The 127,089-nt window shown below is 54.6% G+C and overlaps 3 protein-coding genes across 18 annotated transcripts; all 3 read right to left on the bottom strand.

Annotated features, from left to right (window-relative positions):
- Positions 1 to 901: 901 nt before the first annotated feature.
- ABCC3 (ATP binding cassette subfamily C member 3) lies at positions 902 to 40,415 on the bottom strand. Its single transcript, XM_087826211.1, has 31 exons — positions 40,326 to 40,415; positions 30,900 to 31,076; positions 30,418 to 30,543; positions 30,060 to 30,197; positions 29,138 to 29,263; positions 28,851 to 28,912; positions 28,082 to 28,213; positions 26,860 to 27,051; positions 23,425 to 23,602; positions 23,167 to 23,328; positions 22,542 to 22,634; positions 21,178 to 21,381; positions 20,934 to 21,080; positions 20,445 to 20,532; positions 20,008 to 20,074; positions 19,653 to 19,779; positions 19,402 to 19,578; positions 14,876 to 15,043; positions 14,397 to 14,586; positions 13,236 to 13,353; positions 12,887 to 13,034; positions 12,579 to 12,786; positions 12,055 to 12,365; positions 10,120 to 10,319; positions 9,832 to 9,958; positions 8,950 to 9,051; positions 7,990 to 8,136; positions 7,656 to 7,814; positions 6,889 to 7,055; positions 4,380 to 4,574; positions 902 to 2,332 (listed from the first exon to the last, which is right to left on the bottom strand). Exons 1-31 carry the CDS (start codon positions 40,368 to 40,370, stop codon positions 2,224 to 2,226), a joined length of 4,590 nt encoding a protein of 1,529 aa, XP_087682337.1. The 5' UTR covers positions 40,371 to 40,415; the 3' UTR covers positions 902 to 2,223.
- Positions 40,416 to 50,469: 10,054 nt separating this feature from the next.
- CACNA1G (calcium voltage-gated channel subunit alpha1 G) lies at positions 50,470 to 112,609 on the bottom strand. 15 transcript variants are annotated; one of them, XM_087826204.1, is made up of 38 exons: positions 112,188 to 112,609; positions 104,947 to 105,058; positions 104,660 to 104,793; positions 104,223 to 104,320; positions 101,928 to 102,087; positions 100,876 to 101,176; positions 100,639 to 100,731; positions 97,667 to 98,450; positions 95,349 to 95,725; positions 83,454 to 83,605; positions 82,470 to 82,655; positions 82,273 to 82,387; positions 82,036 to 82,191; positions 79,184 to 79,252; positions 77,637 to 77,721; positions 77,360 to 77,553; positions 76,127 to 76,558; positions 75,128 to 75,228; positions 74,782 to 74,905; positions 72,942 to 73,010; positions 72,632 to 72,816; positions 71,609 to 71,735; positions 69,920 to 70,045; positions 69,313 to 69,402; positions 68,552 to 68,744; positions 66,612 to 66,665; positions 61,387 to 61,538; positions 60,249 to 60,358; positions 59,433 to 59,566; positions 59,113 to 59,183; positions 58,902 to 58,980; positions 58,689 to 58,810; positions 58,005 to 58,349; positions 57,179 to 57,322; positions 54,942 to 55,076; positions 53,123 to 53,300; positions 52,640 to 52,809; positions 50,470 to 51,504 (listed from the first exon to the last, which is right to left on the bottom strand). In XM_087826204.1, exons 1-38 carry the CDS (start codon positions 112,439 to 112,441, stop codon positions 50,794 to 50,796), a joined length of 7,122 nt encoding a protein of 2,373 aa, XP_087682330.1. In that variant the 5' UTR covers positions 112,442 to 112,609; the 3' UTR covers positions 50,470 to 50,793. The 15 variants fall into 15 exon arrangements, with proteins under 15 accessions (XP_087682330.1, XP_087682334.1, XP_087682332.1 ...); XM_087826208.1 differs by lacking the exons at positions 54,942 to 55,076; positions 57,179 to 57,322 and having other exon boundaries at positions 68,531 to 68,744; positions 112,188 to 112,608; XM_087826206.1 differs by lacking the exons at positions 54,942 to 55,076; positions 66,612 to 66,665 and having other exon boundaries at positions 112,188 to 112,608.
- A 5,509-nt stretch (positions 112,610 to 118,118) lies between these two features.
- SPATA20 (spermatogenesis associated 20) lies at positions 118,119 to 125,536 on the bottom strand. Of its 2 annotated transcripts, none has more exons than XM_016203359.2 (16): positions 125,460 to 125,536; positions 124,326 to 124,505; positions 124,164 to 124,228; positions 123,824 to 123,978; positions 123,606 to 123,749; positions 123,305 to 123,506; positions 122,877 to 123,007; positions 122,673 to 122,777; positions 122,385 to 122,459; positions 122,079 to 122,288; positions 121,806 to 121,998; positions 121,316 to 121,484; positions 120,832 to 121,043; positions 119,144 to 119,343; positions 118,515 to 118,595; positions 118,119 to 118,366 (listed from the first exon to the last, which is right to left on the bottom strand). In XM_016203359.2, exons 1-16 carry the CDS (start codon positions 125,534 to 125,536, stop codon positions 118,196 to 118,198), a joined length of 2,370 nt encoding a protein of 789 aa, XP_016058845.2. In that variant the 3' UTR covers positions 118,119 to 118,195. The 2 variants fall into 2 exon arrangements, with proteins under 2 accessions (XP_016058845.2, XP_016058846.2); XM_016203360.2 differs by lacking the exon at positions 125,460 to 125,536 and adding an exon at positions 124,623 to 124,699.
- Between the last annotated feature and the right edge of the window lie 1,553 nt (positions 125,537 to 127,089).

Here is a 127,089-nt window from a genome sequence, read left to right as displayed (position 1 = left end):
GACTGCACAGTTGCTGGTAGGTGAGTTTAAAGTCTTAATCTATGCATTCAGAGAAATATTTTTATATGCTTTGTGTAATTTATAACAAAGATTTTTTTTTTAGCTTTGTTAACTCTGAATTCACCCCCCCTCCACTGCATATTTAAAGCATGTGTTCATACTGTGGGCAGACATTCACTGAAGATAATTTTCTTTGTGCACTGCTGACTGTTCAAATATAACAAGTATTATTAAAATTAAATATTAACTGACTGAGCCCATATTCTTTAATTTTGACCTCCTAAACAGCCCTATACTTCTAATCATAAGGGGTTCAAATTGTTGGACAGTCCCAGGGACAAGATGCTCTGGAGGGAGAAGGGGAGGGACCGTTTCCCACCTGAGCCTCCTCCATCCTGCTGCTGTGGTGCCCATGCCTTCCCAGTGGCGCCCGGAGACATATATCGTGTGGGGTCTTTCCTCCCGGTTCACCGCAGTCAGCTTCGTTTCCCCAGAGTAGCTGATCCAGCTAGATGGAGGTCATCTATTAACCACATTCTTTGATTATCCTATTTACTTTACACAACTGAGCCTCTCCTTTGGGCCATCAGCACCTGTCAGGACCTCAATGAGCTCAGAAGCAAACTCCAAAGACAGGAGACAGCTTTACACCTTCATATCTTTAGCTGAGAACAGTGCTGAATGAATCTGCGTTTCTGTTGGTTTAGGGCAGCTAGAGCCTCACAAAGCAGACGTCATGCCAAATTGATCTAATAAATCAGGGAGCATAGCAGAGACTTTTTCTTAGCACCAAGCAGAGGAAGAATAATTTGGGCATTTGTGCTTTCATACTTGCTTTATCACAAGGATGGAAGTCTTCCATACACTCATAAACATCCGGGACCAAAAGAGCCTGCCAAAGAAAAAAGGTGGTTAACCTTTAACAAATGGTCCTGCAGCACAGATGGCCCCATGCATATAGCAAAACCAGATCAAAGGAGCCATCTCCATACCTACTGCAAACCATTAGGGTGGGGGAAGAAAATAAACCATCACCCACAACCAGTCACATCATACCAAGATTAAGATCAAGGAAATGAGAGAGGGAACCAGAAAAATTAGTAAGGTAACGAAGAGATCCATTCCAAGTATAAGGTATGTGCAGGTAGACTGACCCGCAGAAAATAAATCGTTGGCTTCCTCAAAAAAGCAAATTTAATTTACCCCTTGTCTCATTTACCAGCCTGGGACTGTCAGGGCAGGGGCAGCCACTGGGCTGCTCTGTGCTCCTCCCACATTCAGCTTCAGCCGGACTGAGGAAGACGAATGACTTGGAGGCCTCGCTGGTTATGGGGACCTGTCTGGAACAGACTTCTAAAGGAGTGAGGAAATAAAGTGCCATGCACTTTTCAGCTCTAGAGAAGCAGGCTTAGAGGTCTGAGGGATGACAAACGTGGAGGTGTTCACAGCAGCATTCCCAAGAGGTCTCAGGTCAGATTTCAGAGACTTTATTTCTCACCTTTTTATAGTATCTGCACAGCAGAGCAGGAACTACTGGCAATTACCCAGTGCATTTTGGCTGTGAAGACAATATTTCCAGCCCAAAGCTCTTGGGTCTGAAGTCTTCAGATAATTCCAGCCATGTAGATGTATAATAAAGTCCACCTCCGCCTCTCCCCGCTCCTGCCTCCTCCAGAGGTCCTAACCCCCACACCTGTGGGCAGGCAGAGAAAGCCTACATCGAGGTGCATATTATTGACCACATAGCTTCATTTCACCAGTGCTCCATTTTTAATGGATTCAGGCCAGCACTCTAGAGTACAGGACTCAGTACTTAGGGACGGCCTGACCTGGCAGTCTTCTGTTCCCGGAGGAAAAAGCTTTATTAAAAAAAAATACTTCAGAATAGAAAATAGGAAAAATCATCCAGGGATGGGGAGGTTGTTCCATGAAGTGAATGCAGACAATATAGTGGGAAAATAACATGAGATTGGGAATCAGGAAACCCGGGGACTAGTCTGTGCTCTGCCTCAAACCATCTGTGACCTTAGGCATGACCTCTTGGGCCTCACTTCCTCATCTAAAGCATTTAGCATGGTTATCCCATGAAGCGCTTCACAGGAGCAAAAATATAACAAATGCCCCCAGTATTTGCTGTCAGGTTTATTCTGCAGACATATTTGGTGTCCTTTCCCTTTCTGAAGGAAACCAGGAATTGCCAGGAGGAAGTCCCAGGAATATGTTTTAGGCAAGTCCAGCATCTCTGGCCATCCCGTAGAAGATGCCTCTGGCTGCAATGAGGTTGGTTGGAGAATCGAATTCTGCTACTGTCCCTTTGTCCAGGACCAGGACCCTAGCCAAAGAAAAGAAGAGTCAGGTCTCCGTCAGCCCAGACCTGGTCTCATAACCTAATCCTGCCCTTCTGGGTACTGTTCAGGCCCTACAGTGATATGCCAACCCTCCTACTTCAGTCAACCCACCCAACACAGCCGCTACACCACATGTGCACACTTGCAAGGCTGGTTATTTTAGCCGTTCCGTTTGCTCTCCTGGCAGATGAGGCAGTTTCTGGGATCAAACACAAGGTTCCTATTCATCTCTGTTGGTTGGGGCTCCGAAAACCTTCCCTAATGAGCCTTTCTCCTCGCCAGGGTCACAGGACTGTGCGTGGGGGAGCCACGGGCCTGTGCGCTGGGCCCTGTGTGCATCCATCTGCTTTGTGCCAACTCACAAAGGCACACGGTGGGAAGCCAGGCTGCAGTGAGCCCTGACACTGGAATCTGGGGCTTTGGCTGCAGATCTGGCTGCTGCTGATGGGTGGATCTCCCCCACCCACACACATACAGTCAGACCTAGGCCTGTGGTAATCACAGGGTGCAACCTGGTACAGGGCCAACAGGCTGGCTCCCAGGGCGAGGCAGGAGTGGAAAGGGCTCTCCCAAGCCTGGGAAATGCCCCTGGATGGGAGGGTGTAGACCGTACTCTGTTTCCCCACCTATGGGACGCCCAGAAACATGTCCTGGGAAGGAGTGCGTCTGTGGACAAAACTGCCTGGCCACATCCCATACTGGAGCCCAGGAGACTGTCCCCTCTCTTCAGGGGCTTCTCATTGCACTCAGGGTATGGGATGCTTTACCACAGTCCTAGAAGTGCAGCATAGTGGGGCCTGTCCCTCTCTCCCCTCATCTTGGTTCTACTGTCCTCTTTGCCCTTTGCACTCCAGTCACATGTGTCTTCCTACCTCAGTGCCTTTGCATGTGCATATCCTTGGCCTGACATTTTCAGCTTCCTCCTTACCCCATCTTCTCCCCCACTTCCCAACTCCTATTCATTCTTTAGGTCCTGGCTGGGGCTTCCCTTCCTTAGGAAAGTGTCCTGGCTGCCCCAGGTAAATTGGCTTCCTTGCGGCACCTCCCCCCCCCCCTCACCCCCACCTCCAAAGATCCCTGCTTCCTTCCTGCAGGTTCTAATTACATGTTCAGTCGCATGATTATTTGATTAATTTCTGTCAGCCCCACTAGAATGAATAACTCCCTCCTCCCAAGGTCGGTGTGAGCCTTCTCCCCTTAGGGCTGCTGGTGAAAACCATTTTCTGTGAGGCCTGAAAACAGATCCTCTCAGCCCAGCCCTGTCCCTTATCTGGACCCAGGGCCCAGCACTTCCTGCCCACCCTCCCTTCTCTCCTAGTGGGGTCCTGGATGGGAGTGGGGAGTGGGGGAAGGGAGGGATGGGACAGACCATAGCATAGGGCAGTCTCAGCTTGGTGCCCAAGCCCCTGGGGGCTGTGTGGGGACACTTCTGAGAGGCGGACAACAGCTGCCCATTGCCCTGTCCATGGCACCGTCTCGGCCTTCCCATGCCCCGTGGGTGTTTATTTTGTGAATGAAGGTCTCTCGATGTACTCGCACCATCCTCCTTCAGCCTAGGCCTGTGGTCACGTCCTGCTCCCTCTTCCTCACTCTGAGCCCCCATTTCTCCACGGGGCCAGCTGCTGGGCTAGCACCAGCCACTTTCATGAGGCTTCTGAGTCCCCCGACCCCTCCCCTTCTTCAGCACCACACTTGGACATTGGCACAGTGAGGGAATAGGTCACAGTCTTTCGGCTGAGTGAGCTGCCTCTCTGAACAAGCAGTAAGATTCCGAGGGCAAGGCCTCTTTCCTAACCCTCTGAAGAAACGGCGCTCGGGAGGATCGTAGTAAGGAGCTGGGGAGGAAACTAACATTTCCCAGGATCTCCTGCACTTGGAGCTCTTTATTTCATTGACTCTTACTATAGCCCAGAGGTTTAGAAAGGGCATGGAATTGCCCAAGGTCACACATCTCTCCCATGTCCCCACAACCTTCCCAGTGGCCCAGGTGACCCCACCATGCCCCTCCCTGCTTGGGTCCTGGCGCCCCACCTGGTGTAGTCCATGATGGTGTTGAGCCGGTGTGCGATGGTGAGCACCGTGCAGGTCTCAAACTGGGTGCGGATGGTAGCCTGGATGAGGTCATCCGTCTCCAGGTCAATGGCGGCCGTGGCCTCGTCTAAAACCAGGATTCGGCTCTTGCGAAGGAGGGCTCGGGCCAGGCACACAAGCTGCCGCTGACCCACGCTGGGAGTGGGGAAAGCAGACATTTCCAACTGGGCGCCCCCAGCCTGCCCCTAGGCCTCACTTTCCAAACTGTTTCTGTCTCCGCTCCTCCCCAGCGGCCCAGTACTGGCTTTCTGTCTAACCCCTCTCGTTTCTACCTCAGCCCTATCCTCCTGACCAGGAGTCAGAGTCGAGGTCTGGACACCACAGGATTAATGAAGGGCCTTGAAGATAGCGCCAGTGCTCAACAACACTAAAATCTCATCTTTCTCTGGCACCTGGCCTCTTCTTTCTCTGCTTGCTTCCCCCTCCTTGCTCCTTCATCTAGTGCCATGATGTTTCTCTGCTTCACTCTATCAGTCATTTACACCTTAGTAAGAACACATTTTAATGGCTCTTCCTGGATATTTGCACACATACGCCATCTTGCTGAGCCTAATATTACAAAACTCAGATAGCCATCTCCCTCCCCCCCATGGCAAATATAGGCCAGGGCTGTGGGAACATGGAAGGAGAAGGGCAAGGGAGGACCTTCGGGACTCCCCGTGTCTGGTCACTGGGGAGATGGAGGAGGGGCAGGATGCATACCTTCAACCGCTTACCTTGGAAGCCAGAGCTAGTGAACAAAGCGAGGCTGTGTTCCCAACCACAGAGGCTGCAGCACCCCCACACCCAAGGACAAATACCTCAGCCCTTCCCAAAGGGGTGAGTCACCACAGCCCAAGTGAAGGCCAGGCTCTCTCCCTGGCCCATTCCCGCAACTAATGAAGGTTTTGGCAGCAGAATGAGCCGCCAGATAGAATTCAGGACTGATTTATGGTGGGACTGGCACAGGATACAGGTTAGACTTAAAGTGGCTGCAAGCTCAGTGAGGGAGGAGGGGAGCCCGTTTCTGTCTTAGATCCTGATGTACGCGGGGATAGAGGGGATGCTCTGGGGGAGGTGCTGATGGCAAGCGGGAACAGAAGAATGGGCCAAAAAACAACTCTGGGGAACAGGATCTGGAAGCTTAGGCTTGTCTACCAGCTACCCCCAACACAGTTGTATAAGCAAAATCTTGTTAAAATGCACATTCAGTCTTACAAGGCTGCCTGGGGGAGTCAGGGGCATCCCATGGGTGGCTATAATGCAACCAAAAATGGTTTGGGGCAAAAGCTCCCACTCTCCTGAGTTCCTGCCCCTCCCCTTGCTAGCTGAGCAGCTTTGGGCAAATAATTTTATACTCTGGAGCCTCATTTCTGGCCCACAGGATTGCAGTAAAGATTAAACGAGATAGTGGAGGCCAAAGTGTTTTGAGCACCATTAAGTGCTGAGTGAATGTAAAGGTTTCTGTTTTTGTTTTTGAGGTCTGGAGAGAGTCCACAGGTATGGACCTAGTAGAATAATAAGAATAAATAAGAATAGCTAGATTCTTCAGGAGTAAATATAGGCTAAGTGTCTTCTATTTAATCACACTGACCCTAAGACTGCTCTGTCCAAATGGTAGACACTGGCCACATGTGGCTACTGAGCACTTGCAATATGGCAAGTCTGAATTGGGATGTGCTGTAAATGTAAAACTACGCATGGGATTTCAAACTTAGTAAGAAAAAAATGTAAAATACCCTAATAACTTTTAGGCCAATTACATGTTGAAAAGATAATATTTTCACTGTATTGGGCTCAATAAAATACAGTATTAAAATTTATTTCACCTGTTTCTTTTTCCTTTTTTTAATGTGGCTACTAGAAAAAATTTTAATCACACACATGTGGGTCCCATTATATTTTTATTGGGAAGCACAGTGCAAAGAGGTATGGGACTGTTATTATTCCCATTTTAGCATGAAAGAAAAGGAGGCTCAGAGAGGTTAAGCAACTTGCCCAAAATCACACAGCTAACACAGGTATGGGACTCTCAAGCCTTTAGACTCAGTAAGAAGAGATTTCTGGCTCTCCTTGATGCACAGCCCAGAGGCTGGGGATATAAAATCGAGGGCTATAAGAAAGCAAAGAAGGGCCTAGAGAGCTCACTTCGCCCATTCCTAAACTACGGATAAGATTGCATCCATCTTGGAAAATATCTGTGATTTGCCTAAAGCACTGTAGGTTTCCTGCCTCAGTTTCCTCATCTTCTAAGTGGGACCATGGACGACCTCTGGGGCTTGTGGGAGGAATCAGTGAGATGGTGCACCATGCCTGGCACACAGAATATGTTCAAGGCAAACAATGCCCACTAAGTGCACCCAGGCTGAGACGGGAGTGAGGAGGGCTGGAGGGGCTTGGCCTGGACTCCGTGTCATTGATGCTAGCTCCCCAGGATGCTGTTTCTGACCCACCCACTCCCAGCTATTACCTGAGATTCTCTCCTCCCTCGGAGCACTGGAAGTCCAGGCCTGCTGGCTGGGAGCTCACAAATGCCTTCAGGTGGGACAGCTCCAAGGCTCGCCATATGTCTTCCTCTGAGTAATTGCCGAAGGGGTCTAGGTTCATACGCAGGGTCCCAGAGAACAGGATGGGGTCCTGGGAGCACAACAAGGCCTTAGAGGGAGGGAGTTCGGGCCCCATAAGGAGCCAGGGGCCCCAGAGCCAGGGGAAAATTAGGGATTTGAAGTGGCAGCATCCCCACTCTGTCCCCAGCCCTCCAGGAGGAAGGCAATGGCCAAGGAGATAGAAAATGCCTGTGGGGAAGTGATAATCCTCAGCTTTGCCAATTACCAAGTCCTCCGCTAACGCAGAGACCCGAGCACTAATCTAACTCCAAAGTGTCCAGTCAGCAGAAAAAAATACCGCAGAGGAGCCAGAAAAAGTAAAATCCAATTTAGAGCTGAGAAACAAGGAAGCTGGGACAGAATGTCTCAGGAATGGGATGCTTCAGGGGTCCTATAGTCCTGGCCCCATTCGCTGACCCAGGAGGTTGTAAGACAGGGTCTGATTGGGCCAGGGTACATCTGACCCTTCCAGATCCATAACAGGTGGCCACTCTATGACTCTGCTCCTGCTGTCTGGCTCTCTAGCCTTGCAGACAGAGGTCCCAGTCTTGGACCTCAAGCTATAGAACAGAGGTGAGGTCTGCCCCCCAGGGTCATTGGCCAGTGTGGCCAGTCCATGTCTGGTTCATACCTGGGGGATGATGGTCAGCTGGGAACGCAGGTCATGGAGCCCGATGTCTGCCACATTAAGGCCGTCGATGCGGATTTTACCCTCTGCAGCCTCCAGGATGCGGAACAGGCTGAGGGTCATGGATGATTTGCCAGCCCCAGTGCGGCCCACAATTCCCACCTGGAGGGAGTGGGGAGGGGCAGTCAGAGGGAGGCTGAAGGGTCAGTGGGGACATTTCCTGGACTCCCTAGAGAGGCCAAGCAGACAGCCAGGATGGAGCATCTGCTGTCTCAAAGACCCACACTCCCCATGAGGGATATAGCCACATCCCAGGCACAAACCCACTCAGACGTACCTTCTCGCCACCACGCACGTGCAGACTCAGGTCCTTCAGCACCAGGTCCAGGCCTGGCCGGTAGCGCACAGAGTAATTCCAGAACTCCACCTCGCCATGGGTGGGCCAGCCTGCAGGAGGGCGGCTGCCCTCCACGACCCAGGGGGCCTGGCATGAGGGGAAGACGACTAAGAGTGGGGACCTGTGTGACTGTGCAGGTCGCCCACCCACGCAGCCAGCCTAGCTTGGAGGCCGGGGAGGCCAGACTGTCAGCAGTCAAAAAGCAAAGCAGCCAGTACAGACCTCCCTCTCTCAAGGAGATGGCAAAAGAAAGCAGCAGCGTTGGCGGGGGGCGGCGCAGAATTTTTTAGGATATGGAGACAGGATCGTATGTACAGACAGGGGAAAATGGGAACGCTAGACATGAAGAGGGAGCATTTGAAGATCCCAGCAAGTGGGGGGTGAGGGGGTTGACGGGGGATGCCTGGGGAAGGGAGGGGTAGATGGTGCCACAGGGGCAGGAGAGGTCCGGCTAGGAGGGACAGGTGGGGTGGCGGGTCAGTGGAGATTGACAGGGCCCGAGCTCTGTCACAGAAGCTATGCCTTCCAAGAAGAAAGGAGGGGTCATTTCATCTGCATGCTGCTGAGAGGTTGAGTTAGACGAGAACAGAAAAGTGTCCTCTAGGTTCGAAAGCAGGGAGGTCATTGGTGAGCGGCTTCAGTGGAGTGATAGGGCCAGAAATTAGACTGCAGGAAGCAGATGAGCTAAACGGTGATGAGGAAAGCGTGTGCACACCATATTTTAAAACTGGGAACCCTCTACACCCCTTGGCAAAGACCCCTGGTTGATGCTCAATAAGGGTTGAATGAATGAATGAATGAATGAAGAGCCACCTGAGTAGCTGGCTTTGGGGTATAGGGATGGCACCCTTTCCCAGCTATTCCAGACTCCCCCAACCCTAGGCTCATCTCAGTACCCACCTCAGTCTCCGTCCTGGAGTACTCCTTGACTCTCTCCACAGCCACAATATTTGATTCCAAGTCTGATAACATTCGTATCATCCAGTTCAGAGAAAATGTCACCTGGCCAAAGGGACTAGGTCATAAATATGGTGATCTCTCCTCCCCCCACAATGGCTTTGGAAGGAATACAGATTCCTTAATTATGCTCCTATCCCATCAATGACTCAGGTGGGCCTGGGAAAGTCCATGGGTGGGGCTCTAATCACAACTGTACCTCAGACAGTGACAATGTAGACTTAACCAAGGGCGAGAGTTTCCCAAACATTAATATGTATCAGAAAGACTTCCCAGAGAACCTTGGTTCTGATTGAGCAGGTCTGTGGAGGAAGCTGAGATTCTGCATTTCTATCAAGCTCCCAGATGATGTTTATACAATTGGTCTTTGGACCAGACTTTGTGTAGCAAGGAGTCTTGATAGAGAGGCAGGATCCTGAGCCCCGTCCTGGTCACTGTATCAGAATCCACATTTTAACAATATCTCCAGGTGATTCCTATGCACATTCAAGTTTGAGAAGATTGATCTGTCTGGATTAGCCTTTGTTTACCAAAGCTTTCAAGACTTGAGCCACCTGAGGCATTGAAAATGTGATTTGCTTCACAAAATTCCATTCTTATAACATTTTGTTCACCCCTCCACCAAGACCTGCTCACCCAGCATTACAACCAAACCCCTGCTGTGGGGAGTCTCTCCATGCTAGACTGTGAGCTCACAATCCTGGAGAGCAGAACCTGTGGCTGGTCCCCACGCTGAGCAGAGCGAGGTGCTCAGGAGATGCTCGTGACACCTGTGAGCCTCTGCCCCAGTGGTAGCCCTGCCCTGGGGCCCAGACTCCTGCATACCTGTAAGGCATAGGACACAGAAAGGCCCACAACCCCTGGACTGAGGCTGCTTCTCCCAATCACAGCAAAGAGTGCAGCAAAGAATACAACACAGTTTCCCATGAACTCCACTCGGACCCCCAGCCACCTGCAGGGAACACACACGGAGGAAGTGGGGCAGGTGCAGGAAGGGGGCAGTTTTCTGCTTAAGGGAAAGGAGGGGCTAGGACACAGAACACCAGGGTCTCTCTCGAAGAGACCCTAATGGGAGCACCTAGAGGAGTAGGGGGTGGGGAGGAGGCTTCTGACCTGTTGGAGGAGATGTTGGGGTAGCAGCTCCTCAGGTTGGTGTCCACCTTAGCATCACTGATGGCCTCAAAGTCCTGGCTGCGGCCGTAGGCCCGGATGACGCTGGAGCCAGTCACCGTCTCGGAAAAGTGCGAGTAAATGGGTGAGCGGCTGACAGATTCCAGCCTCTTCAGTTGCCGTGATGTGGCCACATAGAAGCGCTGATGGAAAATGAAGAGAGTGTGAGGTCAGGACCATGGAACCCTAACTCAGTCCTGCATAACCTCTGAACTACCTGGGCTCCTCCCAGCCACCCCACTCCTCCATAAGACCTTGCTCCCTTCCCTTGCCCAAAAGAACCTAAGACTCAGGGTTCTGATATGGCTCCTTGATCTCATTCTATGCTTTATCTCTGCTCAGCTCTGCTCAGGCTTCCAGGCCACTTCCTCCACAAAGCCTTTCCTGATTCCCTCTCAACTCTTTTTTTTTTTTTTTAATTGACTTCAGAGAGAGGAGGAGAGAGGGAGAGAGAGAGAAACATCAATGATGAGAGAGAGTCATTGATCGGCTGCCTCCTGCACGCCCCCTACTGGGGATCGAGCCCACAACCCAGGCATGTGCCTTGACTGAGGATCGAACTGTGATTTCCTGGTTCATAGGTCGATGCTCAACCATTGAGCCACACCAGCTGGCTCCTTCTCATTCCCTGTGGGGTCCTGGATTACAGTACTGACCCTGCTTGCCTCCTAAATCAGAGAATACGCCTGTCTCCACTTAGGGGCTTTAGCAATGTGCTCACACACAGTCAAATGTTTTGGCAAAATAAGATAATTTTGTATTCTCTTTCTTTTTTAAAAAACTATACCTTTATTGATTTCAGAGAGAGGAAGGGAGAGAGAGAGAGAAACATCAGTGATGAGAGTCATTGATCGGCTGCCTCCTGCATGCCCCCCACTGGGGATCAAGCCCGCAACCCGGGCATGTGCCCTGATTGGGAATGGAACCGTGATCTCCTGGATCCTGGGTCGATGCTCAACCGCTGAACCATGCACAGCCAGGCTGTGTTCTCTTTCTTAAAGTGCCTCTTCCTCTCATGCCCCAATCCAGTTGTTTAAGCTTCAGCCCCACAAAAACACAGTTCTGCCTCCAGCTTCCATCCTCTACCCTGTGGGACCCAAGGTGGCCAGAGCTGTACGTGGTGATGTGTGTGAGAGTCCCCTGTCTCAGCAGAGTGCAGCCCACATCACAGTCTCCACACACAGGGGCTTCTAGCCACCTTGTGGGTTACCTTCATTTACTGATTAATTCATGGCAGGACAGGGGCTTGGCAACACAAATGCCTCTTACAGTTAGCTGTATCTGAAAGCTACAACTCATCTTTAAAACACACATACACGTATATGTTTAGGAATGTATAAAATGAAGCGAAGGATAATGTGTCTCAAACTGTTAACAATATTTTATTTAAAAAATAGCCCGGCCGGTGTGGCTCAGTGGTTGAGTATTGACCCATGAACCAAGAGATCGCCGGGTTGATTCCTGGTCGGAACACATGCCCAGATTGTGGGCTTGATCCCTAGCACAGGGCGGGAAGGAGGCAGCCGATCGATGTTTCTATCTGTCCCTCTCCCTTCCTCTCTGTCTAAAAATCAATAAAAACATATTTAAAAAAAAATAGCCAGCAGAAATGAGGTCTGGAGCCAGTCACAATTTACAAGGATTTCATTTTATCCTAGCAACAACCCTATGAGGCAGGTTCTACGATTCTCTCTATTTTACAGGTGAGGGAAACAAGTGTCAAAGAGGGAAAGTAACAGACTCCATCGCTATCCAAAACCAGCTGTGACCCTGAGTTCTGCCCTCCCTGCACCCCACCCTTGGTCACCAGCCCACGCAAAGTCCAGCCCACCCAAGCGCTCCCCCTCCCGACAGCCAGGCCACCCACTCCCCGAGCACCTGCACAAAGATGTAGAAGACAGCGAGAGGCAGGATGACCACCGCAAAGAGCGGCGTGCTGGCCACGACCACCACGAGCGTAGAGATGGAGGTGAAGAAGGAACTCAGCAGCATGAGGATGGTGGGCGCCAGGACCTCGTCAATGACGTAGATGTCCTTGGAGAAGCGGTTGAGGATGCGGCCCGAAGGTGTCGTGTCGAAGAAGGACTGTGGCGAGCGCATCTTGTTGTGCAGCAGCGTCTGGTGAAGCAGGCGCGCAGCCCGAACACAGCCCACTGCCATCATGATGGACGACAGCACCACCAGGAGCCCTGTGGGAGGAGGCGAGGGCGCTCACTCACCTGGGCCGGGTGGCAGGCATGCGGGGGCAGGTCCCGAGATAGGGGCTAGCGGGTGGGCTGGGGAGGCGCTGGGGCGGGCAATGGCTGTGATGGTGGAGGGAAGGGCATGGTGTGGGGGACTCAGCAGCTCAGGGGTGAGAAAGGGGCTACTGGAACCCCTTCCAGGTGTCTCTGCACGCTCACCTTGGAGAATTCCCAAGGTGGCATAGACACCCAGCCTCTGGGTGGTGGTGTTCTGTTGGTGACCCACCACAGCCTCGTTGGTCCAGGCACTGAGCCACATGTTGGCCCCAATGGCAGCTGCACTTTGACCCGCATACAGCAGACAGATGACCAGTGTGGTACAGAGCCCCACAGCCTTGGCATAATCCCAGAACACGCTCAGCTTCACCTGCATGGCCGTGGGGGTCAGGGACAGAGGACTCCTGAGAGCCCCAGGACTGCTGGGGACCTGCCCACCCTCTCCAGCCCTCCTGGTGCACCCTACTCACCTTGCCCATCCCCACCTTCTCCTCTTCAATCAGCATCCCATTTGCCTTCGCTTCTGCTGCCTGCACTGCCTTTTCTGCCGGACCCAGGCGCCGCCGGGGTACAGGCCGACCTTGGCCCTCCCCCTCCGAGGACATGGTACTCAGCTGTCTGTGGAGGCAGCTGGTCAGGCCCCGAGAGGAGGCCTCTGACACGCCCACAACGCCGAGCCCCAGGAGGGGGTCTTAGGCAGCAGCGGAGGCCCAGGGCGTGAGTGTCGGGGAGAACGCCCATCTATCGCCACCCCACCTGGCAGGGCTTGGGGAGCCCTGACACAGCCTCCCAGGAGGCTGAGAGCTCTCAGTAGCTCACCTCATAAACTGCTTCTGGACCTCATATAGGACTGGTTCACTATCCATCAGGTCTGTGTGGCTGCTGAGCGTGTCTTCAATCAGCAGCACCTCTTCATCCTCTGCATCCTCCAAGGCTGCTGCAGGGAGGGAGGAAGGAGACAGAGGTCAGCTAGCTCCCCATAAGCCCCCATCCCTACTTCAATGAAGGAGCCTGAATGGACAAGCATGAGATAAGCAGGATGAGAGGGGTTGAAAGGGCAGCAAGGAAAATAACGACGGAAATAATTGACCGATTTTGTGTTGGAAAAAGAAAAGGGCAGCAAGAAAGACTTAGGTTAGATAAGAAGAAAAATTTCCCATCAGGGGCTATGGAGAAGGGGACTCAAATACAAGGGTTAGGAGCTTGGGTTCTAGAGTCAGGCCAGCTGAGCTTAAGTCCTACTCCCTCACTGCATGACTTTAGGCAGGCATGGGAAATGGGGGTAATAATAGAACCCACTTCATCATGTCATTGTGAGAATTAAAGGAGCAGATGCGTGTCAAGCGCTTAGCAAGGGGCAGGGCACTTAGTAAATGCGCACGACACGTTAGCTGTACATACAGCAGTCGGCAAGAAAACCCAGGAAAAGGTCAGTGAGCCAGCCCAGAGTTTGGGGTTGGGAAGCCGAGAGTGGACAACAAGGGGCAGGGGGAGGGGGGGAGGGCAGGGGTGTCTCATGAGCCCAGGGACTTGAATATGTTCAATGAGGACAGGGATTTTTCTGTTTGTTCACTGTTACCTCTCAGTGTTTAGAATAGTGCCTGGCCATAGTCATTGCTCAATAAATATTTGTTGATAAATAGATGGCATTGCTAAGTACTTACATATGTACCAAACAATGTATCTAGGAAACAGCCTTGCTGTATAAGCTTGGTCTGGGCCCTTATGCCCTTTTGACACACTGCGGCCCTGAGAAATGAGCTGCTGATCCACGTGGCACAGTTAAGGAAGAGAAGGAGGAGGGGCTTGATGACATCCGGTGCCCTTTCCCTCTTGGTGATGTCCAACCATCACACAGAGGGTCCAAGCTTCCCAGAACCTCCCTTGTACAGCACTGGGCCTGCCCCCAGATACTCAGAGGGACCCCCCAAGGCAGGGGAGATGCTGGTGGGGCCCAGGGCTATGGAGGGCCAGGGATACCGGTCCTGCTGTCCTCCAGGTGCTCCTCGCCCTCATCAGGTGCATAGTTGTGGAGGAAGTTGGCAAAGGAGCCATTGCGCTGCAGGAGGTCTGAGTAAGTGCCCACTTCAGACACCTGCCCATCAGCTAGCACTATGACGAAGTCTGTCTGTGGCAGGAAGCTGATGCCGTGCGTCACCAGCACCCGTGTCTGCGGAGAAGGCAGCAGGCTGTCACTCCCATCGCCCTGAGCACACAGCCCCACATGAGGCACAGGGCCATGGAGTGAGAGATACCGGTGTGCCAGGGATCACATCAGGGATTCACCCCGTGCTCACTGCAGCCGGCTCAGTGCATTTGGGTTTCCTTAGCTGCCCATCCCACTCCTGCTTCTCACATTCCCACACCTCCAAGTTTCGCCCAAACCCCTTGGCCTCCCACCAGTTCTCTCCTAGAGCCTTCGATTTCACCTTAGCCCCTTAGCCTCCTGGAGGCCTCACCTTGCTTGCCAGCACACCATCTGGCCCGATGACTTGGTCAAAGATATGCTTGGCCACGTGGGAGTCCACAGCTGAGAGTGGGTCATCCAACAAATAAATGTCGGCATCACTGTAAACAGCTCGGGCCAGACTGACCCGCTGCCGCTGGCCCCCAGACAAGTTAATGCCCTGGATGGAGGAGAGAGGTGGGAGGTGGATACTGGGTAGAAGAGAGTCAAACAGGCACCTGTCCACTGTCATTCAGCAAGGCAGGCCTCTAAATTCTCATTTTATATGCCTGGTCCTGACTCTGTAAAGCTGTAAGGCCATGAAAAAAAGGGTGGTGGCTCTCAGAGTTCTCCTGGGACATGTGAGGACATTCTTCTCCCTTTGCTATATCACCCTGCCCAACTGGTTCCCCTGCCAGCCACTGTCACATCTGGGAGGCTGGAAATCCCCAGGAAGTCCTTAGAATCTTAAGTCACCCATACAGTTTACAGATGACTTTCACAACAATTATCCCATTTGGCCCTCATATCAGTCCTTACAGGGAGGAACCATTAGCCCCACTTTCTAGATAGAGAAATTAAAGCCTAAGATGTTGATGACTTTGTTCAAGGTCCTGAGCAGTTAAGGTCAGAAACAACGATAGAAATCCAGCATCAACCCCAAAATTCATCAACCCTGAGATTGTTCATGTGCTAGAAGGAAGGTAAGATCTCTCCTTAAACCCATGGAAGGGAAACTGATGCCAATGGCAGCAGGGCTGGGCCCAGAGGGCAGACCCCAGAGGTATAGCTTGCTTTCCTACCACCAGTTTCCTCATTCCTTCTGGAACAGAGCCCAGGTCTTTGGGGTACCCTGAGAAACCGACCCCTGGGATGACCACATGTGAGCTAGGAGCTGGAGCTGTTGGGTAGAATCAGGTGTAGTGACTGAGGCATGTGAGAATGTCTACATTCAAACAACCAGTCTTTCTTGAGTGCCTACTATGTGCTGGGCACTGAATTAGGTTTGTGTGTGTGCGAGATCAGAGTAGGTCCAAGAGAGATGGGAAGGAGGAGTTGTGTCATAGATGAGGAGGTCTTCTCTGGGTTCCTATAACCTTGGACTCCTACTCCCCCATTCGCTCTGCTCAGGCTCAGGTCCTCATCATTGCCCCAAACCACCATGAGAGCCTCTTCACTGGGTCCTATGCTTTTGGGTCCCTCCATACTGTAATCAGAGCAGCTTTTCAGCTGTCCCTGCTTAAAATCCTTCACTGACAAATTGAACATCAAGATTAATAACAAGCCCTGGTCAGTGTCGCTCAGTTGGATGGGCATCACCCAATGCACCAGGAGGTTGCCAGTTCAATTCCTGGTCAGGGCACACGCCCAGGTTGCTGGCTCAACCCCTCATCAGGGGTGTGCAGGAGGCAGCCGATTGATGTTTCGCTCTCATATTGATGTTTCTCTCTCTCCCTCTCCCTTCCTCTCTCTCTAAAGGATCAATTTTTAAAAAGATAAATAACGATGATACTGGATTATAACCCATTGGATCAAATAAGAATCCATGAGCCCATGGCGATATAAAGAAATTAATGAGTAAGTAAAAAGGGGAAGGAGAAAGCTCTTGCTTAGAGTAAAATGCCAACTAATAACTATAGAATGAGTGGAGGTAGAAAATTACCATTTGGCAAACATAGTAAACACTGACTCAGATGAGAATCACCAGTGAACGTTATGAAATAAAATGATCAGTGAAAAGATACCACCTCAATCAAGTGATCAAAGTTAACATTGTTGATAAGGCACAAATTGACATCATATCCCTCCTAATAGGGTGCACCAAGAAGGACACAACATTACTTCTTTGATATTTCCCCCAAAAGCATATAATCTGAACCTAATTGTGCTGAAAATTGAGAGACATTCTACAAAATAACTGGCTGATACTTTTCAGAAGTGTCAAGGTCCTAAAAGACAAAGACTGAGGAATTACCCAGATTGATAGAGAATAAAGAGATATGACAAGTAAATGTAACTCGTGATCCTAGATTAGATCCCAGCCCAGGAAAGAAAATAGCTAAAAAAAGATATTACTGGGACAAATGATGACATTTGAGTACAGACTGTGAATTAGATAGTAATATTATATCAATATTAAATTTCTTGATTTTGATAATTCAACTATGGTTATGTAAGAGAATGCCATTGTTTTGAGGAAATATATGTTGAAATCTTTAGTATTAAAAATATAAAAGAGCTAAAACTCTTAGAAGAAAGCATAGGAGAAAAGTTTCATGAGATTGGCTTTAGTAATGATTTTTTGGCTATGACACCAAAAGCACAAGCAATAAAAGTAAAAATAGATAAATCATATCAAGATTAATAATTTCTGTGCATCAAAGAACACAACAGAATGAAAAGGCAACCTATAGAATAGGAGAAAATATTTGCAACTTATATATCTGATAAGGGGTTAAAATCCAGTAGAGTAAGTCCTTACTTACTGTAAGTCATTGTGACTTTAAGCTAAATGACGTATAATGAAACCCATTGATATAATCTATACAAACAAGAGTTAAGTTCCTACAGCTTGTCATCACGTTTTAACAAAATGACATTGAATGAAATGACATTATTTGAGGACCTGCTGTACACATAAAGAACTCCTACAACTCAACAACAAAAGACACCGAACAACTTGATCAAAAAATGGGCAGAGGACTCAAACAGACATTTCTCCAAAGAAGATATACAAATGGCCAACAAGCCCATGAAAAGATGCTCAACATCACTAATCATTAGAGAAATGCAAATCCAAACCTCAGTCAGATACCACCTCACACCCGTGAGCATGGCTACTATCAAAAAACAAACACAAACACACATGCACACACGCACACACGCACACACACACGTCACAAGTGTTGGCCAGGATATGTAGGAGTTGGGATTCTTGTGAACTGATGGTGGGAATGTAAAATGGTGCAGCCATTCCAGAAAACAGTGTGGCAGTTCCTCAAAAAAATAAAACAAAACATTGAATTACCATGTTATCTAGCAATTCCTCTTCTGGGTATATACTCAAAAGAATTGAAGATAGGGTCTTGGAGATATATTTGCACCCCCATCTTTGGAGCAGTATTACTCACAGTGGGTAAAAGGTGGAAGCAACTCGAGTGTCCACTGCCAAATGGATAAACAAAACATGGCATACACATAATGGAATATTATTTAGCCTTAAAAAGAAAAGAAATTTTGACAGGTGCTATAACATAAACGAACCTTATGCTACATGAAATAAGCCAGTCACACACACAAAAATATTATATGATTCCATTTATATGAAGTACCTGGAGGAGTCAAATGCAGAGAGACAGGAAGTAGCAAGGTGGTTGCCAAGAGCTGTTGTGTAACAGGCACGGAGTTTTAGGTTTGCAAGATGAAAAGAGTTCTGGAGACGGTGGTATCACAACGTGAGTGTACTTAACACTACTGGCCTGTACACTTAAAAATGGTGACGATGGTAAACTTTGTTATGTACATGTCGTAACAATTAAAAATAAATAAACTAAAAAACAAAAACTTTCACCGATATCCCATGTTTTTTAGGGTAAATGCCAAAACCTTAACCAAGGTCTTCAAGGCTCTGCCTTGCCCTGTACCCAACCCACCCCTTCCTAACTAGTCTACCCACATTCCTCGGCTCACACCTTCCAAGGCCTTCCATCCCTCTTGGTAAAAGCCACACTCCTTACAGCGGCCTGCAAGGCACTGTGTGAAATGGCTGCCTGGACACCTCACTGGCCTCATCTCCCCCTCCTTACCCCTGCTCACTCCACTCCAGCCTACTGGCCTCCTCGCTGGTCCTCAAGTGTCCCAATCACACTCCTGCCCCAGGGGCTTTGCCCTTAGCACTCCCTCTGCCTCTAGGCCTTTCCCCCAGACAGAGCTCCGAGTCTCCAGACGTGGCCCACTCCCTCCCTTTGTCCAGGTTTCCAGTTCTCACTGAGGCTTTCCCAAGGCACCTTGACAACACAGCCCCATACAAATTCCCATATCCCTTCTCTGTTTCATTCTCTCCCCCTTAGCATTTATCTAATATATTACATATTTTACTTTTTTATCTTGTTATTGTCTCTTTCCCCACTAGGATGTAAGCTATTTGAACTGCTGTATTCGCTGCTGTGTAACAGCGCCTGGGATATAGGTGTGTAATGAAACCTGAAGAATGAATGGATGCAGAGACAAATGAGCTCTCCCTCAGCTGTGAAAATTCAGCTCCAAAGCGGTACTTTTCCTATGCAGACTTCCCCCTCACTGCCCTCCCTGTCCCCTGCACAGGCCTTCAGCCTGGTGGGCAGGCATTCTACGGCCTCTACCTGTTCACACGGTGCCCTTTCCCGTAACAGATCTGTTTCCCCAGTGCCTAGTACAGAGCTGAGCATGATATTACATGGATGTGTGAATAAATGAATGAGTGCATACATGGACCTGGGTTGGGCTGAGGTGGGCAGGTATATGTGCCAACTACCCAGAGTATGAGAGGGGACCATGTACCTTCTCTCCAATCTCTGTCTTGTCCCCACCAGGCAGCACCTCCAGGTCAGCTACCAGGGCACAGGCCTCCAGGGTTTGTTGGTAGCGCTTGGGGTCCAGGGCTCGGCCAAAGAGCACATTATCCTGAAGAGTGCAGTTCTGGATCCAGGCCTGCTGGGGCACAAAGGCCACGGAGCCCTGGCCACAGGAGAACCCTACGGTTACCTTGGGGTTTGCCAAGCTTCCCTTCCCAGAGTCCCTACCCCACTCACCTTCACATACACCTTGCCTTCCAGCTTCTCCATCTCTCCCAGAAGGGCAGACACCAGGGAGGACTTTCCACAGCCCACGGGCCCTACCACGGCCACCAGTGCCCCTTTTGGCACCTGGATATCTAAGCTGAGAGACCAGGAGCCCAGTCAAAAGCAAAGATCAGGTTTTTGATTACCAACCATCCACCTGGAACCCTAAGCCCTTCTCTCTTCCAGATTCTACCCTGGCAACTGAGGCTCTTCCTGCTTTCCAGGCCAAAGACTTGGGGGTAAGCGTCAGGGCAGGTTTTGCTATTTATTGATCTGAACTTTGGCCCCCTGTAGGCAGCTAAGAAGGGATGGGAGAAGCTGGTACCTGTGCAGGGTTGGGGGCAGGTCCTGGGCCCAGGTGAAGGTGCCGCTTTCTATAGTGACTGCACAGCCTGAGAGGGTCAAGGTATACAGGGTCAGGGGGCAGGCAAGACAAGGGAGAGAGGATCCCTGGGGGAGGCTGGGAGGAAGAGGGAGGGGGAGACCTGGGGAAGGGGCCCGGGGAGAAGGCAGGGGAGCTTGGGGCACAGTGAAAGGGACAAGGAGTCCTGGGAGAGGGGCACAGGGAGCCCCAGGGAAGGAAGGAGAGTGGGGAAGGCTAGAGAGGGCTGGAGAGGAGAGCAGAGAAGAGGGCAAAGGCAGGAATAGAGCTAAAGATATGAAAGAAGAGAAGGGGTCACAAGAGAAAAGGTAAAAGCTTGGAACAGAGATTTTCTGGAGCAGGGGCTGCTGCAAGAACAGCCCAGATAGGGGTCCCTGGACCTGGGGCGATGGTCTTTCTTTCCACACACTGGGGGTCAAGTTCATCTTGGTTCAGGAAATGCTGGATCCGTTTCAGAGATACGCTGGTCTGCAGAAGGGCATGAGTCAGCCCTGGAAGCTGTGCTTTTTCTATCCCCTCCACTCCCTCTTACACTTGCCTGGCACCCAACTTCCTGGGCGAGGCCAGGCCTCCTGAAGGCCCAGACACTGGGGCCCCTCCTATAACTGAGTCTTCCCTGGCTCCCACTGCCAAAGACAGAGTCCAGGTTGGTAAGAAGAGGTTGTCTCCAGAACTCAGGTTTCCAGGGACCCCGCCTGACCCCAAATGACACCTGACTCTAATGATTTCATTCAACTTTGAACACTTCATCATAATGCCAGATGGCCCTCTCCTGATTCCAGTAACTCTCCTTGATTATCCCCTGACCCTAAGGGACCCCAGCAACCTGCCCTCGCTCCAGCAGAATCCCCAGCCCCACCTGGTCTTACCTGGGTCAGGCCACTGATTAACTGGGGCAGCATGCTGAGGGGGTTCTTTAAGATATTGAACAGGGACACGGACACAAAGGCCTTCTCGGCGTCCAGCACGTTGTTTGGGTCCACAGACACATACACTCCGAGGGAAATGAGGGTCACCTGGAGGGCAGTGAGGGTGGATGTCAGGGTAGAGTACACTGGGCCCAGAGGCCTGGGGTACCCAGGTGGGAGGCCAGCCCTGGCAGGAGAGCCTCACCAGGAAAGGGGTGCAGATCCAGGTGAAGATGGATATGGCGTGGAGGTAGGCACTCTGGCGCAGCACCCGGAGCTCATTCTGCCGGATGCTCTCTACTTGCTGCAAGAAGCTGGGCTCCCAGGCATACAGCTTCAGCACCTTGATGCCACCCAGGATCTCGCTCATCAGCTTGATGCGCGAGTCCTTGAACTTCATTTGTTCTACCTGAGGAAAGAGTGGCAGTGGCACGCTCCCCAACCCAGACCTCTGCCCGCAGGGGCTGGTACTTTCGATGCACTGGCCTAGGCTGCAGCCATTGGGCTGCTCACAGCTCCTCCTCCCTCCTCCCCTGTTGGGCCTGTGCTGCACCTCAGCCTGGAAGGCCCAGCCAAGCCTCCCCCTTCTCCCAACAAAATCCAGTTCCAGCTCAGTGCCAGTGTCAATGTCCCTCCCAGGCAGCCTCCTCTGCCTCCTTCCCTGGGTCTCTAAGGCACACAGTACTTTCCTTTTGTCCCCATAGTGATCCTAACCCTAATCCAGGGCACAGCTCGCCAAATAAATGTATTTACTCAACCCCTATTTATTGAGGGCCTACTATGTGCCAGGCCACATGCTAGATGTGGGGCAGATAAAGATTAACAACTCAATCAAGGCCCCGGCCTTCATGAAGCTGACAATCTGATGGGGAGGCAGGTAGGAAGCAAACAATTACCTAAATAAATGCTTAACAAATTAGTATGTGTACTCTGAAGGGAAACAACAGGATTCTGTGAGATTCTGGGAAATCGGAGTTTCTGTTGGGAGGTAGGAGAAGGGAAGGGGTTGGCAAGCAAAGAAGGGAAGAGCATTCCAGGAAACTGTAAGGTGGCCCAGAGGTACATAGAGCTTGGTGTTTTGGAAAAAAGTAAGATGACCAGGCTGGCTGAAATTTGGCCATACTTCAGGGGGTGAGGGCTTGCAAGGTGAGCAAGGACCTGGTAGGTAGTCCTAAGGACTTTGTCATTTATTCTATGTGCAGTGGGAAGCTACTGAAGACTTCAATAATGTTTGCAAATAAAGAACTGGATGACTGGCTATTCACACTCAACACAGTGTAAGGAGAAATTCTCATTAGACCAGAAGACGCAGGTTCCAGTCCCAGCTATGTCTGATGCTGGATTGCCATCATCTCTCTGGGCCTTGGCTCTTCAGTTGCAAAATAAGAATGTTTCTAAAACCCTCTCGGGGTTGTGAGGAAAGAGTGAGCTAAGGTTTGTGAAAGTGGCTTGTAGCCATCCATTGTCAGTAAACAAAATAATTGAGGGGCCTCGGGTTAGTGAACGCCCTTGCCTAGGCACCTGGCCAGGTGCTGCGGGCAGAAGCTGAGCACCTGCAATAGCACCCACCTGTAAAGAACGCATCTTCATGGCCACAGCTCCATTGACTGGGATCAGCAAGACCATGAGAGCGACTCCAGCCAGAACGGAGGGCCCTAGGTTCTGAGGAGACACAGTTGGAGAGATAAGACAGATAACCAAAGTGCATACGTAGAAGGAACCCAACAGACATAGGCTTATTGGCCTGAAACACAGAGATGGGCAGGAAGCAACAGATGATGACCAGCCAGATAGACAGTGAAAAGTGGACACACAGAGAAAGCCAAAAGACGAAAACATCTGCAGGAGCAGCCAGCCATCAGATAATGAAACAGACAGGCACAGACAGGCAGACATGGGGGGGTGTCCAGACACACAGGAGGGCAAATACAGACAGTGACAGTCAGTCACACACACCCTGCCTCCTGGTTCCTCTTTTCTCCCCTGGGATCTTCGAGAAGGATAATTACCCAGGCTGGAAAGATTTGGTTGCAGACACGGGCATCCTCCCAGTCCCAATCCCACCCCAAATATCTAAGAAAGCTCTTGTGTTCATTATGTAGCCCCTCCGCTGACCCAGAATAACCCTCTCATGCCCTTTCTCAGCAAAGTCAAGGTCAGAGGAAGGGGACAGAAGTCAGGGTTTGAGAGTCACCTCCCAGAGGAAGTAGATGGCCAGGAAGATCTGCAGAGGTCCCGACCACAGCAGGTTGAGGAAGGGGGCAACGTCCATGACACGCTGGGCATCCACTGACATAAGGTTGACCATTTCTCCCACAGTAGACTCACGCTTGACTGAATTGGTGATGACCAGAGCCTGCAGGTGGACAGCAGGTGATGAACAGGGCCCGTGAGGTTCTCCAAAGCTCCCCAGGGCCAAGCTCCCCAGCCCCCCTGCCCTGCTCCAGCTGACCTTCTTGTAGATGATCCCTATAATCGCCGTTCGCAGCCTCAACCCCATCACGAAGATGCAGTGGTAATACTGGTGCAAGATCAGAGTCTGCATCATGGCGCACGTGAACATCAGCCCGGCCACCAGGAAGCCCCACCAGGTGGGAGCCATGGGGTTTGAAATGAATCGGATCAGGATGCTGCAAGGGCAGGAGAGAAGCATGAGGGTGGGGAGGGCTCCCCAGGCTTCTCCCTCAGCCTCCACTAGGCCTCCTCCTCTGAAACCTCGCAGGTAGGGGCTGCTGGCCCACCCCCCAGACCAGGGGGACTCAGCCCAGTGGCGCCTCAAGACCGTGACCCTCCATCCTTGCTCCCTTCTGCCTTCAACTCCTTTTCTATCTCCTGTGGCTCCCACCGCCCCTTTCTATCACTCTCATCACCAGCCTCACCTGCCTGCCTTTCTTGCCTGCTGGACCACATGGCAGGAAGTAATGTCACGTGTTCCTTGATTTGGCTTTTCTGTGCCTCTCCTGGGCTGCAGAGAGCTAGGAGCCTACTGCATGACCACACAGACTCTTACCCCTCAAATCCAACCTCTCACATCAGCCAGCCCCAGTGCTACCTGGTGACTTTCTTCAGGGCCCTACCCACCTCTTCCTCTTTACTTCTCTAACCTTCTGACCCATCTACTCTCTGCCCCTCTCAGCAACTACTCACTTAAGTCTTCCCACTTAACTCATCCATTGAAAACTCCCCACCATCCACAAACTTTCCTCCCAACACTTGCCCTCTTCCCATTCTCCTGCCTCAGGATAGCGTCCCTCTAGTTTTCCGAGCTTTATCCTGTCCCCCTAAGCTCTGGATCCCATCTACCTCCTCAGGAATATGCTCCATCATTGGCCCTCCCTCTCCTGATCTTCAATAGCTTCATCTCTGCTGGCAGCTCTGTATCTTCTCCTTTTGACATGACCAATTCTCTTCCATGTTGGGACAAACCTCCCCTTGACCACATGGAGCTACCTCCATAGTCACAGCCAGGCCTCTCCTTCTGGGGGTTGAATGTGTCTCCCAAAAAGATACATTTGAGTCCTAACCCTTGGTGCCTGTGAATGTGACCTTTTTTGGAAATAAGGTCTTTGCAGATGTAATCAACCAAGTTAAGATGAGATCACTAGGGTGGGCCCTAATCCAATGACTAGTGTCCTTATAAGAGACAGGAGAGGGATATTTGCACATACACACAGGAAGAGGCCATTCGAAGATGGAGGCAGAGATAGGAGTGATGTGTCCACAAACTTAGGAATGCCAAGCAGTGCCAGCAACCACCAGAGGCTAGGAAGCATGGAACAGATTCTCATTCAGAACCTCTAGGAGGAACTAACCCTACCAACACCTTGATTTCAGATTTCTGGCCTCCAGAACTGTGAGAGAATAAATTTCTGTTGTTTTAAGCCACCCAGTTTGTGGTAATTTGTTACAGCAGCCACAGAAAACAAATGTATTTTTCTTTACAGGAAGTTTCTAGACTCCACGACCCCTGCCTCCACTGCAGACCCCTGCTCTCAGGGCCTTCCCTCTGTCCTAGTTCTCTGTTCTTGGCAAAGTCACTGACAAACTCCACGTTGCCTTCCTTAGGCTCTATTTTTTTCTTTTATTAAATTCTCACCCGAGGATATTTTTTCAATTGCTTTTCAGTGAGAGTGGAAGGGAGAGGGGGAGAGAGAAAGAAAAAGAAAGAGAGACGCATCGATTGGATGCCTCCCGCATGCTCCCCGACCGGGACCAGGGATTGAGCCTGCAACTGAGGTGCATGCCCTTGACCGGAATCAAACCCAAGACCCTTCAGTCCACGGGCCAACGCTCTAACCACTGAGCCAAACCGGTTAGGGCCTTAGGCTCTATTTTACTGGCCATGTTGCTTCACTGGAGACCATGCTTTTTCTTGGAAGCACTCTGCTCCTCCATCCCTGACCCCTCCAAGCCAGGCTTCTGCTTACCTCTTTCCTATAAGAATTCCCTAGGCTCTCTCTGGGACCTGTACATGGCAAAGCTTAGCCACACATGTAAGACCCTGGGCTTCCACAGATGGCTCTGAAAATGTGATCTCCAGCTAGCTGGCAGTCTCACCTCGGGAGACACAGTAGCACCTTAGGCCCATGTGGCCAAGACTCAACTCACCACCTGGCCCAGTGCCCAGTGCCCTTCTCCCACTAAGTTCATCATCTCAGCAAAAGATCTAACCTCCTCCAGCCACCCTTGACCCCTCCCTCTCCCTGGCACAGCCCCCATAGTAGCTTCTGAATCCTATCTCGTTCCTGGCCTGGGCTTTCATCTACCCTGGCTGGCCCACTTCCATCTGGCCACCTGCCCCATTTCCCCCACACTACTGGCAGGGAATCCTTCCAAAATGCAAACCAGATGCCCCTCCCTGGCGGCAAATCTTTTAAGGATCTCCTTAGCTCCCCCCACTTCCCCTTGTATTTCTGCCCCTCCCTCTGGTCACGCTATCCTCCAGCATTCCAGCATTCAGAAATACTTGGAGTTCCTGAGTCACGCTGTCTCAGGTCTTTGTGACTTGGCCTAGACTGCACCTTCCCTTCCTTCCTCACCTGGTTAACTAACCCCTGCTTGTCCTTCCAAGTTTGATAACCTCCCTGGCTGGCAAATGTACCCTGCTCCTTCCCCAGCTGGCTTCTTTAGCCTGCCTGGGCTTGTCCAGACACCTGATACACCACCTCTGCCTGCACTGTGCTCTAATGTATTTACACACTGGTGTCTCCCACAAGACATTAAGACCATAGCTTGCTGATCTCTGTATCCCTAACATTTGGCACCATTTTAGTACCTGGGGCTCAATCAATATTCATTGAGTAAACGAATGCATGAATGGAGGGGCAAAGAGTTGGCGGCTCACCTGCCAGGCAGCACTCTTTCCGCCCTCTCATTTGAGAGCTCCTTCAAGTCCAAGCTACTATGTGACAGATAATAGAGTCTATCATCTGGAAAGAATGCTGTAGCTAGAGATCAGAGCCCTCGACTCAAATCCATCTTTATCAGCTGTGTGCCCTTGGGTAAGTCACTTCACCTCTCTAAGTTTCTGCTTCCTCACTTGTTTTGTTTTGTTTGTTTTAATATAGTTTTTCTGCTTCCTTGTTTGTAAAATGGGAATAGGGACACCTCTCTGTAGGATTTAAAGAGAGAATGTTAACACAGCCACCAGGGAGCCTGGCACACAGTATGTACTTGGTAAATATAAGTTGGATGTGAATAGGAAAACAGAGGTGAGAGGCACTGCCACTGCCAAAGGGCACAGAGAAAGTAGAAAGAGCTCCTTTGGTTCCTGCTCTGGGGCTCTTTTCACTACATGTTGTCCCTTCCTCTAGGCTCAGTCCTCAGGGACAGCCAGCCATTGCCCCTGCCCAGTAAAGGGCTGCAGCAAGAGGGAGTGTGCTAAGACCTGAGCAGCCGTGGGTTGACGAAGGTGAGCAGGTCCTGGACTAGCATGAAGCATGTGCTGATGATGAAGCCGGGGCCAAAGGTGGCCAGCAGGGCCCGCAGGAAGGAGGGCTCCCGGGGCTTGGGCCGGCCCCCCAGCAGCTCCTCATCCTCACTGGAGACTGTCTTCCCAGGTGCTGCTTCGGCCTTATGTCTGGTGGGGGAGGAAGGAGCAGTGGGTAGGAATGGACCCCATGCGGCCAAATCCTGGGATGAGTGGGGAGGAGAGGGGAGCTGCTTTCTTGACTTTCAGGACGGGAGGGGGAGGGACAAGATGACTTTCCAGGTAATTCCCCAAGAGACTTTGTCTTCAGGTGCTAGAGGGTATATGAGTGGTACCCTAACTGCTTCCTGAGGACTATAACCCAGCAGTGCCTGGCCTGCTGAGAGGGAAGGGACACTTGGGCAGGGAAGGCTAGGGACCTAGTCACCAGGAAGGGGGTAGAGGTGACATGGAGGGCCAGAGAAGGGGTGACCAGACAGACTGGGGCGCCATAGGGCTTCCCAGAGGCTCCAAGCCATGGAAGCCAAGACACTGCTGACCAAGCTCAAGTCCCTGGCTCCTCTGACAGCCAGTGGTAATCAGGCCTCCTGACTGAACAAGCACTGAAATCCCAGGGAAGGGGGCTCAGTCCCAGGTCAGAAGTGGGTAGGAAAGGAGGGCTCAGAGCCCCAGCTCCCTTGGCTGGGCAGTTGGGCAGTTGGCCAGAGATGGATTCCTTGATGGGAGGCTGCCAGTGGGAAGGCACCTCAGCTGGAGGGTCACCTTCTCCAGCCCCTGGCCCTCCTGAGGGAAGACCCTGGAATCTAGCCTTCACGTCGGGCACGGTGGTGCAGTAGTAAGAACAGCAGAGCCGACAACTGGCTATGGATCCCAGCTCTGCCACTACCAAGGGGACTTTGAGTGTGCCATAAACTTCTCTGTCCCCATCTGTAACAAGGGGACAACAGAATGCACAGCATTGGGCTGTTGGAGATTGAGTCCATCTCCGTGTGCAGGGCCGTGCCTGGGGTAGAAATCAGCGCTACAAAAGTGGCAGCCGCACTCTGGCCTCAGTAGAGCTGGGAAGCGCTTCTCCCTACCCCAGCCACGCAGTCATCCCAGGTCTAGCAGCCTCCCCTGTGGGAGACCAGGCTACACGAAGGGGCTGGGTGGGGAGGTGTGGGGAAGGGGACGGCCTCACCGTGCTCCCTGCTTTTGCTGCTTCTTCCAGGCCTCCAGCAGCCTCTGCACCACCACCTTGGAGCAATCCTCCTTGTTCAGGGCCCAGAGGTCCTGCTCTTCCAGGGGGCGCCGGTAGCCAAGGATGGCCAACCTGGGGCAGGCAGATGGCCCCCATGGGGTCAGAGTTTAGCAGCCTGGAGCTGGGACCAGTGTCTCCAGAAAGGAGGGTCTCCCTAGGGTGCTATGGTCAAGGGAGTTGTCTCCTTTATTGCCACAGTGAACAGGCTGGAGGTCACTGCCCCCATCCCATTCTCAGGCCCCTTCTCTCCCTCTTCCCCAGATGCCCCATTGGTCCCTGGGTCCTGGTGATGAAGTCCATGCTGGCTGGGCCTCTTCAGCGCAGCACCGTTAATAAGCTGTCACCCAGGTCACAGACACAATTATCTTGCTCAAGCCACTCTGACGGGTGGCCAAGGAGATGACAGAAGAGCTTGGAACTAATTACGGTTTTCTTCTAGCCCCCAGGCCTGTCCTCACCACCTGCCAGATGCAGGGCTGGCCTGTGGCCTGGCATTGAAGCGAGGCCAGGCCTGGCCTTTGCACTCAGCCTCCAGCCCAAACAGTCTCCATTCTCTCCTGCTCCATGGCCATTGAGGCAGGGGCTTAGAGGGGCCAGTCAGGCCCAGCTTCTCAGGCCCCTGAATTTCCAGCCTGCTCCCCTTCCTCCCTCTTGCCCCCATCTCCCGGGCCCCTCCCTCTGGCCCAGGCTGGAGGAAGAACCAACTCACTTTGTGAACCACCAGAAAGACAGGCGGGAGAGGAAACCAGCGTCAGTCTCTGGGCAGGGGTTCTAGAAGGTGAGAGTGGAATGGGAAAAATCAGGAGTGTCCACCACCCTCTCAAGGCAGAGTAGAGGGAGGAGGCCCCATTGCCCTCCAGCTCCAAGCCCCAGGTGGCACATTGTGGAGAGTGACCTGGGATGGAAGGTACTGGAAGGGATGGGGAACACTGTTAGGGCTGGCTGAGGACTCGGCATGGAACCTCCACTCCCACCCAGCCGCCATGGAAAACTCACAGGGTCGACATTTTTGGGGGAGAAGAAGGGTGGCTTCTCCCTGAAGCAGGACAGGACAAGGGCAAAGAGCACCAGGGCGAAGTAGATGTAGAAGGTGGTGAAGCGGAAAGGGTCCAAGATCTTGCCCTGGAGGGACAATGGGAGGAGCATCAGAACACCAGGCTCCTCTGAGAGAGGGGAGGGGTGACAAGGGGGCCACTGTTCAGTGAGGACTTGCCCTACCTCAGGCATTGTGCCAAGTACCTCATCTGCATCACCTTGTCCAACCCTCCTTGTCACCCCTACAAGGTAGGAAACCTTTGACACCCAGTTTGCAACTGAGGAAATGAGGCTCCAGAAGGCAAAGGGGTTTGCCCAAGATCACACGGAGAGTAAGTGGGTCATTCCAAGCCCGTGCTTATGAGTATACTTGACAGCCTCCCCTTGAGATGGAGAAATGGGGAGATGCTAGATTGACTCCCAGTGTTCCTACCACCCACCGTCAGCTCCACTGCAGATCAAGAGGAGGCCGGGAACTGAGGACGGTGGGGAGAAAGGTGAAGACAAGATCATGGGACTTCCAGGAAGCCAGAACTATCCATGCATGTTTGCAGATATGTGCCCATTGCACAGACACTGGTGGACACCCGTCGAGACATGCAGTTGGTCGTGGCTACAGAACAGCCCCCTGCACTCCCATGAATATCTAGCAATGGCCCCATTCCCCTGAGTTATGCTGGTCCTCAGCCTGACACCCCAGTTTGCTTCCCAGCAGAGATACAATAAGGACAGAACATCACGAAAGGGACTGAACCCCAGAGGATGTCCTGGGATAGGCAGAGGATGAGCAGAGGGGAGGAGCCTGGGACCCAGCATTGACCTTGAGCCCTGAGTCACCCCCTAGATAGGGGTGGACCAAGCAGGCGTCTCTCTTTCTCCTTACCTCTGCCACGGCTGAAAGGATCTTGGAGCGGAAGGGGATGATTGCACAGACCACACACAGAAACCAGAAGATGATGAGGACCCCCGAGGACTGCACCCCCTGCAGCCGCTCGTACTGGATCAGCAGGGTGGCCAGCAGCTGTGCAGGGAGGGTAGGGGAAGCAGGGCCAGAGCACTCACATCTGGACTTGCCTCCGTTCCTCCCCATCCCACGTGGCCAGATGTTTATGGAATCACCTCCCACCTCTCCCCACCGCTAAGGTGTTCAGGCTTCTCCTCAGAGTCCCTGGCCCCCCCATCACAATCCCACAACCTACTGGAGACCCTCCCTCACTCAACTTCCAGGGTCCCACACTGACCATGGTGACCCCCACCACCAAGGGGGTGACAAAGAAGATGGGGGCAGGGGCCCAGCCGTGAACCAGGCCATGGAAGGAGTAGAAGAGGTCAGCCCAGGAAACGCACCACAGCAGGACACCCACGGCCTACAAGGAGGGCACAAGTTGGAGTGTCGGTCCCCAGAGGTAGGGACAATCACTTCTTGCTCCTGAAGCTACCAGACCTGCCTGGGCCTGGCCCTGAGGGCTGGAATGGGCACTGGCTGAAAGCTTCTCAAGGGTGGGAAAGCCCTGATGGAAAATTTGCTTGCACCTCCCCAAGCAGGGAATATCTGAGTTGGCTGCAGACCCACTTGGCAAGCGGCCATGGCCCCCAGCACCAGGGGGTGAGGCTGGGAAATCCTGTCCAGCTGCTGAGGGTGGGGGAAGGGACTTGTTAAAAAAAAGAACCCCCACCCCCGGGGGTCCCAGCCCCACCCGCAGGACAGCCTTGAGCCCCTGACCGTCTTGAGCCTGGAGAGGTGGGAAAGAACGATGTAGCCTTGGTGGTGGTACCGCAGGTAGCACAGGTAGCAGGGCAGGGCGGCCCACAGGTAGATGCAGGGGACCCAGGCCAGCAGGGAGTTCTGGAAGCAGGGAGTGAGGTCCGGGTTGTCTGTGTGCAGGGACAGATTGGAGTCCTGGGGACAGAGGGAACAATTTAGTGCTGCGGCCGCCTTCTGCAGAATTGGGCTCTACTTCAGGGGTGGTGGCTGGGCTAAAGAGACACCCCATGTGCGACGGGGTCAGAAGGTTTGTCAAGATGAGAGGGTAAATGTGCAAACGAGCATGTGTTGTCCCAAGTGTGAGCTCTCCTAGGAGGTGGTGGTTGCCCCCATTTCCTCATATTCTCTCTCTCTTTCAGCTGCAGTATAATTTAAGTACAATAAACTGCACCCATTTAAAGTGCACAATCCAAAGAGTTCGACAGTTGTACACACCTGCAAAACTGCTGCCACAGTCAAGACAGAGAATATTTCCATCATTCCACAAGTTCCCTTGTGCCCCGTTACAGCCCATCCCACCTGGCAACCACTGATCTGCGTTCTGTCATTCTAGATTTCTACTCTTTTTTAAAATTAATTTTTTATTTTATCAGAACAATATATGCACATGGTTAAAGAGTCCACTTCCTCTCTAAACCTCTCCCAAGAAGGGAGAGAGAGCTTCCCTGAGATTTCATGCCTCTCTTTTAAAATGAAAGAGGTCATCCCCCACCCCACCCACCTCACTGGGGGGGTGTAAGCTCAAAGGAACAACAGGATGTGGAGAGAGCTTCGTAAATTACCAAGCCCAGAGTGACCATCTGGGTTTGCGGTTTGCGTGGGACTGTCCAGGTTCTAGCCTGGTGTCCTGGGGAACCTGGGCTCTGAGGCTCCCACTCCTACCTTTCCCAACCCGATCCCTCTTTTTTCACAGTGTCAAAATCCCAACAGCTACAGGGAAGGGTGGTGGGCCTGGCTGAGCTCCCACCTCTTCCATCTTGAGCACCCTTCCTCCTCACCTCTTGAAGTCAGCCCCTATCAAGAGAGCCACCGTTTTGGAGCATTAATCTTCCACCTGATGATGCTTTCGTCAGGCAGTAGGCTGGGCGCACCTGGGGCAGACCCATCCCTTGCCTTTGGGGACCCTGCAGGCCAGGGACACACTGCTTTGGGGCATTTCAGTCAAGCCCTGGTGGGCAGAGGTTGTACATCTTGTATTCTAGAGCCCTGTATTCAGTAGTCGCTTAAGCGATGTGAGCTAAACTCTTGCTGAGCTCCCAGCATGCCCGCCCAGGGATGGGCACTGGGTCACAGAGATGAACACTGGACTAGGACTGGTGAAGTACCACAGGAGAACTGTGGGCAGACACAGCTAATCCAGCCCTGGGCCATGGGTTTTTTTGCGTTTTTTGTGTTTTTTAAATTGTTCATTTTGGAGAGGGAGGAAGGGAGAGAGAGACATTGATGTGAAAGAGAAACATTAACCGGCCACCTCCGGCACTCTCCCCAACCAGGGATCGAACCTCCAACCTAGATATAGCCCCAACCAGGAATCGAACCCACGATCTTCTGGTACAACACTCCAACCAAGTGAGGCACACCAACCAGGGCCGGCCCATGTTTTGTTTTTTCCTTTTAAAAACATTTCTTGGCTCTCTCCCTCCTGGGAACAGCCCCTGCCTTTTCTTTCCCCCCTTTCATCCCCCAGGCACGTTACCTTTACCTTTCTCTGTCCTAATACTGTCCCCAGCTTTAATAAATGTACCTCAAAATTAAAAAAACAACATTTCTTAAACAAGTATAATATACTTACAGAAAAACACACACATCTTAAATAAACACCTCAGTGAATTTTCATGTAGTGAACATACCTGTGTAACCAGCACCCGCATAGAGAAACAGAACTTTACTGGCACTCAAAGGCCCCATATGCCCCCTCCCAGCCACTACTCACCCCAGGGAAATGCCACCCTGACTCCTAACAATGTGAATTAATTTCACCCATTTGGGATCTTCTTATAAAGAAAACTGTAGAGTATGTATCTTTCACGTCTGGCTTCTTTCACTCAGTACTGTGCTCGTGGGTGTCATCCTCGGGGTTGAGTAAGAGTGAGGACACCCCATCTTCATTTCTGTACAGTGGTCTCTTGTGTGAATGGGTCCATGTATGTATCCATTCTATTGTCAATGGGCAGCCCCACTCTGCTTTCATCTCAGCCAGCCCACTAATCCCATCCACTTAGTTGCCATCCAAGAGCCTGTCCAAGGCCCCCCTAATTCAGATGTTAGGTCTCCAAGCCAGCAGTGCATGTCCCATCTCTCTGGGCCCAACCTGAGCCTCACGTCCTAAAGGAAGCCTTTCTAGGGCATCCCAGCCTCTGGAAGGCTTTTCCTTTTTTTATTCCATATGGCCTTGGCAGCCAGGTAAGTGACTATTACTATTATGTTTCAGTGGCACTGTATTACAATGCTTATGTGGTCATTAACTGTCTGGTTGATTCAGAACAACTTCCAGAAATAGAGAGGAGGTATTAGGCCCAGCTCGCAAAAGAGAAAGCAGGCTTCACCTGCTCTGGCAACAAGTCCAAGGATACCAGGCAGCAGGGGTCTGTGACAGGCACCCAGGCCCCAAACTTGGGTTTTTTCCCCACGCTGCACCCCCTGCACCTGTGCCTGTGAACACATCCTCTCTCCTACAGAAACGTAAGCCCTTGAGGACAGACACCAGGCCTACTCCTACTCCTCTCCTCTCCTCTCCTGCACCACCCACATCCTCCAACTCCCAGCACAGAGCCAGGTATGCAGGAAGTACCTAGAAATGATCTATGCATTGATTGACAAGGGAACCCGAGTTCAAGGGCATGACAGGATATGCAAGTCAGTGGCATGGCTCTTTGAGGCAGATGGGGAGTGGCCACAAGAAGAATGGAATCCCGATGCAGAGGAACTTGTGAGGGTTGTCACTTTTGAACCATGAAACCGTTGGCAAGCTCCTTCATCTCCCTGAACCCGAGTCTCCACAAGTGAGTCATAATGAGAGTAATGACAGCATCCTGGGCAGAGTATCTGGACTCAAATAGGGCAACGCTTGGGAAAGCAGGTGATGGAGCAAGAGGCTGTTGGGACTCTGTTTCAACTGCACAGACAACTTGCATTGTGGCAACAGTTAGATCTTGGGCCTGGCCAGCATGGCTCAGTGGTTGAGTGTCAACTCATGAACCAGGAGACCGAAGTTTGATTCCTGGTCAAGGCATATGCCCAGGTTATAGGCTCAATCCCCGGTAGGGAGCATGCAGGAGGCAGTCGATCAATGATTCTCTCTCATCATTGATGTTTCTATCTTTCCTTTCCTCTCTCTGAAATCAATAAAAACATATTTAAAAAAAAAAAAGAGATCTTGCGGGTGTGGGAACTCAGGTAGCTGCTTTGACCCACAGGGAGGTCCAACCTGGGCTTCCTTTCCTTCAGATAAGCATGTCTCAACTGGGCAGAGCCCTCTCCAGAAGGCAGCGGGTACCCATCCATGCCTATGTCCCTAGACTATTTATCCCAGAGCTAGGATGTCAATGGGACATGTTCTGTACAAGTCCAGAAGGGAACTCCTGCCCATTGCCTCCTCCCCAGCCGGCTTCCTTGATGGATGGTAACTCTTTCCTTCTCCCAAGCCAGAGTCCTCAGAGTCTTCCTTAATTCTTCTATCACACCCCACATCCAACCCTTCAGCAAACCCCGATCACTCTACCTTCAAATGATCAGACTGAACTAGATGAGAGTGCTAGATTCAACTGTTCTTATCTATAAAAGGCCACTTCATCTGGGTCTCCTTGATGTATCCAGAATCCTACCGATTCCTTCCATCCCACTCCCCTCCCCGCTCTGGGTTTCCTGCTTCCACTCCTGCCACTTGCCCTGGCAGTCTTTTCCAGCACAGCAGCTAGAGGCAGATCTTTATGAAATCTAAGCCAGATCACTCTACCATCTTTCTGCTCTGGTTCAAAGCCGCCAAGGACCCCCCATTTCACTCAGATTAAAGCCAAAGACCCTCATTATCTGCCTCTCTTACCTCTTTTTTGCTGTTGCTGTTAATCCTCACTGGAGGATATTTTTTCCATTGATTTTTAGAGAGAGTGGAAGAGAGAGAGGGAGGGAGGGAGAGAGAGGGAGAAAGAGAAATACCGATGTGAGAGAGACACATCGATGGGTTGCCTCTCACAAGGACCCTGACCTGGCCCGGGATCCAACCTGCAACCCTTCAGTGTGCAGGCTGACACTCTAACCACTGAGCCACACTGCCCAGGGCTCTCCCACCTCTTTTACCTATCTCCCTCACTCTCCTCTCTCATTCCAGCAGCTGTCACCCACACAGTTCCCACAGCAACAACAGCTTCCTTAATAATGCAATTAAACAGCTGGGTGGATCTGATAAGAACCCCTTCATAGGCACTGAGGCTGAAATCCCCCTAGATCCCAAGCAGGAGAGAGGTGGGAGTGAGGGCCCTAGAGCCCTTTACCCCAGCTGGCCACAACTCCGTCAGGGACTTCCTGGCCCCCACCCCCACCCCAGACTTGTTGACAGCCTTTATCAGAAGAGTAATTACTTCCTCAATCTTGCAGGGTGGGGAGAAGTGGGAGAAGGGATCAATTGACAAGTTCATGTATCTCAGTAGAAAATGGAGGTGCAGAAAGGGCAAGGACAGGCTCTGATTTCCATTCACTGACCCATGGGGCTGAAACAGCAGCCTTTGGAAGGGCCTGGGGTGGGGGGCAAAGTCTGGCTGTGTGGGGCCAGTCTGTAGCTCACAGGCCCAGCTGGCCTGGCCGCTTCTGAAAGGAGCAGTGCCGGCCCACAACAACGTCGGTCATCTGAGCACCGCTGTGCTCCAGGGTTATCATTTAATGTTCACAACACCTGAGACCGCTGCTGTAAAGTGACTGGCCCCAGTTCACATGGGCTGACACTGGGACTCAAACCGGGCAGTCTAGCTCCAGAGTCCCTACTCCGAACCACGGGGTTCTATGGTACTTTCTCTATCCCACTTCGGGGACAGGACACGTGTCCAGATCACGTGAAACATGGAAAATCTCCTTTCAGCTTTACAGCTGCCCCCCACCCCAATCACCTCTTTGCTTAGGTTCTTCTCACAGAGCTGAGGGGGAGAAGCTGCCATCACACAGCAACAACTAGCTGGAGTTCAAGGAGCCTGTGGACTAGAAACCTGAATATCCAGTTAGGAGGAGAAATCCAATGAGGGGTTAAGCCCCAGTTAGCCCTCTCCCCCAGCACCGCCCCCAGGAGGAATCAGTCCCAGGTGGGGGAGGGGAGAGGCCCAGCCACCCAGCAGTGACACACTCAAGTCTCAACCCTTCTCAGGGATGGGCTCCACCTGTCGCCCCTGGGACAGTTCCACCGGGGTGAGGTGGATACAGCCCAGGCTCCGCCTCCTGGGTGGGTCAGCTGGCAGTCTCCACAGGAACCACCCTCCCTGGGGGCTGGCCTGGTGCTCCAAGACCATTTCTCTGTCTGGGGGCCAGCAGACAGGCTTGGCAAAGTTCCCTCCCAAATGCTACTTCCCTGACTCACTTCCGACCCTAACCTGGGAGCAGCAGATTGGAAAGAAGCCAGCCTGGGGCTACAGGGTCCAAATCCTCCCACCAGAAGCCAGGAGCTCAGAATTTAAAGCCACCTAGCCCCAACTTCATTGTCCCCAGCTGGGATGGAGGAAGGAGATGCTAGGGAACCTGGCATGGCAGGGAAGACTGGTTCCTGAGGGACGAGCTTTGGTGCCCACCTGACTACATTAGGGGCCTTGCCAAAGCCAGTTTCCCACAGCTTCACATGTCACTGTTTTTATTTGAGAGTCAAAGTACACTGAAATCAGTCTCGTCCACAAGTTCCAGCATCCGCCTGCTCAGGTTAGAAAGCAACCCAGGAGGAAAAGCCTGGGAAGACAGTGACACCCAGAAGTCCGAAAGTTTGGAGGGCCCTAATCATGGCACTGCCACCTTCTCCCTTCCCCACACCTGAGGCTCAGACCCCCAGAATCAGCACTGGGTAACTAGACCTGAAGGTGGCCCCAGAGCTCACCTAAACTCAGCTAGGGCCCAGAGACAGTGATTTGCCCAGTCACACAGCTAGAGAGTGACAGACGGGACTAGTTGGAACAGAGCAAGAGACACAGAGAGCTGAGACTCTGAAGGACTCAGAGGGCATTGCCATTCCCTAGGGTGGGTAAACAGTTAAGGGCACAGTTAAAGTGCTGGCACCTGACCAGTGAGAGACCCGTAGGCTAGAGGCTGTCTAAAGCCCAGACAGTGAGAGCGCCAGGGAAAGGGAGGTCTGGAAATCTCATTGGCCACATCTTCCCTCTTCCTAGCTGGTCACAGAATTTTGGGTGGAACCCTAACTCTTTCTTTGACTTGAATTCTCTCTCCACCATCCCCACCAAGTGGTCACTAATCATGTGCTTGCATACCCCCAGTGATGGGGGGGAGCTCACTACTTGTCAGGCAATCATTGCCCTCTTTGGACAGCTCTCATGGTCAGGACTTTCAGATTTCTGAGCCATCATCAGCCTCCCAGGGGCTTCCTGGGGCCATCAGATCAAGGCTGATTTGCAAACAGGTCAAGACCTCCTGAGGGTAAACAGCCCGGGGCCCTTCTCCAGGCACTGTCGTCACCACCTGGGTGCTGCTCAGAACAGAGGCAGGGGGCAGTCGAGTGCAGCAAAGGAACACTCCTTTCTTTGTTCTAGAGGCACCTCTGGCTTCATGAGCCCTGGGCAGTTTGGTCATAGTTTATTCTTCTGGAATTTATTTCTATGTATGTAAATTCCCAAGGCAGGCTCAGAGATGTTGGTAATCTGCCCCAAAGTAGGTAAAGATGAGAGAGATTCAAAAAAAGACAAATCATTCATCCAGTACATGGTGTGTGCTGCACAGGTGCGTGTCCAGGAGTCATTGGTCCCCTCGAGTCTGCTAACCTCAGATTCATCTGGGGCTGAAGTCGATGGATTTAGCCACAGAATCTCCTGCAAACAGCTGAAAAGGGAGCCCCTGACCCAACGGCCCTGGCAGCCCCTTTTTGTAGGTCTTGCCAGATCTAACACCCCCTTCTAATTTCCTTTTTCTTTCTCTTTACTCCTCTTCCCAGGAACATCATGACCTGCCACCCATAGAGAGTTTTTTCGTTCTCAATATCGTTTCACATTCCCTGTCTCACTTGATCTCCACAGAATCTTGTGAGGTGGTTAGGAAATGGGTTATTTCCCCATTTCCCAGGTGGAGAAACTGAGGCTAAGCTATTGAAAAGACCTGGGTCAAGTAAATAAGAACCATGCCTACTCTCACTCCTACCTTTTCACTCCTGTCTCAGGAACTTCCTGGCTGCCCTGAACTACTTCCCACAAGGTAGATTACCCACAAGCCCCTAAGAGAAGAGATTCAGGGGCAAGTGTACCTAAGTAATATGCAATGCAAATTAATACATCACAAATGAATAACCCAGCTTTCCAGGCATTTTGAATAACTGAGCTAGAGCTCCAGCCTCTGGGACCCAGACCCCCTTTGTCTCAGACCCTCCCTTGCCTCAGCTGTGCAAACCTTCAGCTGGCACCTTCCTGCTTTCTCCCTGCCCCACCCCCAGTCACCAGCCTGGGTGCAGGTGGGAACAACTTTCAGGAGCCAAGAAGGTAACTGGAAGGTGGAGGGTGTTTAGAGACTGGAGTGAGGAAGAGGAGTAGTCACTTGCACTTGAGGCTTGGATACCTCTGCCCCCTTGATTTGCAAGCCTTCTGCTTGGTCACCCAGACATCATGACCATGTACAGCCACACCAGCCAGGCTCAGGTGGGCAGTGAAAGGAAATACAGTTGACCCTTGAATAACGTGGGTTTGAACTTCATGGGTCTACTTATATACAGATTATTTTCAGCTGATCCACATAGTTCAATTGAATGGCGCAGTTCAAACCCACATTGTTGGAGGGTCGTCTAGTGGTTGGGAATTCAGGTATTTGGAAGGCTGACTTAAGTTATTCACAGATTTTCAACTGCATAAGTGGTCAGCACCCCTAACCCCAGTACTGTTCAAGGGTCAACTGTATACTCATGAGCCAAAGGAGCAATCTTCAAACTCTGGTGACAAGTGACCAGCCAAGGCTGGGTGACAGATGATGTTCATGTGGGTCTTAGCAAGAAAGGCAGCTCCAGAAAAGTTACACCATGTCTGATTAACCCTTTAGTGACCCAGAGAAAAAGAGGGATTCTCCAAAGATACTTTTTTACAGTTGCTCCATTGCCCCAAGTTTCAAAAATCTATGTAACTTGCACAGCCCACTCCAAATCCAGCCCATAAGCAGGGTTCCTGACTGTATACACACGCTTATGTACATACACACACACACACACACACACGTATGCACCCAGGGGTAACACACACTGGGCACACACACACTAGGCATATATGTACAAATACTCGAGATGGGAAAAGGCTTAGAGATTGCCGTCCAGAGGCCCCGGATTTGGGACCAGCCTATGCTGGGCATTGCGTGGACAACCACAGACAAGCCCTATAAATCTGGGCCCATCTGTAAAATGGAAACACTACCACTTGCCTCCCAGAACTGCAATGAAGATCAAGGGAGCTGCTGTAAGCAGGTTTGGAAAGCTCAAGAAAGCTCTTGGGCTTACAGCTAATGCGCCTGAGGTGTGCTGGGGGACTGGAGTCAGCAGCCTGAAAAGCTCCCTGATGTCTTAAAAACGGGTTTAGTGTATCAGTCAAAAGGCCCTCTTTTCTAGTCCAGCTCTGCTGTCTTCTAACTAGGTGGCTTTGGCAAGTCCCTTCCTCTCTCTGGGCCTCCCTTTCCCCGTCTGTAAGAGGCTGGCTGTTGGCCCAGGTGGTTTGGGGTCCTGAACCGTAAGGGCCTCCCTCCACAGTGAGGTCTGCCTCTCCTTCCGGAGGTCAGCACAGCCAGGGCCGCCTCCTCTCCAGTTGCTCTTGCCCCCCAAAAAGAAGGCGACAGGAATCCTTTCCAAAAAAAAGGCAGAGTCCAGGAAAGCCAACCTCCCAAAGCACCTGGTTGAACAACAACTCTGGATGCCCTGGGCCACAGGGCAAGTGTAGGAGCGCGCAGCCGACCGTAGCTAATGGGGAAATGCCCCTCTGAACCTGCGGCGGGCGAGGCGGCAAGTGGGGGCGCCTTCCCGTGGCCGTCCGCCACTCGCTGCGCCCGGGCGCCTGGCGCCTCGCCTTCCCAGCTCCTCCACGCGGGAGGGGGGGAAGGGGGGACGCAGGGCAGGTCCCGGTGCCGCGCGGGACCAGACTCCCTCCCCGCGGCGCTCGGCCCCCTCCCCAGGGCCGCCTCCAGGGCTCGCCGGCGCGCGCTCGCGGTCCCCGGACACCCCCTTACCCAGAACTTGGAGCCGAACTCCCCGGAGCCACACAGGGCGTCCATGGGGCAGAGGCGCGGCGGCGAGGACGGCGAGCGCGGTCGGGAGCCGGCCTGGGACGCGGGTGCCTCCGGAGCCGCCTCCGCCCCGCGCTCCGCCCCGCCGGGCCCGCCGAGCCCTACCCCCAGGCCCTTTGGGTCGGATCCTGGCGTCTCGGCGGCGATTGTAGGAGAGTTTCGCTAAAGCTGCGGCTGTGGGAGGGACTTTGGGACAGCGGTGGAAGTGGTGGTGTGGGGGGGGCTGGTCATTGACACAGTGACAGCCCCGGAGTGGCCACTGCGCCCCGTGCGGGAGATGCCGCTTCAGATACTGAGGCTGATAGGACGCGAGCAGGGTTTGTTTCCAAGGGTCTCCCACCCACTCCCACCCCAGCACAACTCTGGGGGTGCTGATGAGTCATTGACACCTGAGAGGGACCTAACAAGACTCTCTGGGAATAGATCTTTGAAAAGGTCACAGACTCTCTGGGAATAGATCTTTGAAAAGGTCACCTTCATCTCTGGAGCTCAGTCTTCTTATCTGTAAAATGGGAAGAGCTGGTGTTCCCAGACGATCCAGAAAGCTACCTCTCCCCACAAGTTTCCCGAGAACAGGCAGACACCCACGTGTAACGTGCACGCGTGTGCACCTGTATCCAAGGAGAGGGCCACGCCAGGGGTTCCAGCATTGTCCAGATGATGGCTTCCTGTGATTCCCTTAAATTTCTGCCTTCCTAAGGTCCTGTGGCTCTCTGATCTTGTAGGTGTTGCTTTAGCTCTGTACTCCACTTTCACTTTTGTAAAACAGGGATAGTCACAGTACCTACCTGCTAGGGTTACTCTGAGGATTAAATGGGAAAGGCATGTAAAACATCACGCATACTGCAGGCACACTTAGTAGGCACCCAACATGTGTTAATTTCCTCCACTTCAGCCTGGTCAGGGTGGAGGATGGGAGGGTGAGCCCCCAGGAAGAGCCCCACCCTAGCACCCTCCTCCTAAGGATGTCTCCACATTCCCCATCTGTAAAATGGGTTTGGGGTCCGTAGCCTCCTTCTTCTCCTTGCCCCAGTTTGGCCATGCTGGGACCCTTCCCTTCTTCCCTCCCCTCCCTCCATCTTTCACTCGCCCAGTCACCCTCTCTTTCCTAACAGGATCCCCAAAAGCCAATTCACTATCCTTTCTTGAGGCTGAGAAGGAATCCCTTCCTCCTCCTCGCTGAAGTTCTTTCTCCAGGTCTATCCTCTGCCCTCGTCTCCCCAACTTTGTCCCTGTCTTCGAGGTCTTTCTGGGTTCACCCCAGTGATCTCTTCCCTGGCACTTGTTCTCAAGAGAAGGTGTTTTCTTCCTTGGCTGCTCCTTGGCGTGAGCAGACATCAGCAAGATAGCACTGTAGCAGCAGGCACTGCCTGTCCTGGGCAGGCAGGAAGTCACCAGAAGGAAGTGTCTTAGGCCCTAGGCCATCAGAACAGAGATCTGCTGGCTAGGGGTGGGGCATGGGAGCAGGGTGGACAAGACTTCTCCTTCCCAGGCAGTTGGGACTGGGCCTCTCCCCTCCACTGGGCAAGTAGCCTCAGCCTTTTCTCTACCCCTCTCCCCTCCACTCACCCCATCACCCCCCCCCACTCCTTATCACTGAGCCCAAGACTTTACAGAGCTTTCATATCCTTGTCACAATGTGCTTTGGGTTAAATTTAATTGTGAAGCGTCTGTCTTCCCTGCCAACCTGAGAAGTCCCCAATCCCCCTCCATGCCTTGGGCAGAGCCTTTTGTATGCTGTGTGACCTCAGCAACCCCCCTGATGCTTTTGGGACTCAATTTCTTCAACTTGGACAAGATGCCATCTAAGGTCTCTCCTCGCTCTGGTGATCTGGGTTTCTACGGTCAGTGCAACTAAGAATCATCCTTCAACCCTTCCCCTAACCCTGGTCTTGGTTTCACCAGCACCTCCTGCCCCTGTGTTTTCTCCTTGGCCTACCCATCAGCCTCCTCTACTCTTTCTCCTCTCTTGTTCCTTCTCTAAGACACCAGAGAAACCATGAGGCTGACTGGGGGGTTAGGGCCATTCAGAAGGTGAGCTCCCCAAGCAGTCCTCCTTCCTGAAATAGGGAGCACAGGACCAGTCCAGGCTCCCACTCAAGACACTAGCCCCAGAGCTGTCCAGGGTGTCCAATGGTTAGAGCTATAGTTTGAGGCCAGGCCTTTGGGTTCTGTCTTTAACCTTGAGGCTGCAGCACCATCTCCTTTGGCCCCAGCCTTCTCCTGTTGCCACTGGAAAGGCCTTCTTGAGCTGGTGGCCTCTAAGATTATGGTGGGAATCCTTGGAAATTCTTACCTTTTCCCATCTCTCTTGAGACATTAAAGGTTCACCCTTTTTGGCCCCTCATGGAATGTGGCTCCTTCCACATAGCCCTAGAATAATAACCACCATATTCCTAGGAAATTATGGTTTTGGTTGTTCTCACCAGAGCACTGATGAGAACCTTGAGGCCTTGAGGTATCTTATCATGGCAGAGGCAGGATGCTCTCCACATCTCCTGAATTCCAGCAGTTTCCATGCGGTCTTCTTGGCAGCATGCATTTCCTGTATCCTTAGCTGTTGCACTCATGCCCCCAGCCCACTTTCAAGGTTACTTGGGCTACTCTCTCCCTTATCCCTCAGCTCCCTTTCTGCACCTCGAAAACTCTATTCATCCTTGAAGATTTCACTCAAGCCCTGCCCCCTAAAGCCTTCCTTAAACCCCCCTCACCCCAATTCTGGGCTAAGGGACCCTTCCTCTACACAGCCCTCCCTCCCTGTGTCATACTCACTGATTGTCTTGCTTACCTCCCCCAGAAGACGATGGACACCTTAAAGATAAGAATCAAGTCTTGTTTACTGCTGTATTCTCAGCACCCAGGACAGTGCCTGGCAAAGCCTGTGCTCAGGAAATACTTGTTGACTGACTAATCAAGTGATATAGTAGGCAGTTAGACAGACATGAGCAGAGTAGGAACCATAGGCCGGGTAGAGAAAGTCACCAGTGCAGAAAGCCCTGGGTACCTAGCATTGGGCAGAACTGGGTGGTGGGGGGAAAGCCCCAAAAGTCCAAATTCAGGATCAATTCTGAAGAACTAACATATAGCTTTATTCAAATTCATAAGAGCTTTAATAGGAGAAACTTACATACAAGGGCAAAGCAGCTACTCCCAGTGGTGATGGGCCAGGAAGAATCCACATCCCTCCCAGGACAGGGTCCCTTTTTATTTATTTATTTATTTTATTTATTTTTAAATATATATATCTTTATTGATTTCAGAGAGAGGAAAGGAGAGGGAGAAAGAGCTAGAAACATCAATGATGAGAGAGTCATTGATTGGCTGCCTTCTGTGCACCCCTGACTGGGGATTGAGCCCGTAACCCAGGCATGTGCCCTGACTGGGAATCGAACCCCAATCGCCTGGATCCTAGTCAACGCTCAACCGCTGAGCCATACCTGGCTGGGCGAGGGTCCCTTTTTGAAGGGGGTTAATAGCCCACTGTCAGCATTGGACAGATCATCAAGACAAAAAATCAACAGGGAAACGCAGACCTTAAATGAATCACTAGACCTAATGCATTTAATTGACATTTACAGAACATTTCACCCCAAAGCAGCAGAATACAGATTCTTCTCAAGTGCACATGCTCAAAAATAGACCACATGTTAGGGCACAAGGCAAGTCTCTAAAAATATAAGAAGATTGAAATCATATCAAGCATCTTCTCAGATCACAATGCCATGAAACTAGAAATCAACCACTATAAAAAAACTCAAAAATATTCAAACACATGGAGGCTAAATAGCATGTTATTAAACAATGAATGGGTTACCAATGAGAACAAGGAAGAAATAAAGGGGGTTAATAGGAAAATCAGATAGTGGATAGTTGTGTAGACCTCCCAAGAGAACAATGTATCACTAAGTTAAAAGTTAAAGATAACATCAGGCATTTATTACCTTCTATACATTCATTAAGCTTCTTCCAGGGGGCATGATGTTCGTCTTTGGGTTGCATTCCAGTTTTTGGGGTAGTCAGCCAAACATGAGGTTACAGAGAGTTAAACAATCACAAAGAGTTCAACAGTCACAGAGAGTTCAACATCTCCCAGACACCTTTGCTGCTGGAGCCATATTGCATCTTTAAAGTGAGTTCCCCTCCACTGGGGAAAAAAAGAATTGTCCAACCTCACCCCCAGGGTGATTGCTGGTCATGAAATTTAAGATCCCTTGACCTTTCATATCATTGGTCATGTGGTTTAGACCTTCCCCTGACCTTTCCTCCCCTGGTATATCTCTCTCTAGTCATGTGGTAGACTACTTAGAGGAGGAAAAAGGGAACCCAAGAAAAGCCTCATATGATTTCCATAAAGGTCATTGCAGGACCATGCCCTTAAGCACTAAGCTCAAGACAATGAGATTCTGACCCACATCAAATAATCTTAGGAACAAAGCCTCTGGTCTGTTGACCACAGAGACAAAGTTTTGCTCAAACTAGAGATAATATCTAAGCTTCAGTTGTATTTCAGCTCTAGGCCCAGAAAAGCAGCAAAGCCAGGCAGGGTAATGAAATGCCTGACATCAGGACCAGCTGTGATGACTAATGATTCCCTGCCCTGATGCTAACCCATCAGTGGAGACCATGACCCTGAGGAGACACACCTGGAAAGCTAATAAATATTCTATTGAGATCCTCCCCTGGGGCCTTCAGATAAAAGCCCTGAAGACAAGGACTCAACTCACTCTCGCTCTCTCGCTCTCTCGCTCTCTCTTGCTCTCTTGCTGTCCCTCTCTCCCATGCCTTTTCCCATCTCCTTCCTCCAAGTGCGTTTTCTTTGCCTTTCTTTCCTCCAACCTCCAAGGGCCCTTTTTTTGCCTCTATAACTTGTTTCCTGAGCCCATGCAACCCAGCTGGCTCACTTCTTTCATGGCTCACTTCTTCTACCTCTCTAACTTTCTAAATAAATTTTTGCTTGTATTTGAGTCTTGGCTCTGAATTCTTTCTTAGCCAAACTCAAGGACCAAGGTGTAATATTTGGTGCTGTTTGCCATTAACACGAGTATCTCATGTCCTAAGAAGAGGTAATAGGTAGTAAGGCCACTGTGGCATTAGGCACACACACAGTGGACACTATCCACTCTGCTTTTGAGTTTCAAAACCGAGCCCAGCTGGCATGGCTCAGAGGTTGAGCATCGACCTATGATCCAGGAGATCGCAGTTTGATCCCTAGTCAGGGCACAGGCCTGGGTTTCGGGCTCGATCCCCAGTGGGGGGCGTGCAGGAGGCAGCCGATCAATGACTCTCTCATCATTGATGTTTCTATCTCTTTCTTTCCCTCTTCCTTCCTCTCTTTGAAATCAATAAAGACATATTTTAAAAAACAAACAACAACAACAAAAACAACAATGATATTTTCTAGCTGGAGGCTCCTAAGAGGAGCAATAAAGACTCGTGGGTCGGGCTGCAGCAAAGAGAGGGATTGAACCGTCCTCAGCTTGAGTGCCCCAGCCCCAGCCTCCCTCCCTCTCCAGCTGACTGCAGCTCCAGAGAGGATGGACAGAGCATGTGCTGCACCTCCCCTGCCAGTGAACATCCCAGGGGAACCCAGCATCGGGGATTTCCTGGCAGGGAGATGAAAAGATAAAGATGACTGCAAGGTGCAGCTCTGAGCAGGAATGACAACAGAGAGAAGAAAGCAGAGCAAGGTGGGGACAGGCAGACCCAGGGACAGGAAATGCTGCAAAGGAAAGTCAGATGGGAACTGACAAGACAAGGGGGAGGGTGTGGAATGGCAAAGACAGGCTGCTAGATCTCTTTTCCGATAACTGCCTGATTCCTTTTAGCCCCTTGTGTCGCCTTGAAGGCCTGGAGCACCCCCCACCAGCCTCCAGTTCCCAAACTCCAGTCTGCCCCTTCTCTCCTGTTTCCTCCAGACCTCAGCCTGGTGGAGGCCGCACTGATCTCACTCATGGCCTCAGCAAGGTTGGCTTTCTGCCCTCAACCTGCACTTGATCTGACTTGGAATGCATGTAAGCACTAGCTGCTATGCCCGATTCAGGAATAGCCAAGACAAGAAGAATTAATTAGCTCCATGGGCCACAGTCAGCATTTCCCACACCTGGACCAAGGCTAAGACAGTTTCCAAGTTCTCTTGCAGAATTCCCACCTGAGCATTTGCTGGAGCCGCCACCTCTGTGATCCACCTTGCTGTGCTCTCAGAGCAGGGCACCAGCCAACAACTAAACTCACTTTTGAGAGTTAACTCCCCTCCTGAAACCACTGTTCTAGATTAGTCCTGGCCCACTGGCCTTAGGCAGGGATTCCTGGGTACCATGGCTAAGCACTCTGATGACTGGGCCTCTCCACACATGGACAAGTCCTTCATTGGGCCATGTGAGCCTGTTTCCTCTGGGGGTGGGGGATACAGATGTGCACCTGTCCTTTGAAGGTGTACGTCACCAGGTGAAGGTGCCTTGTGCCAAATCTGGTGGCTCATGTCTCACTGCACTGCTATCACCAGCCCTACAGGTCGGGTTGCTCAGCTGACCCAGGAGAGCAGCCAGGAGGCCATGGGGCATCAGGCTGTGATGGGTGGTGACTAGGGGTGACAATGGAGGTCTGGGTGGGACAGTGGGAGAGGATAGAAGAGACAAGGGGGTGGGAGGAGGAAGAGGTACTCTGCGGTTGGAGGGCAGCATTGTGTCAGGGAAAAGTGGTTCCTGAGAAACTGGGTGATCGCAGCCCCAGCGTTGGCCAGCCCTTGCACAAGCATCTGGAGCTTAGGGACACCTTTTCTCGTGGTTGAACCTCTCCCCATACAAGGTGGAGGGCTGTGGGCTTCTCTAAGCATCTGAGTGTGCCAAGCTGGGAGTTCATGTGTACATTTCTATGAACACAAGTGTTATTGCTCTGGAATAGGCCATGCTGCAAGTCATTTTGCACCATGCCCCCTTCCCTCCACAATGAGAAGAGGCTAGGGTAGTGTGAAGCCAATGGACTGTAGGTTGGCCAGACCTAGGATAAAATCCCGACTCTGTGATACTTTGACTGTGTGACCTTGGGCAAATCATTTAACCGCTCTGAATCCATAGCCTCGTGGGAAAATGAGAGCAATGGTACATCCCTTGTGGGGTGTTGTGAGGAGTGAGTGAGAGGCTGCAGATGAGCCTCAGATTTTTTTTAGCACCAGCTCAGCTCACTCCTCTTCCCAGTTGCCTACCCCAAGGCAGACCTTTTCCTGGAGTCTGGGGGTAGAGGAAGCAGAAGCAGCCAAGCCCAAAGTGGGGGCCTGCAGCTGTTGACATAGTTTCCTCTGAAACCCCAAGGAGGAGGCTGAGAGGAGAAGTGACAGGGTAGATGTTCTTACTTCCCCAAACCCCCACATCCCTGAAGCTCCCGGCCAGTCCAACTCTTCCCCTGGAGGCCCTAATCCAAGACCTGCTGCTTCCACCTGCCCCTCCCCATCCCCAGCTTCCTCAGACCCCTCTACTCCCTGCCCCAGGTATCTTGGAGTAGAATAAAAAAACCATCCAGACAAGCATCATGAGGTTAGCATCATTGTTATTATTACTACTGTTAATAAGATTCAGCAGTGTGGTTATTTCCATTTCAAACCCTTTTAATGAGACACAATAGTTTCTATCACTGATAAGACTTTACATTGCTAGGGGAGATGCCATAATTCCCTCCCCCCAGATATCCACTTTGACTCTGAGGGGTCCTGGGCTGGGATGGAGAGGACAGGGTGGCAGCTCAGCTCCCTGGCTCTATCTTGACCCAGAATCCTTCAACCATTAGAAGAAAAAAAGACCCCAGAACCCCCTCCCCAAATCCCCAGCCGTACTAAGGAACAGATAGCTTCAGAATCCTACAAAAATATAAAAACTTAATCTGCAGTCCTAGGTGACAAAACTCTAGGAATTTTGTACAGTTTGGCTTAAAAAAAAAAAGAAGGCAGTTTCTATAAGCACCTCCCCTCCTCCTTGCCCTAGGAGGACAGAGAAAAAAGAATTTGAATTTATTGCAGGTGTTTGGATCAAACCCCAAGAGGATCAAACCAGGTGTTTGCTTTAAGGAGTGGTGTCATTTCTGTCCCAGTTAGGAAACACCAGGTTAGGGAACATGAGGTTGGAAAAAGCCTCCAGGTTCATCGCCCAGCAGTCTGGCACCCACCCCCTTGCCCCCCCTGGTTCCAGGTTCAGACGGGGACTGTGAGTGAAGGCTGCCAGCTGCTGTTGAAGTTTCAAGAATCCTGGGGTTTGAAGGTGCTGGGCATGTTCAAGAGTGGGGTTGGGGTGGATGTTTGTGAGTGGTAGGCAGGGAACGAGCTAGCTGAGCCTGTGGTCGGTGCCTGTGGTGCCACCTTTTGGCATCGGGGTTTCAGACAAGAGAATATTATTGCCCAGAAAGGAGATTCTGGGCCACGCTGCTAGCCTCTCCTCTTCTCTCCTTCTTTCTGTCCCTCCTGCTCCTCCCTCTCTCCTCTGCTGGCTCCCACCAGGCCCACAGCAGCAGACTGTGTACACACCTTGTGGGTAGTCATTCATCACCCCCAGGGGGCCAGCTCCCCACTCAGCAGCCTGGATTCCCAGCCCTACCAATGCCACTGAGAGGTCGCCTCTGGACACCTGGCTCTGACTCCCTCGATCTTGGGAGACAGCAGCCTTCTGCTTACATAGCTTAATCCCACTGCTCGCCCTGATGGGTCAGTGCTCCCCGCCCCCCGCCCCCCAGTGGGAGGCTGAGGCCCAGACCGCTCAGGTTACCCCTGCTGAAGTCTGGAAAAGGAAAACCCAGACGCACTGGTCCCCTCCCCCACCAACCCATGGATGGGACCTTAGCAGCTGAAGCTGCCTCTCCCAGCCTGTGTCGGCCCCATTAACCAAAACAGCTTCATTATGCCAATTTCCAGCTTTCAGTGTGCGGCTGATAGCTGTCAGCAGAAATAAGAGTTAATCTGGAATTACATTCACAGAGCTGCCTGGCTCAGAGGAAGCGATAAAGCTGTGACAGAAGCCGGAGGAGATCCTGCCTGCCCAGCCTTCGGCCACACAGAGGGGCTTCTCCCCTCCTCCCTCGCTCCTGGGAGGGGGGCTGAAAGGCTGCAGCCCTCCAGGGAGAGGCATTTGGGTTCTCTTTCCCTAAGACATGAACACACACACACACACACTCATGCACACTCATATACACACACTCGTGCACACACATACACAGTCATACACGGTCATACACACACACATGAGTCACACACACGAGTCACACACACACTCATGCACACTCACTCATACACACGCATACACACACTCATACATATACACACACATACATACACACACACTCATGCACACACACGCTCATGCACACACATACACAGTCATACACAGCCGTACACACACATACACACAGTCACACACACTCATACACTCACTCATATACACACACATACACACACTCATACATATACACACACATACATACACACACACTCATGCACACACATACACGCTCATACACACACATACACACACATACACAGCCATACACGGTCACACACACACACACACACACACACACACACACAACCAGAGGCAGCTTTGACCCCTTCCCTCCCCGGCGCCCAGTCCCCAACTCCAGGAAGCTCCCTCCAGTGCCATCTGGAAATGCCTAACTGTCCCTTGTGCTTTTACTCTGGACCGTGATTAACTTTATTTTGGAAAATTACTTTATTATATAGATATAGATATATAGATATAGATATGTATGTATGTATATATAAAAAGGTTTCATTTCATTTGTAAAATCTTATTTTTTTCTTTTTCTCTTTTTTTTTTTCCTACAGAAAATGATGCCGAGGTTCAAGGAGAAAATAAGTTACATTACAGTTTCCAAAATGGTTCTCGCTCCCCGCTGAAGATGGGCCACCGTCAGGGCTGTAATGCACTCGCCGTCCCAGCTTGTGCTTTGCAAGAAGACGGAATATAACTAGACTGGTTATTTTAGGTTAAAATAGCTGAGACAGACGCCTTCGCCTCAAAAATATTCTGAGACACATAAAAGTAGGAGGAAACAAGTCTCTTCAGTCACAAAATGTTGTACATCCCGCATATACTAGATTCAATTAATTTAATAAAATAGAATATACATAGAGATTCTGCACAAACGTATTGCTTTCTCCCAACAGCTCCTGGTGTCGGGAACCTCAGCTACACTGGGCCTCTCTCTCTCTGCCTGGAGCGGGGGTGGTCAGGGCTGCGGCTTCCAACGTTCTGGAAATCCTGCTTTTGCCAGTTGCCAGTGCCCAGTGCCACTGAGGCAGGGAGGAGCCCCTCCTTGGTGTCCACATGGAACTTTTGTCAGGAATATAGCCCAAGAGAAGGAGCTAGGATTTGGCACCCAGTGGAGAAAGGTGAGTGGGAGAGTGGGGCAGGACTCAGGGGTCCAGGTCTGCTGGGTCAGAGGATAAACCGGAGATACCCAGAACGTCTTTCTTTGGGGAGGGCGAGGCAGCCATGCTGTCAGGGGGGCCAGAGGCCAAGAGATCCTTGGAGTCACTGGACGGAGCCCTCCGCCGGAGGCAGATGCCAGGGCTGGGTGGGGGCCGAGCGCCCTGGCTCTCTGGGGGGTCTATAGAGATACTGGGAGGACTGAGTTTTTTCTTGGGCCGGCTCCCAGGCCCCCCAAGAGGCTGTCCCCCGAGGCCAGAGGGGTCAGGGTCCAGATGGGGTTGGGAGCCACTGTCCAGGCAGCTGACAGCGATGGAGTGCCGCCTCTGTTCCTCCAGCCAGGACGTAGGCCGGCGCTGGCCGCTCTGGGCCTCCACGCTGTAGCACTTCTTCAGGTCCCGCGGGGATGGAGGCCCCTCCTGGCTGCCCACCAGCAGGAGGTCTCCTGAAATCCAGCTCAGCTCCGTGTCCAGCTCTAAGCTGCTTCTGGTCTCTGGTGGGCTTTTGCCCCAGGTGGGTTCTGGGCTTGGGCAGGGGGCTGGCGGGTGCGTGTGCTTCGAGATCTTGCTCTGGCTGCTCAAACAGCCCCAGAAGGAGGAGGTCCGGGCCAGAGGCGGGGAGAGCCCACTCGCCTCTGACAGCAGGTCCTCCCTGCTGCCCAGGCCCTGGATATCCAGGGAATCGGTCCTTATTGCTGCCTGTATGGGGTAGGGGGAGGGCTTAGCCTGGGGGATTCCTCTCACCCCCTAAACTGTCCCACCAGTCAAGCCAGGTAGCCTTCTCTTCCCCCTCCAGGGAGCTGCAGGACCACCCTAAGCAGGGGTTCCAGTATTTCCTCTTGTTGGGAGTCAGGGGCCATGTGCATCCTGCCCTCTAGCCCCTCCACATCTCCCCCAAGCCTGCAATTCCCAGCCCCTGGGAAACAAAAAAGCACTGGCAAGCTCTGCTCCCCCTGGCTCCTCCATACTTCCCTGCCTCTGCGTAGGCTCTTTGGCCTTAAGTACCCCTCAACTTTATGGGCTCAGGTCCTCTGTGATGTAGTGCATAACAATCTCTACCTTCAAATAAGAATATACCCCTTCCTCTTCTTTGCTTCCTGCTGCACCAGGCCCATGAGCATTTGAGCACTATGACCTACCACTGCAGAGATCTGATGGCATGCATGTATCTACTATCACACCCTGCGCTCTGGAGGGCAGGGGCTGTCTCATTTGTCTGTATGCCTGGGGCCTGGCACACAGAGGCTGCTCAGTGAATATTTACAGAATGGATGAGGCCTGTGCCTGTCCCCCCAGTGGGTGGGATTGGGCAGATTCTCACGTGGTCATGCTCACACATAAGGATACACACAGCATGGGCTTCAGACTTGTGGCTGGGGGACAGACAAGCCTCACCTGGCTACGTGAGCCTCTGCTTTGTGCCCCTGGAGTGTGGGCTCTGGATGGTGGGCCCGGGCTTGGCCAAAGATGGAGACACCTAAAATGTGCCTCGTACCCCTTAGCTAGGTCCAGAAGTACACAGACTAGGTGGGGGAAAGGGAGTCAGAGACCTGGGCTCATCTCCAAGTTGTCATGTGTCCCTGGGCAACCTTGGTCCCCTCTGCTCTCCAGTCTTCCTCAGTGAAACAAGGGAAGGGTACAAACTCCAAGAGGGCACAGACCACTTCTGCTTTTTTTGGCATTGTGTCCCTGGTACCTAGTTTGGCACATCACTGGCTCATAGTAAATATTTCTGGGAGAATGAAAGAGACAACCCTGGTCATCACCAACCACCTAGGATTCCCAGCAGAGAGGCCGGCCCCCAGCCCCAGGTCCCCCCTCCACACCTGCTCACCTGGCGCCTAAGGGGCCTCTGAGCCAAAGGGGAGCGGGCCGGTGGGGGCAGTTTGGGGATGGTGCCCCAGGTGGGAGTGCTGTGGGGCTGAAGCAGATGGGGTGCATCTTTGGGAAGCTGCAGGATGTAGCTGGTGTCTGCTGGCTGGGAGTGAACGGACAAGACAGAGCCTGTGGAGGGAGAGTGGCAGGGGAAGGAGGAAAGAGAAGAGCTGAAGGGTCAAACAGTCCGGCTCGCATCTGAGTCCCCTGCGTTCCTCTCTCCCTCCTCGATCAGGGCCACCACCTTTACCACAGGACCCTCACCCTGGTTTGAAAGCCACCTCCCTCAGTCAGGGGCTCAGTGTTCCCTTTCAGGCTGGGAACTCCTCAGAGTGAGAGAGACCGCTTTTGCTGCCTCAGTTTCTCCCCAGGTCAGGACTGAGCTTAGGAAAGGATGAGGTCCCCAGTATGAGCCAAGCTGGCCTGTCCCCAGCCCCAGTACCTGACTGAGCTTTGGGGAGCCCCCAGCCCCTGTGTCCCAGGGACCCCTCGGCAGTGCTTCTGTCCCGGCACATGTAGCTGTCATTGGGCAGAGAGTGCGTGCGGCTGACCCCAGACTTCCGCACAGTCAGCAGGTCTGGTCCCAGCATGACGGGCACCTCCTCCAGGTGGGGCACCATCTGCAAAAGAAACAGGGAGGGAAGTGGGCGGACGAGGGGGCATCTAGATTGGGTAACTGAGGCAGAGATGGACAATAGAAACCAAAAGCTCCCCCCTCCACCGCCCAAGGCCCTGGCCCGCATCCCCTCCTCGGACAAGGCAGTGATGGGATGAGTGTGGTTAGGCAGAAGGGGCAGACACATGGAGGAGCCCTCCACACACGGGGAGGAAGAAGGTGGGAGGAGGCCCTGCCCCCAGAAAACCTTAGAGCCTCCCAGTGAGGATGGCGGAGGGGTGAGGAGGCGTCCAAAGGAGGGAGAGCAGCCCCCAGCTCCCAGCCCTGGTTTAAGAGCTCATTCTCCAGGCCCCAATGAGGGGTGCCGAAGAACCACAACGGAGGACTGAAAGCTAACAGCATCCCCCAACCCCCCTGCTGGGGCTGCAGAGGGACTGGGGAGTGGGGAGGACCCTCCCCGTGAGCTGGAGACTTGGCAGCGGGAGACTGCCTGTGGGGAAGGGGCTATGTCCACATCCAAATTTTAAGGCAGCCTCAGCACCCAGTTCTGGGCATGTGCTGAGTTAATACAGGTTGAATGACAGACGAACACTAGGGGATGTCACAGTTGGCTTACCCACCTGTCTTCCCCCACCCCTTTTAATCACACAATGCGGGCAGGCTGGCTAGCACAGATGTGGGGGGCTGTAGGGGGCAAGGCCTGGGTACTGTGTATAGGCTGGGGGATAAGGTGGATTTTTTGAATCTCTTTCAAAGAAAGGCAATAATCAGCCTTTGACTCCAGCCAGAGGGAGACAAGGTTTCCTCCCAAGAGATTTCTCCATCACCCCATCTATTCCTAGTTCTCAGAGAGGCTGTGAACTAGGGGCCCAGCCAGTTAAGCAGCCCCACCAGGCCTGAGAATGGCTGTGTTGAAAGAAGGTTCCACTTCTGCACCCACCCCAAGACTCCTAGGGACCCCCAGCCTGTGGCCAACACTGAGCCCTGCTGGGGGAAGAGGGTCCCAGTCCCCTCTTAAGTCCCAAAAGAAAGGAGAATGAAGGGAGGAGGGGGCTGCTCACAGTCAGAAGGGACCAGGGGTCGGGCAAGGGTAGAGAAGCTGTCAAAACACAAAGAAGCCCCCCAGGATGCAGGGACACACAGGGACAGGGACAGAGGAGGCAGGGACGGCTCCCCAGGTGGAAAAGGGCAAGATGGTGGCAGCAGAGATGTGGCTCTTACCCACTACGTGGTGGCAGATGGTGGGGTGGGGGGACAGGTGGGAAGGAGGGGTGCAGGGACAGGGAGGGCTGGCTTGCACAGGGCTCCAAACTCGAGACCGACTCTGCATCCAGGCAGGCTTTTTGGTCAGCTGCCTGATGCCATCTCTGTTTTGGGCTGTGTCACTCCTAGGTGTCTGGATTAACCCTTTCACAACTGCTGCGGCTGAGCCCTTCTGGGGAAGGCCCCAATTTAATTTAATCTAATTTCTTTGTCCACAGTGGGGAACCTGAGAGACCTAAGGAAGCCTGGGGCACTAAGTGCCTGTGGTTGTGCCTCTGCATGGGGCCTGGTGGCAGAGTGAGAGGAGGGGAGGGACCTGGAGCCCTGCAGCCAGCCCAGCCCCTGGGGAGGCTGGGGGAGCAGTGAGGGGCTGTGCATGTACATTGCTCTCCGGGGCACTAAGTAAGAGTGTGTGAGTGTCATCAGGCAAAGAGTCATCCGTCAGAGCTAGAGAGCAGGACGGTTCAGACACAATCTCTGACGTCAGAGACAGAGCCTCCATCTCAGCTAGAGGGATCTAGACAGGGAGAGAGATGATCAGGCATAAGAAACCAGGACAGCGAGCACTCTCGCGTGTGCACGCGCACACATGCAACGCACACGCACAGACACAGAGCCCCTCTTTCCCCCTTTTCACAAAGCATAGGGGAGAAGGGCTTCCCTTCTCTCTCCCCACCAGTTTCCCAAGTAAACTGAAGCTCCTCCCCTCCCCCCACTTCAAACCCCCACTCTGATCAGAGAGGCTGCGGCAGGCACCAAAGAGCCAGAGCAAACACTGACAAAAGCAGGAGACACAGAAACACATTCTAAAGATACCCCAGGAATCTAACAGCCCCCTCCCACACCACTCCCCCCCAGGGAGGGAGCGGGAGGGGGGAGGGCTTTCGACTCTCATAAAGATCCTGAAAAAAAAATGAAGAAAGGCCAGCAAAGCGCCTCTCTGCTCTCAGCACAGACAGAGCGGCGTGGGGGGTGCTGGGGACAAAGCCGCCAATCTGATGACTGCTTTCTGCCTATTCTCTCTGCTTCCAAAAGCCTGGCAGGACTTGGCCTGCCCCCAGATTCTGGCTTCTCCCCTCCCGGACTCTGGGCTCTCCTCCGCCTGCGGGTATCATGCCCGCCCTCTCCAGCTTGCGTTCTGGGAGATGCTCTCCTCGCTCCAGCCTGAACTGGACGACCCTGGGTGGGCTGCCACACCATCTGGCTTTCTCACCTGGGGTCTGGAGGGGGGCATCAGTGCCTACAGGGCCCTGGGGAAGAGCGGGGCCATCCCTCCCAAATGAGCTGGCTGCCCTGACCCCTTCTCATCGCATCTCCTTCTCTCCTGGCACCTTTCTCCATGAACCCCCTGCAGGGTGGGAAGGAGGCCTCAGGAAGGATTCGCTCTCCCTCTGATCACTCTAGGTCATGGCCAGGTTCAGGTCCCTATAGCCTATCTGAGACTGAATCCTAACTAGAGTCAGGAACCCTGGAGGCGAGGTTTCTTCCCATGCGAGGATCACTGTACATTTCTTTGGATCACGCTACAGGTATGCCAGACATTGGGAACCTGCCAGTTCGCCCCTTCACCCAACAGGGCCTGTGGAACTCCAGGCTTCTCTATCTCCAGTTGATACCTGTTTCCTTGCTTATGCTCCAGGTCTACTGCAGCCCCTGACCTAGGAGAGGGATGGTGGTGTGCTCTGCCAGGTGGAGGGGAGCCAGGGGGAAAAAAGGAGGGCCCCAGAAAGCAGAAGATCCACGCTTAGATGGGACTGGGGAGAAAAACATGTGGCACTGTAAGAAGGGGCTGTTGCACCAAAGTCCCCAGAATCCATTCCCAGCTGGAGCCTTCCATTCCTTCTCAGCACCAGGTCAGATCCACTGGCCTTTGACAGCACCCGTCATGCCCAGTGGGCGCCATGGCTTAAAAAGTTTCCAAACAGCCTGGCCAGTGTGGCTCAGCAGTTGAGCATCAACCTAGGATCCAGGAGATCGCTGGTTAGATTCCCGGTCAGGGCACATGCCTGGGTTGTGGGCTCGATCCCCAGTGAGGGGCGTGGAGGAGGCAGCCGATCAATGACTCTCTCTGATCACTGATGTTTCTATCCCTCTCTCTGAAATCAATAAAGATTAAAAAAAGACAAAAAAACCTCCAAACAGAGGACTGAGGGGTGGTTGCTGGCTTCAGAGAAGAAACAGACTATGGCCTAAGACATGTTCCCTAATGGGTACCCTTCCTACCTGCACCCTCCCCAGAGGCCTTTCTCCCCTGGATCTAGCACCTCACTTCCTTCACTCCCTAAGACCCCACCTCCAGCCGGTCTTCCGCCCCATCCTCTTCTGTTTCAGGTTCTTTTTTACCAATGCTCCCTCCAAACCCTGTCTCTCTCTATTCACCCTCTCACTCAGAAGTCCAATCTCAGCACCCCTACCTCCCAGCTATGTGTTCCAGAGATTCATCTCAGGCTGAGGGACACCTAGGTGCCTCCTGCCAAGCCTAAAGCTCAGCTGAGACCCTGAAGCTGCTCTTTCTCCAGATACCCAGTGAGCAGGAAATACCCCACCTCCCCAGAAGCAGGCACAGCATGGCACAGCTCGGCAGGGTGAGGGAAGGAGGCACAGCACGGGCACAGTAACCTGTGGGTCGGAGCCGCCAGGGCTGCTGGCTGGAGGGAAGGCAGAGGGCTGGCCCCCTGGGCCTGCCAGCTCGTCCATCAGCTTCAGCTCCCCCTCCAGGGAGCCCTGGATCAGCAGGGATATGGTGTCAAACATCTGTCTGTCCTGGGAAGGACCAGCCCATAGGGGGAGCCGGAGAGTCAGGGAACGGGGGTCAGAGGGGCAGTGATGGGAAGTGTGGCAGGGGATTGACCAGAGACACAGGACGCAGAGGGAGAAAGAGGAGGGGACACACACACACACACACACACACACACACACGTGTGCACACAGCAACAAAGAAGAGGAGGGATGGGAATGGTGGGGAAGAGAGAGGGGTGGGAAGAGGAAGGAGAGATGGGAGATGAAAGATAAGAGCCCACAGGGAGAGGGAGAGGAAAGAGAAGATTGGTGGAAAGGATTGAGAGATGGAATCAGGCAGGTTGAGGGTGGGAAGGAAATTGGTTTGGTAATCGGGCAAGGGTAAGAAAGAAACAGGAAGGAAACAGAAAACTTAGCCTTGAACCTAAGAGCCAGGAAGGGGAGGCCAGGCCGGGCTGGAGGCTCAGGGATTAATGAGCCAGCACATACGTGGCCCTGGGCAGTGAGTGTGAGCTGCCATCTCTGGGGATGGGCAGGGGACTGCTGGCCCCTCCACATCCAGGCAGGAGCAGCAGGACGACTCAGGGGGCGCCCTTGGGTCTGCCGTGCTGCCGGCTCCCTGTACACCACCTACTGAGCCACTGGCCATCCGCCCACCTTGTCTCCATCCCCACACCCCTTACAGCAGGCGTGGGCGTGTGCTCACCGTGCGGTGCTCCAGGGAGTAGTGAGAGGCTGCTCCAGCGTGGGTCATGGCATGCGGGGCCCCGGGCTTGGGGCTGTCTGGGCCCTCAACCCCAGGCCAGAGGAAGGGGCTGCCCAGCGGCGAGTGGGGCTGTGGGCTGAGTGTCTTCATCTCTAGCTCCAGCTCGGCCTCCAGCTCGGCCTCCTCCTTGGCTTCCTTGTTACTCTCCTCCAGGTGCTTCATCAGGACGGCGATCACCACATTGACCAGCACAAACTGGGCCGTCAGCACGAAGGACACGAAGTAGATGGGGGATATGACCGTGTTGTAGCAGGTAGACTCCTGGTCGCAATCACGGAGGGTGTCCTAGGGGAAGTGGTTAGAGGGGTGAGGCTGGGAGGACAGTGGAGGGAGCTGTCATGGGAAATCAGGTCACCGGTGTCACAGAGCATTGAAGGAGGAGAAGGGAAGGGCAGGAAGAGGGATCTACAGTGTCCTGGGTGCAGAAGAGAATTAGACACTGGCCTGGGAAGTGTGAGTCACAGCATGTCCCAGGGAGAGGGAGGTCCAGAGTGTTCGGCATGAGGGGATAGAAGGGCACATGCTTTTATTCACATGTTGCCAAGGAATCTTGGCTCAAGAAGTAGGCTGTCTTCTTGGGGCCCGAGCCAGCCCTGGGGGTATCCCACTGCAGGGGGCTCTCACCTTCATAATGCCATTCCAGTTGTCACCTGTGGAGACTCGGAAGAGGGTCAGAAAGGCCATGCCAAAGTTTCGGAAGGTGGCATGCCGGCCCAGGCCCTCACAGGGGTGCGTCTCGTCACACTCTGGAGGAGGGAAGGGGAGAGAGGCCTTGGTTAGTCCAGGAGGCCCTGGGTTCCCAGTCCTGGCTCCTCCACCCTCCCCACTCCAACTCACCCAGGTCTCCAAAGAGCTCCACGCCCAGAGCTGCAAAGATGAAAAACAACAACATGAAGAGAAGTCCCAGGTTCCCCACCTGGAAAAGAAGAAAAGAAATGGAAAAGGCACCGCTGGATCTCCCAGCCAGCTTCCCCGAGCCCCCCACCCCTTCGGAGAGCACCCCCGTCCCCAAGAGGACCCCTCCCACCCACCTCCACCTCCCAGGTACCTGGGGCAGGGCCTGCATCACTGTGTCCAGCAGCGCCCGCATGCCCACAGCCATCTTCAGCAGCTTTAGCACTACAGAAAGGACAAAGTTGTGAGCTGCCCCTCTGAGTCCCCAGTCACATAGCCAATGGAGCCACGGCCAGGGCCAGGTGGGTAGGATGGCCAGCCCCAGGCAGGCTGCTATGGCCCCACTGCCACCCTCAGCCCAACCCCAATCATTCCCTTTGGCGGGGGCTGGGAGATAGACCCACAGAAACCCACACCCACCCAGTCCCTGGCCAGCCACCGAACTGACCCCTGGGTGGGCAGCTGGGCACTGACCTCGGGCGATGCGCAGCACCCTCATGATGCGGATGATGGTGGGGTTGATGGGCAGAGAGGCGTTGACTTCGATCTCCTCCAGCGTGATGCCCATGATGGACAGCAGCACGATAGCCAGGTCCAGCTGGTTCCACCTGGAAGCCCAGGACACAGATCCTTGAGGGGGGGGCACTGAGAAAGGGGTGGCAGTTTTGGCTACAGAAAGGAGAGTGGAGGTCAGTGGGTCCAGCCTCACCATCCTGCAGAGGCTTGACTTGTCTATGGTCATCTGGCCAGTGGGTGGCATAGGCAGGGCTACGACTTTAGCTTGAGGGCCTCTGCTTTTCATTGCTATTCACTTGCTTTTTTTTTTTTTTTTTTTTTTTTTTTTTTTAGCTTATAGGTGTTTGCTATGTGCCAAACACTATTTTAAGGGCTTTACAAATAGGAACTCTTTACAACTCTGTGATGTGGATATTCTCCCATTTTACAGATAAAAAAATTGAGGCACAGAGATATTAAGTAATTTACCCAAGGTCACCAGTTTCTAAGTGGTGGAGCCAGGATTCAAATCTGGTCTAGGTAGTCCGGCTCCATGCCCTCTGCTCTTAAGCCCCAGTCTAGGCCACACTGATTTCCAGCTGCCAGTGTCCCCCAGGCCCTGTGTTGTCAAGTTCCCTTCCTTCTCTCCCATCTCCCTGGCCCTGGATGTCACACGCCCCATCCTGCCATCAGCACTTGGTAGATCCTAGAGTAGAGGCTGAATGAACTTCAGGAGTCAAGAAAGGTCTTCAAGCTCTAGGTCCTTCCCCATTCCCACACCCCCCCCTCTGTTACCTGTCCTGGAAGAACCGACGGAAGCCAAAGGCCACGAGTTTGAAAACTGACTCCAAGACGAAGATGATGGTGAAGATGTAGTTGCAGATCTTCAGAGCTTCATCCAGGATCTGGCAGGGATGGGGCATGAAGGATAAGGCCTGGGATGACACCTGCTCCCCCCGCCCAGATCTGGGAGACAGGGTGAGTCTAAGGGGACCTTTCTTCTCTGTTCCTGCCAGGATGGCTGACCACTGGTTACTACTCTAGGACAGAGTAGGGTCCTCATTCACGTGTATAATCCAAACTTTGTGCTAATGGATCTCTCTCGTTGAGGGATGGTGAGGAGACCACATGACAAATATGCTGGAAGGCACAAATATGCAAGAAGTGGAAGGGGCCTTGTGCATTACCAACTTAACATTGTTAGTTTACAGGTGGGGAAACTGAGGCCCGGAGGGCAGCCAGTAGAGGCTGACTTGAGAAGCAGCAAGACCATTGGTGACTTTTGAAGCTGTACATTCACTAGAATCTATACTCCAGAAGGGCTGGCACCAGTCTGCCTTCTTTTTCTTTTTCTTTTTCTTTTTCTTTTTCTTTTTCTTTTTCTTTTTCTTTTTCTTTTTCTTTTTCTTTGTTAATCCTCACTCAAGGATATTTTTTCCATTGATTTTTAGAGAGAGTGGAAGGGAAGGAAGGAAAGACAGAGAGGAAAAGAGAGAGAGAAAAACATCAATGTGAGAGAGACACATTGATTGGTTGCCTCCTGCACGTGCTCTGACTGGGGCCGGGAATTGAACCCGCAACCCTTCAGTGCACAGGCCAATGCTCTAACCACTGGGCAATATCGACCAGGGCCAGCCTGCCTTCTTTACCCTCAAAGATCCAGAGCTCAGCACAGGGTAGGCATTCAATAAATATGTGCTGGATGAAGAAACCAGGTCCTCGACTTCCAAGCTATGTGATCTCAGTCAGGTGAGCTAACCTCTCTGAGGCTCAGGGTCCTCATCTGTAAAACCAAGATGAGGCTAACCGACAAGGGTAGTGAAAGGGGTATAAGAGGAACCCATGCAGGGTCCCCAGCTCAAGCTGGATCAGCCTCACCCCCATGGTCCCACCGCTGGAGGCAGGGCCCACATGGCTGGTCCCTCACTCCTACCTGAGGCTGCTGGTAGTGCTCCATGGCCATGGTGACCACGTTCAGCCCAATGACACCCGTGATGAAGAGATCCAGGTAGTGGCTGGTACAGAAGTGGTGGACAAGGAGCCGGAAGCGGGAGTAGTCCGAGTAGTAGGGTTTGCACTGGGCTTCTGGTGGGGCCAGGAGGAGAGCAGAGCAGCCATCGGGCCCTGATCCCTGTGCCCCCTCCACCCACAGTCCCTCATAGCCACCAGCCTCCAACACCCGAGCTGAAACATTCCATTATCATCAGCACCCTCGCCCTCCATTTACTTCCTTTTCGGGGAGCAAGGGGAGCTCTCTCGGCATTGCCCCTCCAAGCGTCTGTTCTACTGGCTACAGTTGGGTGCAGTAGGGGTCAGGACATGCAGAGCTCCCCACCCACATTAGACACTAGGTGAGCCCCCGCCCCGAGGCAGCCTCCAAAATCTACCAGCCCCTCACAACTCCCTCAACTCGGTGTTCTGCATCCAGGCCAGATCAATAAGATGAAAAACAACCGGTCTTATCAGGCTCAGAGGAAACTCCATCAACCGAGAGGCTAAGGCTCTTGCTCCTTCACTAAGCTCAGCCCTTGAGGGCAGCGGAGGAGATTACACAGAGCTGGGATTTGGAGATAAAACCGGAGATTGGAAATTGGACATCTTCTTGGCAGGCTGCACTGACCGCCCCAGAGCGCCTCCAGGGAGGCAGGGCCTGCACCTCCTGCACCCTCATGTGCAGGAGGGCAGAGGGGAAGCCACAGGGCCCTGCTCTCTCCCAGACTCATCTGGGAGGGCTCCAGTTGAAGGACTCACCCAGTTTCTAATGAGGAGATGCCCAGCCTGCTCCTGGGGGTCAGGGCAGCATTAGGCTGCAGGCTGGGCTGAAAGCACTGTCTGAGATCTGTCAGAGGCATAATATTTCCCTGTAATTAGGGAATCACTTAGTTATAAAAATCATGGTGCCAGAAAGTTGGCCTGCTAAGCAGGCAGAATGCATCTGAGGGCAAGAGATTGCAGGGGGCCCCTCCTCCAGGTGCTGAAGAAAGGCCACGCCAAGTTGGGGATACATGTCATCTAGGGGTGGTTGACAGATCGGTCTCCCAGGGAGCCACAAAGAAAAAAGAGGCTTCCCCTAGGAGGCTTGGGTAGCCTCAGGTCCCAGACAGCCCTTCCCCCTCAGGAAGTCTAGGGCGAAAGCCAGCTAGCAAGGGCTGCAGCCTCTGAGGCCTGTGCCAGGGGTGGCTGGCTCAGGGGCAGCAGGAAGCTTTGGGCCCAGGCCAGCTCATATATAAATTGTCCTTTCCCATGCAGAGGACTACTGGACAGGAAGGTAAAATGAGGCAGGGAGCGGCCTGGGTGGGCCCCCACCAAAGGCCGAAGGAAGAAGAGTGCCCAAGAGCTGCATGTTCAGCCTCGCCTGATGCCACTGTCCAGCGCCAGCCTTGAGGTGGGGATAACCAAGAGGCAGCAGGTCCGGAATAATCTGGCTCACCACAGGGTGTTAGGCCATCTTTTTGGTTTCAGACATGGGTTAGCCAACTGTGGCTTTGTTTGCTCAGGCTGCCCTCTTGGCCCCCAGTGGACAACACGAGGCCGTGGGTCATCCACAGGGCGAGCGTGGAGGGTGGACCAGGCAAGGGGGCCTCTTCCTTCCTTCCTTCAGTACCCACAGGAACCAGAGGGCGCTAGCCGCCCGTGTTGCCTTAGCAGCTGGAACTCCTTCTCTGCATTAATCTCCATAAGTGCCGAGGGCACTCGATCCCATTATGCTAAAATATGAATGGAGAATTAACTAAAATGTTTGAATACAATTAGGTTAGAAAAAGTGGCTCCTTATTAGTCCCATTATTAGCTGAGACAATGCAGAGGAGAGGTTGGGAGAGTGGCCCCTCTCCCCTCTCACCCCAGTCTGACTATATAGGCAGCCCCAGGCCCAATTAAACCTCCGCCACCACCTCTGCCATCTGGCCAGGGACCCCTCCTCCAAGCAGCCCAGAAGGAAACTAGGCGTAGGAAGACTGAGGCAGGGCATTTACTCATAGTGACTGGTCTGGGCCCAGGCCCCCAAGGTCTATACAAATGTCCCTCCACCCCCACCCCCACCCCCACCCCAGACCAGCAGGTGCTGAGGCTGCTGGAAATCCTCCATTAGAGCACAGGTCCAAAGTGTACCAGGGCCAATCTGATCAGCACCTTCTCGGCCGGCCCCTTTGTTTTACCGAAGAAGAGAACAAAGCCAGCAAAAGGAGAGTCATCCATACACTGTGAGGCAGTGACAGAGCCTGGACTTGAACTCCCAGCTCGAGTCCCTCACCAGCTGCCAGGTCGGTTTAGACACAGACACAGATGCCCTCGAAGAGTTTGCCCAAGGCCCTTGCTGTCGGGCTCTGGATGATGCCACCCCTTTTCTGCTCCCCAACCTTGGTTTTATAGGCAGCAGCATCAGGGCTCACAGCAGAACTAGAGATGCCTCCCACCCCCAGCCCCACCCCCGCCCCTGCTCTGGAGGAGGGAGGAACCTTGGGCGGATCAGCTGCTCTGAGAGCTCTGGTCATTGCCCAGGAGGGGCCTGAACCGATGGTCACTGGCATTCTGGCAGCCCTGGCCCCCTCCCTCCCAACAGTATGGGCTGCTTTCGGGAAAGAAAATACCAGAGTCAGACAGTGGGGAGAAGGGCACCCCAGGACTGCCCTGCCCCCAGTCAGGGGCAAAAACACAGGAGAGGTGCAGGAAGGGTGTGAGGCTGTCAGTGAGGGCAGCAGGCATAGTGAGTTAGTAGGCGTCACTGGGAGCCCAAGGCACAGCCAGGGCAGAGGGTTTGCAAAGGAGAGTGGCAGAGAGTAGGCAGAAGGTAGAGACGCAGGCCCCCACGGCAGAGGCCACACGGTCAGTTGCCACGGCCAAGCCTGATCACGGTTCCAGTAGAGAAAGAGGACAGTAAAGGCAGGTGTCACACACAGGTAGTGGTGGGAGTGGAGCTGGTGCCACAGGCCAAGTGGTCAATTGGGGCTAACCTGATTGCTCAGGCTGGACCCAGGTGTCCAGTCAGGCCCATTCCCCTAATAACCAAAGCCTTTTCCCTTCTGCCTCTTCCTGATGTCTGGCTGACCCCCGTCTGCTGGGCACAGCACTGGGTGGCCATGATACTAGCAGGGAGGTATGGTGCGTGTTTGATTCATGCATCCTCAGGCTGGAGGGTGTGACTTCATCCCTGTGACACCACTGGGTAGGCCATTGCAGCAGCACTGCCAGCCCCTGAGAACCGATTGGCAATGCAGACACTCGCCTCCTACCCTAGTCCATGCCTTGAGAATTTCTAGGTAGGGGTCAGGAATCTGTGTTTTAATATATTCTCTGGGTAATTCTTATGTACACAGAGATTGGAAGAGCTCTGGTATAGACCACACAGGACTCCAGATCTGGGAAAGAGGGATATGGGACCATCTGAGCCCCTCTTCAGGGTCTCTGAGCATTCATTACCAACTGGAAAGGTAATACACACTATTGTAATCTGTGTACATGCCTGCATGTGCCAACAGGAGCACGGCAGAATGTCCCCAGAGCGGGGCTACAGTGCAAGAGTAACGAGAGCGTTTAGCATTGAGTAGGTGTGTCAGGAGGAGTTGTGCCAGGAGGTGTGCCAAGAGAGTCTGCATGTGTTGGTCCGTGGTGTTTTGGGGTAAGTGTGTATGTGTGGACACCTCAGTCTACAGACCAGGTGAACCCACAAAGGAAAAGCTGAAGGCCACTTCTTCCCACCTTCTCCTCGACCCCTAACACATCAGGAGTTGCAGTACAAGCTGACGCAGAGACGTGGGACCCAGGCAATCCAGACACAAGCCAGCTGGAGACGCCTGAGCCTCAGAGAGATGGTCTCTCAATGCCAAACATTAGAGCTCATACCATGGGGACAGCAGACATTGATCCACCTAGGGCCTCAGGGATGACCTCCCAAATGGTGGCTCAGTGGGTCCCCCTTGGGTGGGTCCCTGAGCCCCCTTAGATCAGATAGCCCAAGATCCACAGGCAGTGTCTGCTGGAGTCTGGTTTCCCAGGGAGTGTGGAATAGCGAGGAAAGGTTCAGCCCAGTGGTCCCCAGCCTGAAGCCCCACGCCCGCAGCAGCCTGAGAAGGCAGCCACATGGGGGTTCTTATGTTCTTTTCAATATTTCTAAAAGCTTAAAAGAAATAATCATACGTATGCCTGTATTAAGAGCCCACAGATGAATTTAATGGCAAAATGGTTTTTGGATTTTTTTCTGCCATCATTCAGTGTGAAACCTTCTGCGGCTTAGAAGCCCTGATTAGCAATTACATGTGCCTTTGATTAGCAAAAACAGTGAAACAAAGTCATTATTGAAGTGCTCTTAACTTCAAAGACGGTCTTTTAAAATGTGGGGGTTTGTTGGAGACGATAAGGGGGGCTCTTGGGGATAAACAGGTTGGGAACCACAGTGTGGAGACATCAGAGGGTGTAACGAGGTCCCACAGCCCTGTCCCAGATTCTCATGACCTCAGGACCTCCGTCTGGGGACCGTGTTGGGAGGAGCAGGGGCCTGAAGACCAAGGGAGGGCAGGACCAGGAAGGCTTTCCCGGAGACACGGCTCTCGAAGAGAAGGACCCAACTCACTCCCAAATCTTTGGTTTCGGGGAGAAGCTTATGGCTAACTCAGGCCTTTGATTCCCAATTCCTGCTGTTTGTAGCGATGACGTGCCCACCGTGATTATTTGACTATTAATGAGTCTGTTCAATTATTCATCGTTACATTTTTAAAACAAATCCTTCCCCTCTCTGCTCCTCTCGTCCTGCTCACTTGATCAAAGTCTCCCCTTCAGACAAATGGAGATGGGAGAGATTTGCAGCTCTAATAATCGAACGGTGTGACCTGGGAGAAGGAGCAGGAGTGGGAAGAGGCAGCAGGGGGCTGGGGAGCTCAGGCTTGGGAAGCCTTGGAAGAGAAGGTGGGTCCTTGAAGAGGTGTCTGAGGGAGGGGTATGCTGAGACCCTTACCTCCCATCCAGCGCAGCACAGGTCTATGGGATGACGCAGAGCCCAGCACCCCAGGGACCCTGACCCCCTTGCCCCGAGAGGATAGAATCAATGAGCCATGGAGAGGGAGCAAAGAGGACGTCCCCGAACCCATGAGGCGGGCCAGGGAGCAGGCAGGGCCTGACCACCCCCGGGCCACGCCCTGGAACCCACAATCCCAGACGCAGTACCTGGCGCCGCGCTGGCTGGGCTGCCGGAAGCAATTACATCGTCCAGCATTAGATCTAAAAGAACGAAACACGACATGGGTCACTGGCCGGACCAAATGGGCTGGGCAGGGCCCCCTCAGCGGCTCGCTCCCCTTCAGCTCCGACCCTCACTCTGCCTATGAATGGGGTGTGCTGAACGTGGGTGGCTGGTTCTGAGTGTCCAGCCCCAAGCTCTGGGCACAGAGCACTTGAGGAAGATGATCTATTCAGCCAACTCATCAGGGTCACAGGGACAAGGAATCAGAGGCACAGGGAGGGGCAGGCAGCCTGTCATCAGAACAGATGCCCACTCCTACCCAAACCTCGACCTCAGCAGCACCTGAGATGGCTACAAACTCCAGAAGGGGAGCCAGCTGGTCAGGCAGGGCCACAAGTTCCACATTCCAAAAGAATTCCATCTGCAGATGCCCTGCAGAGACAGCAAGGAGGGGAGGGTGGACGGAGCAGAGGTGGGAGCAAGGCTGCTGGGGGTGAGGCGCCTGCTCAGCTTCAAATATCCACAGAGAGAGCAGAGATGGGACCCCTATCCTGGAGCTGAGCAGACTGCCTGGGGCACAGGTACTGAGGATGTGGGACATGGACAACTCACCACCCGCTGATGCCCAGAGGCCAGTATCCCCTCAACACCTGCCTGAGCAGTCCCGGCCTCTCACAGGGCACATTGGTTCTGTCCCACCCTCACCCACTCCCACACTCTCTCCCCTCACTCCAGGTGCCCCTCACAGGTAGCAGGAGCTAGAGCCAGGGGCAGAGGGGAGGGGGGGCACCACAGCCCCTCACCCATTTGGTGATACTCACATGTCAACAAACCAAAGAGAAAACTCAGAGCACCGCACACATCTTATCGGCGTAATGAAGATGGTTTGTGAAAGAGTGGAGAGAGAAAGGGAAACCCGCAGACCAAAGAGAGACAGACACACAAAGGCTCAGAGAAACCCACACATAAAGACACTTAGAGAAACGTGGGCAGTGACAGAAAAAGAGAGTCATGGAGATTACTGAGTACCAGACAGGCAGGCAGGCAGGAGCCCCAAAGACAGGGAGACAGGTGCAGACACACCTGGAGACACAGAAAAACAAAGGGGCTCCTACACCTGTCACTTCTCTTCCATCCTTCCTGCAATCTGCGTGTCTTTTCCCTTAGTCTCAGCCCTCCCACAGCAGAATAGCGTGGAGAAGGGTGGGATGGGGACCTCACCCAGCCAATGCCAAGAAATGTTGGAGATGACGGGTGAGGGGGCTGAAGGCTTTAAGGCCAGACAGTCATGTGCTTAGAGCTCCTTCGACCTCAGGCTTTCTCTGAGCCAGGAGGAGTTGTTGTTTTTTACAGCTTGACCAAAAAATAATAGTTAGGAAGTCAGGGAGCTTTGCTGGAGATAGGGAGGAGAGTGGGTCTGGGGTCCACTCATGCTGCTGTCCATTTGCAACCTCTGCTGAGACCTTGCTCAGCAGCTACAGACACCAGGCAGGCACAGGTTCAAGACACTGGCTTGCCAGCCCAGGGCCTGGAAAGGCTGCCACCCGGGCCAATCCCTGAATCTCTGGACACCGGCCCTGGACGATGGGGCATGATTCTCATCCCATGAGGCTCCTCTGAGAGTCGACCTGGGAGAGGCTGTGCATAACTCCCCTGGAATCCTCTGGGGAGTATGATGCTGAGACCCGGGGAGCCCCGCAGGGTGGGGGTAGCTCCCCCTTCCCCACAGGGCTGAACTGGTCTGCTTCATGCTGGCTCTAAAGGCTGACATGCTCTTGGGGGGGAGGAGGTGGAGATGGGGGAGGGAGCATCTCCTCCCTGCCCCCAGCCCCAGCCCCTGGCCCCCTACAGTCGCAAGGCCAAGGTCAAGCACGACTCAGAGAGATGTGGAAAGACTACCGACCAGCCATCTGCTTCTCCTTACTCCTTCTCTTTTTCTCCAGCCTCCGCAGACGCTTCTCCTCCCGCCGCCGGGCCTCCTCCTCCTCCTGGTGCTGCCGGCACTTGTGGAAGTTCTCCACCACCACGCCCACAAACATGTTCAGGACAAAGAAGGCCACAATGAGCAGGAACGAGATGAAGTACAGGAGCATCCAGGGGTTGTGGTTCATGATGGGCTGGCAGGGAGCAGGAAGGACAGGAGGAGCCATCAGCCCCCAGGGGACTGTCTCAGGTGCTGCCCCATAACCTGAGTTCTTTAATAGAGGGCCCACAAACTCAATGAGCTACAGAGACTCAGCGGGCGATATAAACAAACCATGTAGGTTTTGTGTTAGACAGTAGGGAGGGGTAGGGACTGTGGCAAAGTGGAGAGTGGCTCTATCCAAAGGGGAAGCTGCATCTTTGCTCCTGCTGACTCCTGCCCTGAAGGAATGCAAGTCCAATGTTCCCAGATCTTTGGATTTCTCCTGAGCAGGCCCACGTCTGGATTTTCATGTGAAATTCGCCAATTTTTAAATGTTCACCACCAATTCAAAAAATTTAAACATGTTGCAAAGCCGATAAGACATGTCTGGATTTGGCCCTCAGACTGCCAGTTACAGCCTCTGCTGTAGGAGGTAATGCCTCTTTGATGGCATTTTTCCAATCTGCCCTTTCTTTTCAGTGCCTGCACCTGTCATGCCTGGAGTGGCTCGTGCTGAATGACCTCAGCCCAAAGATGGGTCCTCCCCACCTTGGCCCTACCTGCTGGTCCACACCCACAGCATCCAGCCCATCGTACATGATGTCCACCCAGCCGTCCTTGGAGGCCAGCACGAACAGTGACATCAGGGCCTGGGGGTGGGGGAGGAGAGGAGACCATCTGAAATCTAGGATGTGTGGTCACACCATACTACCTGTCCTCAAAGCACCTCCTGGCAGCAGCTTGGGGGACCCCAGCCCTTCAGAGGTCAGGTTGGGTTCACACTCCAGGCCCCTGGAGGGCTCCATAGCTGGCATGAAACCAGAAGGGCTACGGGAAATGATCAGATCCTCTGAAATTCAGAAACCAAAGCCAGGGTGAGTCAGGGAAACACACCAGCAAAACTGAGCGAAGCACTTCATTTAGTACATCTCTCTGTTTCTGCGAATGTGGAGTAAGAAAAGGAATCGTCTTGACACTGCGTCTGCACTCTGTACCATGCTAAACAAAAGTACACATCATCTCCTTGCATCTTTACTATGAGCCTCCAAGGAGACAGCACTATGACCCATTCACCAGTTCAGGAAACAGGCATCACTAAGCATGGACTTGTATCCTCTCCAGACTCCTTTTACCACTCCCACCTCCACCTTGGAGCCTGGGGCTCACCTGGCCCAGGTTGTCAAAGTTGTACTTGTGCCGGACCCACCGGTAACTGGCTTCGGCACAGTCAGACTTGTTGGTGATGTTCCTGGTGTCCTCACCCTGGCACACGAAGAACTTCCCTTTGAAGAGCTGGACACACATGTACCCGGAGACAGGGAGAAGTGAGCTGTGATCACAGGAAACCCAGAACTCCATAGCCCCACCTCTCCCACAGCAGCCCTGGGCCCAAGAGCTCTGTGCACATCCTGAGTGAGAGTAGGGGGCCCATCCCTGGAATCAGTCAAGTCAGGGCCCCTTCCCTGAAGGCACCCCTTCCTCTGGGCTCCTTGGAGCAGAGCCCTAGAAAGGGGAGGAAAAGTCATGGGGTGTGTACCAAAAAAAGGCTGGAAAGAGGGGAGCAGTCATTTGTTTTCTACAAAGGGATGGGCGACTGGTTCTCCAAGTGGGGTCCCCGGACCAGTATCAACATCATCTAGGAATGTGCTAGAAATATCAATTCTCAGGCCCACCCTAGACCCACTGAATCAGAGTCTGGGAGAGGGGCCAAGTGATCTAGTTTAATGGGGGGGGTGTGTGAGCTAGATATTACTGACCCCACTTTACAGATGAGGAAAGCTGAGGCTCAGAGAAGTAAATTCATTCACTAAGGTCATATAACCAGTAGACAGCAGAAAGAGGGCTTGAACTCAGGTCTGTGTGACTGAAAAGCTCACCCTCATTCCAGAATAGAGCAGGCTATGACTGTGGGTGGGGAAGGGATTTGAGGAACTGGAGGACCAGGGGGCCTGGGTAACTGCTGGAAGAGCCCCAGACAGGGCTCAACAATGATTCCCTCTCCTTATCCAAGCAGGCTGGGAAGAGAGGGAAGGGAAGGGGCACTGGGCATGCAGGGAAGCACCACACAGCCTTGGCAACTGTACCCCAGCCGGGTCCCTGGGGCTAGAGAATTCCAGGAAACCAGGAACAGCCTTCATCCCCTCCCCAGGGCAGAGAGGACATCCCAGAAAGTCAAAGGAAGGGAGGGGGACAGGGGTAACCACCCAGGAGCTTCCCTGCTGCACCAACAGCCAGCTGTCTACCCTGCAGCTGAAACAGCTGGAACCAGGGGCTCAGGAAGATGGGGTGGAGGGGCTCCCAGAGGCGCCTGCTAAATCTTGCAGGCAGCTCCCGATCTTTTTCCTCCAAAGCCAAGTTCCCTCCCTGGGCCAGAGGCCAAGTTTCCCCTGCAGCCCCCACTTCCTGCCTCGTCTGGGGTCTGCACCCGCCTGCCTGCCAGCACACCACTAACCTGGCCCAGCTGTCTGGGCCCTGGATCCCCAGGCCTGGCCGGTAGCCCACCCCACTCAAGCAGGAAAGGCAGGGAGGGGATCCCGGAGCAGACTGTGAGCCTGTGCCAGCGTCTGCACTCGGACTGCAGTGCATGAAGGGGGTGGAACAGCAGCCTGCAGCTGTCACAGGTCAGAAGCCTCTCAGAGGCCCTCGTCCCCTTAGGGGCCCTCTTCCAGGCTTCCAGTTTTCTGCAAAGTGCCCAGGAGGTAAAGGGGCCTGAGGCCCTAGACCTCGAGGAAAGTGTCCCTAGTCATTCCTTTCTGGAATAAAGGTGGCAGCAGCTTGGGCCTCACCATCCAAGGACCAAAAGGAAAGCTACTCCTCAGGCTTCTGTTGACAGTTGGCCCCCAGACCCCCACAAACCTGCACCCCCAGGATGCCAAAAATGATGAAGAAGGCACAACAGATGACCACAATGTTGCCGATGGGCTTCAGCGAGGACATCAGCGTTTCTACCACCAGCTTCAGGCCCTGTGCCCGGCTGATTACCCTGGGGAGGGAAGGGGGTAAGAGGGGTTCCCCCAGCTAGGACACTCCTTTGTCCCTTGCCCTGCTGCCCCACCTCCCAATCTTGGCTCAATGGTCCCCTGCGCTCTGGTTGAGGGAACAGGTTGGCTTTCTGGGCTGGCTGTGCAGAGCAGTCCTCTCTGCCTGGGACCCTTGCCACGGGGATTCCCACCCGTGATCTCTCAAAACAGGAAGCAGACACTCCCACCTCCACCCCCACTCCCAGGATGTCAAAGGAACCTGCTGGAGCTAGGTAGGGACTCAACTCAAGAAAGGCGTTCCCCAGGGATGCAATGTGTTGTGAGGACAGGGACACACACTTTTAAGGAACATGTAGGGGCAAGCAGGGAGGGAAAGGGGCATGGACTGTCACAGCTCGAGACACATCACTAGTCAGTCAGTATAGTCCCCATCAGTGTCCCCATCCACTGATAGTTTTGACTCTGGGGTGGGGATGGGAGGTGGCTGCCTCATTCGAGAGGGTTTCCTGCGAGGATGGGTCCCCTGCTAGATCTGGAGGGTGGCCCCTGAGAGGGTAATGAAGGTGGGGAAAGCAAGGAAGGGAGTCTGTTACTTCACCAGGAAGGGCAGAGGGTCACTCCCAAAGGCATTACCCAAAGGAGTGACTCAACTGAAGGCTATGAGGCCCTGCCCATGGCCTCTTGTACTGTGCCCTGCACAAGGCCAGGGGCACAGTAGCTCTGAGCAGTGTGTCATATAGGGAGTGTCACACAAGGATAGAAACTCCTCAGCCCATAGTTTCAGCCAAATGATGACAAGGTTCCCTGCAGGGGTCACAAGCAGGAAGCAGGGGCCGGTGGGGCTCTCGCTGGCTGTGTGCAGGGGTGTCCCTGAGAAGGACACCTGGCTGAGGCTCACCTGAGCGGGCGCAGGGTCCGCAGCAGCCGCAGCACCCTCAGCATGCCGAGGATCTTGGTGCCGCTGTCGGAGACCATGGACACCAGGATGTCGATGATGGAGATGAGAACCAGCAGCCCATCCAGCACATTCCAGCTGCTGCGCAGGTACGCCTGCTCCCCGAAGCACCAGCCCAGAGCCACCACCTGGGGATGCCCACCACGTCACCACCACCTCCCTGTGGTCCGCAGCCCTGCCCTCCGCTTGTGGCGCATCCTCTCCACCCACACCAGGAACCAGACAGCCCCACACCGATGCCTCCCCTCATCACCTTCACGGTCATCTCCGCCAGAAAGACTGCGGTAAAGACGTAATTGGAGAGGGTCAGGAAGATGCGTTCCTGCAAGAGAGAGCAGGCAGGTGTTGCCCACCAGGGCCCCCTCCTTGGGCCAGGTCTGCTTTGCATACAGAAGCCAGGACTGCTTCCAACATTTGACTCAGAAAAATGACCTCCTCCTTCCTCTACACCTCAGACAATCTCCTCTCCTCTCCCCCCCTCCCCACACAGTGCTAGGCCCCGACTCACTTGCTCCCCTGCCCTGAAGAGAACTGCTCCCCTCCCCAGAGTGGCCTGGAACAGGAAATGATCCCACCATAGTGCTGTGATCTGAGCCCATATCTCAGGTCCTATCCTTATTTCTTTCGTAAAACTGGAGCAGAATTTAACTTGAGCTCTGACCACCCCCCCAACATTCTACTCTCCTCCCTGCTCCATGGACTTGCTTTCCTGCTGTGTGCCCCAGATATGGAGCTACAGGCCAACCTGGGGGCCTGAGTACAGGCTGTGCATCCCCAGGTTGAATATGCTGGGCATAGGCAGGGGCAAGAAGGGAAAAAAGGCAGCCCAGTCTCCTGATATCTGTGGGCTGATTCCATTGCTGGGTGGCCAAGAGGGGTGTAGAAAGCTTGAGAGGCAGCAGGCAGAGCATGTGTCAGAGAGAGTGAGAAACAGAGAAAGGGGAAACAGAGAAGCATGCATGTGACAGTTAGAGATGGAGGAGCTGAGTGGAAAGATCAGGGGAGAGACATAGTGACAGTGCCAGAGAGCTCCACAACAGGGCCTTGGGCAGGAGGCAGACAAGGGGACCAGTGTAACCAGCTGCCCTTGCTCTGTCTTACACAGGCTCAGAGGTGGGGGTCCCTAATGCTGTGCTCCCTCACCCACCTTTTCCTGGGCTGGCCCCTCCATCCCTCAGGGCTCCCTCCATTCCCACCACCACCCCGCCCCGGGCCTGGCTGGAGCCCACCCTAATGGAAACCAGAAGCCATAGCAGCATTGAAATCTGAACAATGGTGTGGAGGCAGTGAGGCGGGGGGATGGGGAGCTACCTCCAAGCAAGTGGTGCAAGATGCCATGACAGGCAACAGAGCCACCCCCACCCATCCTTCTTGGGCCAGAGTCATTGTCTGGGAGGGGTTATGATGCCAGGCTGGGGAGAGAGAGCTCCTAGAACAGCTGGGCCCATCCAGAAGAAGCTAGGTCCCTGGGAGATTGTCCAGATACTCAGGCTCTGGCTTCTCCTTCTAAAGACTGACAGGTTCACAGCCAAGCAGAAGTGACCAATGTCCCCTCTCATGCCCCTGAAAACCTACTTGTTTGTGACATGGCTGAACCATAGGAGCCAGGGCATCTTCCCTCTCCTGCTCTGCATCCCCCATCAGTGCATGGGTCATGGGTGAAACTGAGACCCCTTTGCCAGGAGCAGGGAAAGCAAGACAGCTCTGCCCAGCCAGGACCAGTCTTGCTGTTCGCTTCATCCCAACACTCACCGACTCACACAGGGGCCTCACAAGGCTCTGGCTCACGAGAACACGCCGTCTGCAAATAGCCGGGGTGCGACGGAGCTCACTTTTCACCCAGGTAGGGAGCAGAGCCCACTCCCCCAGCTGGACTGGTGTATCACAGAAGGGAGATGGAGGCAGGAGAGGGACACAGGATGCATCTCCGGGTGCCAGTTGCAAGGGTGAAAGTCAGGGTGACCTAAGGTAGACTCCTGGCTCCCTCCCTCTGAGCCTTTCTGGGCCTCCTTGCCCACCCTGCTTGTTAACCCGGGAGGGGCCTAACCGAGCAGGCACTCAACAGCCACTGGTGTGTAGTCTCGGGGACTCACAGCGCTGTGCGGGTCGATCTTGGGGCGCTCCATGGCAATGGTGATGCAGTTGAGGAAGATGATGACGAGGACCACATGGTCAAACATCTTGTGCGTGATGATCCGGTGACACAGGAGACGGAACCTGCTCCAAGACAGAGGCCAAGGCTGAGTGGGAGGCAGGGCAGGGTAGCAGTGAGAGGCATTGCCCCGAGGACCCTACCCTTCCTGGGCCTTCTCAGCCTGAGACCGCTCTCTCACACACTCCCACGTCTGGGGACACTTCTAGCATCTCTGGGATGACGTCACGGGGTAATTTGCCGTGAGAAGGAGAGGTTGGGGTACAGGTCAGGGGCCCCCTGCTTACCTTGACTGAGGAGGGAAGATGTAGGCAGACCAAGAGTCTCGCTCCCGACAGCAGGCAGGGAGCCGAGCTCGGATCCACGCTCTCATCCGTTCCCCTTTGCTCTGTGGAGGGATCACCAGGGATGTGAGCAGGGCCAGGCCTCCAAGTCCCCAACCCCTCACTCTTTCACAGCATCTCCACAGCTCCCATGCCTTGCCTACCTTCCCAGCCCTTTGCAGTGCTTTTCTCCCTATATTCCTAAAATCACCTTCCCACCTCCTTCTAAGCCCCCTCTTGTCCCGAGCATCCCGCACATCCTGCATCTTCTCCCCTCCTCCCTCGCCCTCCCTTCCCCCATGCCCAAGCTCTCCATTCTTTTCCCATCTCTGACTCCAGCCCAGTCCCCGCCTGCCCCCCTCCTTCCCTCCCCGCTGGGCTTGGAAGTGCATCAATTATCAAACATTGTACCCATCACAGCCGTCTGTTCAAAGACACACTTGGGATGAGGAGACACTGGCCCCTTCTCCTTACGTGCTGACAAGGAGGTCCCTGATCCCTGTGCCCCACCCCAGGGTTAAAGGTGGGGGCTGGGGGCTGGGGAGGGCTAACGGATAAGGATGGGTGTGAAGTCGAGGCTGTGATGAGGTCCAGATGAGACAGGGGGACAGGAGAGGGCATCAGTTTGAAGAGATGAGTGATGGGTCTTTCTGAGTCACAGGGGGAGGGCCATGAAAGATTCATACACAGCTGCCCGAAACCATTCATATCCACCAAGGACCTCAGAGCCACAGCCCCAGGCATGAGGAGGATCTGGGACTCAGCAGGGCCAGGAGAGGGAATACAGGGGGTGTTCGAAGCTTGGCCTCCAGAGCCAGCACCCCTGATATCCCTTGGGTGTGATGGTAACTTCTTGAATGCCATAGAGCTGGGAGGGGTTGTCCATCCCTGCCCCAGGACAGGCATAGCTCCTCTCACTCAAGATTGGGGGTGAGGGGGTCACTGTGCCCACAGGGGCCTCACCAGGTTGCCCTCGTCATCGCCATCGTCCCCATCCAGTGGGGGGTCGTCGGGTCCCAGGGCCCGGGCCAGGCGCCCTGAGGCTGACTTGCCATTGCAGCCCTGGTGCTCAGAGGCTGAGCTGCGGCCACTGGCTGTGCGGTGCAGCCCGGGCACCTGCAGTGTGTCTGGCAGATCAAAGGAGCTCTTAGCTTCCGGCTCCAGGGAACCCTTATGGTGACGGTCACTGCCTGCTGGGCTGGCCCGCTCCTCTTCCGAGCTCTCCTCTTCATCCTGGCTCTCCTGGCCCTCACCAGACAACAGGGACCTCCGTTCCCCACTCGGGCTCCTCCGCTTCAGGCTGGGGGCACGGCCCAGGCTGTTCCGGCTAGAGCGCCTGCTGGTCCAGCTGCTTGCTGCACTCCAGGGGCTGTGTGGAGAGCTACGGGCACTTGGCTGGGGGATGAGCAGAGGAGAGGGTGGTCTCAGCCAGGACCACGTGGCCTTGCATCCCCTTCACACACTCCATCTCCTGTGAGCTTCCCTGGCATCACACCAGGTGTCAGATGCCTGGATTCAGGTCCTGGCTTACTCCAACCAGTTGTGCGACCTTGGCCAAGTTACTAACCTCTCTGTACCCCAATTCCTCATCTGTAAACTAGATAGGATACTAGCACCTATTCCTCATTTAGTTGGTGACAGAAGTCTTATCACCAGCTGGTGGCAGTATAAAATAATAGCCAGAGCCATTGGCGTTGGCCCTGACACCAACCTCCTGGTCTAAAATGCTGGTTCTGTCACCTACTTGCTTCGGAGCTTCCCACAAATCACTTGGGCAACCTGAGATGCAGGCCCCAAAATGGGGATAGTAACAGTACTTACCTCACACGGCTGCTGTGAGGATTCAATGTGTCTAGAACACTATGAGGAGGGTCTGGAATGGTGTGTGGCCCAGAATCAGTGACTGGATGGGGTTTGCTATTATTATGTTAAGGTATTAAGGAGGTAGGGGTTACCCCTCCCCCGGCACACACATACACTTTACAAGGAGGCTCAGAGGTTCTCAGTTAGGGGACAGAAGGATTAGAACCCAAGGCCACGGTTCTTCCACATGCCTGCATTACCAGCCCTGATTGATCTCCCAGGGCTTGTCCACCATGGCTCTGGGGTATCTTCTCAGGCTTGCCCACCTCCATCCTCTCTCCCCTCCTGATGTCCTCACATCTCCCACCATTGGGCATCCATAGGCACCCCTACCGGTGACTTCATCTCGTGGGCTGTCCCTGGCTCAGCCGACCCGCTGCTGCTGGTGCGGCGGGAGGCAGGGCCCAGCGCCTCAGCCAGGCCAGTGCTGGAGCTCTTGGGCAGCGACATGGGAGTGGCAGCCGTGTGGATGATGAGAGGTGGCAACAGGCTCCTCCGAAGCTCTGGGTGCTCTCCCAGGGACACCACTGCAGGGGAGAGATGGGGAGACCCTGAGTCCACTCAAAGCTGGCCCAGGGCCACAGGCTGTACCCCCAGGATAGATACTCACAGGCCAAGTGCTTCTTTCTGTCCCCATCACCATCCAGGCTGGGTGAGAAGAAATCGGGCTCTGACTCGGACTTGGTGGCATCTCCCTAGGGTAAGGGAGCAGCTGGCCATTAGTGACCTGGCTGGGCAGGGGTCGACGGGCTAGGTGGAGTTCTCCCTGTCTTTACACGCACACACTACATATAGGCCACAGGAACCAGCAACCACGGCACGACACATGCACTGGCGTAAACCAGACCACCCAAGCTTGGGGCCCAGGGCTCGCCAAGGTCCCCAACACCTCTGCCTCCCACCAGCCATACCTCAGAGAAGGCCACTGTTAACCCCAGAGCCCACAGCACAACCAGCCTGGCTGGGACTGGCTCCAAGAATGGCTGAGGATAGGATAGCTGGGTGGGTGGGTGGCACAGGCCAGAAGGAGCTGGGAACCTGAGTGAAGTGGTCACTAGAGCCTCATTCCAAAGGCCACTTGTGCCCTCTGCCTTCCTTCCACGGCCGCCCTTCCTGAGCCTCAGACCCAAGGACCCCAGAAGGAAATTGAAAGACCCCAGGCAGAGTGGCTCAGTCCCTCTGCTTCTCCCTCCGTCCTACCCAAAGTCCCCCACCTTCCCTGGCCCCATTTTTACCTCTCTCTCTGTTTCTGGGACAGTTTTTCTTCCTTCTTAGCAGGTCAGTAGGTTCCCCAGTAATTACACACTTCTCCTTAAGAAGTTATTAAAAAATACTTGATTGCTACTTTTGATAAGGACATAAATATTACGTAATTGGCATCTCAGGGGATCATTTCCATTAACTCAGTTTACGTCCCTAACGAGGCCTTTAATTATCAAGTGGGATCTCCAGGGGGCTGCTCGGGATGTGCAGCACCGTGGGGTCCTGCGGGAATCCTGACTTCGCCCTGAATTCTGGTGCCAGTGCAGGAAACAGCAGGGCACAGGCTCAGTGTGGGGGCCAGGGGAGGAGTGTGTCTCCCAAACACCTGCTAGACCTCCTGGGTGGCCAAGGGGCCAGAGGCTGGGAAGTGGATTTAAAATTCTGGCACATTCTGGCAAGAGCCATCCCTATCCCCACATCCTCCAAAGACTTGTCCTGAGCTGAGGCAGCTTGTGGGGTCTCCAACAGGGGCTCAGGGCAAGGGGGAGGGAGAGAGATGGGGGAGCATGGTCTGGGCCACGGATTGGACTCCACTGAGGCCTGGCAACCGGGACTCCCAGTGGCCCTCTGCGTAGGCAAGCACACGCGGTGTGCCACACACGTGCACACAGAGGATTCTAAGTCCCTTCCTTCTCCCTCCATCCACCAGTCTGTTGGGGACGGAATATACCCTTTGTGGGTGGATGGGGCAGAGGCAAGGAGGCTCCTCTCCTCGATGTCCTCAAGGGGGAAGGGACTTAAAACCGAAGCCAGCCTCACGACACCAATGACCACCACGGCGACCACAGGTTGCACTGGAGCTGAGCATAAACATGAGCACAGAGACACAGAGGCGGAGCGGAGGGGGGACGGGGCACAGGGTGGGGGCATGCCGACTCGGGATCGCGTACCTACCCCCTGGGAGTCGACAGGCAGCTGAATACAGCTTAACTGTCCACTCGCATCTTCCCGTTTGCTGATTTCCTACAGGGAGAGGGGGAGGCAGGGGACGGGCGCTGGTCACAGGCGCTCAGGCTTTCAAACATCAGCAGTGTTCAAAGAGGGTGAAGAAAAGGAGAGATGCAAACCCAACAGCAGGGGAAACGAGACACGGGGTGGGAGAGGAAAGGGGAGAGGATGGCCTTCCAGAATTCAACCACAGGCTCTAGGGCCAGAATGAATCTGGAGGGTGAGGGCGGAGCCCACGAAGATGGGGACAAGGGCAGGGAAGGAGCTCAAGCCCCCGGATAATCCTAATAACAGCCACCATTCAGTGGGGCACGCCAGGCGTCACGGAACTGCTTCGCTAACACTAGCTCGCTTCCTCGCAGGGTGGGAAGCAGGTACTGCCAGAGCAATCTAAGAGGAGGCACCTGTGGTCTGGAGATGTTAAGAAAACTGCACAAGTCATACGGAGAGCAAGAGGTGCCTCGGGGCCTCAAACCTGAGACTCCAGCTCCCCCTTCCTGGCTGGGAGCCGGCAGGCTTGGGGAATGAACAGGGAAGGCAGGGAGGAGGAGTGGGTGGAAGTGAGAGGCTGGGGAGGAGACAAGGTCAGGGCTGAGAATAGGCCTCCTAACTCCCATACGCTCTGCCTTGGTCCCTCCAACTGGGATGGGATGTGACAAGTAACACTGGGATGACAGCTATGATGTTGTTTAATATCAATTAATGGTCTCACACAGGGCCTGCTGCCTGTTCATTTAATTAAGTGTGTGGATGATAAATATACCAGGATTCAGGGCGCTGCCCCCTACAAGTCAGGAAATCAACAGCCAGCCGGCTCCGTCCCCTGGCAGGGTGGCAAGGCCAGCAGGGGGCCACTCTTGAGGCTCCTGCTAATGTCATCCAACAAAATGGAGGCAGCCACTTCCTCCAGGGAGGCGGGTGGCTTCACGTCATCACAGCGGAAAGAACCAGTCTCCCCTGTCAGATTGTGGGGCTCCCTCAGAGCCTCTGGTGCAGCCCGCAGCCCCCTGATACTTGGTGCAGGAGAAGGCAGGTGCCTCTGGAGGCATCCAGGTCACTGGCACTGAGTGACCGCCCCCCACCCAGGTACAGGCTCATCACGTGCAGGACAGTGAGCAGCTGGTCCAGCCCCTCCACATGCACTTCAGGGCCATGCCACTGCCCACCCCCATGCAGGGAGTGTTGGTCCCCAAATCCTTTCTCCATCCCACCCAGACCGGAAGCATCACGCCCTGAGTGAGACCCTCCCAGCAGTCACTTGTACTCTGAGTGTTGAGGAAGATGTGCGCCAGGTCCTGGCTGACTCCTTAGGCTGAGGCAGCCACAGGCCACTAGGAGGGCCAGAGTGACCAGGCCAGGCCCTAGGGCCAGGTTGCTTTCTTCCCACACACAGACTTTGCTGCTGCCTAGCAACCGGGCCGGCTCAGTGGCACTTGATTTAACAAGGTGTTCACTGAAAAAGGCAGTGGTGGGGAGGGGGCTGTCTGTGGTGGGCACCTCCGGGACGGCCGAGGTAGCTATCAGCTAGTTGAGGGGAGCAGAATAGGTTTGGGGCGCTTTCCATTTCCCTCCACATAGTTCCACAGACATTTTTCTGAGGGAATCTTAGCTGTCAGGAGCTGTGGTTTGAAAGGGTCTGAAAGACGGAGTCCCTACTCTGCTCCTCCTATGGACCAAGAGCAGTGGCTGAAAGTGGTGGGTCTCCCCAGAGATCCTGGCTTTTGTGGGAGCATGGTGGCACCCCTTAACCCTTTAGGCCCCAGGGAACCGCTAAATAGGTGTCTTATTGCAGGGAGAGCACCAATGTCCCTCCCTCCTGCAAGATGCCCTGCCATCAGGGAGGCAGGGCTCCACCCACTGCCCTCGCTTTCACCCAGCAGGAGAAATGTGATAATGGGTAACCACAGAATTACAGGAGAAGCCAGAGAAGGCCAGTGCGGGGCAGATGCCCCCGCACCCCACCAGCCTGGCCCTCAGGGAACAGCCCTCCCTTGCAAGGCTGGGAAAAAGGCGGAAAATAGATTTTTGTTTTTCCACCGTGTGCTGGGTATTTATAGACCAGGCCACAGCGGGAGTTTCCATCCGGGTCACCCAAAGAGAACTGGACCAAGAGCATCTCCACGCCCAACTGGAGCATTTCTAGGTTGGGTCAACCTGCTCTGTGCCAAGCACTGGGCTGGGCCTGGGGTGGGAAGAGAGGCAGAGCTGAGGGAGAGGAGGAGGGTGCAGCCTCTCTGGTAGAGGCTGTGCCCTGGCCCAGCAAGGGCAGGATCAATGTAAGTCAATATTAATTGATGACGCTGCCTGTGACGAAGGTGATGGAGCCTGAGCTGGAAATAGGACGCTCATCTCTGCCATGCCCGCAGCTAATTGGGCTCATTTCTCACCCTGGGCAGCTCGGCCTTGCCCGGGCCCTGGTGGCATCTTCATCATCTCAGTCAGAGCTTAGATGACTTGCACACAAGCTTCCCCCACCCCTCAGCTCAGATAGGTCCCCCACAGATGTCTCCAAGAGGGGTCCAGCTGCACTGTGTGCTGACACTTGTCCAGTTTTCTGGGGAGGGGTTTGGCTGACTTTGAAGGAGAAACCCACTGGGCAGCTAACCTGGGAACCCAAAGACCCCCCACAACCACCCCATTTCCTGAGTGCCAAGGGGCTTCCTGAGACCTGGAGCCTCCCATCCTTAGTCACCCCACCTAATCTGAAGGGTGCTCGCTCTAGGACCTGCCAGGCCACCAAAGCTCAAGCTGGGCGGCTGATTCCTCCTGGAAGTAAACTGTTTTGGGCAAGGGATTACCTCTGCCTGGAAGCCCTCCACCAGAATGGCAACAAGCAGATTAAAGAGCACATAATTGCCAAAGGTCATGAGGGCAATGAAGTAAAGGGCAGCCCAGGACGACGTGGAGGCCATTCCATTGTAGAGCACCTTGTTCCAGTCCTCCTGGGTCAGGATCTGTGCACAGAGGATGCGAGTCAGGGCCTTTACCAGGGTCACCCCACCATCCCTGCCCACCCTGTCTTGTTTCCCTCGCACCTGAAAGACAGTGACTATGGCCCAGAGCAGGGAGTCAAAATTCTTCCGGTCCGGTAGTGTGTCCCCATCCCGCTCGGACGCAAATTTGCAGCCGAAGAGATGCATGCCCAGGATGCTGAAAACACAGGAGCCACAAGATGAGTTCAGGACCCAGCAACCCTGCCCGAGGCCCTTCTCCCGCTGGCACCCACCCTCACCTGAAGATGAAGATGAAGAGCATGAGCAGCATGCAGAAGGTGGCCACGTTGTCCATGGTCTTCATGAGCACCACGAGCTGCCGCTGCAGCGCCGGCAGGAAGCGCACCAGCTTCAGCACCCGCATCAGGCGGAAGGTCCGCAGCACCGACAGGCCGCCCCCCTGCTGGCCCACGATCTCCCACACACTGCAAGGGGAGGGGGAGCCTGAGCCTGCCGCATGCCCACCCTCCGCCTGCCCCTCCCTTTACAAGAGGGCAGCAGCACCCGGGGGCCTGGATTGCCAGCACAGTCGGAGAAAGTGGGGCACAGACCAGCCCTTGGGCCTCCGAGATGCCAAGAATCTGGGTGACAGCTCCAGCCTTCTTCACCCTCCCCACCAGGCCAGAGATCACACATCCTGGCAGTGGACAGCCCTCTCCCTCAATCAGCCAATGCAACAACATCAAGTTATGGAATATTTGCTTTGTTCTCTTCTAATGAAATCTAAAGCCAATTCCAAAAGGCAATAAAACAGTTCTCCTGGCTCCTGGCTTGGAGGGACGGAGCACTTTCCCAAGGTCTTGGAAACCCTAAAGCAAGCTGCCGATGTCTGAGATGGTTTCCAAGCACTTTGCAAGCAGGGATGGCTGGCTGGGCCTCATACCTCCTCCAACTCCTGTCCAAAGTCAACTCCCCAGTACTCACCCACCCCAGGCCTGAGTGGGGTTGAGGACAAGTAGAAGTGGGGAGAGGAGACTGCAGAGGGGCTTAGCCAAAGGAGATGTGAGGCCAAGTTCCTCCTGAGCAGGGTAGAGTTGAGGGACAGGGCAGAATGGAGCATGGGGAGCAAGGAGAGTCCCCACCTGGGGGAGCAGCAGGGCCTGTGGATGAAGGGGGTCTGACTCCAGACCCCTTCACCCCAGAGGAACAGGCTGCATGGCTCCTCACCCCAAGGTACCCCAGGGTCATTCTTCAGGCAAGAGGCAGTGGAGGGGCAGTCATACCTGATGACAACAATGACGCCATCAAAGATGTTGTAGGGGTTCTTGATGTAGCCAAAGGGACCGTACACGAGCAGCTTCAGCAGCATCTCCAGGGCAAAGAGGCTGGTGAAGACGATGTTGCTAATTTCCAAGGCGTTGGTAAGCTCCTCGGGCTGGAGGGCAGGGCAGGCGTGAAGCAGCCGTGGCTTGTCCCTGAGCCCCTCATCCCAGTCCTCCCAAACACAGGACCACAGGGAGAGGAGGAACAGGAACAGCAAGCTGGGGGAGGGGACCAGGGTGGTTCTGGATGCTCAGGCTTATGAGGAAGACCCTCCCCCAAAGGGTCCATGAGGAAATTCACTAAGGGGCAGCCATCACATGAAACCCTCGGCCCTCCACCATTCCTAGCTCTGGGTCTGAGATCCTGGGGCCTGCCCTGTGGGTTCTGCCCACCTCCTGCTGGGAGCCCTGAGACCCATCCAGTCTTGTGCTGTCAGGTCAGCTCAGCGGGCCTAGGCCAGCAGCGCAACGATGTTGGCTCATGTCACAAGATGATTGCCAAGGCCTCACACGCATACCAGTCACACGGCCACATGCAAAGTCACACGTGCTCTACGATTACTCTGTAGACTTGGCAGTCTTCTCTTGGGCAACTGTTGGCTACCCTGCTTCCTTCCATACAACACACAAACAAACGTGCATACACATGTGCACACACAAACACACATATGCACACAAACACTTGCATGCGCACACAAACTTGCTGGTACACAGAAGGGAAACCCCAAGAAGGGTTGTCACAGAAAGGAAGCTCCTGAAGCTTATCCCTGAGACTAGGACACCTGGGTTAATTCTCAGCCTATCCTATCGACTTACTGTGTGACCCTCAGCAAGATTCTCAACCTCTCTGGCCAAACGTAAAACACTGGAGGTAATTACTTTTTTGCTCCAACCCAAATCTGGAATTAGGACCAAGGACACATCCTAAAGAGGTCATCAGAACTAATCACAACTTTTATCTCATCTGCTATTCCAGCTCACTAGTCACCTCCCTCCCTCCTCTTTTCAATATTAAGTGTTTACTGCATGCCTAGAAATGCACCAGGTATTAAAGGGGCTGCAAAAACATGCCACCCATGCTCTCTGCCTCCCAGGAGCTCAGCAGCTAGCTGGAAACAAGTTGTATACACACAAAACAGCTTAATAACCACAAGAGGCCTTAGATGCGTCAGTGACAAGATAAATTATCCAGACAGTAAATTCAGGAGTGTGGGGACAGAAGGTGAGGGAAGAACACACTGGGAAAGCCTTAGGCAGCAGCCAGCACTTGAAATGAACTCTGAAGGGTGAGTGGGGTCGCTCCAAGCAGAGGGAAGGGAAGGCATCACAGGTACAGCTGCAGGAATGAGCCCTTTGGGGAGAAAGAGAGGTGTGGCAGGGCTGGAGATTCGGGTGGAGATGATTGGTTGACTGTCCATCTGGTGGGGCATTTGACCATTCAAAAGTCCAAGATTCATGGCAGCCACTCAAGAATAATAAATAAATAACCAGATGAAGCCCTTAGCCCATCAGACACCCCACCCAAGCATGGAGCCAGGCCCTGGACACCACCAAATGGATCCTAATGGCCCCAATTTGTATGACCAGCCTGGGTAGAAGGTGGGGAGAATTGGAAGGAAAGTCCTTCTGACTGTCAGGTGAGGGACATTTGGGGGTCCATGGTTGCTCAGAAGGAGAGAAGCTCTCAACTGGACAGGCATTCTCTCCAAAGGCAGGGCTGGGGGACAGAGCCAGGGTCAGCAGGCAGGGCCCAGAGAGCGAGTGGCCATGATAGGGGCCGGTATGGCACAGAGCCCATCACTCCAGTAGATCTGGATCAAATCTTTTCTGTCCAGACTGTGAGTGAGGCAGCAGAGGGCACCACCATCTGACCTAGTGAATGAAGCCACAGAGAGACAGGACAGGACCTTTGGTCACGCATGTGAGTGCGGTGCATGTGGTTGGGAAGGGCCATTGTCAGGACAGGGGTCCGTGGCCCAGGCCCCTTCCGACGGAGTGGGCCCCCACTCTGTGCTCCCAAGTCCAGTCTGCCAGGAAGCCTGAGCAGCGAGCCTACCTCCCTGTCGCTCTGCCACCTGCCCAGTAGTTCATTCTCATGCCATCCACACGATAGCGGTCACACTGAGTTTTACAGATGAACAAAAGAAGTCAAGAAGACGGTGAATGACAGGTTCGAAGTCACAGGGTGGGGAGAGCCCTGGAGGCCCCCAACCCACCTTGCTCTGACTCTGATAAATACCAGGCAGGACCCAAACCCAGTGCAGTGACAATGACAGGTCTGTGAATCCAGACACATAGGTGGACTGAATACACGACGTGTCTCCCAATGTATATATACAATTATATTTCACATGAACATGGATGTATAAAGAACAAACTGATTTGAAAGCATAACTGAGGACACTATGCATATAGAGCATATACATTACACCTCAACAATAAAAATGAATAAAACTTTTTTTAGTAGCTTTTGTTATCATGTATTTACTCAGTGAGCCCTAAAAGTACTACTACCAGGCGCACGGAGGGAGGATGTTCTCATCATTTCCTAACATTATCCCTGGAGTAGAAACAGTCTGTACCTGAGGCTCATTCACACACACACACACACACACACACACACACACACACACACGCTCGCACACCAACTAAGAGCCTCATCAGAAGGATGGTGCAGGGTGCCCCCAAGGCTTGCATGATGGATTCTCATGGGGGCGGGAGGGGGGGCAGGAAAGCCTGAAGCCTCACTTCATCCCTCCAGGCAGCTCTGGGGCTGGAGAGGCGGGTGGGGAGGAGGACTGGACACTCTCCCTCGGCCTGCCCTCTCTCCCCTCCACACCCTCACTGGGCACACTTAGGGCCCATGCCTATTCCATCCCAGGGCCCTGGGATGCCCCATGACCCATGGGAAAAAAGTCCCCCTCCCCCAGACATCCAGGCCTGTCCAAGTTACTAAATCGGAGGCTGGGAATGTTCTACAAATGCAGGATGAGGGAGCAGAGGCAAATCTTAGCAACACAGTTGCCCCAGGGACCAGAGCAGTGATCCTGGCCACTGCAGCTGCAAAGGGGTGGAGAGGGAGCCAACTTCTGCTAGCACCCTGCACAGGCCCTGCATGGCCAATACCTTCCTCCCAAATGTCGTTTCTTCCCTCTCTCTTAGGCGGCCTGCTCTGAAAGGTGTGGTCACTTAAAGGAGGTCACTTAGAAAGGTGCAGAGCTAGATCCAGCTGTGTCTTTCTCTGCATCTTTCCATGCTGCCACCCTCATACAGAGCCCATGAAGATGCTCAAAGCCCCTCAGGAGGGTACCAGCGACCCCTCATTACTCTCCTCAGTTGCCAGGAAGCCCTTCTCAGGTCTAGACTGTATCTTCCCTTCTATTCACAGATGTCAAGACCCAGGAAGGTCTTTGGTGAGTTGAGGCCAGGCAGCCTGAGCTTCTCCCACCCAGAGGTCCTAGGCTCTTCTCTGGGCTGATGCTAACTGTAAATCTCCCGTCTCCCATGCCCCAACACTTCCCCTCCCTCAGCCTGTCACCTGAGAGCATCTGTGGCCCCAGGTAAGCTATTCAGTACTTCCCAGCACCAAGTCTCCCCTGAAACCCACAGAACCTCCATCAACTAACCTTTAACGTGCCCACGGTGTGCGCAACACTGGTGATAAAAGGTGGGATTGAACCTGAACACAGGAGACCCGCCAACTCTTAGACTTTCTACCTGTGTGACCTGGGGCAAGTCCCTTAACCTCTCTGATTCCTCTGTTAAACAGGGTAACACTGCCTCGTGTGAGCCTGCTCTGCAGAACACAGGAGATCGCGCCTGTGAACACATCCAGCCGAGAGCCACGCTCAGGTGGCCCCGTGGGCACTGACAGTGGAAACAGGCCTCACACATGGCAGGAAAGCGCCCGCAAGGCTGTGACTAAGCACCATGCTGGGGAGCAAACACCAGGAGCGCCCCAGGAGCTCCAACCCAGCTGAGGTCAGTGGGCCAGTGGGGAGGAGGAGGTGGGAGGAGAACTCTCATGGGGGACATCCCCAGCTGGGGGCAGTGTGAACCATGGGAACGGGCAGGGCATGCTCGGGACCAAGAATCCAGTGGTCTGCCTGGGTCAGAGAGTGGAGGGGCTGGTGGGGGACAAGGCTGCAGGGTCGGCAGGGCCAGGCAGAATGACTCCGCTCCATGCTCAGGCTGGACTCGCCTCTGAGGCTGCCATTGAGGCCGCCGGGGTGGGGATGGGGGGCAGGGAGGAGATGTGCAAAGCTGTGTATTAAAAAGATTAATCTGGCTGCAGTGGTGCAGCCTGCAGATGGCTTGGAGAGATGGAGAGACAGAGACCAATTAGGGGATACTGCAGAGGTCCAGGCAGGAGGCCTGAGAGCAGGCTCGGCAGACAGCGACAGTGACGTGCCTGTTGCAGAGAAGGTGTGAGGGAGTGGACAAGCCAGATGAGAGCGGAGTGGGGGCCTGCAGGAGTCACCTCAGCACTGCCAAAGTGCCACTCCCACCCCCATCTCCCCTGTTCCCTGCTCAACTGACCCTGTAATCTCTGCTCCCCAATTCTGACTCTCCACCTAGCCTCACCTCTGCTTTTGACAGCCCTGCCTGCTGCTCCCACACACCCAGGAAAGGTGTTCCAAGCAGCCACAGGGATGGGGTAAGAGTCAGTGGGACAGTGGGAACTCCTTCTTTCTTCTCCTTCAAGGAGGTGTGGGCGGTCAGGAGACACCTGTGTGGCGGGAGGTTTCCAGGAAACCCCACAGGCGTCGTCATATAGATTGTGGCCTTGCTGCTCACCATCCCCCTGGAAGCTCTCCAGCTTGGACCTTTGCCTTCTGGAATGTCACTGTGTCCCAGTGCCTCCTACGAAGGGGGTGGGGGAGGCTTTAGTCTTTCCCCACAATCTCCCACAAGCTTCCCGAAGCTACCCCAAGTAAATGCACAAGCTAAGTAGGCGCAGGGCACCTACAGTGCTCACTCAGCTTGGAGACAGCTAACCTAAAGCCCCTTCGACTTCAAATTCTGGAACTGTGGCCCCTGCCCCTCACCTGCCAGGACACCCTCGCAGTCCAGAGCCCACAGTGGAGCATTTAAAGGATGCCCTCATGCCACAAGCCTTAGAAGGCTCCTGTTCTGCCCAGCCCCAGCCCAGATAAGTCCCCACTCCCTTTGCCTCCCTGCTGCGGCTGTCGAATTGCTGAGCATTGCTAGTCACAAACCTGTGCTGACAGGATGGGGTGACGCCCTGCTGGGGGCCCCATGGCTGCTGTGCACTTTTATTCGCCATCTTTTATTGCTAACTGTCTATGTCTCTCCTCCAAGAAGCTGCCCCAAACCTCTCCCTCTCCTCAGACACCACCCCCACTCCCAACCTGGCCTCCACTCCCTTCCCTCTCCCATACAGCTCTGGTCCTACAGCCTACTCCTCTCTCTTCCCCTCCTGGAAGGGAGCCAGCCGCTCTTCCACCTGCACCTCCATCTCACTTCCATCCCCCAGACTCCCCTGGGCCCCATTCTGTTCCATCCCTTATCCCTGGTTCCTGAGCTCCTCTAATCTCCTTTCCCCAGCCTAAAAGCAGAAACCTTTGAATCCAGGCCCATTCACACCTGGACCCTGGACCCTGGACCCTACCTTTCCAGCTCTCTCCAAGGACCCTCTTCCCAGGCCTCCTCTTAGTGGATGCCTGAGCAGCATCTCACTCAGCTGCCAGCCCTTCCTGCCTGGTGGCCAGCCTGCCCTGACTTCCCTGACCCTGTGCTGGTGGCCACCTCCTGCTCTCCAGGGCTGCCTTTCTCCTCTCGGGCTAACATTCCTAAGTTGAGTCTGAGCCCACTCCCTCCCCTTGGCTCCCTCCTCTATCACCTCCCCCACTCCTACCTCCCCAGCTGTCACTGAGTGTAGAGGACACTAAACAATCTCCCCCAAGAGCTTGGCTCCTCACCCCGAGAGCCAGCCTGCCTGAGAGCCTTCCCGGGGTGGCCCAGGGCCAGCTCAAAGGCAGCATGTCCAAAACAAACCCTCTCACCTCCTCTCCCAAACCTATCCTTCCCCGACTTCCCGGCTCCCTCACTGTCCAGGATTCTGTCTTGGAACCTGGAAGTTATCTAGGATTCAGGCCTCCCCTTCATCCCTCCAGCAGCAGGTGCCAGCTGCAGACCTTGCCAATGGGATAGCTGTTCCCCCACCCCCTCGCTCTCCTGCCACCACCAGACTTGGGGCCCTCATTGTCTCTGATCTGAACGACAGAAATAGCCTCCTGCCCCTCCCCCAACCCAGCCTGCACCTACTGGAATCTCAGACTTCCTTCAACTCTGTGGGCTCACATCACTCCTGCTCAGGCACCTAGGGGTGGGGGTGGGAGGCAACATGACTGTCCTCCAGAGTGTCCCATACCACCCTTTGCATTTCCAGGCCAGGCAGCCAGAATTCACCCTAATCCTTCCACCTAAACCTCTCGGCTATTGCCAATCTCATTTATAGTTCAAGGCCCATCTCAAAAGCCACTTCCTTCATGAAGCCCATCCCCCACCTGGGTGTAAGCATCTTTCTGTCCCCAGAAGCCTCCCCTACAGCATGTGGCATAATTGTCCATGAAGCAGAATGACCTTTCCCCTAGAACCTAAGTTTCAGGGGCACTTCTGGCTCTGCCCCCCACCCCGACATCTTACTGTCCTATTCTAGTGTGCTGTGCACAGGAGGTGCTCTGTGTTTGCTGAATTGGGGGAACCTAGAGCCAGAGGATGCTGAAAAAATGTGAGCATCCCTTTAGTTGGCCATCTCCTTACAGCACCCTTCTCCCTCCCACATATGGTGATCCTTTTTAAGTCTCAGGCCTGGGCAGCAAAGTCCTGCTTGGACCCCAGCCCCAGCTCCTCAGCCAGGGCTCCTCTGCCAGGAGGCAAAGGACTCCTGGGAGGTCCAAGGAATAGCCTTGGAACGGAAGGCGTCCATAAAAACCCTTGTTCTCTAAGGCCACAGTTGGGGTGTCAATGCATGTATGTGTTTTCTGGAAAGAGGGTCCCCAGCTTTTAGCAGAATCCAAAAGGAGTCTGTGAATCTTCCCTAAAGTTGAGACCTACCATATCTGGACTCTCCCCCACCCCCTCCCCCAGCTTCCTTCACCTTGAACAGCCGATCTCACTCACTTATAAATAGAAACCCTCTCTGGACATGTATCTAGAGTGACAGGATGGGCCCAGGACAGTTGGAGCAACGAGCGGAGTCCTCTCCCGGCCTGAAAGGTCATCATCTCTGGACCCTCCCTCTCTCTCTCTCTCTGTCTCCTGCTGCCCAGGAGACCACTGGGTTGAATGAGCCTCCCCTTCTCCCACACGCTGTTGTCTCTCTTCTAGAATAGGAAGTTAGCTCCTGCCCTCAGCAACCCAGAGCCAGGAAGCTCCTGTGTCCCCAAGACCTCCTCCCAGCTCCCCCTCCTCCTGGAGCGGCCTTGCCCCAGTGAAGACCCAGGCAGAGGTAGGTCTTGAGAGACAACCTCTCTTCTGAGCTCCAGCTACCCGCTAGATAGGTACCGGGTGTCCTGTGGGCATCTTGTATGCACCCTTCTCCAGCCCAAATCTGCTCAAGCCCCAGTGCACCCCAGCAGAAATCTGGGTGCTGTCCATGCTGCCTCCTCTCCTAAATATCCAATTGGTGTTGAGTTCTGCAGATTTGGCCACCTGCCAGCTCTCCTAGCCCTCTCCTCTCCATCTCCAGGGAGATGAACCACCCGGACCACTGCAGCAGCCCTCCTGTTGGCCTCCCTGCCTCCTCTCTCACCCCCACCCCCACCCCTTCTATTCCCCACATGGCTTCCATGAACACAAACCTGCTCGTATCATTGACCTGCTTAAAACCTTTGTTGGAAACCTATCCCTTCAGGATAAAATCCAAACTCCATCTATGCCTCTCAGGACCTGACCCTGAATTTTTTCCAAGCCCATGTATTATCATGTGCCCATCCCATCCCCTACCCAGTGCTTGAACTCCTTATAAACCTTTCCATTTGGGTGCCTGGTACCTCTAGCCCACCCTACACTGTGCCTTCCCCTCCCCCTTCACCACTACCTCTCACTATTTCTTCAAACTCAGCTCCAAGGTCATGTTCTACATGGAACCCTCCCTGAATCCTTTTCCCAGTCTGGGTCACAGGTTGTGCCTCTGTGCATCCCTCTCCAAGCTTGTACTAATCAAACAAATGTGACTACTTGGTGACCTCTTTGAGAGGAAGTATGAAGTGCCTCAGGCCCAATGGTGTGCTGGAGCCATCTTGCACAGGCTCAGGAGGACCAGTTTGCACATCTCTTCCCAGCTCCACACTCAGTGACATCATGATGGTAGCTTAAAATTAGCCTTGGTGGGAGCATTTACACCATGGTAATTGGCAAATACTACAAACATCACAAATCAAGGCTTATTATTATTATTTTTTAAGGGTTGGTTGTTAAATATTTATCAGTATGCCACTGCTTAGGCCCAACTCTGACACACAGGAAATGTGTGTGCAATGGATGGATGGATGGATGGATGGATGGATGGATGGATGGGAAATTCACAAGTTCTTTGCTCCACATACTGCCCCCTAGTGGACGGAGCACACATATGCTCACTCCCCACCAGATCATATTCTTGCTCCCTCCTCAGTGTCCTGTCCTTATCACCCTTACCAGTCCCCCCTGAACAAAACCAGTCCTGCCAGTTCTCCAGCTGGTGTGTTAAGGGGCTGGGGAAGGAGGACAGTGTGGACAGCATGGGGCTTCCCTTGAGTAGGGTGGGGTATGACAACATAGGCTCCTCCTCAGCCAAGATGTTGGTAGAGAGGGGCAGGAGGGGCATCACCATCCCCAGCAGGAAAACTGAATGATGGGCAAGGTAGATGACAATGAAAAGAACAGGCCTGGGGAGGGCAACAGCACCTGGCAGGAAAGAGGGTTGGTCTTCCCCCAGGGAAGCACCAGCAACACTGTCTCCAGTGCCCCCAGCCTGATCAATAGCAGGATTGATGGACACAACAGCCTCATTACGTGCTCTGCAGGGAAACCATGAGCCTCTGTCAGCATCTGCTGCCGCTCTTCCTGGCTGTCTCTCTCAGCCCTCTTCCTTAACCGACTCCATCTCTCCCCTTTAGCCTGCGAGGCTCCATCTGAGCTCTTCTCCCCATCCCTGGCCTTGTCTGCCCTGGTCTGTCACCTGTATCTGGGTCTTGGTCTGTGTCTTCAGCTCCCTCTCCATATCTCCCTCTCTGTCACATGTCTCTGTGCCTCCATCTGTTTGTCTCCTCCCCTGAGTCTCTATCACCCCCTTATATCTGGGTCACTCTTGTCTCCGTCTTCTTAATTTTATATCCGTCTCTCTCCCCTGGGGCTCCATCTTGCCCTCTGTGCCCCCATCTCCCCGTCTCTGTCTTCCCCTTTCTCTCTCTTTGTCTCTTATGCTGTGTTTCCATCTATGTCTCTGTCTCTCTCCATGCTTCCATCTCTGCCTCTGTGTCTCTGTCTCTTGGCCCCCAAGGCTCCTCACTCCCCTCCCTGCCCACCTCCCCCCCACCAGCCTGCTCAGGCTCCAGGGCCCAGATGGCAGGACGTTCACGCCACAGTGCCTGCAAGCACAGGGCCATGGCTGCTTCTGGGACTTCTCGCCACCCCCACCCTCTGGGCGCACCCAGCAGCAGTCAGTCATCTAGCCGGCCTGCTGGGGACTCCCACTCACTCCTATGGGGCTCTCAGCAATCAGTTATTGGAACAAACTTTTCCCTGGAGCAGACACTGTGCCACCACTTAGTGGGGACTCCCCACCACTGAGGGCTGGAGGGGGGGCTGTCTCCTGCTTTCCTTAGGAACTTGGGTAAGGAGATACTGAGACACCCCTGACTGATAGCTTCTACTTTCTCCCCAAGTGGGTGTCCTTCTTGACGTCTTACTGAAAGCCCTCTTGCTGCGCGGCTTCATCTACCCTCGGTCTCTGTGACTCAGCTTCTTCCTAGAGCAAAGCTTCCACCAATGGCATCCAGCTGGGCAGAGATTGCTGGGCACACTGCCCCCAGGGAAGGGACTAAGGAGGTGACCCCTGAGGGATGGGCACTGACCACAGCCAGATCTGGGGTGAGAGAGAGGAGGTGAGGTTCAGGCTTGGGGAGCCAGGGTAAAGGGAGGTTAGGGCCTGCCTCCACCTGGGGCCTGGCAGAAGAAAATGTTGCCCCCACCAGCCTAGAATAACAGAGCACTTCTCCCCAGGAGGCTGGCTGAGCAGACAAGTGCCCACACCCCCACGCCCCATGCGCCCAGACGCAACACACCCACCACAGTGCCATACTCCCCTCCTGCTGGCACTGCAGCTGGTGTCCTTCCTGCCCCCTCTGCATCTCACCTCCACAGGAAAGGAATCAGGCATAGCCGGCTGGGGTGGGGAGCACTGAGGCAAGAAGGGATGCCCAGGTGGTATGATGGTGATGGGGAAGAGGCTGGGGTTGGACACACCTGACTGGACAGGGTAGTTGGGGTAAGAGCTGAGCACTTACAACTCTGTGGGCACAGAGGTCAGTGGGGTGAGGGAGATGCCTTCTCATCCCCTGAAAAATAAGCAGCTCATGTCTGCCCAGCCCCAGCTTAGACTCCCCAACCTCAACCGAGGCCCCTACTTCCTCCCTTCCTCGTGGACACTGGCAAGCCAGACTCAGCCCCTGCCTCATAGTCGCCCTCCCCACTCCCACCCATGCAGGTGCCTCATCCACACCTCTGACCTCTACATGCCTCTACGCACACGTAGGGGGGATAGGCAAGCACACAGCCTTGATGCCACACCAGAAATGGTCAAGTTCTGGTGACCCAGCTCCCTCCCTGAGCCCCAGAAAGGCAAGAACACCCAGGAGAGAAGAGCACAAGAGGGCCTGTGGATGGCAGCACCTGCTTGCTGTCCCCCTTCTTTTCCAAGAATCAGCCAAGGGGGTGACCTGGAAAGTCACCCTGGGGGCAAGGACTGCCTTCAGGAAGGAACTTTGTCAGGGAGGCAGCCAAACCCGTGTGTGAGACCCCATGGTGCCTGCTCCCACCCCCAGTCAGTGTGAGGGGTCGGGGTCAGTGAATCCCTCAGGCTACCCTTTCCATCCTTGCACAGCTCTGAGAGTGAGGGCAGCCTCCTCCCCCTCAGCCCAGTCTCCATTGCCTGCTCCCTCTTCCACATGATGGCCCTTCAAATATTTGAAGACAGCTCGCCTGCCCCTGCTGAGCCCCCTTTTCTCCTGACTTAAACATCCCGGTTCTGAGATTGATTCCTCAAACATGACGGTTTCAAGTCCCCTCACCACTCTCGGCACTCGCATCCACCCAGCACCCCGCTCACAGCAAGGCTCCTGGAACAGAGGCCAGGAGCAGGTGGCCTTGGCTCCATCCAGGCTCAGCCACCAACCCTCCACCCCTCACCCTTACAGACACAGGTCCCTTTCGGTCTCTAGTCAGTTATGACCCTAATTACTGAGTCAGGTAAATGCTAGGGGATTCCCCCAACCCCTCCACTCCCCTCCCCCCATATCTTTTCCAAAGACCCAGATCTCTTCCAAAGAGGCCTTGCCTACACGTGATGCATGTCACTCATTCACATCCTTCAAAGCCTGACTCCCCGGGGAAGCCTTCCCAGGTAGAACACACTCAGCTCAGACCCTGCGCCTGCTCTGGGCAACTTCCACACTCAGAGACTGCATGACATTCAGTTTTTCACCCTCCAAAGCATCCTCATGCATTGCTGCACCTCCCTCCTATCCTCCCTGCCACGCAGGCTAGCAGAGTGGAGAGGAAGCTGAACAGCGGGTGGGAGGGGAGGAAGGTAGAGGGTCCCCAGCCTCAGGGGCCGTGCCCTTGCCCTACCTGCTCGTGGTACTCGATGCCCATGCTGAGCGTGTTGACCAGGATAGCAATCATGATCCCCCGACCAAAGTACTTGCTGTCCACAATCTTCCGAAAGGTGTCACAGATCAGCCTCCAGAAGGCCAGCACGGAGTTGGGCTCCACGTCCAGCCCTAGGTTCCGTCGTCGTCGACTGTGGGGGTCCCGGAGGTCGCCGTGCTGGGCGTCCTGTGTGAACTCATAAACCGCCTCGCTGTCTGAGTCAGGCATCTCGTGGCTGGCGAGCTCCACCTCCCCTGCCCCAGCTAGGGCACAGTAGGGGCAGCTGTCTGGGCCACAGGCTCCATTGTCTGCCTTCAAGCAAGGGCTGGAGATCTTGCAAGAGCTTTGGCAGGCGCCTGAGACAGGAGGGTAGAGGTTAGAGGCTCCAGGGTTTCCTAGTTGAAGCGGCCCTTCCCTTAGAGGGTGGATGAAATGAGTGGGGGAGCATGGGGTTGTTACAATGATGGGGGTGCTGGGCACTTAGTGGGCCAGGGGTGCTAAATGCCCTGCAATGTGGGCAGTTCTGAGCAACAGAATGCCCCCAAACGCCAATAGCATCCTACTGACAGTCACTGTTGTGTGTCCTAGGGTCAGGTAGGTGGCCTTGATATCCTCTGAGGTCCTGGGCAGCTCTTATGTCCTAAGAGGGAGCCTTCAACAAAGAGCTTAGATCATCTCTACGTCCCAGGGAAGCCAGCCCTGTGTCAACACTGCTCTGAGTAGCATTTTCCAAAAGATCTTTAAGGTCCACACACTCACATGTATGCTCGTGTACACACATCAGACACACGCACATGTGCACGAGGTACATCCTTCCTGTAAATACACATACTATTTGCATACCACACATCATGCACGGCCAAACACATGTGTACACAGACACATGCACATCACACAATGCACATGTAACAGGCACAAGCACACATGAGCATGCATACACACCAGACAAGAGCATCACTCCTGTGTGCACAGACATGCACCCAAACCATCAGATACCTGTATGCACATGCATACATGAATACCAGACACATGCAAGCACACACACACCATACACCTTCATGCATACATACACACATACACGCATACCAGACTGTGCATGCGCATACACAGTGACCTATTCTAAGACAACAATGTCCATTTAAATCCAGCTCGGATCATAAAATATGGTTGCTGAAAGGAACCACCCAGGGAAAGCAGGAATGTGAAGGTACCAGGCTAAGAGCCCAGCCCCTAGTAGGCGTCCAACATTGTTTCCCCTTCTGACTGCACACAGGAGGGTGTCTGTAAGCACCCACTGACAGTGATGGTCCCAGTCCTGCCTTTTACATAGGAGGGAACTGAAATGTACCTGCGCATGTACATGCAACTGGCTTGAGTCATGTGGCGGGGTAGTGGAAGAGTTGGCACCAGAACCCTTTTCACTGCATTCTGTGATAACACTTTCCTGTCCCAGCCCACATTCCCACATAGCATCCCATAAATACACCACTTCCCCATGTGCCAAGTCCTTCCTGAAATACAAGCCCTGGGCTCTTAAAATACAGGTCCTACACTGCAATAACAGTGGAAGAGCCCGCCACCCCTGCCTGACTGGGTGACACCATAGGCAGCTCACTTCCCTGACAGTGGGAGCTCCACTCATCAGACTAACAGCCCCCTGAGGGCTTGCTGTGCCAGGCCCCCTGTCTCCCTGTGAGGAGGGAATGAACCTCATGCTCACAAGAGTCTCCTTAGTATGGGGCATGGTGCTGGCCACAGTCACACACCATTTCTCATCTGAGCCTTGCAACAAAGGGTTTCAACATAGAGTGTGTCTCAGAATCAGATGGTTCCTGAGTCTACCCCTCACCAATGGCAAAACCTTGGACAAGTCATGCAACCTCCCTGAGCCTCCTTTTTTTCATCAGTAAAAGGGGGTCAAAAAGAAAGCTTATCACCTAAACTGTTTGGAGGAGCCAATAGGATTTTGCCTGCAAAGCCTGTAATAGGCACTTAGTAATCTGTCAACAACCGTTAGGTGTTATTGCAAACAGTGCAGAGGAGTGCATGTAGCAAACAGGAGCTTATTACACGGCGGTTATTGTTATTATTACAATATGGGAATTATAATTCCCATTTTAACAGGTGAGAAAATTAGGGCTCAAAGAAGCCACATGACTGATTGAAGGTCCCAAGGCTGTGAGTGGCAGAATGGGGATTCGAGCCCAGTCCTTCTGACTCCAGATCCCTGGTCCTCTCTGGACACCACTCGGCCCCGGGGTGAGAGGAACCAGCATTCCCTCACCCAGAGTTCTCACCTGTACTCTGTGTCTCTAGCAGCTTGTGCATGGAGCTGTAGCGCTCAGGTGGGATGTTGAGGCTGGTGAGGGTAGGCGGTCCAGAGGTGGGGGCAACCTCCACAAGTGCCTTCTCCTTCAGCATCTCTGGTGGAGGGCTGGTGTGCACAGTGGGGTACACCTTCCCGCTGCTCACAGTCCTGCCCGATGCCTCAGATGGCGACCTGGGAGGGGGTGCCTGGCAGCGGACTGGCTCCAAGTGGCAGTCAGCATGGTAGAAGCTGTGTACAGCCTCTGCGCCCCCCGGAGGACCCCCGGAGAGGGCAGGGGTCGAGGGTGGTGGCAGCATGAGCCGGCGGGACCCATTGGCATCCCTATCCTGGATCTCCGGGCTGGCCCGGGGGCCCCGCAGTGTCCCATTGCCCAGGTGGTAGTGGTGATGATGATGGTGGTGGTGATGCACCAGATGATGGACAGACGGGCGGCGGTGGGAGCGCGAGCAGCTGCCACTAGGCTGGGGCTCCTGGCCCCCAAGGGGTGCCGGGCTGCTCAGCAACCCGGCCCGCACGCCCACAGCCCGGGAGACCTGGGCCAGCCTGCGGGCTGCTTTACGGAGGATGTACACCAGGTACTTGAGCAGTTCTTCATAGCAGCTGCCAGGCTCAGAGAAGCTGGCCAGGGTACTGGCGTTGGACAGGAAGCGCACACGCTGCTCCCGCATCAGCTGGCTTTCCCGCTGCTTGGTCTCTGAGAACTGTGTGGCAATCACCACCAGGCACAGGTTGATCATGAAGAAGGAGCCCACCTGTTGGGGTGGGGACAGCAAGAGGAGACGTCCTGAAGAAAAGGGAATCACAACGCCAGCCACCGAGTACTAAGCACTTCCTATGTGCCAGGCACTGGGCTCAACAATTGTCCGAGCGTTATCTCATCTTATCCTCATGACAGTCTCAAGAGGTGATAATCTGATGGCGAGGAAACTGAAGCTCAGAGGGACTGAAGTATTTGCCCAAGATCATCCAGCTAATGCACAGCAAAGCTAAGGCCTAAACCACGCTCTACGAATTCTAAGGCGTTGCTATTGATCCTGATGCTACCCTGCAAGGATGTCTCCCAAACTCCCTGCCCCTAAACATGCCCCTCCACAGATTCTGGACACCACTCTCCAATACCCATTAAGCATAGAGAAGGCTGGGAAATGAATGCAATCATTTGTGAATTGTCTTGAGCCTTTGAGATGTTGGCAAAAACCTTGTTCACACGACTCCTGCTTCCCGTTCCAATTCTAGCTGTGTGACCTTGAGTGAGAGACCCTTAACCATGGGGCGTCAGTATCCTCAGGACCATTGACTTTGTCTGTATCTCTTTTCCCCAAGTTTCTCCCCTCCCCCATCCAGGAGATGGGCTGAGCTCTGAACCCTGCAGACTAGCCGAGCTGCCACTCTGACTTACCCACACTTCCCATCCCTGTCTCCATGCCTCAGTTTCCCCAGGATTCTGGGATGGCCATTACTTGGATAATAATCCAGAATGAAGGACATGAATATTTATGGTGACAAAGCAGTTTTGTTTGTGTAGATTGTGTCCTAGTAAGTATGATAATTAGCTTCACTAGTGTGATTCCAGAGAGCTGTTTGGAAAGATTTTTCATGGGTGTGTGGGAAGGTGCAGATATGGCCCCTTACCTCCTTGTCTATTTCCTCCCCCTCCCCCAAGCCCAGAGAGATCAGCATAGTAAAAAACCAGGCTTCCCAGAGCACTGGTCTGGACACCCCAGGTGCTGATGGGGGATGGGAACAGGCCCCCAGCCTGGCCACTCTTCTGCACTAGGGAATGTTGCAGGGGCAGGAGGGGGTGGCCTGGAGGACTTGTTCTTTCTCAGGGTCTACCCACTGTCTCTCACTCATCCAGAGCTGCCTTATCCTGTCTCCACCTCTCTCTGGAGCTTGTCCTAAATCCTGTGTAGATTTTAATCTCTTTATCTCAATATCTGTCCGTTTGGCTCTGTCATTGGCCTCTTGGTGACATGGGGAAAGGGCTGGACTTGGAGTCGATAGCCTGGGGCTGAAATCCACTTACTTAGCCTGGTGACCAAGCCGTCTGCAGCTCAGAGTTCTCATTTAGGAGCTGGGGCCCCAATCTTTGCACGCCCCTCCACCCCCCAGGGACTATGAAGGTTTAGCAGGCAGCAGCTGTTACAGCGCACAACAGCATCAACGCCCCACCCAGCAAGATTAATCCACAGCACATGCAAAGCCCACGCTGGGGTCAGACAAAAGAGGAAATGTTGGTCTCCTCATCTGTAAAGTGGAAACAATGAAGGACCATGGTGAGAATTAAATGCTTAGAACATAAAAAGTGCTTAGGACAGGGACTGGCGCATAGTAAGCACTCAATAAATATTAGCCATAAGTAGTAGCAATTAAATTGTTAAACTATGAATGGTAGTGATTTAAACTGTTAAATATTGCTACTTTTGCCTCTGTCTTCTGCCCTCATTAAGTCTTGGAACTTCTCAGCTGGAAGGAACAGGAGATCACGCAGTGTTTCTCAACAACAAATGATGGGAATTTGGAGTGGAACTGCTTTGTTTGCAGGATGTTTACCACCTGCTGCCTGCTGCCCAACAAAGTGCCAATAGTGCTCTCCTAGTCCTGGTGAAAAACAGGACCACCCTTTGCCACTTGTGGAGGTGGTATCACCCTGGGTTGAGAACCACCCATTTTACTGATGAAGAAACTGAGGTCCAGGGTGGGGTTGGGAGCCTTGTGGGAATGACTCACCCAAGGTTGTAAGTGGTGCTAAGTGATGGAGTCAGGCCTTGACCTTGCATCTCCTGACTGCTTTTGACAGGTGCCCTCTCTGTCTGCGTCTCAATGGGACTTGTCCTGAGATCTAGAACTTCAGACCAAGCAAGCTATCCCTTCTCTGGGCTTCCCCGACCTGTTTCCCCAGGATCCCCCACCCCTTCGGGGGCCTGAGGAATCACTCACGATGATGAGCAGGATGAAGTAGATGAAGTTGTAGAAGGAATGAGCATCCATCACAAAGTACATGATGTCGACCCAGCCCTCCAGCGTGATGACCTGGGAAGGCGGCAGAGGGGCAGGCTGACTCTGGTCCCCGAAAGCCTCCTGCAGCCTCCTCCAGAGGCCCTGACCCCATCCCCACCCCGAGAATGACCACTCCAGCCTGAATTGGGGAGTCTCCCGGGGCCCGGGCTGCCCCACCTGGAAGATGGCGATCCAGGCATAGCCGATGTTGTCGAAGTTGATGGCACCCTTGAAGGGGTTGTGCTCCCCCGCGGAGCAGTTGGTGTAGTACTGGTTCCAGTTGACGCAGGTGGTGTTGCTGGAGCTGTTGTAGGCCTCGTAGTCCAGGCCGCAGGGGGAGCCGCCGCCCCCCTCCCCCCGCAGGGTGGGCACGCTCCTGCAGGAGCGCATGCCGTTCTCCCGAGGCTGGGAGCAGATGAAGGGGTTCTCATCTTCATTCTCGGTCTGGTAGTAGCGCTCCAGGTCCACGCTCAGGGGGCTGCAGTGGGGACAGGGATGAGGCTGGGGACGGGTTCCCCACGGGGAAGGCCCGAGAAGGGAGAACTGGATGAGTGCACCGAGGCATGCAGAGTGAGCAGGGAAGGGAACAGAGTCGGGCAAGCACCAGATAGGCGTGGGGATTGGTGATTGTGGATAGGGAGTGTGAGGACTGAGTGTGAAACTCCAGAGTTGGGATATTGGAAGGTTACATCCTAGAGCAATGGATGTCCAACAAGACTGTATATCAGGCTCACTGAGGAGCTTATAAAAATCCCTAGGCCTGCCCCAGCCAGTATGCTCAGTGGTTAGAGCATCGGCCTCGCACTGAAGCCTCCCTGGGCTGCAGGTTCGGGTCCTTGACCCCAATTAGGGTGCATGCAGGAGGGAACCAATCGATGTGTCTCTCACATCCATGTTTCTCTCTCTCTCTCTCCCACTCTCCTCCCTCCCTTCCACTTTCTCTAAAAAGTCAAGGGAAAAATTATCTTCAGTTGAGGATTAACAAATAAATAAGTAAATAAAATCCCCAGGCCCAGGCTGACCCCCAGACTAATGAAATCAAAATCTGTAGGGGTGGGACCCAGGCCTCAATAATTTCTTAAGTTGCCCGAGTGACTCCAGTGTGTAGTTTTGAGAACCAGACACATCACTGATACGTTTACAGATATGTGAATCACAGCAACAAGGACTGCGGGTGGTCCCAGCCCCACAACCACTCCCAGGTCACCCTCAGACCGTGTGACACTCACAGGCTGAAGTTCTCGGGCAGGAAGCATCGGTTCCGAAGCAGCCCTGCCCACAGCTGGACTCCTACGATACCGAAGATGAAGAAGACGAAGAAGCAGAGCAGCAGGACGTTGCCCAGCATGGGCAGGGTGTCCAGCAGCAGCGTGACAAGGATACGCATGCCTGTGGGGGGCAGAAGCCACGCTGGGGGCGCCAGGCTGGCTGGCCTAGGCTGGCTGCCACGGGCCTGGCAGCACTCCCACAGGGGGCCCCCTGGGGCCTCTGAGGCTGAGACGGCCTGGCTCAAGCTGGAGGGGAGACCAACAGACACCTCTAACTCCACAGGCAGCCCTTTGCAGCCACTAACCCTACCAGCAATACCTCTTGCCTCCCCCCCTCATATTAACCAGTGTGTGGGACCACCAAGGGTGAGCCAGAGTAACTGCAATTTCCAAAGCACCGGCCTGGGCTGCATCCCACATAATATCATCACGGCTCGAATATCACCCCCAATTTACAGATGAGGATCGAGGCTCAGAGAACTGACAAAACTTGACCAGTATCATAGGGCTGCTAAATGTAGGTGCCAGGACTTCAACCAGGCTTTCTGCTTCCAAATCCGATTACACACACACACACACACACACACACACACACACACACACACACACACTCCCCTCCTACTCTTGCTCTCACCACAGTCAGCTGACCTTTCTAAGTTATTGTCACCACAGGCATTAGGGAAACTAAGGCAGAGAACTCCAGGAGGGACGTTAGCAGGCAGGAATCTCATTTTGAGATCCAGGCCCTCAGTAGGGGCCAAGATGTCCTGCGCTTATCATGGTTCTCAGCCCCCTACCCTGAGTCTACTCTCTGTGTGGTCCAGATTCCCACAGCAGGACTTGAGGGGACACAAAGCTATCTTCTCAGATGGCCATCAATTAACAACATCCTCCCTGGGGAAAGCCACCACAACCCCACCCCAACAAGCCCTATTAGAGAAGCTGCCCTCCCTTAATGTAGCTCCAGGTCTAGGACCAACCAGCCCACAAGATCTCAACCAGCCTCCAGACCACCAAGCCCCTGTCAGACGCACAGACCTCTAAAAGCCAGTTTTGACTCCCAAAGTGCTGCTTCCAGCCCCTGCTCCCTCCAGGGGAAAGCTTCTAAGCATCAGCTAATTAACAGGCTTGGTGACTGCAACTGCCCAGTCCCTGCCCCTTGCAGCCCAGTGTTCTCACTTTGTGCCTCTCTCCCTCCTCCAGCCCCATCCCCCTTCAGCTCCTCAGTGCTCCAACTGAGATCAATTCCTCAGGGTTTACATTAAGGGAATTACACCGGTGGTTAGACAGAAGCCTATAAATCTGCCAGCCATCACCTGGGGCGGGAGAGGAGGGGAAAGCATGCCTCGTCTGGAGCTTCTGCTAACACCAGCACACCCCAAGGCCTGGAGGACACACTGAGCAGCTCTGCCCACCCAGAGGCAGCTGCCTCACACACACACACACACACACACACACACACACACACACACACACACAGCAAAGGGGGCTGCTGCTATGTCAGGCACAGAGACCCGGAAACCTGCTCCCTCACCTCACCCCACTCTTAGGACTGCAGCAGAGACCATCTGCAGCTTTTGTAGGTTAAAGAGTTGCAAAGGGGGCCTGAGCAAGGGTGGGGGGCAGGATGTATGGGGAGCTAGAGCTGCCAAAGCTTCGCTGGCTCGGGGAACCAATGCGGTTTAATTTAGATAATGGTCCCGGCAGTCAGTTCCTACAATGGGTTGGAAGGGAATGGGAATGAAGAAGGGGATACAGGTGGGAGGGTGAGGAATGGAGTGGCTTTGTCTTGACAGAGGTCATGCTCAGCGTAGCCACCGTGGTGTCAACAATGAGAACCAGATTGCATGAGAGACTGTTCTGGCTAGAAAAGGCCATGGTGCCCTGCACCCACTCCTGGCCTGCCATCCTCTCTACCTTGTTCTCATCGCTCTTATTCCAGGGGAGGAGGTGGTCATCTAGCTGAAGGAAAGGGGTCATTTGAGACACTTCTGAGACTCTGATCCAAAATCAGGCTAAAATGAGGAGCGAGTGTCTTTCCAGGTAATTCTTACAGTGCCACAGCCAGGGGTAGGGGCTCCTTCGGGCTCTAGTGACCCCAGCTCCCCACTAAGCCCTTTCCTGATGAGGTTGGCCTCAGAGTGCTGGGCCCTGATGAGGCTTGTGAGCTGTCAGGAGGTAGGGATGGGGCCTGAGATTTCCATATTTCCTCTTGGGGCTCTCCGTCCAGGGGCTGAGGGCCGAGGGGTCACTCACTGGGCACCCGGTTAATGGCCCTGAGCGGTCGCAGCACACGGACTGTCCTGACAGCTGAGAAGCTGACGTTCTGCAGGTCCAGCGAATACTCCAGCATCCTGCAGGGAGGGGCCCAAAGGGAGGCCCTTTGAGTCTGAGGCCGCCATGGGGGTCAAAAGAGGTCAATGAGGAATCCTGCTCAGAGGGGCAGCACAAACTCTGACTCCTCCCCCTCCTCCACCCAGGGACCCTGCAGAGGCAGTGGAAAGAGAGGCGATGGATTCAGAGAAGTACAGTCTGGAGCACTGCAGGCAGGACAGCCTCGGACCCTTAGTGCACAGCCAGGGGTAAAGCAGCGCTGTAGGTGGGCTGGGAGCGGGGGTCAGGCCTAGGACTCTGGCCCTGGGGAAGGGACTGATCTGATCCATTTCTTGCCCACCCCCAGCCCAGGATCTCACCCTGCAATAACGATGAAAAAGTCCAGCCGGTTCCAAGTGTCTCCCAGGTAACACTTTTTCCCAAAGATGCCCAAGGCCACCATCTTCACCACCATCTCCACGGCGAAGAAGGCAAAGATGAAGTCATCAAAGGCCTGATGTGGGGATGAGAGGCTGCTGAAACTGAGAAGGGGGCGGAGGAACATGCCCCACCCCCACCTCCATCAGTGGGATCAGGGCCTCTTGCAGAAAAGGGGTCAGCGTTATTAAGATCAGGAGCTTCCCCCTCCCCCACCACACACACTCACCTGCAGGATCTGGCAGCGCTGGGAGTCACAGGCAATGTCCTCACATGGCCGGAACATACCCAGAGTCACACAGTTGAGAAGGATGACCAACATGCTGATGCGCTCAAACCACGTAAATTGGCCGTCAAGGAAACAGCTGGCCAGGGCTGGAGCTGAGCCCACACCCGGACACCCCACCCCAGTGCCTTCTGCTTCTTGACTTTTCGACCCCATCTGATAGGTGCAATGGGAAGGCCCTGTCCCTGTCCCACCTTGGTCACCTCACCCCTCTGGACCCAGCTTCCCCATCTGTAAAGTAAGAAAAGCCATAAATACCCTGACTATTTACACAAGCCATTTGGGGAATGAAATCGATCACGCTTATGGAAATGCCAGACACTGAGAGTTTGCTGCTGAATCTGAATCCTACTCTCCCTACCTCCCAGGGAAGATGTGAGAAGCAAATGAGATAATGTATGTGAATGTGTGACACAAACCTAACGTCAGATTATGTCTGCCTTACAGTTTACTGAGCACTGTCACACCATGCCACATTTGGTGCTCACAACAGCACCGTGAAGTATGTGGGGTAGATCATTTTCTTCCCCGGAACCCAAGGATACTGAGGCTCAGAGAGCCAAAGTCATGAGCTGAAGGTCACAAGAGAAGCCAGAATGAGATAGGCTCAGGCATGCAGGGCAGGGACTGTCATGACCATGCTGGCACCAGACGGACAGGCAGAGGCAACCCAGAGGGTCCAGTTTCACCACAGCACAGAGCCCACGGCTGCCTCTTCCACCACCAGCCCCCTGGCCTCTCAAAGGCCTCAGATGGCCTCTGAACACAGTCACCCATTTAAATAATGAGGACCCACGACACACCACACCCTGTGCTGGACACAAGCCCCCAGCCTGTGCAGAATGGACAGTACCCGGCACACACAGACCAGGCCACCGTCACACCTTCTTGTGGCTTTCAGCAAAGCCCCAGCCCAGACAAACTAAAACAGACTCTGTTCTGCAGGAATGGGGAGAGAGGGGTCTTTCTAACCCCAATTCTTTCCACATAGTGCATTTTATTAAGGGGTTCACTTCCAGCCCATCAACAAGAGGATGTATCAAATGGCCTCTGGACCTTAGAAGGTTCTGGACACCAGACTCACAGCTATGTGACCAAGCAGCTTATTTTTCTCAAGGAAAATAGGAGAGGAGTGGGGAAGAACAAAGAGACTGGAAACAAGCAGAGATTAGGGTCTAGGGAAAGAAGACCTAAGGGATGAAAGGAGGAAGTGTGTCATGGAAGCTCACAGCATGACCCACCCAGCCAGACACAGTAGGGTGGAGAGAGGCAGAGGAGATGGGATCTTCATGTTGTAATCCCACTTCTAGAGTGAGAAGCCTTTGACCAAGGACCCAACGACTTTCCTCCCAGCTGATCCTAGCCATACCCCATCTCTGTCCTGAACCTCAGACCATGCCCCCTCCCCATGAGCCCATGACTCCCTCAATCCCTTCATAGCCATCTAACCCCTCCTCTGTCACCCAGGCCCTTTTCCCTCAGACTCACATCACTTCCCACCATCTGATACCCAACTGTCCCCAGGCACAGCATTTTCCCTAACCTCCACCTCCTCACAAGAATAAAAGTTAAAAAACAAAAGTTCTAGGTTTGGGGGGTAAGTAAAGGGAAGTAGGAAATAAAAAGAGTGCTCTGTTTCCATGGAGCTGTTTTCCTGAGTGGAGCTGGAGCCCAATGGATCTCTCTCCAGAATGGGGGTCAGCCAGGGGTCACCCTGGAAAAGGGGGGACAGGGAGGGAGCTCCCCTGGAGCCATCATCTGGAAAGGGAAGGACACAATTACCCTCAAAAACTGGCCTGCTTTCCCCAAGTTAGCCCCTTCCTCTCTTCTGCAGGGAAGGGACCCATGGGGGAAGTGCCTAGTTCTCCTGGGAAGAGGGGCTCCTGGGACACCTGTTTGAACTCCTCTAATGGCGGTGATTCCACCTTGTCATTCTGTGCACCTGTCTTATCTCCCTTGCCAAGGTAAGGGATACATCTTTATATACCTTACAAAGCTTAGAGTAGTGCTTGGCATATAGCAGATGATCAATGCATGGGAATAATGAATGAATGAGTCGATCAATTAATCAATCAATCTCCCTGCCTAGAAGCAGATGTATTTCCCCATTCATGTTCTCCTGCCTTATTTGCTTTGATAGTGATGAAATAATGATAACCAAGGCGAGGGGTAGGGGGAAGCAGGGAGAGGTGCAGCAGTGACACCATAGGGGAGTTGTCCCTCTTGTCCCCATCTCAGGAATGCTCAGACAGGGGCCTCTTATAGCCAGGGTTTGCCTCTAAATAGTCCCATCCGCAGCTCTTAACCACAGAAGCCACTTCTCAAGGGCACCCTTGCCAATTCAGCTTACTCCCAGGTACATCCCACCCTCTCTCCACTTCTCTCCTTTCCCTACAAGTAAACATAAATGGACAGAGAAGACACCAAAGCACAGAAAAATTTAGAACAATCTGAATTGAGGAATAATTAATGGGGGTGGGGGTCTTTCACCCTTCTCAAGGTAGGACTTGTTTCCTTGGCAACAGCCGTATGTCACTGTGTGATGTTCTTCTGTTGCCATAACAACAGGAGGATGTGTCACCAGGTGGTGTGGATTTGTTGCCATAGTAATTAAAAGGACCCCTCACACATGAACTCTCCTTACCCAGGCTGCTGTCTAGTCCTCAAGCAGGGAAGGAAAATCAGGGAGATCCACAGGTTATCAGGTTAGGGGGAAACCATGTGACAAATCTCCATAGCAACCAAGGGAACGGGGGACACTGGTTGCCATAGTGACTATGAGAGACCTGTGCAGTCACATGTCTACTGTTGCTATGGTGACTGTCGGGGCTGGAGTGGATCCCAAAGGGAGAGGTGGGTAGGAGAGGGGAGGATCTTGCTTTTCCCCACAACCCACCATCAAAAACAGAGAAAAAGGAAATGGCAGGGAGAGGGACACCACTTCCATCCCTCCTCTTCTCCCTCCAGGAGAGAAAACTGGAGCATGTTATCTGCACAACTGAGTCCTCTCCGTGGGGCTTTATCTAGAGCTCTTGCCTAGCCTGGCACTGTAAGGGAGAAGGAGAGGGGAGAGGAGGGAGGAGGGCTGGGGCACCTCCAGAGGGCAGGGGGCTCTAAGCAGGGCATGACTGAAAAGGGGAGCAGGCCCTCCAGCTGCCCAGTCCCCACTAGGAATCTGGGAATCTGAAATAGAGGAGCAGTGAGGAGGGGCACTGAGGAGGAACCGGGCCTGGAATCCTGGCCTCCTAGGTGGGAAGGCGGGGAGCTGTTCTCACTCACCCCATGGAGAGGCTGGTGTCTATGGGATTCCCTGGGTTGAGGTGGGATATAGGGGCTCAGCAGCAAGACTCCTGATAGGAAGGCAGAAAGTGGGATTCCCCAGCCGAGCCCCACTCCCACACGCCTGTTTCCCAGTGGTCTCCCCGCCACCGGCTCCAGCATGTGGGTGTGTGGGGAGAGAGGTTTCCAACTGCACTGAAAACTGAAGCCTGAAGAAAGGCAGCCGGCCCCACCCAGAGACAGAGACGTGAGACAGAGACACAAGAGAGCCGGCCTGCTGGAATCTTTGGAGAGGAAATAGGCCAGAAATCTGATTCAAATGTCTGTGACTCGTGTGTGTGTGTGTGTGTGTGTGTGTGTGTGTGTGTGTGAGAGAGAGAGAGAGAGAGAGAGAGAGAGAGAGAGAGAGAGAGAGAGGGAGAGAGAGGGAGAGAGAGGGAGAGAGAGGGCGCGAGCGCGCGCAGTTGTGTCTGTCGCCATCCTGGCTGAGGCAGGCAGGGCGGGGTGAGAGCAGGCAAGGGGTGAGGGGGGCTGTATGGTGGGGGTAATCCCAGGAATGGCTCCAACTGGCACTATGGGTGATGAGGAGTCCCCCAACAGTTCTGTGGAGCAGAGTGGGTGTGTGACCCAGAAGGAAGGTGGGCCTGGGACAGAAAGAGTGCCAGGGGGTACTCTGGCCCCTCTAGTCCTATTCAATTCTTCAGCCCCAGCCCTTCTCCCTAGAACCCCCTCTGGAGAACCTTGGGTTTGAAAATGGGAGGAGGGCACTGGTGTGGAGACAGAAAGAACACCCCTTTCCCCTTTCCTTTGAGGACCAAAACGGTGATTTTTCCCCAGGTAGGAGAAACAGGCAAACTTGGGGCACTGGGAAAGTGGCAAGAAAAGCTCCAGAAATCCCGGGTGCCCCCTCCCCTCCAGACGCACACACTCAGACACACACAGTGACGCAGTCACACACTCACACTCACTTCTGGAAGCCATTAGGGTTCCTGCCCATTCAGGCCTCCCCCTTCTCCTCCCCCCACTCCTGGCAAGCTCCCCTCTCCTCCTCTGGCCCCCCTCCCCCTCTCAGCATCCCAAATGCCAGCCTGTGATTTCCAAATGAGAAAAAGCTGTGCTGGGCTCTGAGCTTGGAGAAACTCCTACACAAACTTCCAGATGTGACACAACAGCCGGAGAGGGAATGCTCAGGATCTCCTTCCCGGGAGGGGAAACATACTCCCTCACACTTGAAGAAACACAAACTGGGAAGTCCACCACCCTTCCCGATAACCTGGGAGGAGGGGGGCCTTTCTGACTCTGAATTGACTATCTGGAAGCACCCCTGGTCTCCCCAGTACCAAAACATGAACTTCCCAGCCCTTCTTCCTTTTGCTGCTCACCCTTCTTCCTTCCCTCCCTCCCTCTCCCCCCCCCCCCCCCACACCCTTCCACCTGGGTCTAGATCTCCTCTCTAGGAAACCTAGTTTCTTAAAGAGGCTAAGAGAGGAGGGGACTGAGAAGAATGCCATGAAGAGTCTAACTAGCTTCAGTTAGTTTGAGTGAAGTGTCCTTAGGTCCCTCAGGCTCAGAGGTGCAGAGAGGAACCTTGGGGAGTCAAGGAAAGCTTTACAGAAACCAAAAAGACAGAAAGGGAAACACTGAGGCCCAGAGTTGGTTCAAAGCCCTCTGGCACTAAAAATCCAGGTTTCCCTTGACACTTGGGTGCAGTGGGAATGGTGGGGGCACACTTAGGCAGCCCACTTGCCAAGAAATTGTTCTCAACCCATCCTCAGCCAACGTAGACTAAGCGGCTTGTCCAGACCTAGTGATGCCATGCCTCACACGCTGGACTCCCACCACCCCAGAGGAAAGCTTGCTCTCCTACCCCCAAGACAAGCACTGGGCTCCTATTTCTCTTCTCATTCCAGTCCTCTCCATTTGCCCCCTCCCAGAATCCCTCAAGGACGGAATCTGTCCCCAGACCATCCACTAGCAACTGGAGATACGGCAGGTGGGGAGATGCTAGCCAAGAGGTCTGGTTTTTTTGGATGGGGAGGGAAAGGTGAGAGATCTCTCTACCTCCCCTGGACCCCTGAGAAGGAGGGGATGGGGCTGGAGCTTTCTCTCATTCTTGGAGAGTGTGGGTAGTCAAGGGTGGAGAGGAGGGATGCAGAGTCCATCCTTCTCAGAGACATCTCCATTTCTGCCCTAGAGAAAGGGGCCTGGGGACAGAGGGTGGAGGGGAGGAAGAGTCAGAGCCCAAGATGTGCCTATTCAGCAGGTCCACAGACCTCTGAGGCCCCCACCTCTCTCTTCCTGTAGCTCAGAGAAAAAGGAGGCAGGGGCAGGGAATGGAGAGAGAGTGTGATGAAGAGAGCTTCCTAAAGACCCTTGGGGTGTACAGGATGGGGGTTGGGGGGACCCAAGCTCACATCCCTGCTTTGCGCACTAGAGGCAGCAGAGCTGCAGAGAGTGAGGGCGGCACCAAGCTTCCCCCCCCACCTCCCCCCCACCCGCGACTTCCCCAAAGCAGAGTCCTGGTTGGGCTCTCAAGGGTTACAAGGGAGACCTGCAGTCTCCCCCCTGGGTCCAAAAGAGCCCCTGAGCTGGGAAGCGGGAGCCAGGAGAAGCTGTCAAGACCTGGGATGGCAGCACACCCTCTCCAGGACCCACCCGGGAGCCTGGAGCCTGGCATTAGTCAAGCGACACTTTGTGCTAGGGGCTTAGGAGGAGAGGCCCTGGGGATGAGGGGGCTGGGGTCTCCCAAACCACTCCAGACTGGGCAGAGGATAGGTAGGAGGCAGTGCTAAATCCGTCCCCCTGGAATTCGGGGCTTGCATTCCACAAACCCATCCAGGGAGTAGACACTGGGCTGGTGGACCCGAGTCCTCCTTGGTGAACTGGCCACCCGTCTCAGCCCCCCCACTCCCGCACCCCTTGCCTGCCTGCACTTTCTTGAAGGGCTGTGGTCTCCCATACCTGCTCCGTGACCCAGCCGGAGCACTCTTTATTTGAGAAAGAGAATGGGTAACTTAAACCGGCTTAATCCCATCCCCCGCTTGCCAAAGCTCTAGCCACAGTCTTTCCCTCCACAAGAAAAAATCTAGCACAAAACTCCCAACCCAACCTTAAGCACCCCGCATTGGATAAAGAACTGTGGCGAAGGGAGGCGCTCTGGGCACCGGGCTCCAGCTGAAAGGGTCTCTACTCCAGCTCTGGGGGCAGACAGCTTCCCCTCCACCACATCTTGTTCTCATTCTGCGCCCCTGACATCAGCCGCCGCCGGAATCTCCTTGTTGTGCCTCCAACCCGCGGGGTGGGGGTGGGGGGGTTAGGACCTGGTCCCCGCCCCCCCCCCCAACATTTCCCTCTGGGTCCGTGAAAACCTCAGCCTCAACGACCAGGTTAGGGGCGAAGGGATCAGACCCTAGAATCCACTGCAAACTTTGGAGGGAGGGGGGGAGGTCAGAAGGGAAACCCAGGAGATTGCGGTCCCCCCTCCCCCGTCCCCGCAGCTTCCTCCTCACCCCACCCCCCCCAAACTCGGAAACCGAACCCAGCTCGCTAGCCGGCGGCGGGCGGAGTAGAGCTCCCAGGCTCCCGAAGCTTCCCGCATCTGGAGGATGCCGACCCTCCTCGGCCCACATCTGGAGAGCACCCAGCTGCCAACCGGCGGGGCACGTCTCCTCTCTCTCCCTGGCCTGGATCCCAGCCCCCAAGGAGGGCTGAGGTGTGCGTACCGAGGTGGGGCTCGCCGGGGCGCGTGCCAAACCTGCTCGCGCCTCCGCTCCGCTCCGACGCCCCCCCCGCAGCCCCTCTCGCCGTCCAGGCTCACGGCTCCGACTCACCTGGCTTTGGCCCCTCCGGCGGCGCGGCCGCCCCCCCGCGGGCCCCCAGCCCGGCCGTCGCGGCCCCGAGGATATGGGTTACAGACGGTGCGGAGACACCAGCTCCGCGGGCGGCTGTCCTGGCTCAAGTAGAAGAAGACCACCGGGGCCAGCGCGGGGTACGGCAGCCCCTCCGCCTCGGAGTCCGCGCTGCCCGGGTCCTTCTCCGCCGGCCCCGGCCCCGGCCCCGGCCCCGGCCGGCCCCCGGCCCCCGACAGGTCGTTGAGCCGCATGAAGCTCCCGGGCTGTCCTGACTCCTCGGCGCCCGCGCCATCCTCCTCCTCGCCCATCCTCTGGCCAACCGCGGCCCCGGGCGGTCTCGAGAGGGGCTAGCGGCGCCCCTCAGAGGAGGTGTCCTCACGCTACCGGGGGGCCCCTGAGGGGGCGCATCTGGGGGGCTCTAGGGCGCAGGCTGAGCCCCCGGGAGGGCCAGTTCAGCCCAGCTCCCCCTGCCCGCAGGGGCATGCTGCCCGCGGGGCGCCGGGGCGCTGGGAAGCCCCGCCCGGCGCGAGTCCCGCTACCCCAGGGCCCCTGGGGACCCCCGGGCCAGCCGACCGGCTCCCCCTCACTTTGTTCCGGCTCCTTCGCTTCGCGCCTAGGCTCCAGTCGCCCGATTTGGCGCTACCTTCGGTGAAGCGGCCCCGACAGAGGAAGCGAGGAGGGGGGCGGAGAGCGGGGGGTCCGGCGAGGGGCGCCCCCTCTTCCCGCGCCGCCGCTGGAGCAGGATCTAAGGGGTCAGCATCGTCCCGGCTCCGCGCCAGAGACGGCGGGAGGGGGGGAGGGGAGGAGGGATCTCTTTGGGGGTGGGTTTGGAGGGGGTGGGGGCCGGCTTCTTCCTCCGCCCCGCGGCGGGCTCACGGTCTGGGAGAGGCGGGGAGGCCGTGGGGTGCAGTCCCGGGCGGGGGTGGAGGCGGAGGTGCCGCCGCCTCAGCCGCCGCGGTGGCCGCCGCTGCCGTAGCTTTCGCCGGCGCCACAGCCGCCTCCTCCGGCCGAGACGCGGAGCGAGCGAGCGAGCGAAAGCGGCGGCTAGGAGCCGGGCGCACGCCACAGCTGGATCCCTCACTCCAACTTCAAGCCTCGGCCCCGCCTCTCCCCAGCCAGCCCCGCAGCCAATCGCCGCGCGCCGTCGACACAGAGCCGCGCGCCCATTGGCCGGCCGCCGTGGCAATGCGGGCGGGGGCGCCCCGGGAGAGAACCACAGCTGGAATCCTGTTCCCACCCCAAAGCCCAGGACCGCCCCTCTCCCCTCCTCTTGCCCCTGGGTCCGTTCCCTAAGGCCGGAGCCAATTAGACAACTACCCAGACCGAACCCACTTTCCTATTGGCCGCTGGGGTCTCTGGGACTCCCCTGGAGGAAGCCCCGGGAAATCAGAGTGTATTCAGTGCGGGGTCCTGGGATAGCGCCGCCAGCCCCCCCACAGCATCCTTTGTCCGAGACCCTCGAATTGGACCTTTAGCCGGAGGGCGGGGCTCAGCTCTGGGCGGGCCTGGAGAAAAAGAGAGGCTGGCGGTGCGGGATGCGGGGCGTGACCAGGGTCCCATAGCGAAATCTAGGTATCCACCTGATCATAGCCCACCCCGGAGCAGAGCCTGGGGACCGAACTACGGAAGGAGAAGAGCGGAGCCCGTTGTCCCGGGCGTAGGGCTTCGGGCTGGAGGGAGCCAGTCTTAGGGAAACAGGCAGAGCCAAGGAAAGGCGAGGGTGGGCAAGGTCTGGGCGCGGCCTCTACCAACCTCTTGGTTTTCTGATCTTGCTCCCAGCCCACTCCTCCTACTTTGACCCTGACCTCCTAACCCTAACCCGCAGACCCTGACCTCACATTGACAGTCCTGAGCTTCCTTCCCTCTGCCCCCAGGGAGCATAGGGAGGGTGTGCATCCCACGCGGGGGCTTCGCGCTGGAACACATGGCCCCAGGCAGGCAGGTCATGCGGAACTCAGAGCCCGGATGCCCAAGAGTAGCTGCGAAGCAGAGATAGACTCCTGCAAGGGGACCTGGGGTGGGGAGAGGCTCAAGAGCTGGGCTTTCCTGACTCTTAACCTGCAAAGTTTCACCAACCCTCCACTCCGTGCCTCAGTTTCTCCTTCTCAAGTTCCAATATGGTTTATGGGGAGGCTGCCCGCAGGACAGGAGCTTCGTGGGGCTGCTCTCCTCGCACACCTCCAACCCACCACAAGCGGGTCCATTCAGGTGCAGACCCCAGCCCCCGCCCCGCCTCACCTTCCCGAGTCCCGGAGCTCAGGCAGCTCCAGCCCCGCTCGCCGCCACCTCGAAGGGCTGCGGGTACCCGCGAGCGGAGCGCCGCGCGAGTGCTGGGCGCTGGGTTAGGTGGGGGCGGGGCGGGCATCGAGGATTAAAGGTCCGGAAGCACTTCCCCACCTGTGCAAAAGGCAGACGGGGAGGAACCTAGCAGGCCAGTGTCTCCCAAGCCTTCCGGAAGCGTACACCGCTGCGGAGAGGCAGAGGAATGGACCAGGTGACCTCCCGCTCCCGCCCCTCCCCCCACCCGCCGGCGTTCCGCGATCCCCCCAAGGCTGCGCCATTCGCGCAGTCCCCGCGCGCCTCCCGCCGCGTGGGGCGGGTGTCTCAGCTCCGTGCCCGGCGGGTTTCGGGGGGTGCGGTGGCGGGGGCACAGCGGCTGCTGCGCCGTCGCCTCCCAGGTTGCCCTTTCGCCAAATCCCCGCACCGAGTTGTGCAAATGAGGCCGGGCTCATCTGCATTTCATGCTAATGAGTAGATCCCTGAAGTGCCTTTTTCTCCTGGCGGGAGTCTCTGCTCTCATTCTGCGTGTGCGGAGCCAGAGTCCTGAACTCGCAGCGGCCTTCTGGGAGAGGGGCCTATTTATGGTTGACTCCACGTGTCTGACACCTTCTTGCCTCCCGCCGGTCCGCAGTCTGCCAGGTCTGCCTGCCCTTCCTGGGGGACCAGGTGGAAAGGCCTCAGGAAGGTAGTGATGCCCTCTTTGCAAAGGGGAAAGTAAGGCCAGAGAGGCTTGGTCAGGTTTCCGGGCGGCCAGCAAGCCCAACACATTCGTCCACCATTCAGGTCACCCCTGTCTCAGGGCTGAACTCTGTTTTAGAACATATGCAGAAAGGAGGACCGACACAGGCACCATCTGAACAAATTCAGACCCACACTTACTGCCCTGGGCTGGGGTCTTGGGGTGACTTGCCACCTAAGGCATCCTGGTCTCTGTTCATGGCACCAAGGTACTCTGACATCCCCCTCAGGGATGCTCACTGTTAGTCTGAGTAGGGGAGGGGAGAGGACAGGCAGGACCCACAGAAAAGGCAAAGGAAACCTTGAAACCATGTTTTACTCCCACCTTCCAAGCCTCATCTCTGACATCACCTCCTCAGAGTGGCTTTCTTTCAGCAATTTTGCAGTGTCTAAGTGCCAAGGTGCTGAGGACACAGCACTGAGCCAGACAAGAGTCCAGGGTGGAATTATATGGTTATGTTTGTAATAATGAAATGATTGCCTCCCCCTCTAGGTTCTATGTTTCCCGAGGGCAGGGGCTATGTCCATTTTACACATCAGGGCCTAATCCAGTGTTTGGCACATAGTAGGTGCTTAATAAATCTGTTATGTTAGATGAATGAATAAATAACCTCAGGTGGGGAGAGGGAATGAGAGGGACAAGAAATTCCTTTCTTTGGGTCTCAGTTTTCCAACAAAGAAGTTAGGCCAAAGTGTTGTCTAAGATCTCTTCTGGGTTTGAGTGAGCGCCCCCATGTAGGGCTGCTCTTCCAGCGGCCCCTCCAGCCCTCTCCCCTTTGCACCTCCCTCACAGCGCGGCTGGCTTCCTCAGGAACCAAGATAATCTTCCATCTGTGATGCTCTCTGCTCAGCGATGATACATTGTCCCATTTAGTCACCTCACAGCCTTGGGAGTTGGGTGGTGGTTGTCCCATTTTTTATATAAACCGAGGCTCAGAGATATGAAATTACTTACGTGACTGCCCAAACCACAAGGCCCTGTCTCCAATGGCCTTGGCCCACAGCTCCTCCAGGAGAGTCCTGCCCGCAGAGCAAGGAGCATAGCCAAGGGGGACCAGCATGAGGAAGAGAGGATACAGACTTAAAATCCCACATCTGAGCAAGACTTACGTTCAGCCTTGTCCTCTTTAGAAAATGCCAGCATTCCCCAGAGAACAAACACTTTAAAGCCCCAACTACTTCCTCTGAACCCATTTACAGAGTCCCAGTGTCAGGTGCCTGTCTGGTACCAGCAGAAGGAAAAGAGGAGACACAGAGCAGAAGGAAGACTGGAAGGAGGGGAAGATGACACTAAATGCACCCTCCCGCACAGCAGTGTCTGCACCTCCTCTGGGAAGAGGAAGCCTGAGTGGTCTTTATTGTATCCTGAAGGCCCCAGAAAGAACCATGTGTGTTGAGCAGTCTCAGGCCAATCTTTTAACCACTCTGGGCCTTGCTTATCTGTATCCCTAAGAAGCCAAATGTACCTATTACCTTTCCACCTCATTCATGAGGGTCAGTGGGACGACAGAGACAAGAGGACTTTGCAAACTGCCTAGACCTTTCCAAAGCCAAGTCTGGGGCTGCCAAAAAAAGGCCACCTGTGCTTCACAATGCTCCACCCTCCTTCCTCGCTGCCCCCCAGACCAGGCTCCATTTGCCCAGCCCTCAGATTTCCTGGCAAGGCTAAGCAGGCTCCAGCCAGAAAGGGGACAGCTGACCTTGTTGGCCGGAGCCCTAATCCCCTCCAGATGGGCCGGTGGCTTGCACAGAGGGCCCAGCTGCCCAGATAAACCCTGTTTCCCAGTGACCATGTGTGGCTGTGTGTGACCATGCCCAGGGGGCGGCCATGGTCCTCAGCAGACCTTGGAGTGACTCAGTCCAGTCTCCCAGCTCCTTCATGCCCCGCTCCTCCCCACCGCTGGCATCCCCGCAAGCAGTGGCCTCATTCGGGTTTTGTGTCCAGCAGCTTCTTCTGGCTATCTGTGTTGTTTGGCACTGGGGCTACAAGGGTGCCCAAGCTTAGCAGATCCCTGAAGGTCAGGGGTGGAGAAACAGCTCCCTCCCTTCCTCTCCACCTGTCAGCCCCATCACCCTACACCTGCCCTTCCCAAAGCACACTTCCTAGTCCCCTCCCCATGGGGGAAGCTAGATGGGGTTTCTGGGGCCTGTGAAGAGGTGGGTGCCAAGAATGAGACTTGTATCTTCCAATATTGAGGGAACAGGAGGAGGTCACAAGAAGGCACCGGCTTTCCCTGCAGCAGGAAGGGCTCAGATTTGGAGAAAGACTTCCAACTCAACAGATGTTCCAAATGAAAGAGAACTCTTTTCCTGGCCTGGCTTGTGTGAAAGCAGGGGGATGGACAGTGTGATCTCCTGCAGGAAGGCTTTGGGTCCATCCTGGTGAGGCTGAGGGCTGGATGGATACCCCAAAAGAAATGTCTTTGTCCCTGATAACAGCAGCTCCCACAATTTACAGAGCATATGCAAATGTTGCCATTTCATGAAAAATAAAAGTTAGTATAAAGCATCCTCCTGTCCCTTCTCCAGCTTAAAACAGGAGGGAACAATGGAAAGGGGAAGGCAGGCTGCTTGCTTAACCCCACCTGAGGCCAAGAATTGGCTTTACTCCTCCTGGACAAGCCCACATCCCCACCCTACACCCACCCTTGGTGGTCATTACTGGTTGCCTGACCTCAGTTTTATCCAGACCACAATGACGGTGGCTAGGGGCAGGGTCATCCTGGTGAAGGTGAAGAAAGAATTTGAGAAGGCAGAGGGGTCAGTTAGGGGCTCCCAGAAGAAGGGGCCCTGGGCTGCTGGGTCCCAGGCTGAAGCCCAAGGCCCCTCTCTCACACAAGTAAGGACAAGACCTTGAGGTTACCACGGGACATTGTTAGGTTTATTTCAAGGTGAGTGGATGCCCATGGGGGGCAGTGAGGATGGCCAGGTGACCTGGTAACAGGGTGCCCAGGGATGGCCGCAGGCTCTGCAGGGCCCTGCACGGCCCAGTCTCTGGGGAGCTCAGCCTCCTACTCCAGCCCCAGCCGAGGGGGGCCAGGCAGTCACTGATGCAGCAGTTTTCGCAGTTCACTGGGCTCAGTGATAGGCATGGAGCAGGCTTGATTCTCACACACATAGGCGGTGGCTCGGTCTTCTACCCGTCGCAGGGTACTCAGAAAGGGCAACTGGCGGGTCAGGAAGCTCGAGGGGTCCCCATCGGCCAGAATCAGCACCTGGGGAGTGGCAGAAGAGAGAGGGTCACTTCGGGCTGCTGAGACATTGGCAGGGCCCACTGGAGGGTTTCCTCTCCCCAGGCCTTCAGAGGAGGAGATATTGGGGAACTGAGGAGGAGAGGGTGGGGCCAAGTTCAGAGCCACAAACCTTGTTAGGGATGTAGAGGGAGTGGACACACTGCACCAGAGCCTTGGTGTCCTTGGCCTGGGGGTCTCCGCAGATAACAATCTAGCCGCAACAGAAAGGTAACTCAGGGACCCACCAACCATAGGCACCCCAGCCCCCCCTAACCTGGGCGTACTACCAGGGCTTCCCCATTGTCTCTCCACCCCCACATATCCCTAAAAAGGAATGGGGCTCAGCTCAGCATTCCCAGACCAGCTGCCAGGAGGCTGCCTCAGTTTACTGCTTGGCAAGTGGGCACACACACACACAAGCATACGAATGCAAATACACATGGTGGTGGTGTCATACATAGTGGTAGAGATACAAACATGGGGAGACACACACATGGGCAGAGACACCTGCACATGCACACACACACACACACACAGAGACTCGAATACTGGAAGACATACAAACACACTCACAAAGACTCCTCCACCTGCACAGCAGCCCTTACAGATGTCCCCCACACACTCCTAGATGGCCATACACTCATGGACCTGAGCTCTGGGGGACAGCCCCAGGAGCCCCACCCCATGTCTCCATCTCCTATTGCAGCCCTAGCTTCCCTCCCACCCAGGGTCCCAGCCTAAGTGTCCTTAACCCCCCACCTGCTTGAGGCTCTGCTGGTGGGCTGAGAGGGCTCGAACCATCTCGGGCAACGCAACGGGAACACGGCGCATGCGCTCAGAGAAAGCGGTCAGCAGGCACACACACTTGTCTATCCAGTCCTTGTGGCCCGTGAAGCCGTGCAGCCGAAGCAGGTTGTGGGCTGACACGGAGTTGGCGCTGGGCTCTGCGCCATCCTGGTCTGCAGGGTGCACAGGGGCAAAGCCATAAGGGAGGGTCCCTGGGTTCCAGGACCCTGCCCTAAGACTGTGGCCAGGGCAGCTAGAGGGATGGGAAGGAGAGGAGTCCCTGACCATCCACCTGGCCCAGGCCTGAGTGGAATGCCAGCCAGCACCAGCAGTTATTGATCCTTTGCTCTCCCACATGCATACTCAACTCCCTTACCCTAGATGAACTGTTGTTGGTTCCCCAGCTCCCCCATCTCGCTGATGACGCCTCCATCCAACCACCCAACTGCTCCAGCCAGAGTGGCATTCTCCTTGCTCCTCTCTCTCTCTCGCCTCTCACTTTTAATTTCTCCATGAGACCGCTGGGCCTACAGCCAGAATAGACCCAAATTCTCTACTTCTCCCATCTCACACTTCTCCCTTGTCTAGGCCTTTGCCAGTGTTCGCCTGGACTGAATGCCACTAACAAACAGCCTCCTGACTAATTTCCCTACTCCCCCTGCCCCCATCCCTTCTCCACCATCAGAGTGACATTCTTAGATCTAACCAGGGCAGGTCACAGTCCACTTAAAACCCTTCAGAACCTTCCACTCCTTGCCACAAGACCCTGCAGGGAGCCAGCCCCGCTCTTCACCTGGGCACCTTCCCTCACAAGCTGACCTCTGTTTCCATCCTTTATGGCACAGGCTGCCCTTTCTAGGCCTCTCACAGGCTGTTCCCTCTGCCTGAAAGCCCAGCTCCTCCATGACCACAGGGTCCCATTTGCCCTTTGACCCTTGCTGAAATGATACTTGCCACTGGTTTAATTTGACCTCCTTCCAACTGAGTTCTGCCCCACTGTTGTTTTCTCTCAGTGCTTTTTAGTCATTCGACTACTGTTTATTGAGAACCTACTATGTGCCATGCCTGTGCTACCTGGGGATACAGCAGTGACAAAGTTCTGCTCCCCAGACACTTACATTGGGGCGCAGGGGGCATTAACAGACCAGACACATCCGGTGGTGATAAGTGCTACAGAGAAAAGTCAGGGGACAGTGCAGAATGAAGGCCTCATACTTCTTCATGGCACTCATAAGTTTAACTATGCACTTGGTGAGTACATTTTTGCATTAAGTATTACTATTTATTAGTTGTCTCCCCTACTTCATTGTAAGCTTCATGAAGGGAGGAAACAAGTCAGCTTTGTTCAGTATATGAATCCAGGCATGTCCGTTACTGTGCTAAGCATATTCATAGGACAGTTAAATTAATCTTTACATCAACTCTGTAAGGTAGTACCAATGTTAGCTCCATTTCGAATATTAAGAAACTGAGGCTCTGAAATATAATGAGACCAGCCCAAAGTCACTCGATTAATAAGTGCTGGAGATGTGAACCCAGAAGGGCCTGGCCCCTGTCCATGCTGGCTCTCCATGACCACATCGAGCTTACGCCTCCTACAGGGAAAACCAAGCCCCAGTTGGGTCCAGGAAACCAGGACAGCTCTGCACCCACTCACTAACCATCCTTCAGACGCAGGGGCAGGCCAGCCCCCAGCTCAGCCTCGCTGCAGAAGTAGCCGCCACCACGAGAGTCCCAGAAGAGCCTGTCTTGTGTATCCTGCAGCCTCAGAGCCCACTCGAGCCACCCACTCTCCAGTGAGGCCTCGTACAGGTCCAGCAGGCCCCGAACTACGAAGGCGTAGTCCTCCAGGAAGCCCCAGCAGGGCGGGTTGCTGAGGAGACAGGCATCAGGGGAGGGGAGAGAGAGGCTTTCACAGAGGAGGCCCTTTTTGTGCATTCTGTCACTTAACACTAAAAATCTACCTATCTGGTGGGCACCATTAGTCCATTTCCCGGATGGGCAAGTGGGCCCAGGGAGGTCAAGAGCTCACAGCAGACAGATGGTAGAGCCAGGATTGGAGTCCACCCAGAGGGATGGAGAGGGGCAGAGATAGGCCTGGGGTGCCCACGGAGATAAGCCTTGCCCAGCTGCTTGGCACCCCACCTGTGCTCCACGGTCCCTCCAGAGCCTGCGTAGCAGGTCCGCATCAGGCGGCTGCTGGCCACGTCAAACATGTGTCGCTTCAGGAACTTGGCACCATTGGTGGCGTAGTTGACCAGCCTCTCCATGCCCAGGACAGCTCCAGTCACAGCGTAGCCAGACACCATCAGTCCTAGAGGGAAGTGACACCAGTGGTCATGAGAAGCTGGCCGGGGCCCTCCAGGAATGTTCCCTCCCCTAACCCCCCCAAGCCCTGATGCTTCTCCGGAGCAATTTGGTGAGTGGGTAGGACTGGGCTCCAGCACCAGGCAGGGTTGAGCTCCTAGCCCTTGTTCATGATCTTGAGTGAATTACTTTACTCTCTGAGCCTCAGTTCAGAGACAATAAACCTGATAAGGGAAAAATTAATATACAGCAGGTGCCTGACACACATAAGGAGCCTTCTGAGAGGTAATTCTAGGACTGGATTGGGCTTCAGACATGGCCGCCCCACCATTCCATGCAGCCAGCATCTTGCTGTCCAGGTGCGGTTTCGGCCGATGTTTCCGGGCCTGGAAGAGCTTCTCCAGCCCTGTATTGAGCAAGGTCCTGACAGCCTCCACCTCCAGTCCAAAGCGGGCAGCAGTCAGCTCCAGAGAATACCGGACGGTCAGCACATTCTGGCCCTGCAGCTCCCCCTTGAGGTCCTGAGGAAAACAGCTCTTATCTGAGAGAGCCCGCTGGGCCCTAAGCCTGCCCGGCTTCCTGAGCTCCCGGGAGTCCTCACCTGACTCGGGCTAATGTTGCCAGCCTCTGTGAGCCCATAGTGCTTCATGAGGAGCTGGCCGGAGGTCAGTGGCTCGGTGGCACCCTGCACAGGTTCTGGGAGCAGCTGCTGGACCTCTTTGACCGTCCATAAATAGAAGGCACCCTCTTTGGGCGGCATGCCCCGCTCCGGAGGCGAGTCTGCATCCTCTGCACTGTAGAAGCCTCCAGACTGTGGGGAGGGGACAGTTGCTGGCCCCAGCCTTCCGCGCAGTGGAGGCCCCGAGCCCTCCCACAGCCAGGCCCGCCTGCCTCAGTGGACACACACCCGGTGACTGAGGTTCCGAGCTACATACTGCAGGATGCCTTTGGCAACGTCGGAATAGAACTCATCACCAGAGATCTGAGGGGGAGGAAGGAGGCTGTCAACAGAGGTCCCTGGGCAGCCTTAGTACAGGGGAGCAGTCAACATTCTCCAAGGACGGTGAGGAGGGAACCTGGGTACTGGACTTATGGGAGGGGATTAGGAGTGGGGTCAAGGGGAAGCCACAAGTCACCAGAAAGACCCTGGGAGGGGCAGCCAGGGGGTAGTAGACAGACTGGGGTTGGGGGTCACCTGGAAGGCCTGTGAATAGGCCACTGCGAGCTGTCCCTGATCATACAGCATCTTCTCAAAGTGGGGGACGTGCCACTGGCGGTCCGTGGAGTAGCGGTGAAAGCCCTACGCCAGGTGGGACATAGGTCTGGAGGCCGACCCCAGCCTCTGCCCCACCTTGCTGCCTCCTGCTGCCCCCTCTAGGGAGCGCCTAGCCCCCCTCACCTGCCCTACGTGGTCTCGGATGCCCCCATTTGCCATCATTTTCAGGGTGTGCAAAGCCATCTGCTGGGCCCGAGAGCCATCCTGGGTGAGTCGATGGCTGAGCCAGTAGGAGAACAGGAAGTTCAGGATCACTGTGGGCACCAAGAGCATGTGGGTGAGAGAATGGGGTGGACAGAGGGTGCAGATCTGGGTGGTCAGCAGGCTTTTGGCCAGGCTGGGGTTAGGAGTTCACACAGCAGGAAGTCTCTCTGACAGGCTTGGGGTCAGAGAGTCAATGGTCAACCCCGTGCACAGAAGATCTATGTTCAGGTCAGTGTCAGGGTCACTGCTAAGGTCATAAATCAGGTCTTGAGTGTAAGGAGAGCCATTGACCAGGGCAGGCATCAGAAAGCCAGGCTGGGGCGAGGTGGGCGAGGTGGGGCACTGACCTGGTGTGGGGAACTTGGGGGCCTCAGCAAAGCCACCGTATTCCTCATCATAGCCCTCATCCAGCTGTTGGAAGCAGCGGCTGTTCATGGTGGCAGCTGAGGGTGGCAGCTGGCGGTCACCTGTGCTGATCTCCGACCGGGCCAGCAAGGCTGTGGTGACACGCTGGCTGTTTTCTAGCAGGGCATTCTTATTCTGTTTCCACTGTGCAAGGCAGGAGCAGACCTGGAGGTCAGCATGGGCAGGGGAACCCTTGTTCCCCCGTCCTTGACCCCTGCCATGAACACCCCCACTCATACCCACCTGATCCCGTACTCTCAGCAACACTGTGCGGAAGCCAACTCGGGTCAAGCCATCCTCAGGGGGAAAATAGGTGCCCCCCACAAAGGGCTGGAGGTTGGGAGTCAGCCACACACTCATGGGCCAGCCCCCACCACTGCTGGTGGCCTGGTGGAGAAAGGGCAAGGGTGAGGGGAATGCCCCGTGTGCATGGGCAATCCCCCCACGGGAAGACCACGCACCTGCACGAAGGTCATGTACACCTTGTCCACATCTGGCCGCTCCTCCCGGTCCACCTTTACACTGACGAAGTCTTCATTGAGCAGGCGGCCAATCTCCTCATTCTGGAAGGACTCCTCCTCCATCATGTGGCACCAGTGGCAGGTAGAGTACCCCACTGGAATGGGGCCATGGGGCCACCGTGGGGACCAGTGACTGGTCAGAGGGGTGCCAGCCAAGGGGGCCCAGCTGGATTGAAGAGGCCCTGACTTCTGGTTTTCTGGGAGGCCCCCAGACCCGGATGACCCTTCCCATATCCACCACCACTCTGCTCCCCCATCCCAGGGAAGGCAGTTGCATTACCTGAAAGGAAAATTGGCTTGTTTTCTTTCCTGGCCTTGTCGAAGGCTTCCTGTCCCCAAGGGTACCTAGGCCAGGCATGATGAGGCATCACTCACTAGCCCAGGGTGTAGGAGAGGCTGAAAGCCCAGCTGCCCCAGGAAGGGCATCAGGAAAGGTACTCACCAGTCCACAGGGTTGTAGGCATGTTGTAGGAGGTACGGTGACTTCTCATTGATCAGACGGTTGGGGACCTTCTGGGGCGTGGACTGGGAGCAGTTGGTGCGGCTTCCCTTCCCGCCAGCAGGCATGGGCACTGAACTACTGACCGTCACACTTCGGTCCTTGTCCCGGGAGGAGCTACCCCTGGCATGAGCAGGCGGGTCATGCCAGGGGTCTCCCTCCACTACCCCAGAGGCCCACTCCACCCCACCCTGCCCCCTGGCACCCCTCCCAGAACCCCCTGCTCCCAGCCCAACCCACCTTTCTGAACCACGGGGGAGACTGTGGCCTTTGTGCTCCCCCTTGTGTTTTGGGGGGGATGAAGAAAGGTGGCTCATTGGGGGCTCCCTGCCAGGTTAGTCTCCCCCAACTTCTCGGACTCGGTGGTGGGAAGGATGATGACTGTGAGGTCAGGGCAAGTCACAATGGAAAGAATGGTGGTTCAGGCTCCATTCTCTCCCCCTAACCGGGCCCCCTCCCCAGGGTGGTGGTGCTGGAGCTGTGTCTCTGGCACGCCTGAGTATGTGATCTGGGCAGAAAGGCCACCCGTTGCTGGTGGCTGGACAGGGCAGGAAAAGTTGAGTCTTGGACTGGAACAGGTTAGGGGCAATGAGGAAAATCAATAGAGAGGACATCCTCACTCAATATCAACTTACTTGGCACTTCTGTGGGGCCAGGTCCTGTACCAGTCCCCCAGGATCCCGGAGAAATCAGAAACTGACCCTGATTTCAAGGGACTCAGTCTGGGAGGGTGGTGCTGCAGGGTAGCCTAATTAACGACAGGCCCCTGCAGCAATAAGGGCTATGACAGGCCAGCCTAGGGTGCTGTTAAACAAGGACCCTGGCCCAGCACTGGGGTTCAAGGAAGGCTTCCTGGAGGCGGTGTCAGAACAGAGTCCCAGGGGAACTAGCTCTGCAGCAGGAGGGCGGAGGATGGGTAGGGAAGAGGGCGCTATTGCCAGGACTAGGTCAAGGGAGCCAACAGGGAGGTGCGGTGGGGGGCTGGGGATCAGGCAGGAAGGGCTGGGCAAGCAGGCATTGAGAACGCGCGCCGCACGGATGCCCGGACCTGGGGCCCACCCACTCGCCCGTCTGTACCTGCGGCTTGAGGCGAGGCAGGGCCTGGCGCGGGGCAGCAGGAGGCCGCGGCACAGCCAAGCCCGCGTGCCCTGCATGGCTGCTCCAGGTCGTGGCCCCGGGCGCTGCCCACAAGAAGCGGCGGGGGGGGGGGGGGGGTCGCGCGGGGGCGCCTGGCGGGGTAGGGGTCGGGCAGCGACCCAACCGCGGGCAGGTCTTCAAGGACGCTCCTGGCCGGTGACCGGTCTCAGAGCGCCGCCCTGTGGCCGAGCGCGGGATTGCATACCGTACAGCCTGGGTTTGGGAGGAGCCCAGTTTGTACACAAAATTGGGCGGACTCTGCTAGACCTAAACCAGCTGCCTGAGGAAGAATCACCCTTGTAAAGAGAACATGGAGGACTGTGAGGATGCCAAGGCAGTGAAATACCAGAGCCCTGACTTATTTTGTCCAACCCTTGCCCATGTTACAAATGAGAAATGAGGCCGGAGCAGAAGCTATGGTTTGTCCTGGCCCATCCAGCCAGTGAGCTCTGCCTATGGCGCTGCCTCTCCAAATCAAGGTCCAGCTCAAACCCCACCCACTCCAGGAAGCCTTCCCTGGCTAATAACGATGACCCAACTTTACGTCCTATCCTACACTTTACACACTCACTTGTGTCATTTGGTACATTCTGCCAATATTTATTAAGTGCCCGCTGTATGCCAGACACTCTACTAAGTACAGAGGTGGGCAGAGAGAGACCAGGCTCCTGCCCTTGTGTTGCATGCAGTCTGATGAAGGAGGTAGAAGCTAATCCAACAGCCACTGTGAGAAGTGCCATGACTAGAACAAGGAACCTAGTCTGGTGGGAGAGGCAAGCGGGGAAGGCTTCCCTGAGGAAATCACGTTTGTGTAGCAGCCATCAAAGAACAAGGGGATGGAATCTGAAGAGGGCCTGCAGGGAGTACGGGGGAAGCAGGAGGAAGAGATGTGCAAAGGCCCTGTGGCATAGCAGTGAGTCAGAGCTGGGGGACTGCAGAAGGCCAGCCTGGCTGCAAAACAGAGCAAAGGGAAGAAAGGCAGTAGATGAGATGGAGGTTGAGGGAGAGGGCAGGGACCAAGTCTTGGAGGGACTCGTGAGTCATGAGAAGGAGTTTTGGTTATTGATGGGAGAAGAAGAAAGTATTGAAGGGCTTTAGTCAAGGGAGTGACCCTGCACTTTGGAAAGCTCCCTTTGGCTTCCCAATGGAGAATGGACTGGAAAGGGGCAAGAGTGGCAGCAGGAGTGGTTAGGAGGCCACGGCCGGACCAGGGGAGATGGTGGAGGTCTGCACCAGGTGGAGGTGGAGATAGAAGGGGATGTCTGTAAAGGAGGGAAGATTGTCAGGATTGGTAGTGAGGAGAAGGAGGTGTCAGGAGTGATTTGCAGAGTGGGGCTTGTGCTGGGTGGTGGGTCCATTTGCTGATGAGGGGATACAGGGAGGGGCTTAGGTGCAGGTTGATGAGGCCAGTTTTGAACATGTTGGTTTGACGTGCCCTTGAGACGTACAGGTAGACATGACAAGGCTCTGGGATGCAGAGGAGAGGTTGGTGGGTGAGAGGAATCGGGTGTTCAGTGTGGAGACAGTGCGGGCCCAGAAGGCTGCAGGAAGAGGAGAGCACAGGCTCATG

Source organism: Miniopterus natalensis, chromosome 17, assembly GCF_054644295.1.
Source record: "Miniopterus natalensis isolate mMinNat1 chromosome 17, mMinNat1.hap1, whole genome shotgun sequence".
Taxonomy (NCBI): domain Eukaryota; kingdom Metazoa; phylum Chordata; class Mammalia; order Chiroptera; family Miniopteridae; genus Miniopterus; species Miniopterus natalensis.
This window is presented reverse-complemented; position numbering and strand designations above follow the sequence as displayed.

Coding starts and splice junctions, on each gene's coding strand:
- ABCC3 (XM_087826211.1), bottom strand. CDS start 40,370: ATGGACGCCCTGTGTGGCTCCGGGGAGTTCGGCTCCAAGTTCTGG. Junction 23,329..23,424: donor TAGGGATCATCTACAAGAAG/GTCAGCTGGAGC, acceptor GTCCACCTGCAG/GCTCTGGTCATCACCAATTC. Junction 21,382..22,541: donor TGAAGATGCGTTCTTTACAG/GTGGGTGCTATT, acceptor CTCTTTCCTCAG/GTAGAACAAATGAAGTTCAA.
- CACNA1G (XM_087826204.1), bottom strand. CDS start 112,441: ATGGGCGAGGAGGAGGATGGCGCGGGCGCCGAGGAGTCAGGACAGCCC. Junction 83,606..95,348: donor GCATCGAGTACCACGAGCAG/GTAGGGCAAGGG, acceptor CCTGCCCTCCAG/CCCGAGGAGCTTACCAACGC. Junction 59,567..60,248: donor CGTCGGTTCTTCCAGGACAG/GTAACAGAGGGG, acceptor CTGGGCTTCCAG/GTGGAACCAGCTGGACCTGG.
- SPATA20 (XM_016203359.2), bottom strand. CDS start 125,536: ATGCAGGGCACGCGGGCTTGGCTGTGCCGCGGCCTCCTGCTGCCCCGC. Junction 122,460..122,672: donor CCTATTCACAGGCCTTCCAG/GTGACCCCCAAC, acceptor CCTCCCCCTCAG/ATCTCTGGTGATGAGTTCTA. Junction 121,044..121,315: donor GGAGGGACCGTGGAGCACAG/GTGGGGTGCCAA, acceptor CTGTCTCCTCAG/CAACCCGCCCTGCTGGGGCT.